Raw genomic sequence first — 139,870 nt, forward strand, 5'->3', positions numbered from 1 at the left:
ACAATGGCGGTTATTACGTATTTAGCTACGAAGTTTTGTCTATGTTTAAACTCAAATTCGCTTTGATGTGAAAGCTTGTTTGTAAGCAAGTGATAAACAACTTTGTTCAGCTTACTTCCAGCTGCGCGCATCAACACAATAAGCAAATCAATAAAAAACTGGTACCTTTGTTAAGTTAAATTTCGCTTTTTATTGCATGGTTTTTGATCTTACCTTTACAGACGACTTGCAAATATTGATATTTAGAATATATATTTGGCAATACTTTGTAGCCACATAAGCGGACCCGATTCATGAATTAAAAAGAGCTAAAGCTTACCTCCCACTCCCATATACGTTAATCTTAGAAGGTTCATAACATATTAGTATTGAACAAAAAAGTCTGTGCTTTAAAAATACGTATTGTAAAAACCAGAAAATTAACATTAAAGATTATGTTTTTCCCCATTTCAGTTACTTCTCTTCCTCCATATTAATTTGTTTACCATAAAAATTATTTCGGATTTCATACGATTTTGACACCGTTCTCCGCCGGCACACAACGTTATATTAACGTTAGAGTAACGTTGTATTTAGGTTTTACGTTACGCATCGTTACAGCAACGTTGGGCTAACATTCCCTTGGTAACGTTAAATTTATAACCTTATGACAACGTTAGCAAAATGTTGCATAAAAAAACATATTTCAAGTTTTTTTGTGTAACGTTTGTGTAACGTTAAGCTAGCATTATCACAATAACGTTAACTTTACAACGTTGCGACAACGTTAGGGCAATGTTAAATTTTCGTGGGATAGAAATATCGCGGTTTCGCAAATTTTTTAAAAAATCGCAAAGTTGATTTGATGTCTTGGACGATTGAGAATGACAATCGAATGTCATTTTTTATATATTTTTCTAATCGTGCGTAAATTATTTAAAATCTTTGTGGGTAGATGGGTAGAGAATTTCAAAGATATACAAAAATTTCATTTTTGGTGAAATTAATCTGATGTCAAATGTGTTTTAAAGAATGCAATAACTGTAAATTAACACAAGAAGAGATTAAGACAGAAACAAAAAGTATTTTTCATTAATCAGAATTGGAAAAATTAATCAAAGGAAGATTCGATGTTATATCCTTATAGTAAAGTACAAGTAGAGCTGTGCAAATCTGGAAACAGTTTCCTGATGATGGTAAAAATGCTATCAGCACATGCATACCATACCAGTTGATAGCCGACAAATGGAACACCAACCACTGCTGCCTACAACTATGCCTATATGTCCCCTACAACTACAAGTATAAAAACTTAACCGTAAAATTATTGCACCATACGTTTTTTATAAGATACTGCAAGCGGTCAACTAGTAAGATTTTTGAACCCTATTTGGTCCGGGTTTTTCAAACAATTTTTAGACCGTATATTGGTTTTTAAAAAAACATTCGAATTTAAAATTTTTGCAATGTAAACATTGGACACGTGTTCTAATTCTTTCCCACAAACGAGTGAAAACAACATGGAAGATCTATCATATGATACGCCAATCTCAATCATTTGTGAAGTAGAAATGGAAATGAAGTCATTTGTGATGGGTTTTCACGAATACAGAGTGATTTGGACACCAAAGGAAAATGATGTGTTACATGCCTACATGGAACCAGGAAACAAAAAGGACAGCTATGCTGTTGTTGTTGCTGTTTACGGAGAGAAAAATGCGATAGTTGGTCACTTAATGAAAGCCAAAAGTGGAAGATTCGCAAAAACAATTTTTTATTTTTTACAATCCAATGAACACCATGGATGTACAGTCGCGTTACTGGAAAAGCAGTCAACCAAGGAGACACGAAAGGCATGAAAGTCTCATGTATCTTAATGTTTAAAGGACAGCGAGAATATGTAGATGTATTAAACAAAGAACTTAAGAATTATAGTTAAAGTACCTGATATTGTTTTGAAGGGTTTTCTTTTCTTCCAGCGATCGAGCCAGCCATCTGATGCACTAAAGTCTGTCAATCCTAGCTCTTTCGCAAAACAAATAGCTTTGGTTTTCAAAACCGAGGCAGACACAGGAATGTTCTGATCCCTTGCATTTACCAGCCATTTGTAGCAAGCGTCATCAAGGTGATCGTATGTTGACGATTCAAATCTATGCCTCTTCTTTGTTGACGAATTCGAATCAACAGCTTCATAAATCTTTTTCTTCTGTTTAACCCAGTTTGAAACAGTTTGAGTATAACATACTTTTTGGTTATCGGTGTAGATTTCAGCTTCCTTTTTTGACCTAGCTGGGGCATGACTGCACACGTGAAGAAACAACCAATGTGTAGAATAGATTTGTTGACAAGTTTTTGATTAAAATCAATGCAATGTCTTCTGTTTTTGTTTTGATTGTTGTAAATAAACAACAAATATATTTAACTAAATAATTTTTTTACAATACAACACTCATACCCCCATTGATGCTAAATATCAGAGGTGTAAACGTCCCATGTTCGACGTCTATGATGCGTCTGTTATAAGATCTTTTTTTCTCTTTTTCTTGAGAAGTCAATAATGATGACATTGTTTGGCGTCGATAACTTGGAGCAATGGGATTAAAAATCCTTACATCTAAAAATGCTCGTTGTCCTCTCTGCCAAAAACTTCTTATACTTATGTCAGCTCTTGCTTCTGCGTCTGTAACTGCAGAACGGGGAAAATCAGTTGCTTCAGTGGTCAGGGGAATCAGGGGAGGTTCACAGCGTATGTCCCTGCATACCTCCTGCAATAAGGTAACCATCAGATCGCGCAGTTCGTTGTGTCGAATATTCACGAAACCACCAACATGACATGACAATGCATGCTCAATAGAATTTTGTTTGCCACAAGCACAAACTAGTGGCAATCCTTTAATGCTCCATCCGTAACGTAAAGAAATACTGTCAAGAAATTCACGCTTATTCAGGCAAAATCCATGGTCTTTTAATGGTAGAGTTGTTAACCAACTAGAAGCACCAGTCGACCTTGCAATTTCGTTTAATTTTGCTTCATCTTCGGATAATCGTGTCTTCACATCTTTTAACTTGTTTAAATAGAATACATTTCTTTCCCTGGAAACCTTTGACTTAATTTGTTTGCTCGTCAAAGCACTTGTTGTCACCATCAAGTTTTGATGCTTTATCTCTTTCGTGAGTTCGTTGGTGACAAGTTTTGAAAATTCATATTCCATTTTCGAGATCTCAACAACATTTATCAAACCAAGGCCTCCCATTTTCACCGGAAGGGCCAACAATACTCTCTCGTCATCGCTACATGCCCTTCCATCACATAAGGATGGGATCAATTTTGTGCGAATTGCATTTTCTACTGGTTGCAACAACTCCGAAATACCAGGTATTGTACGAATATAATTGTTAAATTTATGCCTGTATCCAGATATAAAGGCAGAATAAGCAGCTTGAGGTTGAACTTCTGCAATTGCTGATTAACTCAGCAGTTCGTTCACCCATGTATTGACCAAGTCTTCTACGTAACGTTTCTTGTATTTAAGGGAACCAATTGAGGCGCCTAGATGTTTTCTTCCTTCCGATGTTATGTTGATGTTAAAGCTTTTGAATACCTCACTAGCCAGCTCCTCCTTGTCAGCTTTAACTATCAGCCATGATTTGGACGCTTCTGGATAGTAGCCAATTAACGGGCCCTTTTCGATAAGCATTTGCCACCAATTTTTTAAGCGGGCTAGCTCGCCCCCAGCACTGATATCATCAGCATAAGCTACATGTTTTACCTCGTGTATCATCAAAAGTTCTAGCAGTGGGCGAATACCAAGTGCATATATTGCCATCGCTGTAGGATCTCCCTGAGTGGTTCCCTCACAAGATGATATCTCCAGTCCACCAGTAACAAATAATCTTGCTTGAGTCTGATAGCAGTTGGTAACATAAATAGCTAGTTTCGGACAAATAATTTTCAGATTGTGCAATAAAACTCTTCTGTTCAAACTATTAAAAGCATTTGATGCGTCTACTAAAAGTACACCATCAGTTTCTTCATCTTCGAATATATCCTTCATTGCATGAACCGCTGCTTCGCACCCGGAGTCTTGTCCAGCACATAGTTGGAGATTTCCAGCTGCATCGATAACGTCGTTTTTAACAAGACACATTATGGATTTGCCAATGATTCGTCTTAATACCTCCCCAATACCAATGGGGCGCACACCAGGTGATTTGTCTAAGGGTATGAGGCAACAAGCAGTATAGCATTCTAAAGAATTGTCTCTCTCACTGATTTCTTCCATACACAAGGTTCTAGTCATTTTAGCGATAGCATTGCATAAATCTGTAGAGTATGAACCAAATGATTTCGACACCAATATTCTTCTCCACCAATCAGCGTCCAGATTTGATGGTCCAGCAGCACCTTTCGTTCTCAAGGCAACTTTTCGTATCGCATCACCGGTTAATTCATTAAATGCAGCACTATCAATCAATTCAACAGGTCCTTGAAGAAGAAATTCATCAAAACGTTCTTTCGCCGCAGGGTGTTTCATTTTCAAAATTTTTTCAGTATCATCATTAATTTGCAATATGCCCTGTTTTCCTTCACATGATAGTAGCTTCAATGCCGCGTTCACTTTTCCTGAAAACATCAAATCTCTAAAAGACTTTGCTAGAGATTCTGTCGATCTTTGATTTCTGCCAGCTATTAGATTTTTTTGAATCGCTCTGGACTCTCTCACAAGTGCATCAAAATCGCCATCTATCCATGATTGCAAACGAATATTCAAGCAATTAGAGTGTTCTTTTGATTTTGATGACCTGCTTGGTTTCTGTAAAAGAAGGGAAGGCATGACCATCAGCGCTTTAATAGCCACATTCCGTAATGCGCTGTTGTTGTTCCATGAGTCGATAAGTCTCGTGCATTCAGCAATGAATTTCTTTCCAGCAGAGCCGCTCGGCAAAATAAACATATTTTGTCTCCATTTGACCACTTCATCGTACGTAGCATTTAGGATAACTGTCAAATCATGGATCGTATGATGACCCCAAATTCCTTTAAAACGTAAAGATGATGGCACTGCTTTCGTCAAATCATCACCGTTGTAAAGCGCTGTAGTGGCTTCACTGTCGTTTCGTTATCTTCCAAATTCTGTTTTAAATTAAAAACAGTGCAACTTCTCTGGTGGTTTTTAAGTCCAGACACGCTCTTTAATATTCGTCCACAACTATTACAGGTCCTATTAAAGATGCCTATATTAACTGCCGACTTCTGAATCTTTTCTGCATTATTGTTCGTATCTTTAAAAATAATATTCGTAGCCATTGTCTCAGTGTCATGAACGGAGGTGTTGTTAGAAGAATATTCCTCGACTGAGACGTTTGAGGTGTCTTCTGTTTTAAGAAAAAAATATGAAGTCATTCCATTGCATGTCCCACTTATCCGAAGTTTTTGCCTCAAGGGACCGAGAAAAGGTGTACTACATAGCGGGCGTCCTAGTTATCCGGGGTCCCAGTTATGCGAGGTTTTTTTGCTTGAATAGGGTAAGCAAGTTCAAGGGACCGAGAAAAAGTGTACTACATAGCGGGCGTCCTAGTTATCCGGTGTATCACTTATCGAGAGTATACTGTAAAAGATTTTACATTTTTTTAATTCAAGTCAGTTTCTTATAAGGTGGTTTCTTATAAGGAAACGTGTATAACAAAAGTTTTTTAAATTATCGAAGTAACCCTTATTCAACAGGCACATTAAAAGTTGTTGCCTACGGCCAAATACAAAACGCAATTACCACAATTTTTACAAAAGGTAAACATGAGAAAAACAGAGAAAGAAACCAAAATTCTAGTAAGGAAAAATCTTTGATAAAGAAAAACAAAGTGATTAATAAACATGAATTATAACGTTATTAACGAGAAAGGAATAGGTTGGTGATAAACGAAGATTTTAGTGTCATAACAAGGTGGCATAGTATTGAAATGTTAGATAGAAACAGTATGAAATTTAATCGATCTTATTCTCATGGAAATTATCGTTTTTGCTACGTAACTGGCGCGAAAGAAGTAGATTGTGGGTAACCTCGTTTACCTATGATTTTCTTTCAAGACGGGTCCATAATAGACGTGGAAGTCCCCTTCGGACGAGATTGAGATTGTAAGAGGTAGAAGTCATTGCAACAGCAACAACAACAAATGATTCACGTCACACTCTTCGAAAATGATACTAATTTCCTCATTCTTTCCTCACGACTTTACGTAATATTTCAGCGACCACAGTAAAAACGTAAACAAGCAACTTCGTTCCTATGGCATGTTAGGGGTATCTATGTATCTATATTATATCTGTACTATGCAACAACTAACTGATTTTAATATAGAGAGTTGCTTTTGTTCCTTTTTAGTTCCTAGGGCCTGTTAGGTTTTTCTATCGAATGATTGTTTATATTTCCCTGAACATTAAAGGCAAAGCACAGACTACTCAGTTTACAAATATACGACACGTGCTGTTCATGTAGTGCAAAATCAAGCTCCTCCGCAGCGTTTAGAATTTAAAACCATACTCTCCACCATGGTACTAAAAGATTGTATTTCCACAACAGAGCCATGCTCCTCATGCTCCTCATGATCATAAGAAACAATTGGCAATTTCAAACCAAATGAATCTTTAAGGTTTCTCGAAATAACGTACACTTTTGTTAATAATTTGTACAATAATTTATTTCCACGAAAATCACCGCTACACAAAAATAAATTCGTCAAAGAAATATTAAAAAAAAACTTGGAATAAACAAGAAGAGGAAAGCGAGGCTTCGAAGTTCTAGATAAAAAAAAAATTCTAGTCGAGACAAATTCTCCTACGAGTTTTGATATTTTATTGGGACAAGTTTGCAAATAGGACTCACTTCAAATTCAACACTTCTCGATGAAGTTTTTTCACTTCTAATTATATGCCAGCATATAATATTTACAAGAACTGGTCGACTCTGGCCAAAAATCATGACCAACAAATGGAACTAAAGACTTCTATTGCAATATACAAAACCGTTTTTGACAAATTTTTTACATTGCAAAAAGCCTTATTGCACAAAGTAATTTTACTTTCAACGAAGAATTAAGTTTGGCGATGGACTATAAAAGAATTTTTGACGTGGATTAAATTTGACGAATTAAAAATGTTGGCAAATTTGGCGCGGATTAGTTTGGACGGTGATAAACAAGGTAGATATTGAATTGAAAAAAAAAATCGAGTTCTGAAGCGATGACATTGTCGAAAGCGTTGTGCTTAGGAGTTTTTTTCGTTTTTCAAAGAAATCAAATCGAGGAGTTTTAATTAAGTATGGATTTAACTTGTCGAATGGTAAAATATTTTTTGTTTTTGTTTGACTGATCTTCGTAGGAACACTAAATTAAAATTAATTTATAATTATTTATTACATAAAAATCGTTTTTTATTTAATTACGTAAAATATTGTTAATGCGGTAGGCACTTAGAGAACGCAAAAGTCTTGATAAGAATTTATAAGTCATCAACAGAACCACAACACAATGAAAGAAGCCATTGAAACACAAGGGTCGGCTGTGACCTCTAACAATGGGTTATTAATGACATCAAACCCATTACTGGCATTCCACGTTTTATTCATGCGACTGCCTATTGTATTTTTTTTCAAACAAAAAAGAAATAAAAAAATATTAAATACAAAAGAACTAGGCAGAAAAAATAATAGAAACCATAAATTTTTATATAAATAAACTACAAAACACACATTTCAATATAAATTATAAACGAAAAATATCTACAAAATACAATCAAATATAAAAAATAAATGAAAATTATAAAAAACTAAAGAAGAAAAACTAACTAAAAATAATATTTTAAGTAGACAGAAGTTCTGTTGACATATGATATCGCTCACTCCGATAAGGATGTAGTCATCCCTTGAAGGACTGCTAGCCTTAGTTGAATCGTACAGCACTGAAAGGCTCCTGTTGATATCGGCAACGATGCAATTTTTGTCCAGCGATCTTTCATTGTGTCATATGTTTCAGCTGTGTTAACACAATCTCCCTCTCTGGTGATTCCACCAATAACAAAGAATTTATTTTCACTAACAGCAATGCCACTCATGGATCTTGGAATGCCAAGATAAGGTGTAGAGCTCCATTCTCGGGTAATGGTATTATAAACATCCATGCCCTTACTGATCCCTAAAAGCTCACCCTGGCCACCAACCAAATAAATTTTTTGGTTCATGTAGACCGCTGAAGCATGAGCACGTTTTGACAACATTTCAAGACCATAAGTCCATGTATTCGACTCTCGTTGAAACACTTCAACAGTGTTCAGGTATTCCCATGACGCATTTAGACCGGATCCACTTTTACGCATTCCTCCAAGAGCGTACATAAATTTTTCATCGCAGACAATAGATGTGGCACCACGTGGGCAATTTAAGTTGGCAACACGTTGCCACACATTGTTACGTGCACTATATCTTAGTACTATGTCAATAGAGCCAACGCTTGCTAATCCACCTACAACATAAATTTGACCTCCAAACACACAAACACCAAGACCTGCTACTTGGTATGGCAGGGATGCAACAGCTTGCCATTTATTACCAGATGGGTCAAATCGAAAAACAGAAGATAATAATTGAGTTGATTCATCTCTTCCGCCTAAAACGTAAACAAAACCATCACAGGACACAACAGAATGACTGTATCTAGCTTTGGGAAGTGGTGTTAAAGGAAACCATTTAAAACTTGATGTAAGGTATGCGAAAACATCCTTCGTTGGCTTGTCCTCTTGCCATCCTCCAACACACAGTACACTCCAAACAACACCCATAAACTTTCGTGGTCGTGTTAATTTACTATCCACTAATGAACGATCTGCATTAGGTAAATGATAATTTTTTCCTTCTGTTATAATTTCATAACACAATTTATTGTTTCGTATTAACTGTTCTTTTTCAACAACTTCTGCCAAAAAAGAAGGTGACATCAATGGTAAACGTATTTCTTGAAGTAGATCAGGTAACTGCTTTTCTTTATCGGTTCTATCACCATAATCTGATTTAACCCATAACATCACTGCTTCAAAAACTTCTTCTTCTTTCATAACACGGATATCTTCGCTTTGTACTAGTTGATGCATCATTTCGAAAGTTAACTTTTTGAATCCATCAGTTTTTGATACGATAACAAAGTTATCACTAATAATTTTTTCTGCCGATTGAACCAATGTTCCACAGTTATGTTTATCAGCCAACAACAAAATTTCAACCGCACTGGCTGGACTTAGTTTTTGTTCTAAATAAGCTATTGCCATGTCTTTTAAACTTTGAAGCTGAAGAAAATTTGCCGTAGCAACAAGTTGTCGCACATTGCCATCATGTATACAAACTTCACCAGTGTAAGAAAAGTGTAAAATATCATCCATGATTTGTCCAGTAAGATTTCTCAATGTTATTCTGTTGTCATCAGGTTCAGTTAACCGTGAAAATATATTTTTAAAAAAAGGACTAATTGCAGAAAGGACATTCTTATGGACTGGTAAGTCTCTGTCATCAACTACTATTACTGCATCACACAACACCCCTTCTTTACGAAAACATTCCATTTGTTTCATCAAATTGCTACAATAATTTTCTAATACTTCGATAGCAATAACATCGTTCCATCCTTCATCATCTTCCTCTTCTCCCAGAGCGTCACTCTTAACTTTCTGTCCATTTGGCTTGACAAAATCTTTTTCTGCCTCTACCCCGAGAACATCATCCCACTCATCAAGATCCAAGTCGCTTTCCGTCGCCATTTTCTTCTTCCAGCTTCCGAAAACGTACCGTACTCTGTACTCCTCTCAGCGCTAAATCTTATGCGACAAACTACTGTCCCACACAAAGTCGGGCCTTATACAAAGTCGGGCGAAAATATTTGTCTGGCTTTAGCCGCCAGACTTGGAAAGTTTTTGCCCTATGTGGTGCATGCATGAAAAGTTACAGTACTGATTGAAAAAAAGAGAGCACTTTTTAAGTGTTTTATTTGCAAGAAATAAAGAAATTATTTACGGCAAAATAAAATGAAACTTTTTACCATAAGTATAAGAAAACCACTATATTGCAAAAAAGTACCTTTTGTCAACTTTGTGCTATTAAACCAAATTAAGCCCAGTCAAAGAGGAAGTTTTTTATCACGTTCATGAAATTAATACGTTTAAGAATAATTTTTAAAAAAACTAAAAAAAGACACTCGTATTAAACTAGCAGCCTTTGTTCGTAACGCTTTAGAGCCTATTAAAGATGCGTATTTACATAAAATCTCGACTTACTTTGAGCATAGTGTTTTGCGTGATTTTTTTTAAAAAGCAATCAAAGGTACCGCAAATCCTGGCTAGCCAAAATCTGTTTCTACTTCCCTGCGCAATTTCTAAACTAGTGTCCAGGTATATTCCTCCGTATGGGTTGACAAAAGCTCAGAAAAAGAAGATCGAGGTTGGTCAATTTCTGTTCACATGTAGGTGTCTTCTGAAAGTTTCCCACTCGATCAATCAACTAACACGAGCACACACGAGAACAGAGAAAAGTTTGAAGAGTGGTTACCATCTAAGGAGGGGAAGCGTAATGGAGGCATCATGCAACAAGATATGCATGATGAAATTGTTGCATATTTGGAGGCTAAAAATAAAGGAAAGTTGACGGCTTCCTAACGAGAGATTTTAGATAGGGATCAAAAAATTGAGAAGCGTGTAAAAAGACATAATTATAAATTGATGGATTATCCAACACTCGGGCTTCATAACGTTTTATGTATGCCAACAGGTAGTTTATATTTTTCCAATATTTCCATATATAATCTTAATGATGATGCAAAAACGCATGTATGGTGTTTAGTGAATTTATCAAAGCCTTTTCGGAAAGAATCTGTGAGAATATAAAGAAGGGAAAGGAATCACCAAAACGAAATTGAAGGGAATTGTTTCTTCATTTTAAACACTTTTTTTTGTCTAAAAATGTATGAAAATTTAAAACTACGCTAAAGAAAATTAATTATTAAATGTTTTGCTCTCTTGCAAAACTAAAATCTCGCGAAATTTAAACACCTTCAAGTTTAATTTGCATTTCCCAGTTATTTAAACAGCTGAGTACTTCTTTGGTTTGGTTTACTTGCAAAGATAACACATCTCCCTGAAATAAAACATACAGAATAAACACATTAACTATATTTCTGTACTGTCTGTTCTCTAAACATGTTCATTCATTATCTTTTTTAGAATATAGTAACTCCGTAGTTTGTTTTGTTTCAAATAAAGCATGTAGAATAGACACATCAACTATACTTCTGCATTTGCTGCTTTCTAAAAACGTCCATTCATTTATTTTTTTAAAATAGTAACTCTCCATTAAGGGCTTATAAGAGAGTTGCAATCGCATCTCAATTGTTTAACATCATTGAAAAAGTGCATGTGCATGAGTTATGCCATTCTGGCCAATTGAAGACATGGAAAAAGGTACGGATACACGTTTTGCTTTTAGTGGTATTCTATAAAAGCTTTTGCAATTTCTTATTATTGCTTAAAATTGGTTAAATAAACATAAGAAAAACTGCGCTCATTTATTTATTACATTTATTACTGGTTCTGCTTGAGGATAATTTAGGAATGTAGGAATTCTAAAAAATGCGGAATATCGAGAGAGGTGTATAGCTATTATTATCTTCCTAGATAAACCAGATGTACACAAATGTACCTAGATCAGCGGTGATATACTTCATATCAATGTGTACCACTTGTGCGTTAAAAGGCGTTCAATTAAGAAAAGCACCTCTAAAGCTAATAATATCGTCTGGTTTCCTACAAAGAGTATAATAATTGTAAAATTTTATAAACAAAAATAACTTTCCGTAAAAAAACAAAAATTTTTGTTTCGGCATTTAACAAACGACATGCATACCTTTTTACCTCGAGAAAAATTTATATTTTTTTTCAGATTGATCTAATAGACATGCAGATGAAGTCAGATGGGGAATTTAAATGGATATGTCACATCGTGGACCATTTTTCAAGATTTCACACTATTTAGCCCACAAACAACTAAATCTGCGAAGGAAACGGCTAAAAATTTCAAAGTTAAATTTCTTAGCGTTTTTAGTTTGCCAAATATTATGCAGTCAGACAACGGCTCTGAATTTGTGAACGACATCATTCGTGCAACAGTTATGTTATGGCCTGGAGAAACGAAATTCATTAATGGTAGTCCAGGTCATTCGCAATCACAAGAAACGGTGGAACAAGGCAATAACACAATGCAGCCAATGATCAGCGCCCGGGAAAATGACACAGAAACATGCAACTGGCCTGATTGGCTGTGACAGATGCCTTATTTGGAACCATTACAAGTGTACTGGATTAGAAGAAAAACCTAGTGGTAATTGGATCTGTGATACCTGCGTGGCTAGTTTTGCAGGCATATATCATATGTATTTTTGTATGTATTATGTATATATCTCATATGTATCATATGCATTTTTTATTTCTGCTTTCGATTATTCTTCCTAAATTTCTATTTTTACGGAGAACGAAATATCTGACAAAGGGAATGAGTTAGAGACAAATTGGACTGATTTACTTAAAAGAACCCTTAAAGACGGAGTTCTCTCTACGATTGTGGAAAAATCAGCAGATTCGCAGCACAATATCCTGTTAAATCTGAAATCGGGCGGTGCTTTTCAGGTTGCTGCTAACATGTAGAAAATCAACCTACATTGTACAACCTACATTGTACAATCTTCAAAGTCGGTCAAAAAATCGTCAATATTAAAATTCCCTTCTTTGGGTGGCTTTTATTCCTGCCCAAAGTCGATCACAAATCGTCAATATTAAAATGCCCTACTTTGGGTGGCTTTTATTCCTACCCAAAATTAGTCAAAAATCGTCAATATTAAAATTCCCTACTTTGGGTAGTTTTCTTTCCTGCACAAAGTCGGTCAAAAATCGTCAATATTATAATGCCCCTCTTTGGGTGGCTATTCCTGCACAAAGTCGGTCAAAATCGTCAATATTAAAATGTCCTATTTTGGGTGGCTTTTATTCCTGCCCAAAGTCGGTCAAACATTGTCAATATTTAGATGCCTACTTTGTGTGGTTTTTTCTGCCCAAAGTTAGTCAAAAATCGTCAATATTACAATGCCACTCTATTCTGGGCATGCTTTTGCTGAAATATAGTTGTAGATTAAAAGTTTAAATTTTGGTTAAATATGTGTTCATAAGAGCAAATTTTCGTTAAATTCAGGCATAAAAATAGTAAAGTAGTTTAATAAAGTTAGTTTAAGACGAAAGGAATGCAGTTTCAACTGATAAAAGAATGTGTTTTACTTTGCACAGTTTTGCCCTACTTGGGTTATGATTTGAAAATGCCCGACTTTGGGCAGCTTTGTACTTTGAGTGGAACACTACCACCGTTTCCTTACTGAAGGTAAATTTTGTGGCAGATTATATTTTGTCGTGCAGCCAATACGAAATAGCTATATGAAATTTAATCATAATGGCAGCAGGGTTGCGTGAGCAAAGCGGGAAAGACAATTGTAATTCCCCACTCTACTTAAAAGTTCTATCCCCAACCGTTAACTTAACGCATGTTTTTAGTGTAAGGTTCAGCTAATGCGCCCTTGATATATATATTTCCTTTTTATATTTCAATCAAGGTGGTGAAAAACAAACTTTATGGAATTCTATAGCTACGAAACAGGGTGGCAAATGGCATCCCACTCTGCATGCACTACTGATTATCTTTGACTTTGTCATGTTGTTGGTCACCTTGCTGTTGATTTAGCTACAACCCTGGAAATAATAACTGGGAAATTGTCCGTTTTTAAACTTTTAAACTCTTAACTGGAAAGATCATCTGTGCTATAAAAATCTTTAGGTCATGAACTTTTATGCGTAAAGTCTTTGAGACAAGATGATCGTCATCTAAACAACGGTTTTTAAAGCTCCCGAGAAAAATCAAGTTGACCTAAATCGATTCATAACATCTTCAGAAAAAACAATTTAACGTTTATTTTATTAAAATCACTACAGTATTCAAGAAACAATGACAATGTTTACCTCATGTTTTTAAGCCTTCACCTCACTTGTTCGCCATTTTGCAAGTGAGCATTTAAGAGTATAATTATGCGCCTGACGTCACTAGTTAGAAGCTCACATTCGGACCCGGGGATGAGAGGCGAAACTTTGTGGATGTGATGTGATGTGATTTGTAAAAAAAGTTCCACGCGTTGATAAATAAGGACAAATCCTTTTTTTAAATAGGAATATGGCTTCTTGCCCACTTACCTAGTTGTCTTAACCACCAAAAGAAACAAGGTGTATTTTTTTTCAACTTTCCCAAAGATCCAAAACAACTATATGGGTCAAACTGATCAAGAGAGAGGATACGCTTCCAAAGAATTTTAAGATCTGTGAAGCTCATTTTACTTCCGAGTTCTTTGACTTTAGAACTGAGTTTGAAAGAAAAAAAACAAAAAGAAGAAGGTTAAAAGTTTTTTTCATTTTTATTGTCATTCATCGAACTCATGAGCTATTATCTAATTCGAATATGTTTACATATCAAAACTCAATGATCAAATTAAAAATATTTGTGGATTCTAACTCGCAATAGCAACGACACTCCGCTTCGCTTGTCATTATCTTTCACTTTCCACACTTGCACCACGTGCTTACAGCAACAACAACACATGAAGCGACTTCTTCTTGAATAGTATCCTCATCACAGCTCTCCCAACTGAAATCCGAGTCAGTGCTTGGTCTAGTATTTCGCCTGCTCTAATTGAAATTCTACAACATTTTCCCTGTCGCTCTTTTTTTTCTTTTTTTGCGTCACAGCTTCTCGGTATTGCAATCGAATGATGATTTCTCAATCGAAGTTAGTATTCATTTTCAAAGTGTCCTGATATTTTCACGATAATTTCAATGGGAAGATGATTTACGATCTTCTAACAGGTGACGTCAGAGCACTCAAGGTGAAGAAATTTATAAAACAACATTGCGGATGTTTTACCTCATGTCGGAGGTGAATTTTTGAATCTTTGAATAGGCATTATTAACTTATAAGTGCGAATTAAGGAAAATAAACTTTATATTCGTAAATTACGTATGAATATGAGCCAATTTAGGTCAACTTAATTTTTCTCGGGAGGTAAGCTTTAAAGGGATTGTTGCAAGTATCATAAATTCAAAAACATTAACTTTAAACTTAGCTATATATACAATGTGTAAAACGCGTAATGTGGCATCATTTTATTTATGTGTTATCCCTCACTGTTGTACACAGTGCTCGCTCTGCGGCTGGCAGACTGCAAAAGTTCTACTTTGACAGGGGTGTATGTCGAATGTGCATATATATCTACAAAAATACGCAAGGTTTAATATATATACATTTTTAAACTTTGGGAATCGTTTATCCATGGTCAAATTATATCAGGGTTCGAATTAGAAAAGTAAAGTCGCTTCACAAAAATTTTGGCACTTAGCTAACGAAGTAAACCAATGTTGAAGTCAAGTGGGGGACATTTTAACTTGTGAACCCCAAATTCAAGAACTGAGCATCTGAGCTAGCAACTCCAGAAAGGCAAAAATCGGAAATTTTTTTGCATAATACACTCAATCACATGGCCGTGTTTTTCCTGCGCGCGCATCAAAATGCTATCCAAAAAAGATGCGTGCACAGAAATGGAGGTAACAAAACATTAGTGCAGAAAAACTCAAGGCTAGTAAAGCAAAAAAAAAAAGGAAAAAGATCGACTAACTGCTGTATTATAGGATTCATGAAGAGCCTAGTTACTAAAATGGAAAAATGAAAAGAGATGAATGCTCAATTCACAAGGTTTATGTCATCATTCGTGCTCGTGCAAAGAACCATTCTTTAATGCACATGTTATGGTTCAAATTATAGTTAAACGATCGCTTTATCAAAGCATAGATTAGATGTCTACTTTGCGTAATCCCTTTCTGAAAATTACTTTGCTAAACAAGCATAAAAGTGACAACAAAGATTGCGCATAGATGCTGTGCTCGGAGCAGTACGCAAAAGTAGTCAGGCTTTGAATGCATGTTTTATTTGTGTGAATGTTAAAATAAAATTGGTTAATGGTTAAAACATAAAGTAAAAACATATCTATACTATAGTGAGTAAATGTGGAAATCTGAATTTCCACCACATTTTTATTGTGGATTTGGTTTGTTTTGAACGTTTTCCTCTGTGTTTGCTTGGTTTGTTTACATTTTTACCTCCATTTCTGTGAACGCATTGGCCATTACGTAATCACTTAGATGCGCGCGCAAGTAAATATAAGGACTGTGATTCCATGTATTGTTACGAAAGGTTATTTTCATACTATATATCCATATTTTTTCTGTTATAACACACTTGTCACAATTTTATCGCTAAAATACTATTATCTTTCACCCAAAATATCCAGCCTCACAATTCCTCTTTAAAATAAAATTCATGAATAATTAATTAGTTCAGCAGAATATGGCTTAAGTCTACGCACTTGTGAAACTGTACAGAAAGAAATGATGTAATTATTAAAGAGAAACGTTAATAACAACAAAGATGGCACATTAAGTAGAAATTTAGGACTATCTTCATTATGCTACACTGCATGAGCTTTAACTTTCGATAGCATTTTCATTTTACTTTAAATATTTTCAGACATGCTTGGTGAATCATGCAGCCATGATGCGGTGTGCAGAAAATTTTTTATTCGGAATATTTTTCCTTTAACAGCGTTCAATGCTACAGGGGATGCTAACAAAGAAACTTTTGAAAAAACAAAAGGCTATTGTTAAAAAAATATGAATGAACAATAAAAGAAGCCAATTTTTTTCTTGTTTTTGATACATTTTTAAAAAAAAATTCTGCTGACTCAGCAATTTGGGTGTTAAGTTAAAATCATTATGTATTAAGGCCTATATTTTTAAGAAAAAGTAAAAAAGTGGTATAAATAAAACACTGAGTAAATAATTCAGCTATTTGGACAGCCATAAAAGGGTTATTACCACCTTAACTTTCTTGTCCCTAATAGCCGAATGTTGCAAAAATGAAATAAATTCAATTTTAAAGTACGCTGTAAGAAAATTTCAAAATGTAATTATTGTTTCAGAGGTTCTTAACCAGTTTTGTGAACATTAAAACGCAAGTTTATTATACAGTATACTGAGTAAAGTTGTTTTCACAAAAAATATGTTTGTTTCTAACATGAGACTTTTAGTAAAATGCTGTTTTTTATTTTCTTTGTTTCGATGTGATAAAAACAAAGTTTAAGAAAAACAAGGTTTGTTTAAAAAATATGCAATGAGAGGAATTTCAATCAATGCGACACCAGCTGGTCATTGATATCGTTCAGAAGAGAATGCTGATTGCAAGTGTGTTTCTTCTCCCAGCATAAAATAATCAAGCAAAACATGAGAATTAAATGGAAACACAAATAAAAGGAATGCTTAATTTTTAATATTGCAAAAAAAGACAACTAAGTGATGCAAAAATATTCAATTGCGATTTTATCATTTTATTTGCAAAGTGATTCGCAAAAATAACATTGCACTGCTAATTTGGACCCTGTATATTAGTTTATTTATTTAAATTACCTACGTAAATTTAAAATTTTGACTTTAATAAGGAAAATAAATGAATGAATGAATGAATAAGGGTAAAGGACTCTTGGCAGGCTTGCTGAGGCTGAGGATTGAGCCACTCAATCAAATCTTTGTTCTAAGTTGTCTGGCTATATTTTATGTCTAGAATGACTTGTATTGTTTATATCACTTTTTTGTTTATATAGACCTAACAAAAATGTCTGTTTTAATTGAAACAACAATTGGTGATTTGGTATTTGATCTTTACACTGACAAAAGACCACGATGTAAGATTCTATTATTGCAGTGCCGTAAAGACTTGATTAAGTGCAACCCCCATCATCATTCATAATCATTCTCGGCTTAACGTCCGTTTTCAATGCTAGCATGGGTTGGACGGGGTATATTAATGACCCTCTTCCAAAGCAATCGAATTAACTGCAAAATAAAAAATATTTAATAACCCCCTCTCAAATCCCCCCCTTTCTACGATCAAAGGGAGCGTTTATTCAAATTTGGAATAAATCGAGTATTATAAGTTATCTATTACATTTATATGTATATACCAAGGAAACGTTTTTACATTGTTTTCTATTATTTCTATTTCTTTAATATTAAGAAATTCTTTTTTCTCTTTGAGTTTAAACAAATCTTTTATCGTCTGTTGTAGCAGTATATCTGTATGTCTGTAGTACATGAAGATTCCGAGGGAAATAAGAGAATAGATAAACAATTTTGTATAATCTTGAAGGAGATGTATACATCCTCCGGTCAGAATTACAAAAGTATTTTAAAAATGCCCTCGCCTCGTGAATAAGCCCCTTGACTCCAGAAATATAAAATAAGTGCTGGGGCACTTAATTAAGTCTTTACGGTAATCAATCTTAACAATTTCATGTCTCCTACGAATGTAAAATCATAATTGAATTGGAAATAATTATATAAGATTTTTATTTTTTTATTTGCAGATTTGACATCAAAGATCTGATTCTAGATTTACCTTGGAATTTACTTATTCTAGAAGTTCCCATAATTTAAAAAAGTTGTTTTTGAATGTATGATGTATGATTTTAAAACTTCTATTTTAGCTTGTCTAAACTTCCTGAAGTTGTGTAAAATCAAGTACTACAACTTTTGTTTGTTCCACTCAATAAGAGTAAGTATGAATGCTCAAATTTTTATGTTTTGCAAATGTAGAAATATTTAAAAATGTTATGTATATTATTTGTTTAGCGTAATTTTATTGCTCAAAGTGGAGACCCTACGGGTTCTGGCAGAGGTGGTGAATCTGTTTTTTCGTATGTATTTATTATAATAATCTTTTGTTTATTGCTGTTCAGCCCTCGCAATTTAGCAAAAAGCACCTCAGTAAGAAATTGTTGACTTAAATTAAAATTTCCTTGGATTCACTTTGGTAAATCGCGAGGGCTGATTATTGTTGTTAGCAAAGTCAAACTCACTTCAAGTGGTTTGGTCAAAGTGACTGAAGTGAAATCTCAAACCAATGCAAAATGTAAACACTTTGACTGGATCAGTCTTGAAAGTAACAAACACAAGATTCGACCCTTTACTGGCCACACTAGAAATTAAATTATACCTGAAGTGAAATTTTATGTAAGCAATCACATTTTTTACTTCACTGTGTAATTTTACTCTGGCCTCATGTAAACAGCTTCCCAAACAAAAGGGAGGAATTTTTGTGGACAAATATTTAGGTGCATTTTGTTTATTAAAAATGTATACTTTACAGCTGGGTTATTTTTTTAGACATGTTTATGGTGATCAAGCTAAATACTTTGATTTGGAATTGAAACCTCGCATCAAGCATCGCACAAAGGGAACAATTTCTTTTGTCAACAATGGCAATGACATGCATGGGTCACAGGTACAGTTCACTTACTGGACTATGCAAAAACATGGGTAAAAATGATAAATATGTAACGAGGAGCAGCAGTTAAAAATATTAGCATAAATCCAATTAAATTGCACTGTTTTTTTTAAATACCTTAAGTTTATTATTCACAAATCTTATCAATATTTGTCTCTTTGTGCAAACATTTTCGCAAAAACTTGTATTTCATAAAAATAATGGTCAGCCCCTGTGATCTGATCAAGTTCAATAAATAGGCCTGAAATAAATTAAAATTACATTCGTGAAAATAATACTTTGCAAAAACATTATAAAGGTTCATTTAGGGAAAAATCTTTTTGCGAAAAGCGTATTTTTTCAACTTAATTCATCCAAAATTTTTAAGCCTAAATAATTTGGATGGGTCAATAAATAAACCATCATAAAACAAAGGGAAACTAAAACATTAAGATTGTCATATTTCAAAAACATTCCTGTTGCACAACAGTGAAAGAGATAAGATGTTTTCACATGATATATTTCTAAGAATAATGTCAAGTTAATGAAAAATCTGTGATCTTTAAGCAAACTATTAGCAGTTAGAATAAACACTAAACATATTAAAAAATTCTTTTTAGTTTTTTATTACACTGGGAGAAGGTCTAGACTTTTTGGATGGAAAGCATACAGTCTTTGGTCAATTGGCAGAAGGATTTGATACCCTGGAGAAATTAAACGAGACGATATGCGATGATGCTCATAAACCATACCAAGATGTCAGGTATATTTTTTGTCTGGATCTTCACTGCACTGTTCATTATTTTTTGTCAGTATTACGAATACACTGTCTGTAATTTTTTGCTATTGAACAGTTATTAATTCTTTACCTTATATTAAAAGTATTTAATGTTGAATTTAGAATTAGTCATACTATCATACTGGATGACCCATTTGATGATCCCAAGGGACTGAGCATTCCCGACAGATCACCTGAACCAACAAAAGAACAGCTCGAAGTATATCACATCTAAGACATTTATAATTTATTTAGGCATTGATGGCCAGATTGTGGCTGACCTTTAACTCTGAAATATACTGTTCTAACTATTTGGTTTTTTAAGCGATAATTTTTAATTTTCTATTCATACTTGATCAGAGCGGGCGTATTGGAGCTGACGAAGATGTAGATGACAAAGGAAGATCAAAAGACGAAATACAGAAAGAGTTAGAAGACAAAGAACTTAAGATCGGAACAAAAATTTTAGAAACTGTACGTATTCACTGTTTACTTTCACGTCTTCTCAAAAGATTGAAATTCATACATTTTGAATGTAAGAAAATAATACCCGTATACGTCTGTCCGTCCGTCTGTCTGTCACGCAAAATAGTAGCTTAGCTGCGCAAGTAGCGAGACACACGCAATAATGCGGTATAACAACGACGGGCGAACCCGTGGATTTTTCCACGGGCTAACGACTAGAGTAAGAAAATCTTAAAGGAATAACAAGTTTGTTTATAACAACAGTGCAAGGTAAACAATTTTTTTTGAAATATTTTAATCTGTGTTTATGATGTGAACAGGTTGGCGATATAGATGATGCTGATTTGAAACCACCAGAAAACGTACTTTTTGTTTGCAAACTTAATCCTGTCACAAATGCAGAAGACCTGAAAATTATATTTTCACGTTTTGGAAAAATACTGAGGTAATTTGTTTAAAATGGATTCATACGCACATGGTCCCTAGTTATATGACCTTGATGCAACTGTGAAGATCTGCAATGTAATGAATGTGCCTAGCAATCTACCCCAAGGGAACTAATTTTCACGGGAAGATTTTTTCCCAAGTTTCAACTTTTGCCGTCCATTTCGCGAAATTTAGGGCACCTAATTTATGAAAAATAAATTCCTGCAAAATTTCATTGATATACACATTTTAAAATTTACACTGCTGTGTACTGAATACTAAAGTAAATTATACTGAAGAAAATCGTTTTTCATAATGATAATATGTTGTGAAAACCCACAATTTTTGCGGTTTCTATCAGATTGAAAATTAAATCTCGAAAATTAAAATCTATTTAATTCGCGAAAACTTTTTTGAGTTGCAAAAATTAGATTTTTCAAGGTATACAGAATGCTTTGACTTCGGGAATTTATTGCAGTAAAGACATTGAATCAAAAACTTAAAGTCGTGCACGTTGTTTACGTCAATTATGGTTGATGCGAGAAATCATACATAATTTCAAAAAATGTATTTTTAAACATTCGACGTGCGATAATTTTGTAGCTTTTAATTTAATTCGGTACTTGTTATTTTGCACCATTCTTTATCTCTCCATTTTCAGTTGTGAAATCATAACAGACCACAAAACAGAGGAATCTTTATGTTATGGCTTTGTTGAGTTTGAAGAAGTAAGTGGAAATTATTTATTAGTTTGTAAAACATACAGAATTATATTGTCGATTCACATATCTCTGATTCTATTACCTAGGTTGAGGCTTGTGAGAAGGCATATTTTAAAATGGACAACGTCTTAATAGACGATCGAAGAATTCATGTTGATTTTTGTCAATCTGTGGCTAAAATAAAAAAATGGCACAAAAGTAGTATGTATACAGTAATCTTTCCCTTACTCAGATTTAAGAGATATTGTTCTGTTTTCTGATTATGTCTGCGTCTTTGATTATTTACCGAGCCACTGTTTTAGTTTTTTAGGCACGAAATTTTTATCACATGGACAATATTTTATCCAACCGTTTTAAATTGTTAGGACAAACTCGATTATAGTTATACATCTAATGCCCAGGGAGGCCACTCTGTCAGCAATTTTGAAAATTAGCCAAAATGTTAGGAAAATTTTGTCTTTTTATAAAATGTCAGAAAAAGGTCAGTGATCTTAGGCCATCTTTATTTTCAAAATATAAACAATTATTACCCGGGTAAATATCGCGCAATGTGATTGGTTAGAACTTACGTCATAACGGGCAATATTCCACGGTATTGCTACCATAGCAACCTTGTTTAAAGTTTAAGTATGGCGGCATTAAATGTAAATAATCACGGAAAAAAGTAAACAAAGCGCGAAACAGAAGTGAAACTTCTGTTATGTTTCTCTGACCTCTCTCGCGTATTGCCCTCACAAGCTCGGGCAATACTTTTTTGTGTTTTTTTATACAAATTTTCATGAAAAGTTATGGAGATAGCCCATTCTTGTTTCGTAAAGTCTCTTAGGCCGCCACACCAACATCATGCGGTTGAGCGTAAAAGGAACCGATTGTAGCACCATGATAGACATAGCGAAAATTTTGGTATAGTTTATTTTTCTTTTAAGAAAATAAGCAATATATTATTAATTCTTTAGGTTTATATCAAAAAGCTGTCGATGAACAAAAAGTAAAACGTAACGAATATACATTTAAAGATAAGTCAAGAAAAGAAACTGAAAAGTAGGATTCTTAAGATATATATTTTTTAAATTTAATGAAAACCTCTGTATAATCCTGATCAATTTAAACGTTTGCATGAAGTTGTCACCGGAATGTATTTGACATTTAGATATTCCATGGTGTTTGCAGACGAAGTTTCACCTTCGAAGAAGAACAAGAAAGAAACTAAAATTTTCAAAAAGAAAAGATATAGTGTAAGTGAAAGTGAAGACGAACGCGACAGGAGAGAAAAATCGAAAAGTAAGTAAAAGAAAATCTAAAATTAATAAAGGAATTGGTTTTCGCGAGAAATTTTAAGAAAATTGTCGCGGGATATAATTTTCGCGAAAACTAATTTCGCGAAATTGAAAAGAAATCTTGCAAAAATTATTTCCCTTTATTTCATTACATGCAAACAAGCATGTTAGAGTTTGACTCATGTTGCTAAGATGTTACTTATAAAAAGTGTGTGTTTTATTAAAGAACAGTAATCGGGGTTTAAATTAAAGGAAGCAGGTTATACAATCCTCAGACTGGAAGAAAATAGGAACGGATTGAATAATACGCAAAATTTTATGTCCGCGAAAATTTGGAAGAATATAGTTTTTTGCTTTTTCCATAGAAAAGTTGCCGCCGCGAAAGAAGCGTACCTATTCATCATCAAGTGAAGATGATACAAGAGTAGCGAAAGATAAAAATGCAAAGCGTAAATCTAATTACGGCAAAGAAACAGACGATCGTAAACAACGTAACAAAACACACAAGCCCATTGAAAGTGGCCTTTCTTCGGATGGCGATGATAGCGAGAAATACGTCAAACGAAAAACAAAAACTTTAGATGATAGAGGGAGTGCAAAAAAGATGTCTTCAAGAAAGGATAAAGTAAAAAGCAAATATAGTGATTCTGATAGCGACTATGAAAAACTTTCGACGAGTAAAAAAGAAAAGAAGAAAGCTCCTTCGAAATACTCTGATTCGGAATCGGACAACCCTCGTAACATCGCCAAATCGAAAAAAGAACTTAAACGAAGGGACTATAGTTCGTCTGATGAAGATATTCGACGAAGGGAGAAGTCTAAGTCGCGAAAATCGACAGACTCAAAACGAAATAAATCGTACGATGATTCTGATGCAGAAGAGTATGCAGATGTAAGTAGGACTTTATTGTGCGAAATATTGCTAGATTACAAACGTGTTTGTCAACCAATCTTAGTTGTTACAGTCGCTTCGGTGTACCTTGTTCCCTGGAGTATTTTCTACCTACAGGTGGCCTGATTACACTCTTGCAATATGCAATCGTTAAAGGGGTATTTGGTACTCATTTATAATGAATGAGTTATGCTTTTAACTAAATTGATGATTTTTGCCGATGCAAAAACGCTTTAGGAAATTTATGATTCGGAATAAAACTTTCTCGTTTCGGAGAAATGTTCAAAATTTAACCCTTTTCCATAATTTCTGTTATGTTTTTGTACATAAATTCCTTAGAAAGATATGTTTTAGATCATATATGTTGTCCATGTAGTAAATACTTTGTTAATTTAGAACATGAATTCTCATAATAGCGACAAAGAAAAAAAGAAAATTACTTATAAATTTTCTTAATATATTTGCCGCCATTTCTTTAACTATCTCTATAATTTGCCGAATGTCAATTCACACTAATCAGAGGACGGACTATAAATAAGAATACTTATTCACATCTTTTTATTTTCAGTCTAAATCAAGAAAGAAGCGAAATTATAGTTCGGACAGGTCGTTAGATAACCAGCAGCGGCTGTCCAAAAAAAGAAGTCATCAGTCAAAACACCGACATTCGAGTAGCGAAGACGATAGTAGAAGACGCAGTTCTTTGAAAAAGTCAGCGAAAAAAAATCGCCGACGAAGTTATAGTGACAGTGATTAAATTATAGCTGGAGAAATATTATAGAAGTATTTTTGTATTTCTCAACTTTTATCAACGCATTTTTAAACTACAAATTTTTTTCTTTCTGAGAGGAGTATGGTGCGGGAAAACATTAACACGATGTGTTGCGATCTGAGCAGAACGATAATATTAGCAGGTACTAAACCTTCTTGATCGTAATCACTTCCCTAAATGAACTGTGGTTACATTTTCAAAATTCGTCACAAGACCTGGTAATTGGCAAAAGCGAGCAAATCTTCTTTGTAACTCCCTTAATTTTTTAGGTACACTACTGATAATAGTTTGATAGTTTCACTATTATGTTACAGAGATTTTATATTTGTTATCGTGATATAAACTGTTAGTTCTATCCTTCATGTTAGCAATACGTCCCTCATCAGAAGCTTAATTTCAAATTTGGACCAAAATTTTTGAAAACTCCCAAACATTCGCCTTGTGTTTACGTTTTTAAGATATCCAGTTTCTACACGAGATGAATAGCAAAGCACTTATCCATGACAATATTAGGTTAGTCACAGCCGTCACCAGAATCATTCAAAAATGCTTCAAATAAGTTCGGTCTGTCCGCTTTATTATGTCATCTTCAGTGAGTAAAATCGTACTGCAGAGAAACGAGAGAAGGTCGTTCACCTAGCGCCTATTGTATGCTTGATTCTGCGCCTAAATTTAGACCCGCTTTTTAGTGGAACACACACGGAACTTTCCAGGATATTTCAAGTTGGCGTAATGACAACTCAAAACCGGTTTTCAATTCTCTGCCAACTTGCAATGATCCGAATGTGTGATCAAACTGGTTGGTTTGTCTTGTTTTAATTTAAAATAGGCTCAGCTTTTCAAATCGATACATAGAGAAACCAAAATTCTCGCCCTTTACAACTTTCTCCAAATAGAAACACTCAATGGCAGCGCTTGCGTCATATCACGTATCAAAGGCCTGCGGGAGTGGAACTTCATTGACGAAACAAAACGATTGAAGTTTCGATTAGATATATTTTATAAAAGTTGAATACAAATTCAACAGCTCTTGTGAGTTAACTTATGTTTCAATATTTCTGTGGTGGAAAACAAAAACTCTGAATTGCAGCCTTCGCAAAAATATGGCGTTTTACCTACAGTTTCAGCCGGTATTACGGTTGTTTTTTCATTTTCGACTAAGTCTTCTTTTACACCACTATTCAGTGTAATACCGCATATCTCGTCATGCTGTATTCGCTGAATAAGTGTACATATTAAATGCTCCTTGCATTTGGGGCAATGATAGTGCTCCACTAGATATTCGGCTTGCCCGGTTGCCACGGCAACACTCATATCATCTCTCAGACAACCGTAAGTAAGATATGACGTCACATTTGTACCGCCCTTCAAAGGGTTGGTGTTTTCGTTCTCACTCGTACTAATTTCTATACTGTGTTTATCACTTGGTTGAATGTTGTCAGTGACATTACAACCTACATACATAACTTTAATCTCTGCGGAGGAGATACGTCTTAATTTATAAGGTATGTCAGCATCTATGAACTCAGCTAATTTTAAAGATACAACCCTTTCCAATTCTCCAATTTTTCTTAAAGTTACTCGGAGCTCGGACTCATCAACTTCTTCGTTGTCATTATAAATTGATAACTTCTGCTCAAGCAGTGCGTCCCAAGCTTTCCTGAGCTGCACAACATTCGTCATCAACATTTTCGTAGCATATTCTTCGTCAAATGTAAGCTCAATCCAGCCATCAAACACAAATTGAGTACAATTCGAGTTAGTGTCAATACTAGAGGATAACAAGAACAAAGTTTGAAGTGCTGGCACTTTCATCGTATTTACAACGTACGGTTTATTCGTTTCTAGCAATGAAACGTAAATCAGAAATTCCTTCGTGTCAGCAAATCGTCTTTCGGTTGTCGTCTCTTTTGAATTTTCCTGACCAGAATACAAACTTTCAAGAAAATCCGGTCTAAGTGTGTAAACACCTGTTGGGTGTAGCATTAAAAACTGCTTATCTTTGCTGTGAAATACTTGCTCGGTCTGCTTACGCGAGATGTTTAGTTCGTCGGCGACAACCACCTGTGGGTACAAACCACTACTGACGACCAGCTTTAACAAGTTGATGTCTCGATAAGTAAACCTTCTGTTTTCCTTAGATGTTGCTTCTAGTTTCGATAAATTATGACGTAACTTAAAGTCGATGTCGTGGATATCAATTCCAGCCTCTTCCGCTTCACTGCTACTCCCGTCGTTATTTTCGGTACCGTAGGTTTGTAACTTTAAAAGTTTTCTTTTCCGTGTACTTTGCGATTTATGTTCTCGTTTTAACTTCAGTAAATGCTGACGCTGTGTACGGTCGTCACTTCTTTTACGGCTTTCGTCTCGATGTTGCAACAGGCCGTGATCTTTAAGGAGTTCTTCAAACTGTCTCTTTAATTTTGAAATCTCATAAAATCGCTGCTCCTCGAGCCCTCTTCTTTTGCACCACTTTCGCGAGGATGAACGTCGGTCAGATTTCACCAGGATCCATTCATCGTATGCATTTAATAAAGTAAAGGGATCACCATGCGGAGAAAACAGTTCTTTTCGGCGATGCTCAACGTCCGTCTCTGCATCACCACCAAACTTCCTTGTCAGTGGACTTTGAACGCTCAAAGCTGCAGCAATTACGAGCACTGGATCAACCATATTGAATAAACTACCCATAATAAGCATCTTTCCAATCACTATATCAACCGGCAGCCGAGCCAACATTTGACCAATCGGTGTAAGATCACCTTGAGCTGTTAGCGCTTTCTGCTGCTTCAAAAAATAAGACGCATTTACAAGACTGGACTTTGGTGGAGGTTCGATGAATGGAAAGAGTGTTGCATCTCTCAACCCCAAGCTAGCCATCTGTAGCACTAACGTATCCAACGGAACACGGTGTATTTCTGGTGTCGAGTACTGTGAAAATGCCGAATAATCAGATTCTGCATATAATCGAAAGCATACGCCTGGACCAGTACGCCCTGAAAAAAAATAATAAAATAGTCTGCATGGCGCTGCAGTATGCAGATTTTCCTACAAACTACACAGTTATTGTTATGTACTGGAATAAAGGCGTTTTTCTCATAAGGAATGTTAAAATTAATGCTGAACTTGGCGGCGATTCAATAAGGGCGACTGAATGTTACCATTGTCCCGGGTTAACCCAAACCATGTGAGCCAAATTGGGGAGATGGCACACTGTGTGAGCCGTTGGATGTTGCAGGGGGTTTCTGGTAGAGCGCGTACCCTAATTGGGTCTGCCTAGCTCAAAATGAAAACCAAATACTCTGCGACTCTCCATCAAAACCATGCCCACCTGGAAACATCCCTTGAGATTTGTGAGGCTAGCCATGTAAAATATGCACATCTCTCTCTATTTCTCTCTCTTTACCTGCTCGCCCTTTTCTTTGCTCCGCACTTGCTTGACTGATCCAAAATTCTTGCAACCGTTGCATTTTCACTTGAGGGTCATAGTTCATTTCTTTTACCTGTAAAGATGTCATTTGTTGTAGACAAAAAAATCAATGCTGGAGATTAAATATAAGCGAAAAAAACAAATAGGGCATGCCCTACCTTGCCCGAATCAGCAATAAAACGAACGCCATCGATAGTAATCGATGTCTCCGCAATGTTTGTCGATACGATACATTTCCGAACACCTTCAGGCGCAATATCGAATATCTGAAAAAATATCAAAATTAAAAAAGGCAATAAAAACAAAACAAATGTTTTGCTGTACGTTATTTTCCATTATTTTATAGAAGGAAAACAAAAGCCGTGGCCAAACTCACCTTGTCTTGATCTTCAATCGATAAAGAACTATGTAGCGGAAGGACAATCCAACTTTTCGTTTTCTCAGTATATTCTCTCGCAGCTTCAACGACGGTGGAAATCTCAGACATTCCGCTCATAAAAATAAGTAAGTCTCCCCTTTCAGATGAACGGTACTAAAGAAAATCGAAGCAATTTTTACTTTTGCACTGTAAATTTTCTTTTACTAGTTGTAAGCCATTGGTAATCCACGGCAATTCACCCGTCGGAAAACTCAACAGGAATTACCCTCCCCTACTCGCCAGCTACCATTTTTAGCTCACAGGCAGAAAGTTAGGTATAATTTTATAGACTAGTCATTAACCCGTGAAAATATAACACGGGTCTAAATTCATACATTTCACGACATTAAAAAAAAATCGTGTTTCGCTTCTAGCTGCGTGCAAAATGTCAGTAAAATAGCTATTTGTTTGCTGCAATGAATTTGTTAAAACAATAACATGTTGACTACCTTTTTATCGATGAGTTGCACAACTCTTAAGTAAGGTGAAGGATCTAATCTCTCACTTTTCCCTGAACGTTCCGATTTCTATATGGAGACATACAAATCATTTGGCGCTTAAACAAACAATCACAAACGAACAAATAAAAACAAACAAAAACAAGGAAAAAAACAAACAAACAAACGAACACAAACAAAAAAAGCAATAATCAAACAAGCCAATCAAAAGATGAGCAATTAAAAAAAAAAGATAAAGGCACAAAAAAATATTACATCTGACTTACTTCCACAAAATGAGGAACATACTGCAATTCGATTGGATACAATCTTCCTGGAACCTAGAAAGATGAAAGAATATTAAATCCCTTTATAATTGTGAGTCAAAAAGTGGTGCATGTTTCGCGCATAAATGTTCGCGAACTTAAGAAAATTTAGGTCTTTAGGATGTTTCTCAAATTGCCCATTGGAAAACAGTAATTTGTATATATACTTGTAAAAATTGTACTTATTTTTGAAAAGTTATGCTCTGGAAATATTCGTAAATAATAATAATAATAATAATAATAGCGTAAAACACGAAAAAAAGGATGCATTATTCGTTTTTTCAGGGAAACTGTAAACGTCATCAGTAATATGTAAAAGAGAACAATTCTAACTACTACTCACACATCACAACTAGAACGTACCTGAATTACGGGAGCCGAATCAAAATAATTTGCAAACAAGCTAAAAAAACATGTACATTTTTTCACTACAAAACAACGAAATATTATAAGAAGTAAGAAACGACCAAGTTGCGTTTTAAAAAAATAAAGATGACCAATTATTTTTATCTAGACCTATTAAATGACGCATTTAAGTCTTACTCTATATTAATAGTTGCTGACATCAGCACCAGTTTCAGATCAGTTCTTTGCTGCAACAAGCACTTCAAAACACCAAGCAAAAAATCTCCATTGATGTGACGTTCGTGTACTTCGTCAACGACGACGATGTTGTACATTGAAAGTGCCGGATCTGATTGAAACTGACGAAGAAGCAAACCTACAAAATATTCAAAATATTTCAAAAAGTAAAAACTTTACTTACTCGAGCAAAGTTTAAAACAAAGTTTTGAAGAATTTGGACAACTTGAGAACATTCTGGTTCGGTAATCTCTCACTGATATATATGATTGGTATTTTATGCTTACAGCCTATTGTATGCCCGCTTGGAACTGTAATACAAATGAACGGTTCTAGAATGTTTATCTCCGCAGCAGCTTCCATATACTTTGAGTAAAACTTTTGAATAGATTTCACATTTAAATTAGCATTCAATCAAATAAAATTGAAACAGTGCTACTTAGCTGGCAGTTAGCACGGTTCGATTAAAGTATAGACTACATTCGTCCGTTATAATCGGATATCCGACTGGGCAAACTATTCTCAGATGAGAATGACTACACGGATAAGCAATGATAAACATGACATCTGTTTCCTCTATCAGTAAGAGTCAAGCGTTATATTTGTTAGTATAAAATCCAAGGCATTTCATCCCAACAGGTGTTGACTTACCTTCAGTTAAGAACAAAACTTTCGTTTTCTTGGTTTTACTCGTTTCAAATCGAACCTAAATAAATTAATAAACTTCGTTCGTGATATTCTCTTCCAGACGCAAGGAGACGTAGATATATCGTAGACGTAGATAAAAAACGAACGAACGAACAAACAAAAGCCAAAATTTTACAAAAAACACCCCTCCCTTCCAAAAATTTCTTACAAGGCGGTAACAAGTATTCATAGAAACGAATTCTAATTCATAGAAACGAATTCTAAAATTTAGAAGAAAAAAAGATCAAATAACTCACTTGATAAGCAACATCTGAGCCGTACTCGTTCAACGTTTCGTACCCAACCCTCTTGGCAAGAGATATACACGCGATTCGTCTGGGTTGGGTACATGCTATGTTAGTGTAACCAGCAGAAAGCAAATACTGAGGGACCTACAAGAAGAACTAAGTTCATTTAACCTTATTCTGGCTGTATATAAACAGTTTTAAGATTCCTCACTGACCTGTGTTGACTTCCCACAACCAGTATCACCAGCAACTACTACAACTTGGTTTCCACTAATGGCGTATATAATGCTTTCTTCGTATTGTTTGATTGGCAAGTTGTTTTGATCGTGTTTTAACTTTTTGAGCTTACTGAACTAAAAAAACACGATGCACAAGATGTATAAACGAGACAAATCTATTAAAATTGCGTAACTATGACACAAACATAAAAAGGTCGACATTTTCAATTTGGATTTATCACCTATTTTTTAAGTAATTTTTTTTCATTTTTTAAGAATTTGATAAGGCAGATTCCAGTATACAAACCTGTTGTTTCAGTACAACTGTTTTAGGACAGAAATATTATTACTACAGTTACTAAGTTTGTATAAAGTAATTTTTACAGTAATCAATCAACTGACACTTTAAAAGGCGGACATCTTTAATTAGCTGACAGATTTTTTTGCATCAACACTGTACAATACAAAAGAGCAGCTAAAATTATGCTAAAGACATTTTTTATTAAAAAAAATTCTGAGGAAACAACTTCTGTTAGCAGGAAAAACGAACTCCCGCTTGCGAGATAGTTAAAACTAACGCATTAGAACAAACACGCGTGTGAGCTACGGAACACGCGTGTAAGCTACGGGGGGTCGTTTAAATGAACAGGACATGCCACATTGAGCTGGTAGGTCACTAGACCAATACCATTACCAAAATTATCGAGCTGCTTAAAAAAACAACGAACGCACCTTTTGTTTTTGCAAGAAGTCAAAATAGTAGAGTAGAATTTGCTTGAATTCGTTAACTTCGTCCAATGATAACTCGCAGTCTGCAAAAGTGAAAATATCGGTGTTAAGAAAAGGTGCTTAGTAAGAAACAAGCTTTAAAAAGAATTCGCCCTTTGCCTATTAACATATTTTTCCTTTTTACACACTAACTCCTGATTCAGCAGATTGAAAAATAACAAAAAGCAAAAAGCATCTAACCTTGAGAGTTGCAAAGCCAGGAGAAGTTCACCTTTATTACATATAGTTACATACACGTAGGTGAAACGTACCTTTTTTTCGTTCATAATGTTTCGATACAAATGATTTGTATCTTTCTTTGATGTGTGCAGATAAAAGCGCAAAATGGACTTTGTAACGTCTGTTAAACGTCAAAGGGAATTCAAATTTATTGACGTGATCACTTATTGTTGATGGTTCTAAAACAATGGAGAATATAATAAAAGAAAAATTACACACATGACCTGTCAACTCAAAATTCTTGACATGGACTTATTACTCCAGTCACATCTTCGTGTGAACATCTTTATCTATATAAGAAATATCACTCCCTCCCCATTTTCACGTCAAGAAAACTGGCCTAAAAATGATTTTAGTGAAAAAAATGAAAAAAAAATTATGACAATTTTTCCAAGAAATCTTACAATTTCAGTGTTAATGTTTTCCTTTATCCCTTCGCTAGAGTGTAACCATGCACTATAGACCTAATTGCAAAAATATTGGTGTCATATCATTTTTAAGGTTTTCTGGAAATAAAAGTTCAAGAATTTTGATTATATTCCATGTTTTCCAGGTTAACTTTATAATCACGCCTTCCTTGATTTTGCAAATCAACTTTATAGCCACCTTCTATTGATCTCAACTACCTTTTTGTTTCTTTTTGCTTCTAAAGTTCTCATACTTCTCCAAGAACAACCAAAAATCTTTGTGTTCAGAAGTGTGTCTAAAGAAAAATGACAAAAGCTTATTAAAAAAGCAATTTTAAAATTTCTTCTAAACGACTAATTACTAAAAAGCCTGCAGATTAACATCGAAAGTGGTGTAAATATGATAGATCAGCGAGATGCGCCGTTGTTTCTAAAACAAAGAAATACATACCTCTGAATGACGTCGTTGTCGGTGAAAAATACGTTGTCAAGGAGACGAGCATTGTTTTTCCATTTTTCCATTAGTTAACTACACTAAAGGAAGAAAAAATGTTATTACATTTGCACCAGGTAGAAATATATCGAGATCAAGTTTGCTTTTTAACGAAATAATCTGAATGTAGTTGTGTTTGCAAGTAAAACACTTTATACATCGTCCCAAAACTAAATTTATCCGGTGCAACACAACTTTTGGTCAAAATGTAAAACACAGCATATTGTGGTTTAAAAAAAAGAACTTTATAAATTTCACATATGACACGGTAACTTTTTTGTAAATTATCAACTCCGAATTTTTCATAATACAACTTCAATAAAACGTAAGAAATAAGAAACTGTAAGGTAGCTTATTGACCTTTTATCAACCTGCAAATAATACATGTGTCCAGCGAATCACACTGGAAAGAAGAAACAAAAACATGATTTTTTTCTGAGGAAAACTTTAGTTCGAATAAAAAGTCCACGATTAAACTCGAGAGTAAAGATTCGCGAATAGGTTTGTTAATTAAGCGGGATTATCTCTTATAGATACACCTCAGAATTTGTAAAACACTTCTGCGAAAAATTAAGTCATATACTTCAAACTAGATTTACCATAAATAAAATAAAACATAAAAACGCATTCAAAGGCGATAAAAATAACAATTATGAGTACAGTAGGCGATGATAGAATTATAACACGGTTTATTCTAGAAGGATAGAAAGAGTGATTTTAGGTTTATTGTACTGTTCCAACCCTGAGTTCATTAAGATTCTGTATTTATTTTTTAAAACGCCTCGACAAAAAGGGATCAAACAATGTTAATAAATACATATTTTTTGTGGTAATAAAAACCTAATAAAATCCGGTAACTATCCTTTTTTTGTAAAAGCTGATACACGTTCCTCCATAGAAGTTGTGCCACTCTTCTCCACATATCAATCACTCCTCAACTTGCATTTGAACTTTAGATTGCTGGATACGAGAAAGAACATCTGCGAAGACGCTCGACATCTATTATAAACAAATTATTTAATCAATTAAACAGATAAGGCCTTTTAAGTTTGCGAAAACTACCTAACTTTTATAAAAGCATCTTCTAACCGGTTCCGCCAAATAAACCCCTTTGAAAAGCCCTTAATTTAAATACTTTAAACGGGTTTCTGCTAACACCTTATTGGGTTCTTTAACGCCTTTAATTCACATTTTGGTTGTTTTTCAACGTTTTTACTAGACTTTTTGTGAAATCAGGGACTTCAGGAAAATCCTGAGATCATTTTAAAGTAAATGTGAAGAAATCATAAAAGTGCCATTGCACAACGTTTCATGAAACTACAAAAACGAAAATATTCATATTTAAAATATTACATTTTTTCCCCAAAAAAATAATGGATTTTCCAGTTTTCAGTAACATTTCAGTAATTCGTACACTTTTCACGTCATAACAAGTACAAATTCATCAGGTATTAATTTAAGTTTGTGGCATTTTGTTAACCTAAGAACAACATTCGTGATAGAATAAACGTATGGCTGATGCAATTATTTCGACATCTCTAACTTTCTACCTCTGCTGACCTTTTTATGTTTGTGTGAACAAAATCTGACAGTTTCAAACAATAAATAATTATGTGTGATTTGTTAAATAACTGGTTATCTTATTTTGTTGGGTACGTACACACAGTGCCGTGCACACGGCCAACTCAGGAGACTTACATGTGGTTCGTAGTTGGATTTCAATTCTTTTAAATGTTTCAAAAACTTCATGGATAATGTACACCATTTCTGTGCAACCTCGTAATGATGCGCGCTAAAAAACAATAACAATCCTTAAAATGTCATCCAAATATAATGTTTTCACAAACACTCAAATCTATTAGGTTTCTCTAGCAGCCATGATAAAGAATAAAGAATTTTTCTTAAGACAGTAAAATCCTATTTTTTAACACACGCGGGAGAAAAAATACACTGCATTGCTCTTATATATATATTAACTGTCTCGTTAAAACCAACTGTAAAAAGTTCTTCTACTACAAACATACACACCTGTACAAATGTATTCCACAATTCCATGCCTTTGTCATCAGCCATATTGTTTCCATCTCAGGATACTGCCCCTGAACACAAAGAAATCGTTGTCGGTCATAAAAAGTCAGCGCATAAATTTGTTTTCCAAGAGAATATTATCATTTTTTACTGATCTTTGTGCAGACTGCGTTTGTCAACACGGCTGTCGAAAGTGGTTGGCTAAATGTCGCAGTCATACCAACCTGCACTTCACTTTCGATGACAATTTTTTATGAAACTCAAGAAATCATACCAACCTGCGCTTCACCTTCAATAATCTTGAGAGTGTCTTCATAAAACTTATACGCCTCTTCTTTACTTGCAGCGTTTGTGCTTCCCCCTTTCTGAAGCGATACACTGATCAAGCTGTGAATGACCTTACTACAATTAAAACAAATACACAACTTTAAAAGAAGATTTTGTCAGCTAAACAGCGCAAAAATTGATTATAAGATATCCTAAATTACGTCAAGGTCTCTAACTACGATTAAGTCTTTAAACCGGTGTCACTTTTAAGTATAAGGGATTGGCTGTTAAGTCTCGCTTTACACAAGCAAAATTTATTACTTACAGCAGAAATAACCTGCCACATGACAAGATAATGTAAAAACCTTATCTTATCAAAGTGCATGGTAATGGTAATAGCTAAAATTTCTGTTTCTTTGGAAGTAATAATATTCCACGTGAAAAGAATACCTCACAGCAGGAAAATCAACTATGGTTTGTTCCATATGACACTTGATTGCCAGTTTTAAAGCCTTCACACTGTTTTCCATCGCATCAGGTATTGACAACGAGCTGCCTAAAACAAAAGGAATAAATACATCACGTAATTAATACATCAAGTTTTACTCAAAGAAACGCCAAAATTGTAAAAAATTATCAGAAATTTATGTAACTAATTAGTATGAGACCCCCCCCCCCCAAAAAAAAAAAAAAAAAAAAAGCCAAGCAGGTCAACGAACGAACGAACGAACAACAAATATTGTGGGGAACGTCATAAAAGTTTCAGATAAGTTAAGTCTATTTCAACTAGTGCCAGAGTTTCAAATCACAAAGTAAAAAAAAGTCCCCAAATATGTCCCCACCAACATCTTCCCGCCACAGGTTTTGTATGGTTTAAATTGACAGTATTTACATTAGGGGTAGCTGGAAGCATTAACAGCATAGTACATACTTGCAAAATTTTCAAATACTTTAACTTGACCAGACGGCAATTCCATAGCTTTCTCAAACAGGTCATCCAAATCATGCTGACCAAGTCTCGCTTTCACTTCAAACTCATAACATAAAAGAAAGCCCAGCATAGGGTCTTGAAATGCTAAAAGAAATACCAGTCGGAATTTTTTTTGAAAAGAATGCAGCAACGAAAATATGTCTAACTTGTTTGCAACTTCAACCACAATATAACATACTTATTCCTTCTTACGCCGACTATCAAACTAATGCAACTCTTAGTAAGATAGAGGGGTGAAGGTCTGCATTTTATAGCTATCTTGTACTTACAAGCATTGTTTTCTTTTAACTTTTTATACACAATGTAGTATTGCTTCACGATTTCTAAAACTTCTCGCAATTTGTCTGCCTAAACAAAAATCGCAAAACAAATCAAAGGTAGAGTGTAGCAAAAAACAGTACAGCCTGATAGGCAACAATCCTTATAACAACATCATTTAACAATCTCGTGAAAGATAAAAGGTTTATTTCGTGACTTGATGTTTGATATTGCTTCAAGTTTACCAATAATGGCAACCATTTAAACTGAGTGTAAAATCAACAAGAGAACTGACAAGAAGACTGATAATAACAGTTATTTAAAAACCTTCAATTTATATACATCACCCCCTTTACAAATCTTTTACATCTACTAAATACACAGACTAAAAATCTTAATCTCTCTTAACCTATAAAATCAGTTTTTTCACCACCAACTTAATTTAAAACATCGCTTTTATAACTTTTGATCGGAGATTGTCTAAACAAATTTTTCTAATGTGGATATGTTGAATTAGCCGACCAAGAGTTATTTCACACTAATAACTAGAAAATGCATGTCCTTTATTAGTACGATAAAAAAGTCAAGAACATTAGTTCCTCTTTTGGCGACAGAAAATCTACTACATTTTCCTGATTCAAAATCAATGAAGAAAAATGAGTTGGTGTTCAATGGAGTTAAAAGAAAATAATTTAAATTTAAAACTCTATTTAAAACTCACCCATTTTTTCTTAATGGATTTTGAATCTTAATTTTAAACCAAATTAAAATCATTCCCAGTGACCACGACACATACCCTTTCTTGTTCTGTTCGTAAATCTCTTGCATTTTGTAATCCACAACCAGCTGCCATTAGCAAACACGATTTTTGCTGAGAAAAATTCAACTCTTCTTTTGGCAGCATTTGTGATAACTAAATACATGGAAAAAGAATTATTTCATCAGCAATACTCTTTTACAGCTCAATCGTAAAATATTTTCAACAAAAAGGGCAGAAAATAAAGTAAAAAAAATTATCTTTCAGTGTACTTCACATCCACAAGCAGAAATCATTTTCTATTTGGAGTTTTTTTACCTCATAGCAAATTAAAAAAGACTGTTGCATTTCATTTGGGAAATCAGAGGACGACAATGCCAAGTTCCATGCTACAAAAAGAACGGAGGAAGTTACATATTGGTCTTACAATGGACATCAAGACAGAGAATAAGTTTAAAATAGTTACATAGAAATCTAATTCCAAGATAAAACTTACCAATCTTATTAAACCATGATATTTCCTGGTGCATATCTTTTAACTCAGCGTCATTCATGTTTTTGAATATACCGTTCGCTAAAATGACACGCACGATACATAACCTTGGCTTTAACAATAATACAACTAGGAAAACTAGAACCGCGCCATACTTTATCCAGCGGAGAATATAATTGTGCAACAAAACTCCGACTTTTCCCAGTGGTTATGAAAATTCTGACTTTCTTTTAGTAAAATAATTGTTGAATTAGAAAAAATAGTACATGCTATTGACCATAATATCCTGTTTGATTAATACCACAATCTCAAAACCTACACTATACAATAATTATTATCTCTATACTTTCTCAACCTTTTTTATGACTTCATCGTCTATGTAGCAACCCTGCGATATCCAAACCTTAACAAACTCTTTTCTTTGACTTCCTTATGGATATAGAAGGACTTGCAAGAATGCTAATATGGTACCTTTTTCAATCAAATGCAAAATATTGCTGACTTCCTCCCTAAAAAAACACTAACGATTAAAGAACACCATAGATTCTCTACAAAAGATTTTTTATACATTCCCTATTCGTCGAAATAATTCCTGTGCATGCCTGTTTTTAAAAAGTATACACATACAATCAAAACTGAAGAGGGTTACAAACTTTCACTTCTCGTATAGAGTCCTTCTCTAATCTATAGCCATGTAAGAGCATATTCAAACAACAACATATATGCTACTATTAAGTTAAATCTTTTTTTCAGTTACGTTTTACTTTAAAAAAAGACAACAATTACTAAAATGAGCTGTTGCTAATACTTCTTCAACAACAACCTAAACTGTATAAAAAATTAGGATGGAAAAACGTCCTAAAAAATAAACACTCGCTAAATCTCAGTTACAAAACAAGTTTTGTCTATATCTATATGTCTGAGAACTGTGCTGCGAAGCTCCTTTTTATTTCATATCCACCTCATTCACCTTGAATAATTTAAACATTATGAGTTTATCCTTTTTTAATAAACACAGTATATATTATGAGAGAAAGTAGCGTGGACTTACAGACTGCTGTTTTCAGATAGGTTGGTGAATTTTAATCTTGTTAAGCATCTAAAGAAAAAACGAATTAATAGCCCACTTCCATTGGAGTTTATTCATACAGACAGACTTCTTGTTTAAAGAAAAGTTTTAAAAAACACAACATTTTACATTGCATAATTTCCATAGTTTTGCTGAAAGAATGATGCGATATTTGCAGAAAGACAGCCTTTCATATTGTTGCAGATAACATTTTAGGGTAAATGCCAATTCTAGGTGCCAATATATCATATATAAAGTTTATTTACTTTAATACGATAAATAAAGGAAAGAAAAAAAAACTGATTACAGAAGAGAATAAACACGACACTTAGTCCAGAAAATAACAAAACATCTAAAATGTCTGCAATTGCATTTTTGTGCAAGGTAATAGCAACTTCGCAAATATAAGGTGTTTTAATTGCAACATTCAATTGCAACATTTCTACCACAAATGTTCTGCATATCTATAAAACATAATAATAAATAAACAATTTAAAACTTCTTGACAATTTTGATTTGGAATTGGCAAATTTACCTTAGCGAAACAAGAAGCTGTTTCGGTTCTTTGACATGAACGATCATCTTCTCGAGAACAGCCTCTGAAATCTTTCTATTACCACACTAAATATGTATGCATAATTAATACACAGAGTTTATAACCTTGACATACAATTAGGAAGAGGAAACAAAATTAAATTTATGATTGTATATGATATGATTGAATATGATTGCAACACATTACCCGTTAAAGTTTGGAAAGACACTACCTGGACAAGAACTAGGAAAAATTGAACACGTGAACAAAGTAGAAACACCAAAAATGTTCTGACACATGACTTATAGTAGAAATATGATAGGAATGGTCAAACGAGAGTTAAAATTAAATTAATACAACTAAAAGTAGTAATTATAGTAAGTAAAGTAGTAATTATAAATTTCAGTGAAAAGTGCAAGAAAATAAAAATGTGAAAAACAAAAAATAAACAACTCCAGCTGAGGAAAATAATGAAGAAGGGGCAGCCTAATGATAAATTTATCATCATTATTTTGTGTGTAGTTTTGTAATAAGCAAATATAATGCCCAGCTTTAATCTCTAAAGATAGAGATAAAGCTTGACATGATTATGGTATACCTCAAAAGCTAACTGTGCTGTAAGACAAATAAGACCATGTACATTTTCCACAGAATCAGATTCCAATCCCAGCTGAGAGAGCTTTTCAACTGCTTCAATTGCTAAATTAAAAACTATCATTTTTATTGGTCTTTTTATTTCATTTCACTCTTGCTATGCTTTCGCCTTGTAGGAAAAATAAACAAGTTACCCAATCATACAGAAAATATCAAAATCATACTGAAAATCCACGAACACTCGATATCCAGTGCTCGTTTTAAAACTCTTTATTGCATAGCGAAATTGTGGAGCACGTTTGCTGCGCAAAGTATACCAAGAGAATTATTGAGATTCTCAAAATTTCGATGGAAAAAAAATCATATAAAATCAGCGGTAGGAAATATGACTGATATTTTCTCACGAAAAGGTAGGGGTTTTTTGTCTAATAGAACAAATAAGTTTGGATCAAGCAGCTGTTATAAATGTTAGCTAAAAATGCCAATAAATATGCTTTGTAACCCCCGTCGTACTTGGTTTGATGTGGTGCCTGTGGCCACCATGGAAAATATTTTTTGCTGTCATCTTCAATCAAATCATTAGCTAGCTACCTCTAGCTACAATCAGAAGAAGAAAAACTCTCTCTTTTTGTTGCATCGTGGAAATAAATTAAAGTCACCAATCAAAAACTAACAGGGGAAAATATACCTCTTTATTCTTTAAGGTGTTTGCTCATTTGTGGTTGAAAACGTTTGTACTGTTGCTACTAGGGTCTTTTTACAGATATATGTTCTAAATCTGAGCTATTTCATCAAATGGCGCCTTTACCTGGAAGTTCTACTTTGTTTACCTACTTTCGCATGTTGTTAAATTCTTCAACACTCGAATCTCGCAATAAATTTTTCAAGAAGTACGACGTTTGAAGTCACGAATGACCAATTGGACTTTTGTTCGATAATGGTGGCGACCGTTAATGTAATTATTGTTTTGGGGAGATTAAGTTTGGAAATATATAAAAATATTTAAAAAAGTTAAAAAAAATTAGGGCTTCATCATTTTCTTTACAGCCCTAAGTTTTTGCATTGTGTTTTATAAGCTTGCAATAATGTGGTCTAGCTAAGTTATGATACGTAAAAACTACGCTTGAATGACCCTTTAAGAATGTGAAACCACATAATACACCTTAATCAAATTTTGTGTTTTTCGTAACTTTTGTGTTCAGTATGGTAGATTAGTATGCGTGTCAACTGGCCAAAAAAAGCCATAAGTATGAGGGCAAGCTTGGGCAAATTTTTAAATACAATTTGTACTTTCCAAATGAAAAACAAAGCTTTCAATTCTGTTGTCTTGGCCACAAAAAGTAGTGATCTATATTTTATGTGGTTAGCCTCATCAATTCCAATAAAATTCCAATTTTTTTCCAGGAGGGACAACATAGACAGTTCTAGAGTGTTGAAACGCTTATATTTGAGCTACAGAAACCTTTTAAATTTCTGTTCAATAAACAACAACTGTTACGTGGGATTGAACCCATATGAATATGAAGTGAACGCTCTAGCGACTGAACTACCTATCTCCAAAAGAAGACAACGCTCAAAGTAAACAAAGGTTCATGACTTTATTAATTATATCAAGCATATTGTATCTAGTGAACACTTTTTGAGCACTCTGTCCCAAAAAATGATATATATTTGTAGTTTAGAAATTAGCTCTAAATATCGTCCCTCAAAGGCGCTGAATTTTGAGACTTTACTATTATATATAATATAATATATCATATAAAAATATTTTCTTTTTCTTTATAGATTGCGTACAATAAGAGCGAGGAGAGATGTTATCTTTCAATACGTGAGATAAAAAGAAGAAAGCGAAACCTCATCCCTCGTTGTTGTTGTTTTTCTATCAAAAATTTGAAGCTGTTTTATAAATCTTGGTAAAGTTAATAAATTGTTTTCGTTTCTGTAGATTGTTTGTTTTGTTTATTGTTTCCCCGTAAGTTTTTGAAATACATTGCAACAGATTCCGTGGCTTCAAGAAATCGGTTTTCATAACTAGTGCCGTTATTTTTACGTGAAAAAACAAACAAACCACAAGCTGCTTCGTTCGCCTTCTCATCTCCGAAATCGTTAACACAAAAGTCTCTATTATTATCTGCGCCCCGAGTATTATTTTCCGGTTGAAAGAGTGTACCTTACGACGCGCATCCCCTTAATTCGTGACATTTTCGCACACTACGGATTGTACAACTCGATCTATTGCATTTCTTTCAGAATAAGGGTTTTAACTTTATAAAAGTATAACTTTGCATGGATTATTGGCGCTAAAAGCTTCATCAATGTTGGATTTACGTCGGCCAACACTGACAATATTGTGATTATTATCAATATTTACTTTTATAATTCTGTGGAAAGAGGCTTTACGAAAATTCTTAGTAATCATTTTTGTTAAGTTTCGCACGACCTAAATTTCTCGTACCTTCTGAAAAGAAATATTCCGCATATATATATATTAATATATATATTGTATTTTTGCCAAAAAGCACTACTTTTGCGCAACGAATTGTTGTTGTTCCGCGGTGAGTTTATTTTACAACCTCGTCCCCAGGGTTTTCTATGTCTATGGTATTCAGTTTTGGTGTATTCCCAGATATCAGCTGCAGTAAGATGTTAGCACCTCGCCGTATTATACCAAAAAGAAACAAAAAGCACTAGGGACAACTATTGGCTGGTTTTAATTTTGCTTGCAACTTGCGTAATGCTTCGCAACCTTTTTATTTAATTTCTAGTTTAATTTAGCTTATTTTGATTTATTCAATTTTACGTTACACATACCTTGATCATCACTATGCATCAATAAATGAATTTTAAACAGCAAAAAATAGACTTGAGGTGAGTTAGAGTCATGACTTTTAGCCTCTTTTATTGCGGCGAGAGCCTACATGAAGAAATCAACATTAATGATAACGACTCATTAGGTAACAGCTATCAGTACTTTGTTTATCAACAAAAAGATCTTGTGCTGTAACTAATATTTTAAAAAGAAAGAAGAGTTTGGAAAAAAGTGGATAATCACTGACGTGTTGCAACTGGCACAGCTCAAGGAGTGCCCATTCGAATAAATATAGAAAACAAGTCCGCATTAAAATTAAAGGGTACAATTATTGGCTGCAATTACAATACGTAGGTTTCTATCCAAAAACAACAAAAAACCCACCTCGGTATAATTCTTCATTTCCAGAAAACATGAACACCGATTTCTCTAAAATACAAATTTTCACGTTATCTTTGTAAAGTAAAATATGTAGATATAGGTGAATATTTATCATAGCACATCCGTATTTCATTCTCAATAGAGAATGCTTCACCCCGATCAGACCTCTGATCATGACGGGCGAGTATAATGAGTGTAAGTCATATTGAAAAAGAACTACTTTGTTCATCACTAACATACTGCCAATCAGCGAGCAGTATTCGATCCGCAGTCCCCAAAACTGCGACTACTAACTGATTTTGTCAATAAATGCAGGATTAGTTCTCAGTTCTCCTGACATGCCACTACATAATGTCACAATCCTTTTAATACTTATTCTAACACTTTCTAATCAACTATATTTTATTAACTTTGCATTCAGAACATCTTTTTGACAATGCAAGAGTGCATCCATAAAGCATGCTTGATATTTCAGAACAATATTTCAAAGTCTAAATAAATTATGCTAAAGATTTTTGGTTTATGTCAAGGTACATTTTAAACTTGTTTTACTTCAGTTCAAAACTCAAATTACGGTCTAGGTGCTTTTGGTGGACCCTTAATCTGTATAATTAAAAACCAAATCTTTTAGAAAAAAAATATTTAATTGAATTAACAAACATAATAAAGACTTAATAAATGTTTTAATGAAACTTCTTTCCTGAAAAATTTTCTAACAATTGTATGAGCTGAAAGGAACCCGAGGTATTAAATAATTTTTTACCCATTTGCTCTTCAGGGCCTCTTAATTTTTTGCTGACGACCCCATAACTTGGGACCTGCATTTCGGTTTGCAATAAAATTTCGTGAGTAAACATATAGGGCCTATACAAGCTTACCCAGAAAATTTTATTGTGTCATTGAAAAATGTTATGTTAATCAACTCATCTTTAGAATATCTATGCATAGATACAGTTTGAATGCACATCCCTTAACGGGTCTAAAATTACTGATGACAGAAAATGTCAAAATTTGCTATTCCTTGAATATGACATCATAATTTATGCAGCATAATTAAATCTGAAATCCTTTAAATATGAATATCTTGAGAACGAAAAAAGCTTTTTTAAATATTTAGAAAGACTTGTAAACCAACTTTTTAAGCTCTATAATATAAGCCCAACATCATTTTATATCCTTAATAATTACGTTTACTCAGGAGTGGAAAAAATCTGGCCCCAACCTGTAACTTGGATAAATTATCATGGTCATCGTTGGATTGTTCCATGAATTGTAGTGAATAGTTATACCAACAGAGTGATTCAAGAAAATCGGATTTCTATAAAGAAACATAACACATAACAAATAGTTTTATAACTGGAAATATATAAATATAAATGAGGGCTAAAAATATTAGACAAACGTGAAAGGCAAAAACCCTTAAAACAGCTGTTATTTTTGTGAATGATTGTAAAAACTGTTATTCATAACTGTGCCAGCTATTTTACAAAAATACTAATAATTAAGCAAGTCAACAAAAATCGTAGAAAATCCTCAACTTTAAAAACCTTTAAACTAATAAATTTGGATAAGTTTTATGTCAAAAAACATTGCATCGTTCTTACTTGATAGCTTTATGCAACTACTGAATGAACAAACATTGAACAATTATTTCACAAATACAAACCTCAAAAAACTGATGTGCTGTTTCCCATAAAAGAAGCTGCAACTGTTTAAGAATATTCTTATCAAATGCTGCTCCATTCTTGCTCCCACGGAGAAGTTCTGTTTGAATAACCGCTTTTGCCTCAGGAATTCGTTGCTCAGTCAATAAGCATTCCTAAAGGTTAACACGATCTTCATACAAACTTGATGAAAGAAAAAATAGTAGCATGAAGCATATTGTAGCATACAATTTTACATTAAAACTTTAGAAGGGTAATTTTACAACTTTTGGAACAATAAACAGCTTCAAATACTCTTAAAATGCACATGTACAAGTACACTGCCCATTCAAGCATAATAATTTATGCAAATATCATATTGACCTGGACATTAACAAAGAAGGGTCAACAAAATATAATTTACATGGTTTCACTTTACAAGCATTAAAAACACAAAGACACAGCAACAACAAATTTATTCATCTTACAATGTATATGCAGTACACCGTATATTTTTCTAGAAGAGTAGTGAAGAAGTTTAAGTAGACAGTGAGTGTTAATCTTATCTTCATATTAATATAAGTCTATTTCAATAAGTGATAGGACTATTACAAAAAGCCTGAACGCAAGGCTGATGTGCAATCTCATTTTGCATTAAAAAATCCGTGTTCTCAATATAGTCTCACGTACCAGTTTTTTTAACTGTACTTGAATATTCTCATTAAAATTTGAATACTTTGAATTCATTACATCAAGTGCATCATAGCATAATTTAAATCTACAAAAAAAATGTTTCTGTTAAAGGGCAAAAACTTTCTCAGGCAGAAACTTTCGCGTATCACAAGAAAAAAAAGTTGGAATAAATTTTGTAGAGAAAACTTTTGCGAAATGAAGGTTAAAGGAAGGTTGAAGGAAGGTCATTTTGCGTGAAAAAACTTCTGCAAATAAGCAAAACATTTTTTTTTGCTTTGTTTAAAGTAAAAGGTATCTTTACCAATGTACCGCGGAATTTTGCTAATTGGTCAAGTATCTTTATATCGAGCCTCATCATCATCATCATCATCATTCTCGGCTTAACGTCCGTTTTCCATGCTAGCATGGGTTGAACGGGGTATATTAATGACCCTCTTTCAATCTGATCTAGACTTCAATTTGTAATGACCTTACCCCAGTCGTGAACACTCCGCCTGTTTCAGTGCAAAATAGAAAAAGAAGAAAGCTGCAACAAGTACTGAAGGAGATAAAGATATTAGAGAAACATTTAGCATGGTAAAAAGAAAGAAAGAGACAAAAGTTATTGTAATAGATTGATACGCTGAAAAAGAGGAAAAGATTGTATACGTATTATTTAATATCCATCCATGTGTCATTGATTTTTTAGAAAATAAAAAATTTTTTGCCTGAAAACACTTTAGGCAAAAAAGGGAAAAAAACGCGAAAGTATCTGCTCGCAAAAGTTTCTACCTTGAAAGTAGTTGGTTAGATGAAAAAATGTACTTGTTCTGCAACAAATAAATAAAAAAGAACAATCTACCTATTTTTCTCTACAAACAATCGAATGCATTCTAGTCCAGATTCAACTTTGAGAACTGGATCATTTATGATATTATGAAAGACTAAAAATAGAGGATATGTATTAGCTTAAAAATGCAATGGAGCAGATAGAGATTTTTTATAAAAAAATCAAAATTGCAATAAAGAGTAACTAGAGATATTTTCATAAAACAAAATGCTAGCAACCTTTTTACCAAGCACTTTTCAATTGTAAATAATAAAGTGATTGATTTGAGATGTTTTACTCCCACGTGTTCCTGATACGCATGCCTTCAATATTTTTTTAAAAAAATGACAAACATAAAAGGCAAGTACTCTTGACAGAAAACCAGACCTTCTTTTTGACACTGCTTAGGCTGCTACTACTTAGCTAATCACCATCTTATTCACAATGTAATGAGTTGTTTAACTGGTAGTTGAGTGTATATTTTTGTACATTGACCTTGTTCGGGGATCGTCCACAAATTTCGTCCCATTAACGAGACGCTATAAGACGAAAAAGTTAAAAAAAATTCGTCTCGTTTTGTTCTTAATTGAAATTGAGACGATTTAAAAATCGTCTCATAAATATCAGGAGACGATATTTTGTCAATTCGTCTCAGAATAAAAAAAGTGGAACAAAATATTTTAAGACGAATTGAGACGAATTGAGACGCTGCGGTAAAATCACGGAGACGAATTGAGACGAATTAAGACGCTGCGGTAAAATCACGGAGACGAATTGAGACGAATTAAGACGCTGCGGTAAAATCACGGAGACGAATTGAGACGAACTAAGACGACAGGGTTTCTTAAACACGAAAATTTATTTAAAAAGCTAGTGTTTTTTAAAGTGGTTTTAATGTATTCAGATATTTCAGATAGCGACAGCGACCTAGATTGGTTGTTTACGGACGATTCTTTGTCCGATGATGAAAATGAAGATTACATCAACGAAATTTTACAATGCGGTAAATATTTATTTTTATCTCGTCGTAAAATTTTCAGCAACGGTCTTGAAAACAAAAAAATATATAATTGCCCAATTTATCTTGTGATTTTTCCGTAGTCATGAGAAAAAAACTACTATAATTATAAAACTATATATTTTCTTTATTCGTAAATTTAAAGCTCGATGATGCAAAATCTTTAAAAGATTTGTTGTTTTTTTACCAACAACACACAAATATTCGAAAAACCTCACTATTTTAACTTTTCTCTTCGCACATGCCGGTGTGAGCATAAGAAGTAAATAATAGCAATTGAAGTTTGTTGCGATATTGCTTCTGAAAATTACGAAAAAAAACTATTTTTGCTTTATTATTTTTGTCAACTTGCACTGTTATATTAACTTAATGTATAATTATACTTATACAATTGATTATGGTGGGCTGCACATTGCAAAAAAAAAATTATTAACAATTTTATGTGACAGAAACGGCTTGTCAGAAGCAAATAATGTTCCGCAAAAAAACTGTGTGACGTGCGGTTGCATTACGTAAAATGATTTCAGACAAATTAGATAGCCGCTTGTTTAGACACTCAGTTGAGCAGCCTAGTGCCCATGGATTAAGATTTGAATCATTTTTTGTAAACTATCACAAAAAAAAATCAAATGGATAAACTTTTTTCCTTTAGCCTTCAATTTTGTCAATTCAATACGCGATTTGTTTTATAAAAACTGCGTTTTTAAGAGCGTTGAGGCTGAGATTTTGCCAATAATTAAGAACATATTAAAAACGTACTCAACCTGAATTCCTTCACAGATTATAAGAACAAAATAATGTATTCCAGTAATCTTTTTTTGTTTGCTTGAATTTTTTATATTTTGTGCTGGACTAAACATATTATCTCATGTATATAAATACATAAATTTCAGAAACTTTGGGAAAAATATATCAATAAGAACAAATAGAGGCTAAATTCTGAAGTCGTGTTCTTACTATTAAGAACAAAATAAGAATAAAACAGACTGAAAGTCTCAAAAGTAAGAATAGCCAGCCTCAAGTCAGATTTTACTAAATAAACATTAATAAACTTGTTTAGTAATCACTCGCGTCATTATTTGCATTTATAGAATAGTCTTTTTCTTATTTTAGCTTCAAAAAAACGAGGCAGACCAGCGCTACACGAGCAACATCCGGGCTTGGTTCCATGTATCGCATCCTACATAAGTCAGAACTCGGCCGAGGCCCATTTGAGGCGCAGAGACAGTATTATGTACACAAATGGTGTAAGCTTAAAAGATATTGTCTCTCACATAAAAAGTACGCTCGGGTTAAATGTGAGTAAGAGCGCAGTGCATTACCTCATGAGACCGAGGAGAAAAAAAACCACTTCGAGCAAGCGTCACAAATCGTTGGTTGATGCACGTGTTCCGCCCAAGCGCAACACGGGAGAAAAAAAGATCCATGAAGATTTTCATTTTTCTTGCTCCCAAGTTAACTTGGTTAATGAGTTAGCGCAGTTATGCAATGAAAACACAATCTCCTTGTCAGTTGACAACAAAAACAAGGTGGATGTTGGTATTCCCGCCACGAGTAGACGTGCGCAAATCCGACGTTATCACATCGAAAATGAGGCTCCCATTTACAATGACCACGACTTCCCCTATCCGAATAGTAAATTAACCCCAGCAGGTTATCAACAATTAAAGGTGAGAATAACAAGATCACGCTAATCCTAATCTTAAAGAATATTTATGGCTAAATTCAGTTTCAGATATACTTACCAGTAAATATCGAAAATAACTCAAGATTCCATCTGTCACGACCAATAATAATATTTTTTGTGAGATTTGTTTCGCTTTTCCACAACATAGTTCCAGCTTCGAACGACGAAGTTTGCTGTGATAAAATGTTGCCAAGTTTGATAAATATACAGACCGTAACATTCAACAATCGAACGAGTACAAACAATGTAGCTTAAGTTAATCAGTAGCTGTGCCACTGCTAGCCAGGAGACCCAGCGTAATTTTTCTTACCACCGGGAAATCGGAGTAGTTAAGGTGGGAAAATTACGCTGGGTCTCAAACGATTTTTCTGCGGCCAAAATCTGGCCGCGCTTTTTGATTGGCTAATTCTATTGTTCTCTGCTCACGTGATTATTATCGGGGAAAGCCCTTTTCATCCCGAATATTCCAGCGAGTGGTTTCACTCACCCTAACAAACATTAGTATTCTACAAAGTTTTTACCAAAGTAAGATTTGACCAAGCTTGGTAAACAACTCACAGATAAATTAAAATGTCCTCCGAAGCGATTAGTCACATTGTTCGATTTAAACTCGGGGTTTCCGCTGAGTCATTCGTTCGCGTCTAAGCTTTAGTTTGAGAGAAACTCATTTTATCAACTGAAGAAGAAAGCTTAGTTAACTAGGCTATGCCACTGCCGTTCCGCTAGAACAATGGAATAATTTCTTTTTCACGGAACAAAATCACGCTGGGTCTCCTGGCCAAGATTTTTAAAGTTTCGTGTTAAACTCACGGAAGTGTTCGAAAATATTTTTCAACTTTTGAGACGAATTTATTATAGCAGAGACGAATTGAGACGATTTGAGACGAATTAAGAAAATTCATAGACGAAATGAGACGATTCGGAGACGAATTTGTTTTTAAAATATGATATTCGGAGACGAATTTGTGACTATCAGGAGACGATATGAGACGAATTAAGACGGTTAAGACACTACAATGTTATCACAAAAAATCGTCTCGTATGAAAGAGTTAAGACGAACAAAACAAATTTACAAGACGATTTAAAATGAGCCGAATTTAGACGAAATTTGTGGACGATCCACGATGGTGGATGGTTCATTACATAACACAACAGACAGGATGTTATTCAGAATGAAAAGAGTGTACATCAATGATGGAGAGTTTCAAAACTGTTTCATAGCCGCCATTAACATTAGCACTTTGAGCAAAAATTACACTAGTACACTTTCTAAAATAAAGCTAAATATGTTAACCTTCCATAATTTCTGCATCCTCCATGTTTAACAATAACATAATCTTAAGTTTAAACTGCAAACTCTTGAGGTGAACATGTTGCTAAAACAATTTTGTAAGTTATCTTTTATGTATGGTGTTGACTGTATTAATAGAAATATATTTATAATACAGATGCAAGCAATAATTGCTTAAATCATAATTGCTATTGAGAAATTTTATTCTACAACAATTTGCACAACAGCAAAATACGACAGTTCAGGTAAAAGCCAATAATTCCAAGACTTTATATAACTTTGAAGAATGCAAATTTATGTAGAAAGACATATCAGAAAAACACTTACCTGCAATGAAAGATCTAAAGAAAAAAAATATTAATCAAAAAACACAATTTCTGCTCTATGTTAGGCTTCAAAACTTTTTCTCATAGCAACATATTTCCGAAAATCTTCAAATCCAAATAGACTTTTCAATGAAAGACATTGAAAGTGGTTACATAATTAAATAACTCAGGTTTTATTACTGAAAAATAGAGCTGTTACTGAACAAAGTTTTAGATATATTCTTATGGCTTATGGGTATAATTGTGTAAAAATGTTTTTAATCACTTACTTCAAAAATAATGAAAACTCAGTTTAATGGTCATTAGGTTAACCCTTTTAATGTTATTATGAATAGGGTTAACATTTAAAAAATATTATACAACTGTACCTGATAATTAAAGGTTTTAATACAATTCTATTTCACAAGACTATAAAGTATGTGCTGTAAAGTATTTGAAAATTGTAAATTGTTAGTTAAGTAGTTTTAAAAAAGAAATTCTTACGGTGGCCTATTTTCATGAATTGATTAAGAATCCTTATTTCAGGTAAACCTTACCGATGGCTTCGAGAGCTTTTTTAAAATGTTCTTCTTCTCCTAATTCAATAAAAACCATTGCAAGTAGCTGATAAGTTGTTGCCTAAAATGTTTTTAAATTCTTTAAAACTACAACAACATTAAAAAGTAAACATTACTGACAATATGTTTGGAATATGAAATAACACTTTAGATTTCATCACAAAACCTGACTCTTTTTGATAAAGTTTAACAAAATTCTTATCAAGACATTTGGCCCAAGACAATGTGAAGTGCAATGCAATGGCATAACTAACTTAATTGCATGTTGATGTTGATGGAATACCAAACATACGTCTTTTGGTTGTGGAATGTGCAATAACATTAAAAAAGCATATATTTCTGCACATGACCAAAATGTAATTACAAGCAGGGTGAAAACCCAAATTAAACTAAATGAAGTAAATTGACACATTTAGGTGCAAAAATAGGTAATTTTCTTGATAACTTGATGGAAAGAAAGATAATTTTTTAGAGCATCAAAAAGTTCCACTTGCAATTTCATTTCTACTAACCTTTTGTTCATTTGAAATTGTGAGTAACGCTCCTCCTACCTCAATGCTTTCACTAAAACATCAAAATCACACAAGCAAAATAGCATTACAAAATAAAGAACTACAAACTTTAAATTGATAATAGAAAAATGTCGACAAAGCTAGAAAGCACACAAACCAAATTTGTAATCTTATAGGTTATCACAGCTGGGCTGGCCCATGGAGGGGAAAAGACACACATACAGAAGCATACTCTTTTACAAGCAACCCTATCCTACTGTCTGCTTACTTGACAAATCAACCAAAAAACAACTTTTCAAAACTGTCAGTTCACTGTAATTTCCATATCTAACTAAAGCAAAGTGTGAAACACAATCAACTTAAATAGTCTGTCTACATTTAGTGTGACTTTTAAAAAAACAAGTGAATTAATTTAACCCAATTTTACAACTTATTATTTTGCAAGAGTAATAATCACTACCAAACCATTCAGCAATGAATAACTCTGGTTTTAAGGTATAACTACAAGCTTGTTATTTGTTCAAAGTTTGACAAGAAATAGAAAACCATGCTGCAATATCAACAGAAAAGCTGTATTGAACTTTCAGACCTTTTTCTCATTTTACCAAGACTTACAAATTGTTTTTTCAGTTTTTGTTTAAATTCCAGAATTTTCTAGGATACATTGCACAAAAATTGAACAAATTGAACAAAATATAATTATATTCTAAAAATTACTAGAATCTTTAAAATAGGATTCTGAAACAATGAAAACACTATTTAGGAGATTTAAAAATATTAATCTAAATGAACTAATCAATTGAATGTTTTTGCTTTCTTTTTTTCAGTTCTTTTGAGGAAGACATAGCAAAGACCAGGTCATTGCATTAAAAGGTACCAATGTAACGGAAAAGTTAGTGAAGCTTTCTCTATGTTACTTATACAAGCATTCTTTAAAAGCAATGACATTTAACAGTTTTTAATAATTTTCTAATCCAATCCAATTATTAAATCGATTTCACTTTGCAGTTTCAAAAATTTATATGTGAAAAATAAAAAGAATTACAGGACTTTTTCATGAACTTATTAAAATATAAAAAAAACAAGAATTTCCAGAACTTGTGGGAACTGTTTGTTAAATAGAAAACAATATGATTGGATTAAAAAGCTTAACGATGAATTATTTCATATTGTTATTTAATGATTTATTTTTAAATAGTATTTATACAAGATATTTAAAACTTCAGTAAGATATTACTGCAAATGTTTGTCCTTGTTACTGGTGCTGGTGAAAGTTGACTAAATCAGTAGAAAAAATTACTACTCGTTTAGCAACTATGTGTAGATCATGCAAAAGTGCACAATCTACACTATATTCACTTACTCACTTAAAACCTATGTAAATTTACCATAACCACTTTTCACTGTGCTGATATAATTCTTTCTGATAGCAATCTAGTCCAATGTTATAACAGATGTTGGAAATAAACTCTTTCTAAAAAAAATAACTTTGTCAAGCTGGTCTATTCGCAACACTACAGAATATAGACTTTTTCAGTTAGGAAACCATAGAAAATTAAAGCTTGAATTTGTGTTTAAACACAAAATTTAATGAAATTTCATTCAAATCATCTTTTTAGTAGGCAACAAGTAGTTTTTTTTAAAAAAATTGTTATTACAACAAATATAAATAAGATTTTCTGAGTAATACTATACTTTTTTTCCTTCATAATGGTTTTATATGATCTAGGAAGAAATAGTGTTACATTGTTTGTGAAGGAAATCTTTTTAAGTTTACTTAAATACGTTTCTTCGCAACATTATAATGGTTTACATAAAAAAATTGGGGCCTAATTCCCTAAAAATATTTTCCTGAACTTTATATATATTTTTAATAATGCATTGAAAGTAATGTGTATGCAAAAGAAAGAAAACAACTTTCCCTAGATTCAAAGACTTTTAGATACATTTACTTTATTAACTTCTCTATAATTATATGTTGATGCAAATCAGTACATTCCATTGCTTTATCAAGCTTAAAGGTGGACTTATGATACGTTGTGATTAAATTGCTCATTATAGAATATAAACAGTGTAAATGTTTTTATTTTTGTGAGCTTTGGTTCTCCAGATTTTGTTAGTGGCAAGACGAGTTTTTGATGTTTTTTTTAAGTATGCAGGGATGCAAACAAAGGCATTCTAAATGAATGAAGCAAGAATTGACAATGATATGTCTTCCGTGATTATCTGAGATTTATAATTTTTATCACATTTTGGGATAATTATTATTTTTTGCAGAAATAAAATAAAAAATTATAGTTTCTCTGAGTTATCACAAGTATTACACTATTCAAATTTATTATAAAGTTTTTTTATAATATACTTGTGACGAGTAAACTCGTTTTCCGTACCGCGCTTACATAAAAAAATTACATGAAATTAGGACAGTGTAAATGTTTTTCTTCAAAAAAACTTTCTTTTCACACAAGTGACTGTACAGCTCGCACTTGGTAAAGCTTTTTTAGTATTTTTCTCCTAATCGCTATAAATTTCATACCAATGAAATAGTTTTTTTTCATATCTGTTTTTGTTGCACAGAAATAATGGTTTATCGATATACCGCAGAAGAGGTTTGCGATATGAATTGGGAGAGATGGAATCATGTGATTCTTTAGACGATGATTATTTTAGTGATGATACATCATCGTGATCTGAATTAGACTCAGACAAGATTAAGATTTTTGCGGAAAGGCTATTTCTGTAGCCCCTACTCCTTCTGCTTCTCAACCAGAAGGACGCCCTTGTACAAGAGGTGGAAATGCTAGAAGAGTCCAAATAAGAGGAGAAATCTGAACTCGGGGAGGTAATCGGAACTCACCATCAAGTAAACGACTTGCCTCTGATGCTTTGGATAACCAAACAACAAATTGACCGCAAGGGCAACATTCCGATTCTGGAAATTCTGTAAATGAGGATTGCGATTCCGAAAGTAACTATTGGAAAGAAGATCCTCCAACTATTGAAAACTTTATTTTCAAGGAAACACCTGGTTTAAATGTGCCTGTTTCTGATAACCCACCTCCAATATTTTTCCTTAATTTGTTACTGTCAGATGACTTCCTGAATACTTTGGTACAGAAGACAAATGAATATGCTAACAGAGTTATCAATGCAGCTCGACCATTATGACGCAGGTCTATATGGAACCATTGGGACGAGATGAAAAAGTTTTTTCAGATCCTTTTTAGTATGGGTCTAATTTCTCTACCATCTTACAAAAACTATTGGAGTCACATTTTTCCTCCCTATTAACCAGAGAACAGTTTGAGTCTATCTTACGTTTTTTCAACTTCAGTGAAAAGCCTAAATTTGAGAATGATAGGCTGAGCAAATTGCGAATGATTATGGATTATTTAAACGAAGTAACACCTGAAAAAAACCTTTCGATTGGCAAATTGATGATGCTTTGGCGTGGACGTTTATTATTTCGTCAGTGCAATAAAAATATGGGCCATAAGATTGGAATAAGGTTCTATGAACTTTGTACTCACGATGGATTATTCCTTAGTGCAGAGGCATACGGTGAGCAAGGTTTCAATGATAAGAAAAATCTGGTACAGACAGCAGCAACAGTATCAAAACTTATGAAACCTTACCTGAATAAAAGTTATCATGTCTTTACAGACAACTATTACAACTCAGTCTCTCCGACAGAATTCCTATCCACCCAAGCACCATACCTCATAGGGATGCTTAGGAAAGACAAAAAATGTAACCCAGATGCAGTTATAAAGGCAAAATTAAAGAAAGGCGAGGTAATTTTGAGATCACAGAATGACATTACAGTTTGCAAATGGAAAGATTAAAGAGTTGTGCTTACCATATCACATGCACATGTTCCAGAAATGGTAAAAGTCACCAGTCGCCATGGGAAAGAAAAAGATCAACCAAATATTGTTCGAGACTATAACAACTCGATGTCTTGCATAAATTGCAGCGACCAGATGTTATCCTATCACTCAGGTCTAAGAAAAACATTGAGGTGGTACAAGAAGGCAGGAGTTCATATCCTGGAAATGATCTTAGCCAATTCATTCCACACCTGTACACCAAACTTTCAACCAACAAAGAATTCCTCCATCTTGTTGCATTTCGAGAAAATGTTAAAGAGTTTGATCGGGGACCAAAACGTAAAACAGTCTGCAAGAACTTTGGCAAACTTTTACTACCCAATGACCATTCCGGAAAGTGGAAAAAAATAGAACCTACAAGGAGATGTAAGCTGTGAAAAATGAATTTAGAAGAGAATCAAGATATGCTTGTGGATATTGCTCTGATCAACCAGCTCTTTGCATTGATCCTTGTTTCAGATTGTACCACCAAAACTTGGGACAAACTGAAAATAGTGCACCAATGGATTTGAGTGATGCGGATGGCAGTTAATGTTTATACATATGTGTATTAAGTCAGTCATTCTTTTTGAAAAACAAAAAGAAAATATGCATTAAAACTGTTTATTTCTTATATCCTGTTCCTAAAAATCATAAAAAATACCGTTACCAACAAAAAATCCAAATAAAGTCGAAGTTTGACAAATATGTGTTTTATGCAAAAAATTAAATGATGCAAGTTTATTTTAAGATTTAAAAGTAGTTTTAGGCAATAAAGCAGGATGTTAAAATATTAACACGTAAAGTCAAGCGAGTATACTCATTGTCCGTGCACAAGGAGAGTTTCCTTTGACAAGTCTACTCGTTTTTCATAGCTAATGTGTTGAAACATCTTAAATGACAACAAGACAATAGGTCATCACGCAAGTAGAAAATAAAATGAAGAGAAGATGCAACGGAGACAACAAGGAAACATCAGAGGATTTCATCGCATCAGCATTCCTACCCTTTGTACCAGGTACTAGCGAGATCCTTCGTCGAGTTTTAAGGCAACACAAGATTAAATGCATTCTTAACTCTAAAGACACCCTAAGAAGCACTTTGTCTAAACCAAAAGACAAAATAAACCTGGAAGAACAATGCAATGTTGTTTACGAAATCCTGTGTAAAGATTGTGATGCAGTGTACATAGGCGAAACAAAAAGAAAGTTTAAGCAACGAGTACAAGAACATATGCGCGTAGTGAGAAACGGAGATGTAAAGAAAAACGAAATTGCGGACCACAGCTGGAGCAGAAGTCATTAGTTTAATTGGGATGAGAAGAAAATCATTGACAGAGAATCCAGAACAATGGCCAGGAAGATTAAAGAAACCATCAACAGTGTAGCACGTAACAAACAGCATCTCGTATCAACTTCCTGAGATTTGGTTACCAGCCCTACAGGAGAAGTAGTTACCTACATCTAGGTCCGAAAATGTTAATTACCGTAATTAACTGTAATTATCAGCTCGTTTCTGATTAGTTAATTTTAAAGAATTTCGATCCTCTGCAATATAAATACATGCTCAACATCATTTTTGCTTTGCCTGGTGATGGGAGAAGGATCTCCCGAAACGTGGCCTACTAAACTATCATGCTCAAGAAATGATAAACTTTCCACAGTAATAAGACAAAAGGTGTTTCTGTAATTTACTTGTTTTGAAAACAAAAGTTCCAATGATTATATACAATAGAATGTGTGAAAAGGAAAATAAAACAAAAATTGTAGTATTATTTCTTTTTACCATTTTTTGCATGTTGTTAAATTCTTAGAAATTATATTTTCTACAGCAATGTTGTTCTACTGGAGTTTACCATGTCTTTATCATCGCTTATGATAGATTTACATACTCTGAGAAGACAACATAGGTGAATCTTCATTCATCCTCTAACAAAAATATTTATACATACCTGTTTCTGTGAAGTTTTATTCAGTAAACATTTAGCTTTTCTTATATATTCTGAAGCTATTTCATGTTGTGACTGGTTTAAGGACTAAAAGTGATGAATATACTGTCAGGCCTGGAAATTTATGGAGTCTAGGGAAACGATCCACTGTTACAGTGATTTAAAGCTGATGGAAACGATCAAAACGATTTTTCGTTTTCGCAAAGTAGACTTTGCGGAAACGATACGTTAACGACGGTAACAATTAGCTTTAAGCCAATAAAAAAGTAGAGAACCATTTCTTAATTGCCTTAGTTGGTGAAAAGACCAAAATTATTATAATTTGAAATATTGTCCGAAGGGAAACGATTTATTGTTACTGTTTTTATTGATTTGCGGAAACGTCGCGAAAACGAAACGATCCTTTCCACCAAATTTCCAGGCCTGACTGTAAATCATGTTTTTTATTTATAAATCATACAATAGTACTGAAAATAGCAAATAAAACACAATAAAGATGAATTCAATTTACCACTTCTGCCCGAAAAGCGTATACTTTAAGCATGTTATCATGACATTCAGTTAACTGTTCTTTTGTCATGTGAGTTTGTGACTCTGTAGAATCCTCAATGAGTTTTTGTAATTTTAGGTAGCACTAAAAGAAAATTTTAAAAAAGAAAATAATAATTTAAAATAATTCCAACATAAAATTACGGAAATTCAATGATAAGTTTTTTCTTACTTCAGTGGCCACTACAAAGCAGTTGTCAGCCATGCTAACGTCGTTGCAATCTGGAATTGAAGTTACAAAAGCATTAATGTTAGATTTAATGTGCACAAATTAAATGCACCTTATTATTGTATACAAGAAAATTAAACTGAAAAAAAGATAAAAAGGGAAACATACCCAACCAGTCTCTTCCTGCTTTTAGCGCCATCTAATAAAACACAAATTTAGACCAGAACATTTACCTGAAACAATTGTTTTCTTGCTATATGTTTTTTTGAAGAAAAAATGGCTAAGCTAAGAATTCACATCAATTCAAAAGGGTTGATGAGGATTTCTGATAAATTTAAGCAATGTGGTTACTGCCATTACATTAAAGTTTCCACTAAACCTACCACAAAACAAAAATCACTTTATCCTTCCATAAGCTTAGAGTGATAATTCTCTAAACTTAAAATATTTTTAAATGAAGCTATATCTTTACGAAAAACTATTATTGATGTGTTTTGATACAAAATCATTTTTTAAAAATCAAGTCAAAAATACTTACAGCTTGTTGCTTACGAGCGGTTGTTTGCGATTTATCAGAAAATGTGGCTTTGAATGTTAAATGCAGTGCCACATGCCTTGCTAAAAAATAATATAATTATTTACTATATAACTGTCTGCTATAATATTCTTATACGCAAACTTTTGCATGCCATAAAAAGGGACTCTTCAAAACTCTGAGTTAAGTCTAATACGAAATTTGTGGAAATAGTATAGTGTAGAGATTTTTCACATACCTCTTGCACACGCTAGTTGACTAGCCTTCTTTGCTGTCCTCTTTGCAATAACAAAATTCCACAATGCAACACCACTTGCTTGAAGCTTTGAAAGAAGTTTGTCATCTTTCATTTGATCAGTTTTTGCAAAATCATCCAGAGACTTGAGAAGATCCACACTAAGTAGATTAATCTCTTCAACATCTAAGCTACTTCCAAACTTTGCCACAAGATCTATTGTTAGTGTAATAGGTTAAATGAGTATATTCTTTTTTAATTAGAATGAACTCAAGCATAACATGCAAATGATTTCTTTGGAAATTAGAAATAAGGTCTTGTTTGGTGACATTCTATGATTCTGTTTTTTTCTTAAATGTAATTAAAAATCCTTTGTTTTCATCAACTTTAAACAAAAAACTGCCAGAGTAGACATATTAAATTATGCTGAAGCTAACAGAATGGGACACCAATTCTCAAAACCTTTTCGGTATATGGTAATACTCTTAGGGGCTGTTTACACGTACCCGACATGAAACTCATGCCGGCATGAAATTTCATGCCGGCATGAAAATTTTTTGGTTCACACAGAGCGTTCCTGCCGGCATGAAATGAGTTTCATTTCATGCCGGCATGAAATGGAAACCATTCTCAAATACATGCTGAATTATGAACTTTCATCCCACAGATTCATTTTAAACATGGCTTCCAACAAGAGACAGCTTGCGCTTTTTTCAGCCTTGAATGCAGTTCTCGTGAGTTCTTCAACGTTGTTACAACTACTAAGTATTTTGGTATTGAAATTTTTACAAGAACAGAGGAGGCTCAACAATTTGAGATATCAAGCAGTTATGGAGAGAAATACAGCATTGTCGAGGTACAGACGTGCAAGGTTGAGGTAAATATTTATATTGTTTTGCTGTGGATTTTTATTATTCTTTTTCGTTTCCTGCACAACTACTCATTTTTTAGATATGTTAGAAGCAAGAGAAAATGCTGGATTAAACCTGGAAGAACTGATAAATGGTGGGATAACTTGCACATTGTTGGTAACATGTGTGACGATACTTGGTTACAAAACTTCAGAATGACAAAACAACAATTTATGAAACTTGTCGAATTAATTAGACCTTACGCAAAGGAAAGGTCTTCACAAGTCCGCAAAGACGTAATTCCGCTAGAAAAACGACTAGCTATTACGCTTTATTACTTGAAGGACCAAGGTTCTCTTTTGATGATTGGCAATACATTTGGCATAGCAAAAAGTACGACAAGTGTTGTTGTACATGAAATATGTGGCATATTAGCGAAAGATATCGCTTCTTTGTTGATAAAATTCCCAGTGGAAAAGGCTGATGTGGAAAAGATTTCCAGTAACTTCCTAAAACGATTTGGATTCCCTCAGGTGATTGGTTGTGTTGATGGCACACACATCCCAATAAAACAACCCTCAGAAAACTCTCATGATTACTTTTCCTACAAGATGTATTACTCGATCAATTGTCAAGCAATATGCGATGCGAATGGACAATTCACGAATGTCGAAATTAAATGGCCAGGCAGTGTTCATGATGCTAGAGTTTTTGCTAACTGCACGGTTCAGGAAAAGTATCTTAATGGAGAGTTTAAATTATTTTACAAGGAGATCGTAGAGGATGGTGAATCCGTGCCACAGTTGCTTTTTGGAGATCCTGCATACCCTCTTTTACCACATGTGATGAAGGAGTTCGATCATTGCATATCGAATGAACAAGTCATATTCAATCAAATGTTACGCTCCGCCCGTAACCAAATAGAATGCGCATTTGGAAGGCTTAAAGCTAGGTGGAGAATTTTAAATCGCGCTATGGATCTGCAAGTGAAACATGTTCCAAATGCTATACTAGCTTGTTTTGCATTACACAACTTTTGCGAAATCGAAAAATCGTTTGTAGACCCGAAGGTCGTAGAGGAATTGGCATTGAAAGAACGCAGCCTTGTAAACACAGTTGATAAACTTAACTCTTACACAACAACTTCAGGAACCAGGGTTAGGGATACTTTAGCAAACTATTTCAAAGAGTTTTGTAAATTTTTATTTTCTTCAAGGTTACATTATAACTGTTGGTAAACTTTATTTGAACTATCACTACTGCTGCTCGAGGTTTGTGAAGAATACGAGCTTGGAAAGCTTCCTCGAGCAGGTGTAAAACTAGGAGAAGGCAAGGTATTCTGAAAATTACTTCGCAATGGAGTTTCATAAGATGTACCATATGGAGTGTTTGAATGCATTTGCTGTTGAGTAAAGTATTGTGGGTAACTGTTTTGTTGAGTTCCACTGATGGCTTGGGCAAGTAATGCCAAACCATCACCAATTGATTTACCGACACTAGCTATTGACTCGGATATTTGACCAAATGCTGTATTGGAATCTTTTGTTGCTTGGGTCAATTGGTTTACCATATTCTCCTTGAGACGGAGTTCATCTTTAGCCATGTTTAAATACATTTGATCACGCTGGCTTGAAGAAAGATATTTTTCCATCATTTTACGTTTGTTATCTACGAATTTGGCTGTGACTTTTTTTGCCATATTATTATCAGCTGTAGCATTAACAGGCAACTTTTCACTACCTTCAGGATTATCAGTTTCTTCTTGGTTTTCATCATCATCATCATTGTCGTCATCAGAGTCCTCGAAAAATCCTTCAATGTTTTCGTCGGCAATCGTACTTTTGGAGTTTGAGATGGAATTTGTGGCTGGTGATCCACCCCAGAGATTCTTCAACAAATCCCAGTTGTCGCATACTATTTTGCCACTGCCACTCCGACGACCTTCGTTGACAGCCTTTCTGTAGTCCTGTCGAACTTCTTTAATTTTTGCTTTTATTCTAACGTAGCCACCTTTAATCGATTTTTTGTCATTCATAGCCTTTGCTTTTTGTACTGCAAGTTCTTCCTTAGGCAGTTCGAGGTCAACTTCAGTCGCCATAACAGGTCCGAAACCACTATTTTCGAAACGCTCTGCCATCATCACACGAACTTTGTTGTAAAGTTCCACCAGATCACTTTCGAAATCTACCCCTTTGTACTCATACTGAGATTTCAATTCATTCATGCAATCAAGAAGTGCCTCAACCATAGTGTTTTGCCATCGGAATCTTGTCGATTTTGTTTTCACTTTCTTTACTTTTTTCTGTGGCGGGGGGTGATTTTCGGATTTATCAGAATCGTCACTTTCACTCATGATTGGTGTTTGGAGTTTTTCAATCATATCATTAACGACTTTTGAGGAAGGAATTCTGAAAAAAATATATATTTTCTTTTGTGATGGTTTTATTTCATATTTCTCTCATTTTTTATAAGCAAATAAAACGCTATAAACTGAAGTTGTTGTTATTTCTATAAAAAAAAGTTACCTTGCTGCTGCATTGGCCATATTTTTCTTCACAAAGAAATAATATTTGAGTTTTGTATAATTTAAATTCTCTTCTCAGTGACTTCTGTATTATGACTTCTGTATTATAGCTCATTTCATACCGGCATGAAACACGTTTTGCGTTCACACGGTAATATCATGCTCAAAAAGCCCCGACATGAAATTTCATGCCCGTCCTTAAGATGCCGGCATGAAATTTCATGTCGGCTTCGACGTGTGAACAGTTATAGGTTTTCCTTAAGACACCGAAATGAACTCATGCCGGCAGGAGTTTCATGCCGCCATGAAAAAATGTGTGTAAACGGGGTCTTAATAAATTTGTCCATTTTTTGAAATTGTGGATCAAGAATAAATGTTTCATTTAAGATATATATATGTATAGTTAAGTTGATTCCATATTTATTCAAATATGGTTAAGTAATACTAGTCTGTTTTAAATGGGTGTCTGCAAATTATTGTCTTCAGAACAAATGAAAACATTGTTAGTAATCATATAAAAACCTATTAATTCCCTTTATAGTAATGTACAATAATTTTATTCATGGAAGTAAGCACCTAAACACGAACTATAAAAATAATGTGCATTCCATAAAAAAGGAATCTATGTAAATACCTTGTATTTTTTGAGTCACAAAACCATCCGATGCCATCAGTTTACTGTTTGTTACTGTTTATAACTTATTTAAAGTTAAGTGTTAATTTCAATTTATGTATTATCCTTCTTTCATAACCTCCAAAACCAACCTAAAACAGATGCTGTTACAATAATAATAGCTGTATTTTGTCCGTTGACCAAATGCTTGTCATGCTAATTATGCAAAAAATCTTCTGCTACATTATTATCGACTTTGTCGCGACGGGCAAATTTTCATGGATTTTCCATTACTGTGTTTTTTGTATTATGCTTGAAAGTGCAATAAAGTACTTAAACAAAGAAGCTGAAGTATTCTTGCATGATTTTATGTTTCAAAGCTGTGGCTTTGGTTGTGGTTACAGGTAGACTTTTTAGCACATTATGAACTTGATAATACGTTGAAAGTACAGGTATATAAATAGTTTTAACAATGGCAGAGCATTGTTTCAAATTTCTTCAGCATGACAGCTCGTATATTCTTATTACAATTAAAGCAGAAAAAATTTTGTGGCAAGTCTTTTCATAAAATGAGAAATATATAATATTGAGTTAGCTAAAATATATAGCAGACTATCACTTAAATAATATAAAAAAACATTGCAAAAAACGTTTGTCATAACACCCTCCTCCGTTATGAATTACATAATTTTTTGCAACTATATATTCCTTAAAAAAATTGCACATATATGGGACATAGATATCTTTAAAGATTGCACAAAAAAAATTAAAATAATTTTTCTGTTTTTTTTATAAGCAATAGGAGAATAACTTGCTGTATAAATTTCCAAACAAAAGAATCCTAACTTGCTTAACTTTCGAAACAACACATTGTGTATAACTTTTGAAACAGCAAAGAATAATTCTTGCTGCACAACTTTTTTAAAAAAGATTTTAAGCAAGTATTTTTATTTTCCCACCTTGACAGCTAGTTATCTTGCTAATTCAAAACAAAGGACAAATTTATTCATTTCTTTATTGGGGAAGGCGAATTATTAATTTTTCGCAACAAAATATTATTAATTACCTGTGTGTGTGATGCGAAAATACACGCAAAATATGCATGTCGTAAACCCCCCTCCTCAGTTGTAGAGACAGTAATTGAAGAATTGAAAATTGCACGCCTTGACACCCCAAAAAACTTTTGGGCATACAAAGTATATTGCATGCCTATATAGCCTCTTTATTGACCAGATTGCCAAAACAGAACTTGTTTGCACAAAAACTTGTTTTTAAAGTTTATTGCAAAAGTTTCCTTAAAGTTTTGTTAAGGCAAAAGATCACAACAAAATGTTCAAAAGGAAAATATTTTTTTTTAAAAAGAATATTTTTTTTTGAAAATTCTTTTAAAAAAAAAACATGCGCATACATTTTCTTTAACAACAATAGTTTTGTGGCCAATTTTTATAATCTTTCCCATAATGTTTTGGTTAAAAAAATAGTAGAATAAAATGTTAAGATATTTTTTAAAATGGACCAAGTTTTAAAGATATAAAAAAAAGCATGCACAATTTTTTTTTAAAAAACAATGGTTTTTGCGCAAAATATTTTAATCTTTCATATGGAAATAATAAGAGGGAAATAATAAGCCACACACGTCCGCATATATATATATGGGCGAGTTCGGGCCACTTTTCGAATTAAATTGATGGTTGTCCGCCGAAACCGCCCACACTTTCCCGAACTCGCCTGGAACATTCCAGAAATGCAACACCTTGTAACATAAACATGGTGGACGACAGTTGAAAGAATGCGTTTGAAGAGAAAGGAGTTAATAAAGCTTATATATATATAAGTTATTAATCAAGTAAATCTTTTTAAGAATCATAAAAAACAGTTCTTTTAAGAACTTCGCCACCACATAGTTCATTTTAATTTTTATACTTTTTAAATAATTCTTTGAGAGTCATTTGTGGTAAATCTTTTTTTGGGGGCATTCTTCGGGACTATGCGGGTTTTTTCAAGCAAATATATACCTGAATTTTTTTCAAGAAGACGAAATCGCCCAAAAACGCTCGCACTTTTTACGTTGTATGCGGCTTATTGCCAAATAAGTTTAAAGTTATGAGAAAATAATTGTTTTATTGCAAAACTTTTGTTAAATCACTTATATACAACATAGCTCTCGCAAACATCATTGAAGTAATTACTATAAACAAAGATTTTCCGACTTACAAGAAAAGGTGTCGTACCTACAGTCAGGGCAATCCTCTTAATTAACCTGTTTCGGAGAAATTTGGAGATCTCCTAAATAAGCTGTATAGCATACAGCTTAATTGGTGACATTACCGTAAATGATCGATTAAGCCCCCGGGTTTTGGGGGAAGGGGCTTATTCGGGAGGGGGGGGTAAATGGGAGGAGGGCTTATAAAATTATGCAAAGTGTGCTAAAAACAACGATTTTAATAAACACAACATATCTTTCTAAAAGTATAATAACTTCGCGAGATATTTTTCGCCAGAACTAATTTATCAAAATTGACAAAAACTCGCAAAAATTATTTTTCGGCGAAAAATGGTCTACAAACGATGTCGAGCGGCGCTATACTGTTTTGGCCCTGGGAACGAATTTGCTTGCTCCGATCTGAAAATCCCGGAAAAAAATACGCCGCCCGACCGACCCATTTTTGCCGGGTCTTCATCAGGACGCGAACACAACATATTTTCGATGGTGGCCTAACCACGAGTGTTATTAGTACCTCAACCTGCGAAATAAATACGATTTAATTAATTGTTTATAGTAGTATTTCCTCAGTCCCTGTGTCAACTATATTAAAATTAATGTAAATTTAAATAAGCCCTCATGGGGGCTTATTCGGGAATGGGGGCTTATTTGTCCAACTATGATTTGTCAAATGGGTTTTGGAGGAGGGGGCTTATTCGGGAGTGGGGGTTATTCGGGAGTATATGATCATTTACGGTACATCTAAATGTAGTTTACGCCTCGTGTTACAAATGCACGATCTGTTTAATTGTTTTCGCTAAGTTATGGGGTGCCAATTTAACAAAAAACAATAAATGCTTGACCGGAGCTCCCAGAAGTATGGGTTTCAAGAAAGGCGTACACATAAGTGCTCGTTAGAAAATGGAAACTGTTGTTAACAGAAAGTGAAAAATTAAGTCGGCAAAAGACAATAATAAACGTTATCGCTAGCATATAACAGTAAAACAAAATTGTAGTACTCCAAAAATAATACCATGGACCTCTGAATATATAACCTCGCCGAGCATAAGCTACCAACCATGTATCAGTGCCAGTGTGTAGACCATTGCAGGAAAAAAGTGAAATCTGAAAAACTCAGCAGAAAATCGTTAAAAATGTAAAAAAGCTAAATTGTGTTAAGGCGGTGAAAATATAGATAAATTGTTACGAATAAATGAAATAAATATAACTATATGTTGATGTTGATGTCAAAAATTATACCAGTTATACTTAGCCCACGGAAATTCGACGGATTTAAATAGTGATTTTACAAAGGATGGTATTGTTTTCCATATATAGGCTCACCTGTGCACAAACCCATCGTAAAAGCTGACCGCTCAACCTCGATCTCAAGACCTGTAGCGTTTCATTCTAAAATCATAAGTGAGCGTAAAAAAGGTTAGGAACTTGACTAGTGCGTATATTCAGAGATTTACGGTCATATCACGTGGTGCGTTTTTATAAAAATATTGTAACGACTAAAAGCGGCGATACATGATTTGATTAATCGAATTCAATTTGTCCAGTCCAGACATAGCGTACAAAAAAGCTAACAAGCCCAAACTTGTATTTCTTTACTTTATAGATTAATATTATTGTTTTTAACTGATCAAAAACGCTTTTTGGTAAATCAAATGTGGATGCAGCTAAATGTCTGATTAGGAGAAAAAATAACAAACTGCAGGACACAGATGACATGGAGTTTCACAAATTGTTTGCCGATAAATGAATGTAGAGAGAGGATTGATTCCGAAAAAAGAAAAACAAGTTTTAAGCACTTATTCTAACGTAAATTTATTTAGCAGACTCGCTAAGTATTTCTTTTTTTTAAAGTCCTTTTACTGTCCAAATACGACGTTTCCAGCAATTGTTAATATAACTAGATAAAACAGCGAGTTCACAACCGCTTTATTCTCCGATGACATTCTGTGAAAAGAAAATGTGATTTTAATCCAATTTTGTGATTTCGAGAAATCGAATTCAATTAATAGGGATCGTGCACCACCCAGGTTTTATGAGGACAAACATCCACAAGTGGACGATTTTCAGTAAAAGGCTTAAAAAAGGTCAAAAATCGAAAAAGCTGAAAAATATAAATTGCAGTGGTAATTTCCTTACCTTCCCCATTTCTTCCTTAACTTCCTAGATAAGGTCATAATAAGCTGACAAATGCTTTTGTAATGTGTTTTTTTAAAGTCTGCATTTACTGTCCCTACGCATGCGCATACATAAGTTTGGTAAACATTGGTTTCTTGTCTATTCAACTTAGCCAAACTAACACCAGTAAAAAATAAAGTTACGAAAAACAATTTCCAACAATCTGAGAGAAGACATAAAGTTCAGTTGATTACCCAAACAGAACCTGATGTCTCCAGTGTTCTACCTACCAGTTATTTTATAGCTAACTATACTTTGAATTCTTGCCGTGCAATCTCTATTTACGTTCAAGGAAACGTTTTGGTTACCAGAGGAATAATCTGGGCTTCTGTAAAATAAAAAGTCTTAGTTTTAAAATCTTTATTTTCATTGTTTTAAATGATTCTCCACTCACTGAAACAATTTACAGTAATGGAGAAGCATTTCTCTTCTCAAATGTTCTGTTTTTGCTTCAAGTGATATAAAACCCGTGTGTAGTAAATTTACTCTCTACTTTACCATACATCAAAAACTGCTAAGAAATATCACGTGACACACATAAAATACAGACTCATAGACCACTGAACACAAACATGGAAACGACAGAAGTACTTAAACTGAAGCGTGAATACTTTACGTTGACTAATTTTCAAGAGGACTATCTTCGCTAGGTCAAAAATTTTCGCGAATCAATCGTGTCGAGATATTTTGCGAAGGCTAATTTTGGCGAATGAGTCTATTTCAGATATTTCGCGAAGATTTTGGACCATTTTTAGATTATTTTTGCAAATCTAGAGTTCTACATGGGTACGTTTTTTAGGAATAATATAATGCGCATTGAAATCGGTTAGGATCTTTAACTATCAAAGCGAAATGAGAAAAGTGTGTGTGTTTGTGAGTGTGTTAAAAGCGGAAAAACGTAATAAAGAACTTCTAAAGTGTGCTTATTTAGTCACTGAGTCACTATTAGAACAGAACTCACATATTTTGAATTTTGCTTGTGGTAGAACCTTAGACTTATGTGCCTGCTTATGGGCTAAAAATTACTTTGCTATGTGGTTGGTAAAGTTGTTCAGATCAATGTTTGCTAGCTTAAGCATTTGTCTCTTTTATGTAACTTTATAGATCTGATAAGAAGTTGGAAGTACGAGACCTTTCCCTTTTTTCTTCTACTCTAGTAATGCTGCACACAGATTTTATCGTCCCTTAACTTGTTGGTTGTTAATGGAGGTTTTAGTCAGTTGTTTAAAATGAAACATTTTAGAGTTTTTATTCTAAAGGAGATTATCAGTGTTCAATAATAGTTATTTCAAAAACGATTAAAATGGTGGCTGACTTGATTTTTAGAAAACCCTGTATAACATAAGCATCACTAATTGGAATTGATTAAGTAAACAAGTTTTATTTTACTGATCCAGGATTAAATTATATATCACTTTGGCATTATAAGAACTACATTATATTATTAACTGATAGCTATTTTCAACCAGTTTATACGGGAAATCCGCTACGCTGATTGGCTAAAAAGCCTTCACTACGGCCTCTATACAGCACGGTATAACTTAGTCAGCGTACTTTTGACCTCGTGTAATATTTCTCGGTATAAATGACAGTTTATATTGTATTAACATTAAAAATTGTTCGGGAAATGAGTTTACAACTAAACTTCATTTGAGGAATGATTAATTAAAAATGATTGCCTTAAACCACCAAACACGTCGAAGAAAATATCTGCTTGTACAAAACCCAATATCGCGCAACATTATTCATCCCCAACGAGGTAAAAAAAAATAAAAGCGCATATTTTGCAGAGAAATTTATTTACTCAATGTATTTAACAAATTAAAAGTCCGAGCTTCACACTAAGCGATCACTTAAAATTTTAAAAACTGTACAGGTATTTACAAATTAGTGAAAAAAAAAATTAAAAAAGGAATTGTGTAGGGTCTGTTGGGAGTGCTGTAATGTTCTTCAAAAGGTATTTATCCAGTAAAGTTGAAACAAGTTGAGACCGTTTATTCAAAAGTTTCAAAACTGATGTAATGATGAGGTGTTTTTCTATAAGACAAATGTCACGAGAGAATTAATTAAATTGACTAATTTCATTGCACACCTTTGTTTCTTTTAATGGATAGTGATTGAGACTACTTTTTCCTGAATATTTTTATTTTCAGTGCTATATAACTTAAATGCAAAATATTTAAATCCTTAAAAAACTGGTGCTTCTAATGCGGGGAACATTAACTGGTTCACACATGCAACCTCACCGAAAATAATACATTACAAGAAACATACAATGGAGTCTGCAAAGAGAAACTTATGCCTAATGTTCTAAAATAAGAAAAAAATATTTGTTAAGGATAATTCGGAAAAAAAAATTTTTCAAAATATTTTTATAAAGAAGTCTAAGCTATCTGTGAAATTCCTATCTCAAATGCTTGAAATAGGGAAAAAAAAATTTTCTTAACAAACTCACTATGAGTGATTGTGCGAAGAAAAATTTGAAGTTGTTTTTTTCAATTTTAAATATGTTGTAACAAAACCCATAGATTTTTCATGCCGTTTTATTACTTTTAAAATACTGCAAGCTCTTTCCATCATCTCACATATATTATCCAGTCCCCGTAGGTAACCAAATTTGATTTTTCAGAATATTCATCACACACATTTGTGTTATCAAAACCGATGTACCAGCCTTCCTTTGTAGAAATATGAAAAGGGTATTTATACAGATGATAACTTTGTTGCTTAGCAGAGCCATAAAGACCGCCACCACTATCACCCCACTCGTTGCAACTTTGTGATAATACTGAAGTATCATCTGGATACATCTGAAAATGGTCGCAAACGGTATATTGTTGTCCAGTTAGTACTCGCATCCATCTAAACAGAAGACTCGTTTTGGAGGAATACAAATACCGTGTATGCAATGTGCGGCCTGGCTTGTCTGTGTAGCAGTAGAATCTTATTTGCTTTACTCCAATATAGGAATAAACATTATCAAAGCCAGGAGTACTGGATAAATATTTTGTGAAACCAGAAGCTGCGACATCGTTTAATACATCGGTTTGGTTGTTGGTTATATCAGGATGTACTCCGTTGCGAACAGTGTAATTAGCAATCACAATCCAACCACCTGCAAATTAATGGAAGCATTTTATAAAAACCTGTTCATAAGAGCATGAGTACAGAAACCATTGCTTAATAAAGAATAAAAAAATATATAAAAGATCGTGTATAAAAAAAAAGGTTCCCACCGTTATCTGTCTCCATATCGCAGTAAACTTTTGACTTAGTCTCTTTATTCACAATTCCGTAGATATAAAAAAACCCAGATTTGACTTAAGGACAGTATTTCTTGATTTCTATACATGTCCTAAGTGCCAAAATATCTGATTTTCCAGCTAAAAATGTAAAATTAGTTTATGAGGAGTATTTTAGACCTCATAAAAACAGTATAATTTCCGCAATCAATACATAAAAGTTTTCGATTCCTTAATAATATAAAATATATTTGTGAGAAAGAACAAATTCAGTTAGAATGTCTTTACCGAAGTGTTTGCATTCGTTGTTTGCAATCTTAAAAAAAGCAATCGATTATTTTAATGGAATGGAGGATAAAATGTAGATACAGGTAACAGTTAGTGAATTTCTAAGTAAATAATTTTTTATACATAATTTCTTTGAAACACATACCCAAAGGATAAAGTAGTCATCATCAGCTGTATTCATCATTCCATAATATGTTACTATGGATAAAAAAATGATTCGGAATGCAGATTTAATACACCTTCCCGAATTTAAATTATCAATTACATCATCCACATGAAAACGAGGATTTTATTAGTAAACTTTGTAAACATTAAAAAATACAGCTGGTGAGTGCGATAATTTCTTGCGTTAAGAGGTGTGAATGATCTTTTGATTGTTTTTTTCAAAGAAATGCAGGTTTTCAAGTGTTGATATTATTATGAAGATCTTTGTCCTGTGTAAAAATGAAGTATGCACTTCGTGATGGCGAGTTCTAGTCAGTAAGAAAAATCAAATAATTTGTGTTATCCGGGTACATCGACGCCTCGATCTGAGAAACAGCAAATCGCAGTACATGGTAATTTTTGTTGTGTGCCACTTTGTAAAAGTTCAACCCTCGATAAACAAAAACTTAAAACAGGCATTGGGATATTTTCATTTCCATCGGAGTCAAAACTGCGAAAATTATGGATAAGCATAATTTCAAAATATCGTAGGTAAGGGAGGTGATGATATTTTCACAGTTAGCAAGAATACAAAAATATGTGAATTTCATTTTGGAATTGACCGTGTAAGATTAGGTGATAGTGCTGCAAGAAAAACACTACTTAAAGATTCTGTGCCAACTATATTTAAATTTAAGGAAACCAAGAAAAGAAAAGGTTAAAAAAGAGAGCATTTCCAACAGCAGTCGAAACCGAGTAAAAAAGTGTGTATGAAAGTTCTTTGTCAGATTTTACTTAAAACACAAACGAACAATCAAGTTTTTTTGTTCCTGACGTTTCTAATGAGTTCAAATGTTTGAAAACGGAGAATGCTATGTTAAAAGGAAAACTGAGTAATACCGTAAAAAACTTAGAAGAACTAAATGTATGTAGAGAAAAGTTTGAATCGTTAAAAATAGACTTCGAGATCTTTGAAAAATATCATAAATATTCCTACGATACTATATCACGTGATAAAAATTTATTAAAAAATGCTACGGGTTTTACTGTAAAATCCTTTAATTCGCTTTATACGTTTCTCGATCCCGGAGATAAGTGTTCAAATGTGAAGTTCTATGAAAATGCTCGTTTAAAGGCAGATGTGACTGTTGATCTAGCTATTGATATGAATATCGATTTCGATAATGAAATGCAAAGTTTCTCAAAGCGTGGTCCCAAACTGAAGTTACATTCAATTGATCAGTAGTTTATGTGTTTGTCATGGTTGAAGAATGGATTTACTCTATCACATGTGGCATGGATTTTTAAAACTCCGAAGTCTTCTGTATCGCGTTACATCATTACCTGGAAATATTTTATGTATTTCTCACTTGGGGCTATTCCAATTTGGCCTTCAAGACAACAAATAGATGAATCAATGCCTGAAGCTTTCTGAAGAACGTATCCAACAACAAGATGCATACTGGATTGCGCCGAGTTGTTTTGTCAACGCCCTTTATCAGTCAATACACAAAATTCATTGTATTCGAGTTATAAGCATCATGCTACCTATAAAGGCCTAGTAGGAATAGCCCCATCGGATCGACGTCAGATAAGGAATATTATATTTGTGATAACCTTAATGTTATGTTCTAATGGTAACAGTAGATCCTATAAACAAAGCTTGCATATTTTGTGTTTTTTTTTCTTTTTCTCGTGTTGTCAATAAAATGAGCAAACCCAACTCTTTTGTCACCTCCAACATATCTTCTTTCAGTTTTATTAACCTTGCATCTAGGTTGCAAAAACTACCATTAATTCGTGGATCATATAAGGTTGAATGTATGCCTCTTTTATCAGCATTACTTCGTACAGAACTGAGTATAACTGGGTCTTTGTAAGTTCTATTTTCACTAGGTAAATCCCACTGTCTGTTCTTGCTTGTGCATGGGTTTTCTTCCTGAACATTTTTTAACCCATTCAATGAATAGTCTGCTAATTCAAGTAACAGTGCTATTGTATGATTACAATAACTTTGTCCTGCATTCAAGACATGTACACACAGCTGATATCACTGTACTGTTTATCTTATCAAGACAAACGTTCCCATTATGTTTATCCAACATTTTGGGTTCTCGCTGTATACTTGTTGTTGCTAGTTGTTGGATGGTTAAATGTTTAAGTAAATGCTCCAAAACATGTAATTACACCATTTCTTTTTTATTTTAAGTGGCATAAAGTTTCATGATAGTCAAAAGACTTACATAGTCTTTACTATTATATTGAGCATGTTTTTATTTGATATAATTACCCACAGTATCCATAATTAAAAGTTCTTGCAACTAGCTATCAGCAACCTTTAAGATACATAACAGAGTCGCTCAGGTATAAATGCTTGTCTATGGTGCCGAAACTGAGCAAGCCGAATAATTTAACACATATGCTAATTGTGTTAATTTTTTTGGAGCAACCCAAGCGTTTTGACTACCTTAATTTAGTTGTCTTTTCCTTCTAATTTCTAAAATGTTTTTTTTTTTTAAATTTTATTTATCTGAAGGAGTAAGAAAAAAAGTCGACATTGAATGCAAGTCTAAGCTTTATACGCTTCTACTCGTGGTTACTTCTTCTTCACTCAAACAATGGCTTAACAACCGATCATTTGATGATTCAAACTGTTCTGTTTGGTTTCTTGCAGATTTGAAACACTGAAAACCCTCTTCGTGTAATTGTTGTTTCAACATTTAATAATAGTTGAAAGAAAACAGTTCTTTGAAATTCTGAAATGATACTGTACAGCTGAGCAGAAGGCGCAATTTGTTGATTAAAAAAGCAAATCTTTTCTTCCTCAACTTTCTTTTCACTTCTGTAATTAAATTATTTTGGAAAACACCTGCTTCTTCTTTTGACAAAGATTATACCTAATAACAAATAAAACTGCTATTATTTCTTTTAAAATGCAATCCTTCTAACTACATGTATTTATAGATAGAATAACATGACTTATTTGTTTAGTAACTTTTACGATGCAAGCCAGAATGCAAAATAAAACGTTATGTTTGCTTCATCTTGCAAACTTTGGGAGCTATACTGCCATAGATATCAACATAAAAATGAAACGTCATGGAATGTACTCTTGTTACAATTTTCTCTCATTTCAGATTTCTTAGTTGGTCTAATCACACTACTATTATGAGCCATAAGTTTTTTAAATCTACCAAGTGGCACAAGATGCAAACTTCATCCTTGGATCAGCTTTTTTGAAAATTTTCCGTTTAATTTCTCCTGGCTGATAATAGAAGGATACTTTGCTATTTTGTATCCAAATTTTCAGAGGAGAGTTACAAAAGATGTATGCGTGTATCCAGTTTGATACTCTACATGTTTCCTATGTGTTGGGTATTCATTCTACACCGCTTGGAAGGCTCATACACAGATCACTACAGCTGTTCAACATGAAGTACTAAAGCATGAACACAACCTCACATCTTTCTTAAACTAAATCTGGAATTGGCATTAATGATACCACTCACTGTACTAAATATTCACCTAATAGCACACGTTTACAAAAAATCGAAAGCGATGACACACATCAAACATACAAAAGAAAATGCAAGTAGACAGCTCACCATTACAGTGCTTCTAATGTTTGGATGCCTTGTTTTCTGTTTTTGCCTCACATAATCCTAAATATCTGGGACTTTTCAAGTTATTCGAACCATTCAGAACTTTTTGAACAGCTATATGATTGGGTATTACTGACTATTTATTCGAATTCTTTCATGAACTCTATACTAATACTTCGATCTTCCAAATTTAAAAAGAGGCAATAAAACATTTTGCTGTTTGTGTTGTTTCAACAGCGTGTAAACTTTTGTGTTTGGTGATTGCTTTTTTGACGTATCGAAAAACCGGGACCTTGGACCCTAAAGGAAGAGAGCTAGGTGGACTAAGTTGAATATAAATAAGATGGACAGACAAGCAAATATTATTTTGTCTAGCCCTGCTCTTTTTTGCATTGTGGTAATTCTTTCTACTGCACCAAAAAATATCGTGTATATAATGGAGGAAAACAAAGTCGTGATTTTTCAATCTTACCTTTGTTTTATGATAACAATGTTCATTGTTGCAAAAGTAGGTATCAAATAGACAATATATGGATTTTAAATTAATTTTGTTTACAATTTACAAAACATGCATGTAAAGCTTCATGTTTATAGGTTGATATGTTTAGCAACGAAAAACTGCATAATGAAGTAATGCTGCTAACTACCTTTGTAGACAACAGTAAACAACTAAAAAGTTAAGGAATTTGGCTAGTAGCAAAATTATCTAGTAACGTAGGCAGATTTTTTATTTTTCTTAAAAATAGATCTAGCTTGTCTCATCGATTGCTTTCCTGTGTCTATCATTTTGCTTTTTACTGAGGGGAATTCTATTTGTTATAAGTAACTTGCATTGTTTTTTAATAAAAATAGTTGTGGGCAACCCACGGAAAAAATAGCTGAAATATTTTTTACGTTGTTCCTTACATAATCCCATGTTATCTTTAAATGAAATAAAACTTTTTTTTTCTATCGACCATTTTCATTTCAAAAATTACATTAATAAAAATTTATTTCTTTTAATTCAAAAGAAAACATGTGTTTCGGGAAAACAAGATCTTATAACTGAAAAAAGAAAAAATTGTTCCTCCTACACGGCTGCACGGGAGGACAAGCTAAAAGGTGATATATGCAATGTCCCATTGGATACAAAATTAGTACCAAGAGGTTCTGATTTTAATGGAATTGTTATGCTAAAATTAAAGCGACAACTTTTGAAACGCGGGCATGTCTCATTTTAGCCAGTTCGCCCCAGAAGTGGTTTCCTCTGCTTTGAAATTCTTACAACAAACTAATAATTTATATACAGAAATCATAAATGATAATTCAAAAATAACTGAAGCTCTTTTAACGTTACATGATGATGAAGATTTACCAATAGTGTTAAAAAAAGATAAAAATATTGAGGATTCAGAAAATCGTTTTGATGAACATACACCCTAATGTCAGTTATTTCAAATTAATACAATAAAGAAACAACACATCCATACTTGTTTCTTACTGGAAAATTTGAATATCACATTGAAGGAGGAGTAAAATTGACTCCAAATAAAAATTTCAATCAAAGGTTAATAAATTATAAGAAAGCATTTGTCCATGACTCAGAGTTTATTTTTATTTTTGCACATTTTGTTTATCAGCAAATATATATATGACAGGCCATACTGCCATGCAAAAAGTTTGTTTAAATCATATAATCTCACCATAAAAAACTAATTGGCTTGAAAAGCTGCGAACGAACAAAAGCTAGTTAACGAGGTTACGATACCTTTAGCTCATATCCAATTTCCTTACACACAGTACCCCAGACTATGCCCAGACTTAACATTCAAAGAAAGGTTGATTTTACAGTCTGCCCTACCCTTACCGATAACAGCCCTCTGAAGTGTAGCCTATCTTATTCGTATTAAATTTTTGCGTAGTAGAAAAATCTATTTCGCAAATTATTCGCACAATAACAATAAGAACGTGTTTCGCCTTCAGCAATCAGCTATATTTTTTTTAAAAAATTTATCTTTGCGCGTATTAACTGTTGCCCAAACCTTTTGCGCCTAATTTCAGTATAGTAACATTCGCGCACTAACGATCTTTCTTACGTGAATGCGCGAAAATTAGTACTATATGCAGGCATGTTTACTGTTGGGTATATTTTCACATTTTCTTCTTCTTTTTTTGATTTTGGGAAAAGTTTGTTGGAATTGTTGCGGTCCTTTTTCAAAACGAAGAGGTTCCTACTGTTTTGTGCAAAAGTTAGTAGACCATGTATGAGAGCCACATAGAGTGTACAGTCAAACCTTTATAACTATGAAAGATTGGTTGCATCTTACATGTGGCAAACATCCTTTAGGACTGCACCGTGCAACATGCCCATCTTTTCAACATCACACAGTGGCTCAGTTTTTCGAAGGCATCTGGTCTGCAAATTATTACAAATTATCAAATATGGCGGAGCTACGCGTTGTAAACAATAGGTAAAAGTGAAACTTCTTTTTAACAAATTGGCGCTAAATTCAGTATGTTAAGCGAATTAAAAGCAGTCGTATTGAAATAAAATTGAATCTATAATGTAGACTTTAGAAAATATATGCTTTGAATATCAATATTAACTGCCCCACCCACTGCCCCAAATACTACCCTAAGTTTTCAATTAACCCTTTTTGTTTAACATTCGAATTGGTTGTGATCTGTTTAAAGTTTTCAAGACATTAGCTAAAATTGGAAATGTATAATAATATGGCTAACTAAATTTTAATATCGTTAGTCGATAACTACCGTCATCGAAGTTGTAGGTCCCGTCCAAGTTTGGACAATTTAAAAACTCCTCTTGGTGGCAGATCATACCATGGTAGATATTCTCTTTTAGTTAGCCAAACATTTTAAATCCATTACAAAAAGTGTTGCAACACTTTCCTTTCCTTCTTTCTTTCTTCTTCTACTTATTATTATTGAAATTATTTTAGGGGTTTAGGGTCAAATTAGGGTTTAGTTGAGTTAGTTACCAATTTAGTACTCAATCTTTCGTGTAAATTTATCCTTATTATTTTCACAAAATTTAGGTATAAAAAATATTTTTTCATAGAACCGACGGTTACCGACGGCAATCGATAGTGTTATAAATTGATTTATTTACCCTTTAAATGAAAGGGAACACGTTAGGTCCCAGTACTCTGAAGGTAAACACAACGTAGTAAAGAAGACGATGCGTTTTAAGGTAGCCATAATTTTTCACAAATTTTATTGGAGACCGATTTGTAGTAGGTTATTGTGAACTTAGTTACTAGGCTCTAATTAACCTTGCAACAAACATTTATTTTATTTACACTCAGTTACAGCCAAGTTTTGTAACTTTAGCGGGAACTTATTCCGCGAATTAGAGAATGTTGGGTGGCTGGATGTGGTAACGACAGGTTATCGCCAATGTTTATATTTAGATCGAAGTTGCGAGAAAGTTATATACGCCTCAAACGGTCACCGTTGTAAGCACTACACACGGATGTGCGTCTTGTATTGCCTATGTTAAGCCCTCATCTCAGGTTTCACTCACAGCAACTTATTTTATGCTAACAGACGGGCAAGAAATACACAAAATATCGATGCAGGAAATATGTACAGTGCGCAATCCCTGTGGAAAAGTCGACTATTTCCACTACGATTTGAAATTTGAAAAAATACTTTTGTCAAATTTTATGAAATTTTAGGAAAAAAAAGAATTAAATATGGTATTTCACTTTAGCAGTTTGATAATTGGCTCAAATTTCTTTAAAAAATTTCCACTTGTAGCTAAAGATGCGCACTAAACTAATCTTACGCGTTTGCGACCAAAATGATTTTTCGCTAAAGATGTGACACTACAGTCATATAAAATAAATGTGTTCGAGTAGTGTATGCATAAAACATACATACAATAAAGCACAAAGAAAACAGAACAAAGTAACATAATTTATGAAAAAAATTTGATCATTTTCTCTTACCACAATCGTTTTCGCGCAGTTTTTTTTCTACAACAGTTTTTGTATAGTTCTTGCATTTGTTACCGTTGTTCTAGAATTTGTTACCACAATTCTCGCACTTGTCATCGTAGTTATCGAACTTGTTTATTCTTTTGTATTTGTTACAGTATTTCTTGAATATGTTACTGTTGTTCTCATGTTTGTTGCCCTTGTTCCCTGCACAAGTTTGTTACCGTAGTTCTCACATGTTACCGTAGTTCTCACATGTTACCGTAGTTCTCACATGTTACCGTAGTTCTCACATGTTACCGAAGTTCTCACATGTTACCGTAGTTCTCACATGTTACCGTAGTTCTCACATGTTACTGTAGTTCTCTCACATGTTACCGTAGTTCTCACATGTTACCGTAGTTCTCACATGTTACCGAAGTTCTCACATGTTACCGTAGTTCTCACATGTTACCGTAGTTCTCACATGTTACCGTAGTTCTCTCACATGTTACCGTAGTTCTCACATGTTACCGTTGTTCTCGCATGTTACCGTTATTTTCACATGTTACTGTAGTTCTCTCACATGTTACCATAGTTCTTCCATTCGTTACTGTAGTTCCCGCATTTGCTTGTAGTTATCAAAGTTATTTCCACACTTGTCAACATAGTTTTCGCATGTATTATCATAATTAGGATAATTTTCAAAATAGCTTCCTCAATAACACGTGTAGATTGCGTTTAGTTATATGAGAAAATTTACAACTTCCCATCATTTTTCTGAAAAAGGGAAAATGTTTTAGAAAATCTTTGAGTCAATCAATATCCCTTGAGTTGTGATCCCTTGATGCGATGACACTTTTTCTAACAGTGCATATGCGTTTTTTTTATAACGTCAAAGCTCCGAAAGTGCTTATGATTTAACATTTTTCTTCCTTTTTACTCGCACAAATATTGTGATGTTTGTGTGACATTGAAAGTGAGATATTTTCTGTGTTACATCTTTCCCTACTATGATGATGATGGTGTACAATATTAAACATCTTTAACATCCGTCTGCGTATTTGCGGGATAAGAAATACGTAGATAAAAAAATCAGCAGCGAAACCAAAAGAAAAGATGATATAAAACATCGGATAATATGCGCTTGTAAATACGTTTATGTTGTACTTTGTAAATAAAACCTGCATGATAAACTCTGGCAATCCTAAAAACAAAAAAAACGTCACCAAGATCCAAAATGGTATAAAATTCGTTAATTTAAAAACATTTCGTTGCTTGCGCTGGACTTGGCATTTCCGTTTCCTCATCTGTCGATATTTTATATATATGTATATGTAAGTACATAGAGCAACGCCCATGACAGCAAATATGCCTGTTCTTAATACATACTTCTTGAAAAGTGGTCCTGGGTCTATGGTGCCATCTATCTTTATCAGGACCGCAGTTAATACACTTAAAAATCCTAACAGGTAACTCAAAAAAACAATCCTTTTCGTTAAGCGGCTAGTGATATATATCTCATACTTAAGATTTAGACGTACCGCCAGAAATCGATCAAAAGTCAGAAAAAGAAACATCACAGACCAAGTTATGGCAATTCCACTGACTTGTGCAAGTCTACATGCGTCAAAAACTTTATATATCAAGCCATTCTCCGTAACGACAAAATCACTTAGCATGACATATGTGGAATGATTTATAGCTGCGAAGATTTCCACAGTGCTCAAATTTATTAGGAATATGTACTGATTTAATCGAACAGAGCGTAATTTCCATAACAAGTAAACTCCAATACAATGCAGTACCACTATAGCCGTATAAAGTACGACGCACACACCACATAACAATGTCCGGAGGGACGCCATACTAGTTCTAAGCGAAATATTGTATAAATTCTCAAACATAAACTTAGGGTTGGGAGTTTTTTATATAAAGATACATCTGTCGCTGTTTTTTTGTTTTGTTTGATGTCTTTTATAATTTATATATTTTTGTATCAATAAAAATCTGAAAATAAATAAAGCAAACGAAGTTTCTTTGGATTTTTTACCTTTGCGTACAATTGCACAACAAAAAAAACACCTCATAATCGAAAATTTCTGTTGTGTTTTTTTTTAATTCTCATTTTTCTTAAACACAATGTTTTTCGTCTATATGGAATTAGCAACTGGGTCGAAAGTTTCGCTAAGAAAGATATTGTTCGAGAAATGATCTATTCTTCTTTGCTATTGAAATTCAACGACATGTAGCTAACAATAAAAACATGTTTAATTTTAGACTTCCGTCCAAAATTAAAAATGTTTCAAAAGACATAATGGCATTAGCTACAGGCTTTAGTCACAGTTAATTTCAAACTTTTTTTTTAATTAAATTATAAATAATTGTTTATAAATTATTTTCTAAAATGTACTTTATCTTGATGAAAAAGAAAAATATATTTGAAATCATCTCTGTAGTATTATTAATACCCGGATTTTGGCTGTTGTTTGTGCGCGAGAAAGAAAGTCGTGCTATGGAAATACAGAATGCAATGATAAAGGATGGCGAAGCCGGCAATTTTTACGGCTTACCGACTCCGAATCTCTATAATAATGATACCTATACTAGTCGTTAGCCCGTGGAAAAATCCACGGGGTCGCCCGTCCTTTATACATCACACTTCGTGTTTCCGTTACGGGACGCGGTAACCCTTGGAAGACACAAACAGACGACGGCTATTACATTAGAGACTAGCCGTCAACCTGTGGAATAATCTATATATATGGCTATAACTGTTATATTGTTGCTGATGCTTTTTTTCTTTGGTAGATATTCCAGCCATCATTACCGTTTCTTTTTGTGGTAACTTCACTAATCCGATTTTTACTCAACCTCGTTCCAGCGCCTGTTGTCTCTCTTCTATAACCGGGACGGCGAGACGAACATGTCCCGATATCAGAGAAAATACAAGATGCACTGGGGACGAGGTTAATTTTTACTAAGCTAAAGCTTGGGTTGTAGCTAGCTATAGCTGATTTTTTAGCCATTAAGTGAAAGTAGCCACAACAACAAACTCTGGCAAAATTGTATTGTTATTGATTCAATGAGGGAATTCTGTTCACACAATTTACAAAATAGTCTAAATTAATCTTTAGCACAGGGTTTTTTTGCTCCCAAATTATTTTGTTAACTAGTCGATAAAACCCGTGGAAAAATCCACTGAGGCAGGATAAAAATGAAAAAGAAGCGTTTTTTAAATTTTGATCAAGTCAGCAAACCATCAACAAAAGAAATAATTCAGAAGCTTGTTTTCACGTTGCCTCTATTGCGTAGAGCTTAAAACGCTGATCAAGAAAATGTATATGATCCTCAAAGTTTTAAGTGCACTGTAATAGCTTCATCAATTTAATATAGGATATTGTCGTTAAAGTAGTGTTATTGACGTCACGCCGTAACGTCAGAAAATTTAACATATTAGACATGCATTTTTCGGCAATATCAAAGGAAAATGACGATATCAACTTTGCCTGTCACAGACACACGGAACTGGCGTATTATTATATAGACTAGTCGATAAGGCCCGTGGAGAAATCCACTTAGGCAGAAGGACAATGGAAAAATAGGTTGTTTTAAATTTTTTGCTGACGTCGGCGGTGCAATTACAAATTAATTTGGCGAAATTTAGTTTATTTGTTGCCTGTACTGTACAGAGGTTAAAACGCTGATCAAGAAAATGTATATGATCATGTGCTTTTGATGAGCGGTTAATGAGATAAAGGGTTTTTAAAATTTTGCTGACGTCAGCAATGGCCAGTCATACACCCTAAAATTCTTTTTTTTAGAAATTTGTATACCTACTGACTTCATTGTATAGATCTTAAAACGCTGATCAAGAAAATGTATAGGATTGTGTACTTTTGACGGTTGCAGAGATATTAGGGTTTGAAGGTTTTTTGGTGACGCATCAACCGGCCATTCCGAAACGGATTCGGGGACCCAGGTTTGGGAAACTTACTCAAAATAATCCCAGGTAGTCCCTATTACCTGCACTGTAATGGCTTCATTATTTTAATATAGGATATTGACGTTAAAGTAGTGTTATTGACGTCGCGCCGTAACGTCAGAAAATTTAACATACTAGAGATGCATTTTTCGGCAACATCAAAGGAAAATGAACACATCCACATTGCCTGTTACAAACAGACACAGTCTCTGTATTATTATAAGAGACTAGTCGTTGTCCGTGGAAAAATCCACGGGTTCGCCCGTCCTTTATATTTACCCGTCGCAACAAAGCGGATAAGAATATATCGCATTTGATATTCGTGTTTCCGTAACATCATTTTCTAACTCAGCGGGGGGGGGGCGCGCAGAGACAGACAGACGACGGCTATTATTATAGAGACTAGTCGTTGCCCGTGGAAAAATCCACACGGGTTCGCCCGTTCATTATATTTACCCGTGGCAACAAACTGGATAAAATATATCGCATTTGATGTTCGTGTTTCCGTAGCACGATTTTCTAACTCAGCGGGGGGTCCGCGCAGAGACAGACAGACAACGGCTATTATTATAGAGATTCTTTTAAAAGATGGCCTGTGGATAGGTTGTGTTTTTATATAAACTGACGTTTAATTTTGGAACTTTGACGAAAACACCGGCTGATGGCGTTCCCTTTCAGGGGCTAAAAGTTGTAAATCAGTTCATTCTGCTTAAAGTTAAGCATGAGAATAGAGTTAATATTTTAGGCAGTTGTCTAGTTTAGCGTTTGTTGTGCTTACATGCCTTCCATAGCTCAAACGGGAGCTTTAAATGCACTAGGACCCTCTTCACAGGATCCTCATTGATAACATTAAAGTTAAGAAATGAAGAGGTCATACTGGGTAAGTAGTAATGTAGTAATGACAACAATAGTAATGACAACAAACTCATTGTGCAAAAAAAAATTGCTGGATGATTGTGTTAACTGGACAGTGGACTGTGTTTTTTTGTCAAGCTGAAATTGCAAATTGTTTAATGAAAAACACATTACATAAATCTTTTGAAATTTTCATCCACAAAAAGAATCGATCTGTTGACTTTTCTTTACGTTTAAAGGCCTCTTTAGTTTGACGATCCATGCAAAAATATTTTCGATATTTTCAGCGATGATATTTGATCTTACATTTGTAAGATCAAATATTATAAGTTAGTATTATAGGGTTAGTATTCTTTTTTTGTTATTTTAATGAAAAATAGAGAGATATTCCATAAATCGGATGTTTTTTATACACTTAGGTACTAAATTCGGTTTTTCCCGACTTTCGATTTACCAAATTTCTTACATCCGCAAAAATTTCTTCCGTAATATCTCTTTTGAGGTCACTATCCGCAAAAATTTATTCCGCAAAATATGCCATTTTTGAGTCACTCATCCGCAAAACTTCCTTGGATCAGAAAATATTAAGAAAATATGCAAACATCGATTTTTGACCCTTTTCCTCTATAGTGGGAAAGTTAACGCTAATAGGAACGACGGTATAAAACATTGTAGGTCTGATACTTTGTCTTTTAAAAATCAAATTATGGTAAAAGTTAAATTTTCATATTTTTAAGCTTCTCTCTTTAAGATTTCGTCAAATGCATCCTTCTCCAAATAATGCCGGTTGATTTCTTCCAACACTCCAACACCTGCCATCATTTGTTTCAGCATCTCAATCTAGAAGCAAAAGAACTGCTAACAAACTTTGTTCTTTTTCCAGATACGCCCAGGTAAAACAAAGACATTTTTATTCACGGTTGGAAAAAACAGTGCTTTTGCGGGTGGCGCAAAAAGATGAATCGCTATAGATATATATTATATTATATATATATATATATATAATAAATGGTGGAATGACCCAGCTTACTTGAATTTTGAAAATTTGAAAATTTAAACCTGGGTTGCTGATTATGCGGAAGCGGCAGGCGCACCTCTTATACCGATTATTATAGCAGCTCCTGTTTCGATTTTTGAAAATTGAGAAACAACATACACTTTAAACTAACTTTTACCGAGTTGAAAATTACTATATGTTCTAAAAACATAGTTCTCAGCATAATATGTAGTTATTTATTTTAAGGCTATTTTCCACCTTAAGAAAATTTTCCGCGGAACAAAATGAACAGGAACAGAACAGAGAATTTTTGGATAATACTTTCCACTTCATATTATTGAACACATACAGAAAGTAAACTCACTTGCGCAATTCCCGCGAAAAAACATAAACTGATTGGCTAAATAATTTCTACCTGTCGTTTCCGTACAGAACGCAAAGAAAAAATTAAACTCGTTTCTACTTTGCGGACAGAAAAATTTTCCGTTTACGTGATATAAAGATTTTAAGTACGTGTGCTCAGAAGATTTTTTAAAAAACGCTTATTGAAAGGGAAATAACCCTTACTTAGGTATATTTTTGAAAAGGACAGTTATCTGTTGTATCGCAATTAATGTGTGTTAATGTTGTCATGTCATATGACATGTGACATACCAGGGCTGGCGAATCCAGGGGGGGCGGGCGGGGGGCCATTGCCTTCCACTTTTTTTCTGAGGTTTTAATTATTGTATTGCTTTGTTACAAATTTATTTGTACGATTCTGTTAACACTTTTCATCTGCATAAAATGTACTTTATGGTTTTAAATAGTTGCATTTTTTTAAAAAACAAGGTACCTAAAACAGAAATTAAGGGGGGTTTTCACGAAGCGAATTGAACGGCGAATTCGACAGCGAATTTTATCTGAGCATGCGCAGTTTTGTGTGTTTTGATTTTGCATCAAACTGCGCGCATGCTCAGATACAATTTGCCGTCGAATTCGCCGCTTGATTCGCTTCGTGAAAATCCCCCTTTAAGTATAAGTTTTGCATGAATTAAGGGTTTGATTAGTATCCGATAAAAAATTTCGAAAATTGGATCACATTTTAGGCTATTTCAGAGGCCTAAATTCAAAAAAATTTTCAGCCTGTGTCGGCCCAACCATGATGGGGCCTCCTTAGATACTACATATATATGCCCCCACCCCCACCCCCCACTTTCAATTCCGATTCGCCGGCCCTGCATACTCACCTCGGAAAGTCCAAATTGATTTGTATTTCTGATGTTGTAAACATTTTCTTTCAACTCGTTATCGTAAGCTAAAACAGAAATATCCTTCATCAAGTCGGGTTCAACAATTGTTATTCACCTTTTTTTCGAACGTAAAAATAATATATAATCTTACTATGAGTGAAAACTTCCATTCCGTACTTGGCAAGAATTGAATCTTTCAAACTGTTTAAGAATACCTGTTGAAACGAAAGTTCAGATACATAGGTTAATAGAACTTGTTGACTGTCACTAAAATCTCAAAATGTACCAGTTTCCCTAAGCCCCCCCCCTCCCCCCACTTTGGTAATTGTGGCGCCGCCCCTGTTGGAGATATCCAACTTGATTTCTCACCTTATTCAACTTATTTAATGTCATCCGAACTGTCAACGTACATGCCATTCCCAAATGCAGAGGATCTGGGTTAATGTAGCCAATCTGATCGTGCCATAAAAAACTTTCATTCTTTCCACGCAAACAGTGTTCCATACTTTTTAATATAAACAGCGCATCTGCGACAATTTTCTAGAATGTAAACACATAATGATTTCTGGAAACTTTTAAACTTTCTCGTTTACAATTTTTTGCGACTAAAAAGAGTTCTTTCTTCTGAAAGGGTTCAGGAGAACTGATTGTTCTTGGTTTGAACAACTAAATTTCAGGTCAACATAGTGCGTAGGATAAAAGCCCGCCTTTCCTGAAATTTTCAGGGTTAAATTCATACCTATAGATTTCAGAATGAAAGATCTTTTTCTAGGTCATTCTTTGTTCAGTTGCAGTTAATAATAAATTATTAACGACAATATGCGGAGATTTATTTAAGTATTGTAAAAATAGACTGGGTTTATCAATATAGAGCATCAAAAATTACGAAAATTATTATTTATACGAAAATTATTTATTTACGAAAACATGGAGTATATAAGTTTTTAAACTCGTTCTAATCACACGCACGTAGCCACACAAGAATTTCTAACGTACTTACTTTGACGTCCCCGTCAGTACATGTTGTGATTATATGTAGATGAGATTTGTAATTCATCAATACTAAACTGCTTTCTGTTGCAGATTTATAAACGGAAGAACGACAAAAAGACGAAGCGTCCTCATGTCGTGCAATAATCCCTTTGTTCATTAAGTCTTGAAAGCAAGGCTCCGCGAAATTCAGCGATGATATCTTTCCCTTGAATCGTTCTAAGAATTGGGATAGTAAACATCACGCGAAAACATGTCAACATTTTTCTTTATGTTGACTCTCCCTAATTCGAATTCCCACGGGGAAAAAATTTGTTCGAATTATAGAGAGATTCAAATTTTAGAAAGTCTCTGTAATTCGAACTTTCAGCTTTAGAGAGTGAAAATTTAAATTACAGAGAAAAATTAAGTTAATGTCAAAACCAAGAAAACGTAATTCAAGTTTCATTTAATCTTTATTTTCATAGTTTACACAAAAAAAGAAACTCTATTTGAAAAACTGTTGAATATTTGATTGCTTTACATTATGGAGAGACGATCTCTTTCGACAATACAAGTCGCATCACCAGTGCTTTTCTCAGGTCAACACCAAACTTGAATTTATCAAAGCCCTGTTTACACTCTAAATTCGAATTAGGAAGAGAATCGTGCTGAAGGGACTGAAAAACTTTTCGAATTATAGAAAGTTTCGAATTAGAGAACTTATTGTAGAAGGTTTTTATAAGAATTTCTTAAGGAAAATTGACGGTGACTGAGCAATCGTTCGAATTATAGAAATATTCGAATTATAGAGATTCGAATTAGAGGGAGTCAACTGTAGTACAAATTAAGCTTACCATTGAGCGGTCGGCATGAATCCTTTAATATTCTCTCCGTTTTCAGATTTTCGTTGTTATTCTTACATGCTATGGGAAACACGCGATCTGTCAAACAGCGATACAATTCAAATGCACAGCTTTGTACGCCATCTTGATTAATCCACCTGAATACATATAGCAGACATTAAGACCTGTATTTTAGTTTATCTACGAACTTGCTTTGTATATATTTTAATTTTGTTGATTTTGTTGAGAACCTGGTTTATATAACATGCGTGATTTTGAATGATGATGATGATGATGATGATGATGATGATGATGATGATGATGATGATGATGATGATGATGATGATGATGATGATGATGATGATGATGATGATGATGATGATGATGATGATGATGATGATGATGATGATGATGATGATGATGATGATGATGATGATGATGATGATGATGATGATGATGATGATGATGATGATGATGATGATGATGATGATGATGATGATGATGATGATGATGATGATGATGATGATGATGATGATGATGATGATGATGATGATGATGATGATGATGATGATGATGATGATGATGATGATGATGATGATGATGATGATGATGATGATGATGATGATGATGATGATGATGATGATGATGATGATGATGATGATGATGATGATGATGATGATGATGATGATGATGATGATGATGATGATGATGATGATGATGATGATGATGATGATGATGATGATGATGATGATGATGATGATGATGATGATGATGATGATGATGATGATGATGATGATGATGATGATGATGATGATGATGATGATGATGATGATGATGATGATGATGATGATGATGATGATGATGATGATGATGATGATGATGATGATGATGATGATGATGATGATGATGATGATGATGATGATGATGATGATGATGATGATGATGATGATGATGATGATGATGATGATGATGATGATGATGATGATGATGATGATGATGATGATGATGATGATGATGATGATGATGATGATGATGATGATGATGATGATGATGATGATGATGATGATGATGATGATGATGATGATGATGATGATGATGATGATGATGATGATGATGATGATGATGATGATGATGATGATGATGATGATGATGATGATGATGATGATGATGATGATGATGATGATGATGATGATGATGATGATGATGATGATGATGATGATGATGATGATGATGATGATGATGATGATGATGATGATGATGATGATGATGATGATGATGATGATGATGATGATGATGATGATGATGATGATGATGATGATGATGATGATGATGATGATGATGATGATGATGATGATGATGATGATGATGATGATGATGATGATGATGATGATGATGATGATGATGATGATGATGATGATGATGATGATGATGATGATGATGATGATGATGATGATGATGATGATGATGATGATGATGATGATGATGATGATGATGATGATGATGATGATGATGATGATGATGATGATGATGATGATGATGATGATGATGATGATGATGATGATGATGATGATGATGATGATGATGATGATGATGATGATGATGATGATGATGATGATGATGATGATGATGATGATGATGATGATGATGATGATGATGATGATGATGATGATGATGATGATGATGATGATGATGATGATGATGATGATGATGATGATGATGATGATGAAAAATCATCAAAAAAGATCAAAAAGATAATAGTAATACAAAAAATTTATTTCAGACTCCAAAGCTAAGAAAGTTACACCTTCGCAATCACAAGGCCGTGGTTCGGTCCACAGCGTGGGCATGTTTAGCAAGTGCCTTTACGACAGCTACGGGTCAACCCATGCCATGTGAGGGAAATTGGTTAGGTATTACCGGTGTATACTTATTGTATACTTTCCAACACTGAAGTGGCTATATCCTGTATAAATATTCGGAATAATAATAATAACAATAAAGCACTACAGGTACGGTACTAGTAAAACATACCCAATTTTCCGAAGCACTTTTTTATTTATATCAATTTGGTTTGGTCGAATCATTATGTTTGCATGCAGGCAGGCTAAGTAAGGCATGAGAAGGTCGACGTACTGTATGTAGCAGTGTGAATCACAAGCCAGGAAGGCGATATTTCTTTCACAAGTTTCATACTTTACTAAAAATTAAAAATAAGTCTAGGTTAAAAATTTTGCTAGTCAGAAAATCCGTCTGGAGTAAATCTAAAAGCATTGTAAATGTATTCAAATTGAGTACCTTTTTGGTGAAGTTTAACACAATCATTAATTGTGAATCCAAATTTAGTTTTGTTTCGTCTGAGAGCCTTGTTTTGACGTACTAAATCTTTTACAGTTTGTGAAATAATGAAGTCTTCACCAAGCTCATCCTCTATATCAGATTGTTCATATTGTTGTTGCGATTCATGTTCATCCTCTTCTTCTATATGTTCTGTTTGGACTTTTATTTGTTCTTGCTGCAGCTGATCTTGCTTTATTTCTATCTTTGCTTGTTTTTGTCCACATTGTTGTTGTTGTTGTTGTTGTTTTTGTTTTACTTTGTTTTTTCGCAATTGTTGTTGTTGTTGCTTTGATTGTTTAATTTCTCGTTTTAGTTGTTTTTGGTGAGATTGTTGTTGTTGTTGTTGTTTTCTTTTCTGGTTTTGGTTAGATTGCTGTTGTTCAAATGCTTGCTCCTGTTCTCGTTCAACTATTTTTTGTTCGTCTTTTTTAGTGGATATACTGAGATATGTACGATATGTTTCGATTGCAGCTGGTGAGACGGGGTTTTTCCCAAAGTATTCCTGAATTAAAGGATTATCTACAGTAGGAATCGAGTTATTATCAGCTTGGTCATTTGTGCCACAAGTTGAAACAGCAATAAAAGACCCGTTTACATTTTCCATACTTTGTTCATTTCGATTTAAACCATCACATTGATCTATCTGGTCACAGTTATCATTGGCGAAAAAATGCTGCAAGATATGTTGTAGCTCAATAACATCATCTGTTAGTTCTAATTTCTTTCTTTTTGCTGGATAATCCACAGGACTGATCATTTTATCTCCATTCTCTTTTTCGTCGCTGGTATCAGTTGTAATTAAACGACGTTCGTATGAATTTTCGAATTCTTGGTTTACTTCAATAATGGTACTCTCTTTTCTCGCATATGCTTTCTCGATGTACTTATGAAGATTTGAGTTAAAATCGTACAAACTGGTTTGAGCGTTTTCACCAGCAATGAGATCGTCCACCTTATAAATTGTATCACTGTTATAGTCAGGAAATTGTTGCTTCCACCGATCTTGATAGCATGTAGAATGGTGGATACTTTCTAAATATGATCTTAGTTCACGGATTTTTTGTTGAATAGGGGACTCACTTTCATCTATTTTGTCTTTTACTTCTACTGAAGGTGTTGCCTTTTCCTGATCTAAATGTTCAACTTTTACAGATCCATCTTTGTCGCTCCCTTTGACTGGTTCCTTCTCTTCATTCAAGAGTAACTTAGTTTCCTTATTCATGCGTGCTAGTGCATTTGTGTGTACAAAATGCTGTTTTTTGTCTTTTCTCAACTTTTTTTTAGATGTAAGTTTTTTTGTCGTTGGAGTTTTAGTTTTATTTGAAACAACAGGACATGAAATGTCGGATATCATTTCTAAGTGTGTTGGGGGAAGCAGAAACCTAATGAGGCCCTTTTTCGCATATGTTTCTTTATTCTCAGTTTCAGAAGCTTGTATTTTCCGTTGGTTATCCTTTATTTGCTTCCGTTCCGCCTCATGTTGCTGACGTTTCTGTAAACAGGACAGATTTTCCATCAATATGTCATCTTCCTTATTTTTCTTTTGTTCTTCCTTTCTAAGCAGCGCTTTTACCTCATCAACACAATAACTCAGCACCTTTAAAGTCTCACTGTCATTGAATTTTTGTTCCCGAAGTTTCTCTTCGATGAAATCTGCAACGTTGTATTTGTCTGCAAGATTGTTTAATCTCTCAATCTCAGCTTTGACATCTTTTTTTTTTATTGTCGTATTTTCTGTTTCTTCCGATTGTTGAGTAAGATCCTTCACCTGGTGGTTTGGTTCGGCAACTTGTAGTTTAACTGGAGTGTCAATCGTTATGTTTTTTAAAATACTCTTTCTTTGGTTTGGGTGAGATTGCTTTAGGTCAACAACTGCACCAAAATATATGTCAGATTGCTCTCGTGGTACATCATTAGCAAATTTCGTAGTCGTATTATTAGCCTTAGTTTCTTCGTTAACTTTCGAGATTGGCAAAACGTTTGATATTGGCACGAGAGCCTCTTTTTTACCCTCTTCCACAGGATTTTTATTTGGGAACTTGTTATTCATTTGTGTTGAATCGACAGGGACATTCATTGCCACTATAGTTTTTGTCGTGACGACATCGTTTTTTAAAATTGCAAGTTGGTCAGGAATTTTACACTTCACTGGTACTGGAATCTTTGTTACATGCGAATGCTTTGAATACATTGAATCAGCTGTTACGTTTACAGGACCTTGAGGCTTTTCACCACTATGTTTTATGGCAACGGTTTTCTTGTTGCCTGGTTGAAGTTGGATATCATTTTGAGTTTTGATTGGTGGCTTTCTGCTTCGATGTTTATGTGGCGAAGCATCTGTCGTAAAAGAAAACAATTTTTTGTCTGTAGTTGGATCAAACTTCACATTATTCACAGTTTTTTCTAGTTCTTTGTATGCAACGGAATTACATAGTTGTTCTTGCCATTCTGAAAAGGAGTCAAGCTTTTTTTCTATTTTTGGCAAAACTTCTGGAATGATATCTTCTGAACGGTTTAGGTCAATGTTGCTGATGGACTTGCATGGATCAGTCTCATTTTGTTTGTGTACTTTAAATTCCTTACTGTTCTGGATAGTTTTAATAAATGCAGGAGCTGGTTGTTTCTTAGGAACATTTTCTGAGACGTTAGACTTGATAGGAGATTTGCTTGAAACATTTAAGTTACGAATGACTGATTTTCCATGTTGGTTTTCATTTGCTCCCTGTTTTTTAACATCTATTTTAACAGACAGAACGCTTGTATTGTTACTTTTTAAATTTTGTTTAGCAAGATGTTGTTCTTCAGGTGCTGACTCCTTTCTATTGAAATCAGCCGCCGCATGTTTTGTTTCTGTTGGGGAAAAGTGACTAACTGTTGTTTCTGTATGTTGATATGATTGGACATCTTTAATATTTGCAGTCCTTATCTTGGTCTCAGCTGAATTGTTTTGAACACACCCAGACGAACATGCATCTGTTTTAGAACACCGAAAAGTATTTCGTTGTTCGACTTCTTTTTCTGCAATTTTGGCTGCATCTCCTCGAAATTTATTTTTTAGCGTCTTGTACAAAAACATTTTCCCTCATTAATCAATTTTATGTTTTGACGTTACTACATTGCAATGGCTTCAAAAAAAATTGTAATGGCATCGAGGAAGCGACCTTTTAAAACACCGGGAAGTAAACCTTTATTGAAAAGCAGTCAAATATGGCCTGCGTCCAGGTTAACTTTTTGTGCGTTACGTGAAACAGTCATACTTTTATGAAACAACCAAAAAAAGAACTCTCAAATTTGAGATGCTCTAAAAAAAAGTTTTGAACACGATAATTTCGACGTTTTGTAAATCAAGTAATACAATCAAGCAATTAAATTCTTCTTAAATTTTGATTTCTATTTGGAGCAAAATTATGAAAATGTGTTTAACTGGTAGTCCTCGATTCAAATAACTTTATTTCAAGTTCAAAATTTTTTTTGATTTTCTTTTTTTTTCTTTAAAAATACATTCGAACAAAAGGCAGCATTTTCAGTGTAACGATTTTTCTCTGTACCTTGGTCTTAAACATTTTGAGTTGAGCCTAGATGTTTCTTGTAGAGAAGATTTTCTAAAAATTAAATCAGTTTCTACTTTAAAAATGCTTTTCTCATAGACTCATCTATATAGTTTTTAAATTTTCTTATTTATTTTCTCAATAATTTTCGAGATAGCAGTTGAAGAGCCTATAACGTCAGCCTTCAGTTAATATTGTTTTTATGAAAAAAACGTGTAAAACAAGTTAAAATATAACGACCAGAAATATAAAAAATATATAAAATATATGAGTGTTAAAAAGCTGCGCCAAAATTCGTCACTTACTCCAACATGATTGTCGACAAAGTAAATCAGCCGTTCCAAGAGAGGTTAGAATTAGGGTTGCTCGAGTTCTTTTGCATCTCAACGGGTAATATTGCTTAAAAAAGACGTAATGACGGTTACCGCTGTTCAAGTCTTTGCATTTGTGAAATGCCCCTTAATCTGCCAGGGAGCCAAATTTAGCGCCCCATGGGTTACCAACAAATATACAATCAGCAAATCAACAATAAGTTATATTATTTATTTTATTATAGCAACAACATACAAATAGATATTCATTTAGTGTAAAGCTTTGGATTTTTTTTGTAACATATCACAGCAGGATTAAGCTGTGTTGTGAAAAATTACAATCAAAACAACTCTTTATTTCCTCCTGACTCAAAAATAAAACTTTAGAAATATAAAATATATAAAATAAACACTTTATTCTTTCGCGCGCAAACCTTCGCTTCGCAATAGATAGATATTTTAGCAATCTTTAGTTATAATTTTTTTTTACAAGAAACATACATGTTGAGTTTCACCTGCATTTCTTAACTTTAAAGGAAATTTTCTCAATATTTATAGAGTCAGATTCCCTGCTTTATGCCTTTAAACTGTTTTTAGCAAGACCAGTCCATCTATCAAAAAACTTTTTTAATTTTTGTAGTATTTCGCAAGTTAATAGTTGAAGGTGCCGATCCCATCCTAACTTAAAAAATCCTGTGTTTTTTTCGGTGTGTAACGGTAAAAGTTATTTTGAAAATTTGAAATTGTAACAACAACAAAAAACAAAATAGAAAAAATATGTCAGGTAGAAAAATAAAGTGTCTTTATTTTAACTGAACCCATCGACAGGCCAGTTGTATAATAGTCATGCAACCTTGAGTAAAACCAGTTAAACCAGTGAAACCATGAACATATGCTTCCTCCATTGGTGCATTCCAATATCGTGTGTTACCACCGTCGCCACCGTATGGCCCGAATGAACGAGATTTATTAGTTTTAAAAATAAAATTGTCAATCATCCAACCAGAATTCAACTGGATGCTAGTGATAACTTCTCCTTCATCCATTTCTATGCTATAATAATCCATCCTAAAAGACAAATCAATTCAAAACCCAACAGAAATAAAACCAAGTACAAATAAGGTATATTGAAGAAAAACTACTTGAATTCCACTAACATACTGACTATCAGCGAGCAAGATTCAATCCGCGGTCCCCAGAACGAGGAGCCGACGGGGACTCTACAGAACGGGGAGCCAACCACACCACGTACTGCAATATGTTAGTAATAAACTGGTAGATTTTATTCGGATGGTGTTTAATCTATACAAATAAGGTATACCAGAGTTTTGTTCCCTTCTTTTCGGACGTAAACATCAAGTTTTATTTCGACTGTTCAACAAGCTTGGTAGAAGAATGTATTTGCGCGATAAACAAACCTTTAACAAAACATTCTTGCTACAATGACCCTCCTACCTTGTATTATCATCCAATTCTCCACCTTCAATAACAGTACCATCATCATATATTACAGTCAGTCGGCCCAACACCGGACGTCCATCCCATCGACGGATCCACAATTTCATTGTCCGGATCATTAGTAGTGGATCAATTTCATCGTCCCCAAATTTAGTACAATCCCATTCAGATAAACAATTTCCACCAGTTCCAAGGCGAGTGCTAAATTTAAATAAATGCTGAACAGGCAATCTAGTCATTTTCCAGTAATGTGGCACATCGTCAATTTTATCCTGAGAAAATATCTGAGCAAGATTGCACAGCTCTTGAACATTTCTATCATTCTTGAGAGATTTATACTTTGAGACATGTTTCATTATATATTTATAATCAAGCTGTGGCAGTTTTACTGCTTTTAAAAGTTCAAGAAGTTCATCTGTAACCTCATTTTCAATGTTCGCTGATATGTACTTTAAAACAGTTTTAAAGAGAAGCTTTTCTCTGTTGTCTAAGTCCAAAGGTTGAACATCTGTGTCTTTTTTGTACAGTTTTAGCTTGTTGTCTGATAAAATTTGAAGAAACAAACAAGGCGGTACCAGCTTAAAATTTTTCATTTCTGTCAGAACTGAATAATTTGAGCACCAAAACATTCTACATCTCTTTAGCAATTCATTCATGGTGTAGGTATACGCAAAGCAGAGCAACTTTAAGCAATTATCTTTGTTGATCTTCTCAATCATTGATGTTTCGCAAATGTGTTTCAACGTTGATACGCCCAAAAAGTCAGAACACACGGCTAACGACTGTATATCAATATTTTCCAGATCAACAGTTGAGGTGTATGCAAACGTAAGGATAACTTCAAATACATTTTCATCTGATATTATATCAGGCATTACAATAGTTTCCATTTCTTTTCCGTCATGCTGAAGAAATCCGCGAAAATAATCTGAAATCATAGCCAGAATAAATCGATGTGTTTTAAACACTTTGTTCTTCATGCGCACAGACACGTCACAATATAACTGCTGCTTCCAACAATCATGTAAAAACTTTAACAGATTGGAACCATGGTCAACATCTGTGACTATAGCAGATGATGATTCATTTTTGAGAAATTTAATTCGGCTATCTTCTGCCATAATTTTTATGTTCCTATAAAAAATAAATTTGTTTATATAACTTACATATAACGATATAATACATAACTGCAAGGGATCGAACCTTATACATCAATGTGTAAAGTTTTAAATATTTATTAAAAATGCCCTAAAACCGAAACATACCCTTATAATTTCTGTTTCCTTCTCATTATTTTACAAGAATATTTGAGTTGTGATTTTAATTTGAGCGTCTTTAGTATAACAATTCTTTTGGTGTAGTTTAACATTGTGTCTTTATAACTTTCTATATTGCCTTTCCTTGAAGAAATTGCTCGTTTCCTGGCTTTCTCTAGAAGTTTCAAAGTTTATGTAAAAGTCATGATTACTAGTAATTCACTGCAGAAAGTGACACAAAAGAAGTTTAGCAAAACGCGCCCAGTAATGAACCCATTTGAATGTTTAGATCCGATGACATGAAAGGTTGTTCCCAGAAACAAGTAATTTCTGAATTTATCAGACTCACAAGTTTTCCGGCTTTCGACCTTCTGAAAATTTTGCCTTTAAATTAATATTTGAGGAAGGTCATAAAAAAAAAAATACAAAACAGGTGAAACGTCACGTATCGAAGAAAAAATATCTTGTAAAAAGAGCTTAACAAATAATGCAATTGTAACAAATTTATAAAAAACTACGAAGCTGTAATCCAAAACATTTTATTCATGTACTAATACATATGAAAAATAGTAGCAAAATAGTAGTAAAAAACACGACACCATTCAAATATATTACAACGAATAAATGTAACAGAAACACTCATGCTTTGCTCCACATAATTACTGAAAAAGTCCGAAATGACTGCAATTGAAGATGAAAAAAAATTATGATAATAAAAAATCTGCCATCACACGGGAAACCAAGGAAACTGGATTAGATCTCGTCCCAAAGAACAGACGATGATATCGCTAATGTCAATTTGTCATCCGTTGGTGTGTATGAATGGTCCCAATCACCCTCAGTGAAGAAAACTAAAGGAAGAAAAAAACGTTTCGTTTAATCTTTTTTTTAACATACATATATGCGTGTCGATCAAAAGGGTAAACCATAACACAGCATTAAACAGTAGCATTATCAGAAAATTTTACTCAGTAAAATACAGTTGTCGGAACGCAATATAAGATAATACAGTGTCTGAGTAGATATGATCTCTCAATACACGGTGTACGGTCTCAGTTTTGCTAAATTTTCGCGGGAGTGTACCTGGCAAGAGCAAATTTTTGGTTTGCAATTTTAATAATAAAAATCGAAATTTAATTCTTAATTCTTAGACTATTTTTCAGTAAAACTTTACACTGTGGTTTTCTTAACCTTTTAAGGTTTTGCAGGAATAAACTTTTGCGGTTTTTCTTAACCTTTTAAGATTTCGCAGGAATAAACTTATGCGGTATAATAGTATCTTCAAAGTAGAAATGTTATATCTTTTACATCTACAACAGTTTACCTGTTTCACCAGGGTATACCATTACTTCCAAAATTTTGCATTTAAATAGGTCCATGCATCCTTCATTTGGCGCGAGAAAAAATTTTAAACTGCCGGTGACAACTGTTATCCAGTGACCAGACGACTGGGTATTAATCGGAACCTAAAAAACAGGACTTGATATTTCATATATGAAACATTGCATTGGATTCTAAATATGGAAACAATCTATCAAACAACCTCTGTTCCTCTTCGTTCCTCTATCTTTTCACAATAGTTAAAAATATAAAAATCAAAGAAAATAACTTTTGGCAACACACTATTTTTTTAAAAAAATAATCTCAATGACATACTGAAAAGTATTCTTCGGGATGTTGTCCGAATGAAGCTATGACACTGTTTTCAGTACCAGCCTGGGCCATATCAGGAAGGAAGTAAGGTCTGGTGTAGAATTGTCGAAATATTTTTCCAGCTTTATTTTCACAGTTTTGCCTATAAAGAAAAAATATATAATGTAATCATTATTTATCCAGTGTAGATTTATTTATTCATTGTGGTACTGTTACAAATAAGGGTTCTGCGAAGTTTCTAGTGCCTTTAAAACTTTTATTTGAAACTTAAAAGCCGTGATGTTTAGCTACACAATTTTAGCGAATAATTGACAGATTTCGCGTTCTGTCTTCCATTTTTCAAAAAAAAGATTAAATAAGAGTCTAAAACAAAAAATTATAAAATATATAAATACTCATGATGATTATGTAAACATGTGCGACTGTTTATAATCTAAATAATAAGAAAAGCACCCCACCAATTTGCGTGCCATAACTTGGGAAGTTTTCCATCAACATATGCTGTTATGAAGTCATAAAATGTTTCATTGAATCCAACATTTGTTGAATAATTACAACTGCCCATGACAGTTGACAGGAATTTATCAGTCTGATAAAGCTAAATACAAAAGACATGTTATGTATAAACACATTACGAATAATACCACTGTAAAAATGGATTTAGAATGCAGAGAAGAATGGGTAAGCATTTATAGATACATACATTTGCAATCACATCCAATGCAATACGCTTTTTAGATCCCCAGTCTTTTGTTGTGTCCGTCACAACAACAGGCTGACTGTTTTGAATGTAATGTTTCATAATTTCGGCTCCTTTTGTGTTATTTAATCGATCAACTTTATTGTTACCATACTTTACCATGTTAGTACAATACTTGCAAAACTCAGCATCAATTGTTGTATTTTCAGCAGGTAGCCATGGATTGTTTATCAAACATTCCTCTTGATAAAGGCTTGCCCAATCCCAGTATGGCAAGATAACCTAGTGAGTGTGAAGAAGACTGAAAATTAATTCTTGAATCTTTCTACAGATATAATGTAGAAAATATTTCAAATGAATAAAAAACATTAATAAGGATAGGAAACATTAAATATTTTATTCTGCTCCATAAAAGAAACAAACTCTAGTGAACACTGATTCTGTACCGAAAATTCCTTAACTTTGGAGAACAAAATATGTATATTTAAAAGTAAACTCTCCTGTATAAATATTTTCGAAAGTTTATTAAAACACTTTGCTAGGCATTACTATTCAGAAAGATCTACAAGCTAATACATCTAAAGGCAAATTTTTACACGATAAAAGTTCTTAAGACAAGTTGACTCTTTTGTAGGTATACAGAAATACTAGTACTAAATGCTATGGTGTAACAAAGCCATGTGTTTATGTCAAACAAACAAACCCCTATATATTTACTTTATCTTTATAATATATATAAAGTGGATTAAGATTGCAAAGACTAATTTTTTCATGAATTTGGCACATTTATGCGCGATTAAAACTTATATTTGTTCTTTTAAATTTTCCATTTTTGTGTTCTGGAACTGAGGTTGCTTCCTTTTATAGAAATTCTATCGAATTCGAATATGAATGTAATTCGAATCTGAAATGTAAAAAAACAAACTGTTGTGTTGTTGTCGAACAAAGTTGGTGTTGTTAGTTAGAAATATTTCTAACATATGATGGCCTAAAACCAACAGATTATTTAGTGGAGAGATGAATTTGGGTGTATAACGATTTTTTAGTTGTTTCTTTCACAGCATTTGTCAAAAAAGTTAAGAACATCGAGGCTGAAACAAAACATACTATTGTTATAAAAACAACGTGTATATCCTTGAGAAGAATTGACATAAACTGAAAAAAGTAACTATTCCGTTGTTACTGTTTTCAACAGTACAAACTGTGTAATGCAGTTTTGACGTTGTTATAAAAAAACCTAAACTTAGCTACATTATGATCGTTTGAAATATATTCGATTCTTAAATTCGAAAACACTGCATTGTTATCTTCTTTGATTTTATGCGTGATTTTCTTGATTAAAAGTGTGGGTCTGTAAGGTATTTTTTGCACATGCTTATATTTTTAGCGGTTATAAACATAGAATAATGCAGATTGTGAGCAACCTCGATCCTAGGGCTTTTTTCTCTTTTTGCCATCCCGTTACAAAGGAGGCAAAGAGCCCAGGGTCGAGGTTGAAATGTGAGTTTTGAAAACTCAAATTCCTGTATTGTATGTTTTTTTATCCCTTTCGTCAGTTTAATGAGAGATTCAATGGATTCTACTACGGGAATTCAGATAACTGGTAATTTCTTATATTTTATGTAAAACTTTGAAAGGGTCGCTGTATGCAATTGACTGAATATTTGATTTTGGTACGGCGTGTTACAAACTGTACAGTGTGTAAATTTTGTAATAACTTTTTTTGTATAACTTAGCAAAATATGATTGATTTTTTAAATGTCTGATATTTTTTTTTTCTGCTGTATTTCAAATTTTAGCAGATTTTGCTTTTTAAGTAACAGTTGTTAGACGCCTTTGATTTTGTTGGACATTTTGCAAATTGCTTTTTTTTTGTTGCACCTGCTTATATTTTTAACGTTTCAATGGGTATAAATATAAAGTAATGCAGACTGTGAGCAACATCGATCCCATGGCTTTTTCTCTCTTTTTCCGTCCCGTTATAAAAAGAGAGAAAGGGCCGAGGTTGGATTGTAAGTTTAAAAAATTCAAATTACCTTGCTGTATGTTTTTTTTTGGTATACATCCCTTACATGCATTTCATGAAGACATTTAGTGAGATGTGTTTTGAAATGCCCTGGTAAACTTCTTCACTAATAATTTAGCGAATAATAAATATTAGTAGATTTAGATTTTAAATGTCACATATATAGTTGTTGAAAACCTACAATTTTTTAGTCATTTACATGATAATGCAGATTGTAAGATTCACACTGCTGTATTGTTTGCTTTTTGATGGTATATCTGTTCTATAAATTAAATAAGACATTCAGTGGATTCTTCCATGGAACTTTGGCTATATTTAATATTATTATATGTCATATTATTTCTGAATCTTAAGTGCCTAAAGTGTTTGATCTTGTGAAAACCTTAAACATTCTTTTTATCCACAATTTTCTTATTCTAAACTTCCTTTAGATCTCTTAAGCTTTTTCAAATCTATTAAATTAAATCATTCTCATTCCACATAAGGATCGACTTTGGGATTTTGGTCAATTCCACCTGTAATACCGTTACATATGGAATTAAATCCTTATCTAAAACTGCAATTTCCCAGTGGAATCTATTTCAACGTTCCTATTCTAATGAAGACCTGAGCTCATTATCTTATGTCACTTTAAAATCTCTTGCCATCAATCACTGCCTAGGGGAATATTGAATATTTATTTTATCAAATAATGCACAGAGATGGCCATTCTCTTTTATATTAGTCAAAAACTAAAGCATGGTCTCCCGGTCTTTTAAATTATTAGCTGTTTATATGTTTTTGCTTGTTAACTGGCAAATAAATTTTTACTTCCTAACTTGTACTTACTTTAAGTAATAGAAAATTTTGACATTTTCTGTCATCAGTAATTTTAGACCTGTTAAGGGATATGCATTTAACCCTAATCAAACCAAAGATATTATAAAGGTGAATTGATGAACATAAAATATTTCGTCAAAATGACACTTGTTTGCTATTTTATTTCCCTTCATGATCTTTTTAACCTTGCAAAAATATTAATTATGCTAATGCACAATTTTAACAAGCTGTCATACAACAGACTTATTATACCTTAATGCATCTCGAACTCTAACAAGTTTTGCAGACCCTGAGAGGACAAACGTCACAAATATTTAGTGTTTGAGTCACTTTAGCACTGAAAACTAAAAAAACACTAAACAATAGTGTCTTTAACTATCTAGCCATCATGCAAACCATTAAACACTGAACCTTGGTGCTCATTGTATTATAAATAAAGTGGAAAACAACAATAATGGTGAGTAATGACTGTTGGGAGACAAATGGAATTATATAATATTTTATTGTTGTTTTTGTTCTGCCCTGTATGTAAAAAGTGTAAAAATTAGGGTCAGTTTGGTCTCATAAAACAAAAATTTGTGATGCCCACCTAGTATATATATATATACTCAAAACACCTCTCAATATCTGCTTCTTGATGTCTCACATGCTTCTTATTCCCAACAGAGTACAAGTATTATGAGTAACTAGTCGATAAGATTCGTGGAAAAATCCACTGAGGCAAGAAAATTTTGATGATGTCAGCAACCCATCCATTGAAAATTAAGAATTTTATTTTACACGTTGCATCTATTGTGTAGAGATTAAAGCGCTGATCAAGAAAATGTATATGATCATGTGCTTTTGATATGAGCGGATAATGAGATATAAGGAAGGTTTTAAAATTTTTGCTGACGTCAGCAATGGCCCAAAACCTTATTTTTTTAAAAAAAAATGTATATCTGTTGCCTTCATCGTATAGATCTTTAAACGCTGAGAAAGAAAATGTATAGGATCATGTACTTTTGACAAACGGTTGCAGAGATATCAAGGTTTAAAGGTTTTTTGATGATGTCACCAACCCGTCCATTCCGAAATTTAAAAGTGCAATGCAATGGCTACACTAACCTTAATATACTTTCCTTTGACGTCAATATTGCTCTAACATCAAAGTTTGCTAATTTACAGAACACATTTATAGGCGATGTTTTATAGACTTTATCAAAGAAATTTTATCCATTTTGCAAAAGTCACAGACAGAACTGGCGTATTATTATATAGATCAAGATATTGAATATAATAGGAATATAAAAAAATATATATACATGTTCTTAATTTACACAATCTGTACACTTTGAATTTAATTTTGTGAGACGAAGTGACTTACTTTTATTGAAAACAACTTTGCATGCACTGCAAGCATATTATACCCTGTTGGGGTCATCCACAAAGCAGTAACCAAAGCTATGACCAATGATAAACGGAGACATGAAGAAGTTGAGTCAGTGGCAATCTTTCGCAGTTTTGGTTTCTCTGGACCTCGAAGTTTAGAAACACAGGTGGAGATTTCTTCCTCAGTAAAACCTTTCTTCATGCAAAACAAATACAAGCTTTGTGCTTCTTCTTCAACAAGACGTAATTTCTCTTCATAATCAAGGTTTACCTCATTCTTGTTCACAGGTTTTACCTTTGGGCAAAATTCCTCTGCCATTTTCTTAACACAATTTAGAAAACATATATTTTAAAAGACTTCTTAATGAAAAACCTTATAATTTATATCTTCAGGAAATATATTGCTTAATCCTGCCTAAACAAGCTAACAAGTTGAAAAATAAGGAAGACTTTATTAGCCAGAAGTTTTGACCACAAAGTGCCACCAAAAGAAAATCAGGAAAACAGTGAATGTATGGGTAGCTAGCTAGCTAGATAAAACTGGTATGTGACACAAGATTAAAAGACTTAGATCACCTTTTTGCAAGTAAATAACTTACTTTATTTTTAATTTTTTTACACACCTCACAACAGTAATAGCGTGGCTGGCCACTGTCAAATCTAAAATTATAAACAAGCCCGTCATTGCAGATTAAAATTTTACAGACCCAAATAAAGTTTTCCTCGAGACACACCCAGGGTAAAAAAAAGCTGTACAAAAATATCTCCTTTTTTGGAGGGAAATTTTGTTGTTGTTAGAAATTTTAATTTTTGGAGATTTCTAAAAAGGGTTTTTTTGTTTTGTAGCCCTTTAAATAATGCCAAACTAAAGTTATTATGTCCGTGTTGTAAACGCAATCCCGATAAACGTCAACGTGGGGTTTATAAAACGTACGTCTCATTTATAACATTATAAGATTGGCTACATCTGAAAAACGCTAAAAAACGAAATGCCAAAGCTATCCTCTTTGATTTTCTTCAAAGAAGGAGCTGATTAATAAAAAAAAAATAAACTCTTGCAAGAACACAATGAATGTGAGCATCACTGCTGTGCAACAACGGAATTGTCTTCCAAAAGAACTCAGAAACATAACTCCATAGATGCATTTAAAGCGTAGATGCTAAAATGATGTTGCATCAATGCTTCAACTACAAAATCAAGACCAAAGAAATCTTCTGTTTCTTAATTTTCCCTATTTGACAAGTTCAACTATACCGTATTCATCCGCAGATAAGCCCACCCGCTTAAAAGCTAACCCCTTTTGTACGGTTTTTTACAGGAAGTAAAAGTTTTTAGAATGCTGTTTCTTTTCTTATTTCTAGAATGCAGCAATCTGTCGAGCTTGTGAAATAAATTTTCTTCGTATCTCTGCAACGATGGACTGAGTTTAAAATTTCGAATGAAGAAAAAGTTGCGACGACAGCCCTCTGCAAAGCTTTTGGATAAGCAAAGAAAAAAAGAAAAACAGAAACAGCTTTTGAAATCTCTCGATTGTGTGTTACAGAGGAAGTGCAACAACCTTGTTATTAAGTCCTTTTTTATACATAATAGTCGCATACTCGCTTTTCTTAATGTGTTGTTAGGTCCTAAGTACCTGTTTTACTTAAATTAAGATTTTTTGCTGGCTAACTTCAATCTTGGACAAAAAATATTGAGACAAAGGCATTTTTTACATCATTTTTTAAGTAAAAACAAAAGTGTCAAACGGACAAAGCTCTGCAGCTGAAAGGCTGCAACTCGCTTCTTTTGCACAGACGTAGGACAGACAGCATTCAGAATTTGCTAATCGCATTCTGCAGCACGCCCGCACTACGAAATAATTAACGTCGGAGCCAGCGTCGTGACACAATGCCATGCTGTCATCAGCAACAGTTAGCATATTTCAAGAGTATGGACTCAAACAAAGATGTGCAAGGCTAGGTTATAAATCTCTCAAAAAATCCTGTACGCTTTTAATCACTGAATGCTTTTGTACCGAAAAGTCAGGCCCCAGAGTTTAACTCGCTCATTTGTGTAAAAATCCATAATGGCTACTGCTATTGGAATGGTCTGTACTCATTAAGATGATCAACCATAACTTAGTTACGCGCTATTAAAAAGAACGGAATACTTTTTTTAGTCAAACTATTTATTTTGAAGGGTTGACTTTTTAACAAAAAAATTGCCAAAACATGCAATTGCTTTAACCATAATGCCCCGGGTCGAGTTTCAAATCAATGATTCTTCTTTTACCCAAATTATTTCATTTTTGAATTTCATGAGAAGGCCTTCTTTGGCCTATTTTGTAAAAATTAAAAATTAAATACATGTCTTTAAGCAAAGGAAAATTCAAAATCACGCTGGAAATATGCGGGGAATAAAAATCCGGCATGAAGACAATCTCGTTCCGAGCGCCTGTTGTCTCGGGACGGCGAGACGAACATGTCCGATGTAAGGAAAGATACAAGATGCTCTGGGGACGAGGTTGGCTTTAAGAGTATGCTTACGCTATGCCTATATATTGGAGAAATAATTGAAAACTAAAACCTTGCCTTATGAGCTATATGAGTATAAGACCTTCCCGTTTTTAGCTTTTAAAAAATAACCACAAAACTAAGGGTATAATTACACAAGGCCAAGTTCAGATAGTGTCGCGGTGTTAATTAACCTTTAAAAACGAACATCAAAAGGATTTACTAACGCTGAGCAATATGTTCAAAAAATTCCCCTATATGCTTATAAGCGTTATTATTCTTTATATAAAACTGTTAGACTAATCTTCTGGAATGGGTTTAAAAACAATATTGCATTATGTATCTGTCCAATAGTTTAGATATTTTAAGAAAAAAGATAGCATTTTTTAAGTAAAAAATTTAAAAAAAAGATTTTCTTTATAATTTTTAACGGTCTTGTTTATACAATGTTATTCAGTATATGGTGAATAATAATTTTTCCAAAGTTCTAGCTGTGAATGGGTATTGTATGTGAAGTGCTGGTCCGCACGTTTGTAGAACTCAGATTGATGTGGCAAGCTATTTTTTGGAGATTGTTTTGAAAGATTTTTCCAAGAATTTTTTGGTGGTGAAAAGAAATAAACAGCCAATCTGTTAAAAAAATTATCCTAATTTTATACTATTTATTATAATTTTCTTTTAAAAAGTCTTTGTCAGCTTCATTTCAAAGGCCTAACTTTTAAAACTCAGGACGTATGGCAAGCTAACACATTTTTTTATGCAATTCTATAGATACAACAATACAGCTAATCTCGGAGTTCGCCACCACAAGTAATTGCGTAGGCTCTTTTTATATTAGAATCACACATCTTGAACTTGCCAATGATCTTAGGTTATTATAAAAATTTCAAATTTGAGAGCAGCTTATTCCACTTCACATCTGCTGTTAATTCGAAAATTCGTATTGACAGGCACAACAACTTTCTTTATCCAGCTTAACTAAGAGCAAAACTTTAAGAAAAAAACACATCATGAGTTTTCTTTCTCCAGCTAACAAAAAAACTTTGTACAAACACCACACATGCTAGCTACGGCTTCAAAGTTTCATATTTAATTCAGCATGGAAATCTCTTCACAAGTCAGTCGCAACAAAATTTATCAGGGGGTAGTTGTACAATTTTTGTCAAGTTCTTATTTCTTTGCTGTTTAATGACCTGGATAACAAATCTTCAATAGTAAATATGTTGTTTGTTATTTTATTTTTGTTGCGAAAAACCATTGTGCGACGAAGTAAAGCATCGTTTGTTTTTGTTTTTAACGATTTTTAACGGTATTTCATAAGCCACTACCCTTTAATGAATATTCTCGCCTTATTTGACTTACTTGTGTTAAAACTACGGGGGTTGGTTTATGCTTTTTACGGTCATATTTTATTCATATTTTTCACCCCCTAATACAACAAGTAAGTCGAAGTACAGCGAGATTAAATTAGGGTGTATACGCTACAATTTTCACAGTAATTTAAAGCAAATAACTGAATTTTGCAGGATAATTAAGCAGTTTCTTACGTATTACCCCATATCATTGATGAATATGCGCTCAACTATATAATACATGCATGCGTGATTATGTGTAGAAATTCTATAGAAATTCAACCCAGAGCACATTACGAAAGCCAACCTGGAAGGTTTTTGTGCTTAAATGAAGCAGTTTTTTGAAATTGAAACAACAAGGCTTTTGACGAAAATTAAGTATGTCCACCCGACTAGCTTGACATACCCTAATCCGCCACTGTGTTGTATCAATAAGTGAATGATGATAACACAATGCTTACTGGGTTTATCTATACATAGGTTTTAGTAAGGCGTTTGACGTTTCGGTACGTGTTAAGTTTGAAATAGCTTTTGAACAGAACACAGCATCATTTAGTCAGATATAAATCATGTTATATAGCGTAACTGCAAAGTTCTACCCTGGACATTTTGTGTTGGCTTTTTTCGCAAATAATATTGTGTAGTTTTTTTGATTTACAAGTATTTACAAGAAGATAAATATGAAAATAATTGATACCCCACATCCAAACTCGTCCTCAGGCCTTTTTGTGTCTGCACGGTGCTTTCTTATTATCAAAGATAGCAAAAATGATGTCTTGCTATTTTGATATAAAGCAAAAAGCTCCTACGAACAAGTTTGGCTCACTTCATAGCTGAATTAAAGTTAGAGCGGAGATAATGAATGGTGATAATGAAGCGTACGTAATCTTAAGGAAGGCAGTTTCTTTAGTACAAGCAGAGGGTAACCAAATGTGTTGTTGTGCTGTAAAGTTTTAAACAAGCAGCTTTAAATTATTACCTCTTAATATAAAAACAGCAAATCTTTCAGCAAAACCAATCTTTAGTTGATTTGATGCTAACTAAATATTACAAAAACTAAACAATTGTCAAGATTTTACGGGATATTCCAGACCAACGGATCTGGTCTTTGAAATTATCTCAGTCATCACGAATCTTCAAGCAGCAGCCGTGCCACGGCTGTTCCCCTCTCCTGTAACAGTCAACAACAGACAATAGGAGATAATTCGTTTTACTAAATAATCCGTACAAATGTCCTCTCTAATCCGACATGATGGCTATATATAGTTTCTAGCTAGATTAGTTTTATTGTTGCACCCTCGTCCCCAGGTTTTTTTGTCTTTTTGATATGAGAGAAGACGACGAAAAATATCTCTCATATCATGAAGGCAAAAAACCAGGGAACGAGGGTGACTGGGTTGCTAAAACAGTTATTACTGTGAATTCTCTTTAATCCTTGAGACAATCTTCACAACCTACACAAAGGGTAGGACAGTTTGTGGCTAGTGTTTTACAAATTGGCTTACATCCTTTTACGGGTCATTCACGTTATTTAATAGGGGAAGGGGATGTTAAATAGGAGAGGTCCTTGCTTGTGCTATTATTGGCATGGCTGACTAGGACGAGATTTGCATTCAAGTAGCTGTACCGGCCATCCTCGTTTTTTCCTCAGTTGTTTGACAAACTGAACGTTGAAGTTTAACATTAGCAAGGGAAGTGGGTGTGGGTGGGTGTGGTGGGGCTTGACTACCTCAGTTTTACCTAGGTTGGAGGCCTTGTTTTATCATCAGTTCTTTTATTAAGCGATGGTATTGGGTAATATAAAAGTTCGTAGCTATTGGAAATGTTATTTTATTATGCAACAGATAGCAGATAAAGACAAATTCGTACAAAATAACTAATAATAATTAGTTAATTTATACCATATTTATTTAGAATGTCCAATTACTGCGCAGCCAACTCTGGCACCAGCATTACCAGTCTTTTTACTTTCAAGATCTCCTCCTTTCCCCAAATCATCCTTCTTTTGATGCACAACAAGAGCTCGTCCAATGACACTGTAGTATCCAAATAACTTCACTTGATGATCGGAGATCTTAATCGTAGCTTTCCCATCCTTATCTGCTTCAATATTTCCGAGATCTCCTACATGTCGATTCCAATCAGTTGATGAGCCGTGTTCAAAATTAAACGGGTTATAATGACCACCAGCGCTTTTACAACCTTCACTCAAATCTCCACTCTCGTGAATGTGAAACCCATGTAAACCAGGGTTTAAGCCAGTTAATTCTCCTGTAATCTCGGTATTTCCATAGTAATTATTTGAGCGAAATGTAATTATACCTTGCACTTTACCACTTAAAACGGCAACTGCTTTCCCGCAATCATCCTGACTGTCTAAAAATAAGTTACACTATGCTCTTATCGGATAATAATCCGTCGCAGCTTCATTTCGTCAAAAAATTTATCGCACCTAAGCCAAAGTTTCGTCTTATTATTTTTTCACTTCATCATCTTTCAAAATAAATACAAGAGTCTTTGTGTACCACTTTAGATAATATTTGGCACTGCAAATGTCAAATGTGTATTATTGGTAAAAAGTTCCTTTCCCGGTTAAATTATTACTTAGTGATAAAAGTTATAAATCCGCCGACCTTGATTTAGTTGATTAAAAATATTCTTCAGATAAAGTTTTCTTGACGCGCCAAAAAATTCATTATTCCTGTTTGATTGTTCTTAAATAGTAAAGTCTAGGGCAGGTATTTTATGCACTTCTTGGTTGGACAAAATGTTAATTTGATAAGTCTTTTTATTTTTATTTTATTTTATGTAGGCATCTAGAAAATCGTCATAGCAAGTATGAAAGAATTTTCTTACCTCTGCGGAGGGGCTGTAGAGTTTAATTTTTAACCTACCTTTGTTATTTGGGTATGAAAGAACTGTAGATACAGCTAAAAATAGCGTGAAAAACTTCATCATGTTAAACTCTCTCCCTCTCTCTTTCTTCGAACCGTGTTTAACTACTTCTTGTCTGAAAACCAATATTTATATCCATAATATTGTCATCAATGTAATGTCAATAAACTACTTATCATTTTCACATTCGTTCATGAATGGGGTTATGTAATCGAACAATGAACATAGTTTTGTCTTTCTGGCTGTTAAAGCAGAGAAGTGCTACCGTGATACAAATGAAATAAAGTGAATTTTATGTACGAATGCAAAATAAATTTATCGAGTTATAATAAGGAGCAACCTAAGTTTTGTTTCTCTACGGCTTTTACTTCCCTAATATAACGATATTCGACTTGCTTCGACGAAGCACCTACTTTTATTTAACACTTTTATTAATTTTTTTAATTATTTATTTTGTAAATATTATTTGTTTTATGGTATACTAAACTAAACTGAACTAGCTCCTACAATTGTATTCGAAGGCGTCGTGTGAATATAAAAATGTGGAATCAAACTACTAAATCATAATGCCATTCTTTTCGAAAGAGGAGACCGTTTTCTTATACAATTAAATAAAAATGGTTTCTTCTGCAGAAATTCCCTATAACGTACATAAATTTTCAACAACCGTGAAAAAGATTATCTAGGAGGAACTGTCCTGTCACCTAATGACATGTAAACAAACTTTTTATATTTTCTAACAGTTATTAATTCACAGCTTTAGTAGAAAGATAATAATAATAATAATAATAATAATAATAATAATAATAATAATAATAATAATAATAATAATAATAATAATAATAATAATAATAATAATAATAATAATAATAATAATAATAATAATAATAATAATAATAATAATAATAATAATAATAATAATAATAATAATAATAATAATAATAATAATAATAATAATAATAATAATAATAATAATAATAATAATAATAATAATAATAATAATAATAATAATAATAATAATAATAATAATAATAATAATTATATTTATTGAGTAGTACTATTCTATCATGAAATTTAAATTGCCATAATTTTCTTTCTATTTGATTACAAGTGGTAACCTTTCATATATGGTGTACTTATAAGTTGTTTATTTCATATACCAAGGGATTTTGTCTAAAATTTATTTAAACGCTAAAAAATTAATACCATGTTAGAATAGTACTACTACAATAAATTGGCAATAAAATCTTACCCATAATCCCTTTCACACCCAGATTATATTTTTTGGGGTAAGTTTTAAATGTCCTTTAACAGTACAATAAACATTTGGAGTCTCTTTTGTTTTATTGTTATTATTTTTCAATTTGCCGAAAATTCAAGTAAAACATATCTCAGCTTACGCGATGCTCAAAATCACGGAAGCAAGTTTCAACATTTCAGCGAAAATTCTTCCTACGTTGAAATATAGTAAAATAATTAAAAAATAATGTTAGAAATAGAAGTAACATGACTGCAGCTGTATAATGATAAACCTTTTTTTTATATTATTTTTCCTTACAGGTACCTGCTGAGACGTATTTATCTCTAATGTTAGAATAATACTACTCAAAAAATCGAAAGTTTGTACAGTAATATTTCTCTGTTAAGCTATGCAATGGAGGTGTAGCTTATTTTGCAGATGAGTTTAGAGACAGGAGAATAATCGACAATCGAAGTTACAATGCCACGTGACGAGCTAGCGCTATTTTGCGGCTACGTTTTCTATCCAAGTTATATGAATTTTTACCCTTTTTTGTTACAGAACCCTGTTTGAAGACAACGTGATTTTGTTATTTAGAAGTAACTATGAATGAATATTTCTTAAGAAAAAAAACTTCATTCAATCAAGTAAGCATTCAGAATAGTTTTTAAGTATTCGCATGACTGTTTGTGTCATTTCAGTCAGTTTTGGGATTAACACTATTCAGTTCGCTTCCTGACTAACCCCTCCCCCCCTTTCCCCCTCTTCTTTTTGCTATGTAGCATAGCTATGATACTTTTTGAGTTTTCGTATTTATCTATTAGACACCTGCCTACCAAATATTTAGGTTACATACCTCCCAGAGTCTTAGATATTGGCCATTTTTGGACACTAGCCCCTAAATTTTTTTGAGGTCCTCCAAGATCCGTAAAATAAAGTAACTTTCGCTAGGATGATACTTAAAACTTGTGACTAACAACATAACTTCTTTTTATCAACGAAAATCATTCTAGGAAGTTTTCACACGTGGTTAACAGGATTTTTTCGGATTTTACCTAAAAATCAGGAAAAATTGCATTTTTGGGCAATACGAAATATGATAAAACGGAAGATATGTTGTTAAGCAACTTTTATTTGGCTGTCAGAAACTTCAAACAGAATGTTAAAATTTCGATCTAGTAATTTATTTCTAAGCAGAAATGATATTACTTCAAAGAAAGAAACTTTAGCGAAAGAAATTTCGCGATTTGTGGCCCCAATCGCGAAAGTTTATTCCCGCACAATATGTTGACACAGCCTATTCGCGAAAGTTAATTCTCACGAATTTTGTTTTCTGTGTAGCTAATTTCTTTTGTAGAAACATGTACTTCACTGAAAGACAAGAAACAAAAATAGGACAAATGCTCTCAACACCACCGCCCATCGCGAAAGGTAATTCTCGCAAAAAAATTATAGAAATGACAGGTCGCGAAAGTTTTTCCCGCGAAAATAATTGAAGGGTGTCATTCGCTAATGTTTTTCCCCTTGATTTTGCGTTTTTTGACTGGCGCGCTTGGTATAAATTATGTCTGTCATATGAAAATTAAAATCAGCAAGAAGTCATGCTGTCAGCATTACTTCTTGCTGACGTCAGCATTTTTGTAAAAAGAAGATCTATTGTTCGACAGATATTTTTATCAATATCTCTTTAATAATAGCCGTATTCCGTCTGTCTGTCTCTGCGCAACATGGCGGAGCAAGTAGCGAGACCCGCCGAAAATCCCCGCGGCCCTGCAGCTTTATTTCGAATCCCCGGCGGACCCCGTTTTTTTACCGGCCTTGCTTTGCCGCTCATTGTAATAAACCAATCACGAGGCTCCATTTTCACTAATGACCAATCCAAGTGCTTCGCGGCCTCAACATGCCGACGGGAGGAAACATGCTACCCCTACGAAGGCCATTTTGGTTTGGAAGTGATGGTGTGAACTTTGTAGGTTTCCTTTCAATCCTCCTTATTTCTTCTGAGTACTTTTTATCCTATAGGATTATTTAGTTTGTTTTCACATGTTAAGGTGAATATTTCATCACGTTTTCTAGCTACGTATAAATCTTAAACAAACCAATTTTAAGTTTTTGGCTAGCTACAAAGCGTACATTTTGAGGCAGCTAGCTATAGCTAGCTTTATTTATTCCTATACTTTTAAAGTTTTTATTCAGTTTGGTATATTATTATTTATTTTTATGTTGAAGTTGGGTCTACCTAGCTAGCTCCTCTTTTAGCTACATCCTGCTAAAAAGTGAAAGTAGCCAAATGCTGTTTGGCTGCAAGTGAAAGTAGCCAAATGCAGTTTGGCTGCAACACAATTCTTAACAATTCTTATGCTAAATGCAGTTGGCAGCGGCCACTTTTATTACTGATTTAAAAATTTATTATGCAAAATAAAATTGCTGAGTAATTTTTTAAACTTAACCGGGTTAATGCCAGGCTGTTCACTGATTTCTTTTAAAACCGAAGCGATAAGGATTTTTGGAACATGGTATTACCCCTATGCTCATGTATGACACGATTCACCTGTTAAGCGCTCAGCCTGGTGTTAACGACGGGCTATTTCCTGTGTTTTTATTTAAACCGTTGTGATAAATTTTATTTGGAAAATTTTATTACGCCTGTTACTCATGTATGACACAATTTACATGTTAAGTGCTCAGCCTGGTGTTAATGACGGGCTTTTTCCGTGTTTTTATTTAATCCGTTGTGATAAAGTTTTTTTACCTGCAATAAACATTCAACCTGGTGTTAACAACAGGGTGTTTTGTGTGTTTTTTATTTAAATTGAAGTTGCGATAAGTTTTTTTGGGAAAAGGCTATTATGGCCATAACGCATGTGTGACACCATTTACCTGTACTAAGTGCTCAGTCCGGTGTTATGATTAATTTGTTAAGGTTTACTGAAACGTACTCCGCAAGATAAAATAATAATATTGACTATTTTCTTTTCTTATGACGGGGTAACAACAGGTTGTAAACTGTGTTTTTATTTCGGTTAAAGTTGCAGTAAATTTATATATATACATATATTTTAAAAAGTACATTACAACCGAAACACTATAATGTTGTGTGAGCTTTACTCAATTTACGACATATTCTGCATACCTGTACTAGAGCACTCCAATTATGGAGTTTTTTTAGTTTTTTTATGGGGTAACGACTGGATTTTTCCTGTGTTTTAAGTTAAACCGAAATTGCAGTAAAGTTTTTTATGAAAAGGGTATTATGCGTTCTCGGCCCACTGTCATGATTAAGTTTTGAACTTTTACGGAAACTTATTCCGCAAAATAAAATAATATTGCCCGATTGTTTTTGCTATGGCGGAGTAACAACGGTTTGTAAACTGTTTTAATTCAGCTTTTGTTGCGGGAAATTATTTTTTTTTAAATATCTTACAGTCGCAACACTGCAATGGTGTGTGCCCTTCACTTGATTTACGACATACTGCATACCCGTACTAAAGCGCTCCACCTCACCGGGTCGCACAGTTTGCGGTTCTTATTAAGCGCTCCTCAAGGCGATCAACAACAGTTACTTGTGGCTTAACCCGGCGTTTCGACGCCGGGTCTCCCGGCTAGTCTCTATAATAATAGCCGTATTCCGTCTGTCTGTTCGTGCATCAAAAGCATCTTGTGTTAACCACGCACGAAATTGCGCGCAGCTCTCTGATCTTTTTGCTACGCTATTTTAAAGTTTTATTCTTATTTTGTCTTTTGCGTAGTCCAAAAGTTTAATTCAAAAGGTTTTTTTATACAAAATTCATGGTTAATTAACTTTTATTGTTCCTTCGATGCAGTTTCTTTGTTATAAATAACTACACGGACAAACAAAGTTGCGGCGTTATCTATTTCATTAAAGAAGCTTTAATTATTCGCGCCTTTGAAAGGAAATTAACAAAAACAAGTTTTTGATAATAGGAGAACAATAAATTTTAGAAAAATTAAGTAAGTGATTTTTTGTTTCTTCTAAACATAAATTTGAATATTAATTTGTAAAATTTTGTTTCATCTTCAACCATTTTTTTTTTTTTTTGACAACAATAAAGCTGAATGTGCTTAATTTTTTTTGCCGAAACTTATTATGTTTTTAACTGAACAAAAAGTGTAAGAAAATGTCAAATTTGGTTTTTTAAAAGCTATTTGCAAGAAAGGCCTCTTTCTTAACCTCAATCAGGTCGTAAAAATGCGTCAGTTTTTGTTAAATATATGAATTTTACGAGAAAGCGGCGTAACACTACTTCCAATAATCTATACTATAAAAAATAGTGTAGTTTACACTGCTTCCGTGCTTATAAGTGTATATTTCCAGGAACCATGGCTACAACAGAGTAATCTCATAACAGGTGCGCGAAATAATTACGTCGGCTAATTTCCGTGGGTTGTTCCACGGGTTAAACGACTAGTTTGTTTAAAATTATTCAAAAAAAAGTATTATTTTGATACTTTAATGACATTCAACTATGTAACCACTATTTATCGATATACTCAGGTGCCAATTAGACAAAAAGTCCGAAAAGGTTTATTCACCTTTTTAATGAAATGTGGCTTATTTAGTGTATTTTTGGTTGTAAAGAAGCCTTTTTTACTACTTTGAATCAAAATTTTTTACCTTTAATTCCAAAATGAAAAAAAAGAGCTACTAAAAATTTCAGGGTAAATGGAAAAGTGATACGATATGTATGTTTCGTATGTTCAACGATTGTGTTTAATATGCATTTAAAAATACAAAGTGATCTTCTTTACTAAAGTTGTGAAGTTCTTAGCACTCGGTTCCTTTCGCCTAAAATGCATGTCAAAATCAAATGTGTGTAAAAAAGTGTATCCAAAAAGACGTCGAAACATCGTATGAAGAATTTATTATAAATTGTCTGTGTAGGAAAGGTGTCATTTCCTCTGTTTAAACATATTATATATTTCAGACACACTTTGATCTAAACACTGAAGCCGACGATAACGCAAACGATGTAAGTGATGTCGATTTTCACCATACCAAACAATCTGGTAGAGAAATAACAGAAGTAGATCCTGAACATCACGATAACTTCGATGACACCTTATCCTACAGCGAGATCGAGGCGAAAAAATCCAATACACTAAGAAAGATGTTTTCAAGTAGTGAAATTAAAGAGTTGCAAGCAAAATGTGCTAAAATAATAAGATTTAGGCCAATTACAGAGTATAGAGTTTTAGAAAGCTTGGAAGGTTGTGAATTGCTGGGAAAATACTCATTTGCTCAACTGCGTACTAGACATACTTACGAAAGGAAACAATAAGTTTTTTCCACATTTAGGTCCACTCCAGTTTGCGTCACATACTATTCAAATAGTAACGATCAAAGGACTAAGACTTTTTATGTTTACCCCTGTTTGAAATATTTTGTTTTAGTTGCTTTCTGGTACAAATAAATTTTTGTTGCAACAACGCTTATTTTTTTCATTAACCGTTATGATTGAATTTCTAATTATCTTTTCAATTGTAAACGAACCCCAATACTTTCCATATGTTCTTAACGTACTTTTTTATTATTATAGGGCTGGTGTTAATTACGTGGTGTAGCTATTATTTTTATTTGTAAATAGACAAACCAATACTCTCTTTGTAAAAAACAATTTTTTTAGAAAAACAAGTTGGTTTATCAGACTAAAAGAAAGAGAAAATTGCACCGCTAGACCTTTCTTCTATGCAATTCATTTGTCTGTCGCATCGTTTTTCGCCTTTTTTTCCACCAAATAACGAAGTTTATTCTTCATGAAAAAGTCCATAAATCCTGAAAAAATCGCAAACTTTTTATCCAATAAATAGCCTACTACAACTGCTATATTTAAAAACAAAATTTTCTTTTGAAACTGTGTTCCTGTGACCTCCTGAAATCTAATACCTGAATAAGTACAATGGTCTATTAGAACCACACATTACAATTCAAGATAGGTGGGACTTAAATAGGTCTGTTGTGTTTATGTTTCCTGCATAATTTGTGAAAAAAAAAGAAAAAAGATTTTTAAACTTGCTGAAAGCGGTACTTAGGTCACAAAAAATGTGTTTTTAATGCCATCATCATGTTCGGCATACTTTTTTTTGCTGTGTTAATCTTTGTCTAAAAAATCATTTTCAAATATTTCGACCAATTAGTGCCTAAAGCGATACTTAGGTGAAAAAAACACATTTTTTTGTTTACTATTCCAAATTATGTCGAAAGCAGATATTAAATGAGATCCAGAGCACAATTTTGTATTTCACAATCTGTCAAATTTACCCTTTGGAAATGGATTGCAGAGAGGTCTTATTATAACAACAGGTTAGAATAATACTACTTTATGTTAGAATAGTCCTGCTGATAGAATAATACTACTCTGTTAGAATAGTACTACTAAAAGGTAGAATAGTACTACTATGTTAGAATAGTACTACTAATGTTAGAATAGTACTACTAATAAAATAGTAATAATAATAATAATAATAATAATAATAATAATAATAATAATAATAATAATAATAATAATAATAATAATAATAATAATAATAATAATAATAATAATAATAATAATAATAATAATAATAATAATAATAATAATAATAATAATAACATTCACTGCTTGAGCGCATGACACCTAATCCGGTAACCCAACCACCTGCACGCATTGTGAAAAAACGGAAATCTGAGAGGGTTAGTATAAAAAAACTTCAGTTTACTGGTTAAGCGATTACTGTGCTTGCACAGCTTTTATAGCTCAAATGGAACTTTAAATGCACCGAAATCTTCTTCGCAGGACCCTCGTTGATATCAGTACCAATAGAAACACCGTAAATAATTTTAAAAACAAAAATATTTAAATAGACACGCGTTAGCGAAAAGACAGTAACTTTATAAAAGTTGGAACGCGTCCAGGAAAATCAAAGGACTTCACTATGTTTTTCTTGTCTTTTGTTTGTTATTTTTGGTCCGCTTTTTCGCAGTACGTATGTTGTGGCAAGGGACGCTTTTACACTGTGTGATATCTAACTCTTGTTTGTTTGATGGTTGAATGAAAGGATGTAAATACTTGCGCAATGTAAACATGATCACAGGATCAACGTTAAATAAAAATGGCAACTTTATAACACTCAGCGACTTTGTTTGTATCGGTCAACCGCTACTCTGTAGTATGACACATTTAAGTCATTTATTAGCATTAGTATTATTGTAACATTTTAAAGAACAGCTTCGTGACAATTTTATGTTTAAAAACTTTTACTCTAAGAACCAACTGTATTTTTTAGCTATTAATAAATGTGAATCAAAATTTCCATAAATTGACTTTTTCACCTGTCGTCGTAATCCTCTAAATATAGCCCACCCCACCCTCTTTATATATGAGTCCGTGGTTTATTTCATAGCAACATAGTGTATATAGTATAGTTTTCCGTGTGTAAGCTCACTGCAGAAAAAATTAAAAGCACGAGCAGAATCTTAAATCCTGCAGATAATTTGTTGAAAAGATGAATTAAAGTCTATAGTGTTTGAGGTGGAGACGTAAATCCAGATGCATGTTATAAGTAGATGTTGATGCTGGATGTTATTGGAGGACTACTAAAATCCGATGCTCAATACTTGTTCTTTAGTTAGTGTTCTTTGCTTCGTGAACGGATTTTATTGTTTTCTACGTATAAGCCCACACTAAATTTTGTTACCTCAAATTTTCGGTTGATTGCATCGCGAATAAACTAATTTCGGAAAAATCCCGCGCGGATATGCGTGTCCGCCTGTGTAGTGGACACGAGACTGGGTACTAAAATAACAATTTCATTGATCACAGTCGCAAAATAATATCGATAATGGCGGAATTCAGAAATAAACTTTTGAAATGATATACTTTAATTCTTCATAGCTACACATTTCATCCTTTTCGACAGAATGGTTAACAATCAGAAATGGATTATAATCTTTGTTACCATGGCTTTATCTTTTCTTGACGGTAAATTGTTGAATGCTAATTATTATCCTTCTGTACCTAATGTTTTTGACTTATTAAATTATAGCTCATATATAGCTAGCTAGCTATAGCTATAACTTCCTAGCCAACTACAGTATCGCGGCTATAAAGATTTCATCTAAACAGTTATTGCTGTATGATTAATATATTAGATGGGACATGTGTATAATTATCTGTTTAGACACAAAAATGTTAACTACCACTTCCAGCAAGCTAACTATATTATGTTATACTTTCTTAAGATGTAGCTAGTTAATTATAGTATGAGTCTTCATCTTAGCTATAAGGTAGTTATATAATATGTAGCGAGCTAGCTACTGCAATAAAAAAATAACTCAGAATTGTTGCGAGTCTTTTTTATTGCATATTTAATATGCGGCATTATGTTATATTTGATTTTCAGGCCTATCAATAAGAGGAGACTGATCGCTCTTGCTCATGCAAAGACTCGTCCAATCCTGAGAAATAAGAAACTAGCTGAACCATTAATTTCATCCCCCAATTCCACAAAAAGTTTGTCTGGCTGAGCAATATCAATTCATCTCACATAGATCATTGTTATCTTTCTTATTATTTGCAGTAAAAACTCAAAATATATATAAATAAAGATAAGATAAAATAGATAAAAAGATTTTGTAATAAAACTTGCATTTTTAAACTTATTCTATTTATTCAGGTTGATCCCCCAGTCTACATTATTGTAACCTTGAATGATAAATTTATTGCTCGGGTTTATTTTCTTATTGATAGGCCTGGATTTTGCATCGACGACATTTACAGACAAAAATATAAACAACAGACTGTGTTGGTTAATAATATTGAGTTAAGATGAAACTATGATGCTTAAATGATCACTGCCAAAACAAACCCTTATTTTGTGACATTTGAGCAAGGTTTTTTACACCTCTTAAATTATATACAGACTTTACCTTAAAATTAAAAAAATAACTAATTTTGGTGGCTTACAATAGAAGGCATATATATCTAAAAGCCTATGTTAAAAATATTTTTTGGACACACACCACATAATATTTCATTAGAGCCTTACAAAAAAAGCTGTTTCTGTTTCCTTGTTTTTTATGCATGTTGTAAAGTTCAAGTTAAAGCAAGATTGTTGTCAGAATTTATTGCTTTTTTATTTTTTTTCCTCTACAAAAATGCTAGAGATGCAAGCCATTAAAAGTGACATGAATCCATGAAAAATGGATCACATTAAAGGTTCTGATTATGGACACAGCCCTATTAAGTTTCCTACACACAAATTGATTTTTTTTATTTTGACTACGTCCTTTTGACATTACAGTCAAAAATTGTTGTCTTGCAAATGTCACTCATTCTAATGTATTTTGAATCTTTTATTATTAAGACTAGTCGATAAGACCCGTGGAAAAATCCACTGAGGCAGGATAAAAATTGTGTAGAGATTAAAGCTCTGATCAAGAAAATGTGTATGATCATGTGCTTTTGATATGACCGGTTAATGAGATATAAGGACGGTTTTTTTTTTATAAATTGGTATACTTGTTGCCTTCATGGTATAGATCTTAAAACGCTGATGAAGAAAATGTATAGGATTATGTACTTTTGACAAAAGAATTCAGATATATCAAGGTTTAAAGGTTTTTTGATGACGTCATCAACCCGTCCATTCCGAAACGGATTGGGGGACCCAGGTTTGGAAAACTTACCTAAATTGGTCCCAGGTAGTCCCTAGTTACCCACGCAGGAGTTATTTCCACCCGTTTCCAAGTTATTTAGCCTTAAATTTAAAAGTGTAATGCAATGGCTTCACTAATCTTCATATACTTTCCTTTGACGTCAATATTGCTCTCATGTCAAAGTTTGCTAATTTACAGAACAAATTTATAGGCGATGTTTTATAGACTTTATCAAATAAATTTTATCCACTTTGCAAAAGTCACAGACAGAAGCTCCGTATTATTATATAGATCTATAAACTAACAAAAATAGTCAATTCGGCCTATGTAGTTTTATTTGAGCTTTTTGAGGAAGTTTTTCAAAAAGACTTTGACACATAAATTTAAAGACATGGTTTGTGCAAGGAAAAATGATCCAAATCCACAGGCAATTAAGAGGTTGTGTCTGGAAATACAACCTCTTAATTTAAAAGCTTTTATTTTTATGGTTGAATGGTAGAGAAATATTTTTTGAAACGCTTGGCTTTCTGTTTTTTCTTTAGTTCTTTGTTTACAATAGTTCTTTCATTGTTAGTTTTGGTAGGAACAGTTTCCTTAATTAAATTCCAGAAATTTTTTTGGGTTATTATTTTGTTGATAAAATATTTGGATATATTATTGGTATTTGGAGACTTTTTATTTGTGAACTTAAATTGGTGGGTTCCACACCACTTAAAACTTTTTTTTGGGGGTAATTTGAAGCGATTATATCTATCAGTTTTTTTGAATCTTCTGTAACATAAAGTAGGCTTTGTTATTAAAGAGATCCCGAGGTATAAAAGGATAACAACTTAAAAAGTTGTTAGCAAGTCTTTTTAAATTTTTTAAAAAGCCAATTTGGTTCTCAAGATATTCACATTTAAAGAATTTCAGATTTAATTATCCTGCATAAATTATGTTGTATTAAAAGTTATGTATATTATATTCAAAAATTGTCAAAAAATGTTAACACGGCCTGGCAATATTTCAATCAAGCAGTTTCCACAGTATTTAACAAACATGCTCCCTTTATTATGAAGCACGTAAAGTTGAAACCTGCACCTTTGGATAACACCTGAAATTAAAGCTGGGATGAATGAAAGTGATAAATTATTAAAATCCTGTGGAACAAAATCTGAATTTGATCTAAAAGCATAACAAAACAAAAGAAATCGTGAAATATCCTGCTTAGGACCTCCAAAGTAGCTATAGCAAGTACTTGCTTGAACAAAACGCTAATGATCCTGAAAACTTTTGGAAAACTTTAAAATCGATTTATCCATCAAGCTCATCAGAAAATGTAACTTGCAAAACGTTTGATATTGGGGGGGGGGGGGGGGGCGGGGGAAATGTAGATATAATAATAATAATAATAATAATAATAATAATAAATATTTAAAGTGGCTAGCCCAGAAAATCACAAAAACCTATAGTTAGTGGATTGTTTCCACTGGGGGCCACTAGAACAAAAAAGAAACAAAAAATGATAAACCTTAGACTGCCTCAGCTCAATCAAACATAGTAACATTTATAATCTGTGAAAATTGAAAAGAAAAGAATAAAAAACAAAAATTAAAAAGTTAAAAAGTGATCTCCATTAGAATTTGCCAAATACATTCGAGATGGAAGTCTTAAACGAAAGCAGACTTCCATCACAGGTCACTTGGTCTGGAAGATTATTCCACACTTTTGCAGCTCTAAATGGGAAGGCTTTTTTGCCAAATTCCGTGTTGACCAAGGGAAGTGTGAACCTGTTTTTTGAAGCTCCTCTTGTTTGATGATTATGACAGTTTTTTGTCAAAAGGAATTTTGAGCGCATGTAATCAGGAGCAATGTGATTCATGGCTTTGAAAACTAATATGGCATCGTTTTTGATGAGTAAATTATTCATTGAATATTCCCTCTCTTTCCCAAGAAAGGTACGGACACATTTTAATCGTTTTTCTAGTTTTCCCAATCTACCTTGGGTGGCACAAGCCCATGCCGAGGAGCAGTAGTGGAAATATGGCATGACAAGTGCATTAATTAAAAGGTTTTTTGTGTGAGGTGTTAAACAGGATGCAATGGTTCTAATTTTAGAATATTTAATTAGTATTTTTCTATTTATGTCATTAATGTGCTTTTCCCATTGCATTTTTTGATCAAATGTTACCCCAAGATATTTAACTTTTCCGCTCCTCTTCAAAGGAATACCCATATAGTTGATAGTTTTGTTCTCAACTTTTTTTAACTGGCTGTGGTTGCCGAAAAAGATTGTTTCAGTTTTGTCCGTATTAATAGTCATTTTGTTATTATTCAGCCAGAGGTCGACTTGCGAAAGTTCTAACTCGACCTGGGAGACAAGGGTATCCAAGTTTTTATGAGACGAAATAATTATTGTATCATCTGCATATAGATGGTGGTAGTTTGAATTGATGACAGATTTTAAATCATCAATATACAAAAGAAAGAGCAGGGGCCCCAACACAGATCCCTGCGGCACCCCAAAAGCGTCTTCATGAAGCAGATCTGATCCTGTGTCGTTTACAAGAGTCAGCTGCATTCGGCCCGTTAAGTAGGACTCGAACCAGTCAAAGGCAGCATCTCTGATGCCAAAACACCATAGTTTTTTTAACAAAATTTTATGATCAACAGTGTCAAAAGCTTTTTTAAGGTCAATGAGCACAGCACAAACAAAGTTATGTTGGTCGAGCTCAGTAAGAATAAAATCAGAGACATCGACTACTGCAGTTTCTGTGGAAAAGAGTTTTCGAAATCCGGACTGTCTGTCATTCAGGAAGTTGTGCTCAGAAATAAAATGAGACATTTGCTCATGCACTAACTTTTCAAAAATTTTCATAGGAATTGGCAAAATAGAGATAGGCCGATAATTAGTAGGATCTGTTTTATTGCCACTTTTAAAAATAGGCGAGACCCTTTTAGTCTTCCAACATTTAGGTACATAACCAGTAAATAAAGATTTGTTGAAAAGACTTGATAAATAAATACTTAAAACTGACGAACCTGCTTTTAGCAGTCGTGAACCAATTCCGTCCAAGCCTGTAGCTTTATTAAGTTTTAGTGAACTAATTATTTTTTCGACACTTTTGGTCTCAATACGAGCCCACCGAAAATCGTGTCCGCTAACAGGTGGATTAACATTAGTAGTGTCAGAAGAAAATTTAGAGGCTAGTTTGGCACCAACACTGACAAAAAATGAATTGAATGTGTTGGAAATTTCTTTTGGGTGAGAAGTTTCTGTACCATCGTTTTGGACTACTCGTTTTATCGAGGTAGTATTGCCTGACTTATCAGGAACCAGTTTTTTTAGGGTTTTCCAAAGTTGTTTTGGCCGTTTTTGAAAGTCCTGCAAAACGTCATTATAGTACTCGTTTTTGAGTCGATTTTTGAGACCTATTACCTGGTTCCTTTTTTGTTTGAAAGCTTCCCAGTCTATGATGGATTTTGTTTTTGATGCTTTCCGTTTCAAGAAGTCTCTTTCTTTGATGGCTATTATTAATTCATCAGTGACCCATGCCTCAACACGGCCAGAAAATCGATGTGTTTTGAAAGGGGCATGTTTGTCAGCCACTGTTTTAACATTTTTATTCAGTTTCTCACATGCTTCATCAAGGTCATCATAATTATTAAAATATGACCAGTCTAAATTCCTGAGGTCCTTCAGAAAAGCCTCTTTACTGAAGTTCTTGTAGCTACGAACCTTGCATGTTTTAGGTTCAAATTTTGGCCTTTTGAATTTTCTGATCACATAAACTAAATTGTGATCACTGATGCCTAAATCCATGACACCAGTTTTAGAAATACAAGAACTGTTAGGAAGTATCAAGTCTATAAGAGTGCTACTATTTTCAGTAACACGAGTTGGCTCCGTAATATGTTGTTTTAGGAAAAGAGTGGAGCATAATTCCTTTATTTTGGAGGAAAGAGCATATTTTGAAAGCATGTTACAGTTAAAATCTCCCAAGATAAAAACTTCTTTTTCTTTTGGGAGCTTGTTAAAACACTGTTTAAAATGAGTACACAGGTTTTCGGTACTCTGCAAATCACTACCTCCAGGTGGCCTGTAAACCCCACACACGTAAATAGGTTTAGTTTTTTTCAGGCACACTTTCACCCATAGTGATTCAACATTTTCGAAGTAAAGGTGTTTCAAAAGGTGGCTATCCAAGTTTTCATTAACAAAAATTAGAACACCCCCACCTCGTCTATTCCGATCATTCCTATAACAAACATAGCCATCAATTTTAACGTCATTGTCAGTGATGGTGTCATCAATTTTGGTTTCACAGATGGAGAATACATCAAGTTTTGTTTGATGTAGCAGAAGTTTAACATAGTCTAGTTTGGATGACAGACCATTAATGTTGAGATGGGCCATTTTTAAGCCCTTCCCATTTCTGATTGCCTCAAAATCAAAGTTTTCATCAATAGTAATATTGATGTTGTCCGGAATTTCGTCACCAAATGACTCCTCATTAGCAAAGGGCAAATTACGAGAAAGACAGGGACTGCAAACGAAAAACAGTTTATCTTCAGGAGTCTTCATAAATTGTTGATATTTTTTATCAGAAATACGCTCACATTTTTTATGAGCCCATAATCCACACTTGTCACAAGAAAGTGCTTTGTGTGTTTTTGCCACAGGTTTTAAGCATGAAGAACAGGGATACTTAACAGGACCTGGGTTGAGGCAGATGTCCCCTGACAAGAGGATTAAAAGATAGAAATACTTGTGCCTGCTTGGCTTAAGTTTTGTTAAAGCCATTAATTTTAATTGGAGAGTGAGCTGGCTTTCAGAAACTCTATTGCAGGCATCAAGTGAAGAGATAGAAAAGAAACTCCTATCTAGTCGACTCATTTCGTTGTTGTTGGGTGAGCTACTTTTAAACGAAGGTTTTGTATTGCTCAAAAATACAACGAACACAAAAATCAGTTTTAGCGTAAATGTGGGGTTTCCTACCTGAGTAAAGTTATTTTTAAGTCGTAGAGAGATCATTCTACAGTTATGTGCTCTTCCAAAACTATGTTTGAAGGATCTAAGGCAAGCCCATTTCCTTACGATGTTACACAGAAGGAGCAGCAGGAACCCACAACACAGCAAAGCTACCATATTAGATGATAGATGGATAAAAAACTGACTGGGATAAAAACAATTTATTAACAAAAAAATAATTTAAAAACTTACAAAACAACAAATTAAAGAAATGAAAAGATATAAATGAAGTAAAAAAGGCAGTACAATATATAATAAATCAAAAAGGACTTAGCTGTCAAAGCAGGAGCTCTTCAAGCTTTAGTCTTCTTTTTTCTTTCTTCGACTTAGCGCGCCAAGACCGGAGCGTTTTAGATACGTCCGACCTCAACGAGAGCTAAGCACGGAATGAAAATCAGCAAAAACAAAAGAGGACCAAGGATAGACCCCATAGCAACAAGATGGAGCAGCTTTAAATCATTCTTTTCAAAAATAGTTCAATCAATAAACTCGAACTTGCGGCTTTCATGTGATCAATCTTGAGAAATCGGATAAATTGTTCAAAACTTACAAAACCTATCTAAAAAATGTTTCTCTCGATGAAGTGTGTGATCACCTTAGCAAATTAAAAAGAAAGAAAGCCACAGTTAGCGATGAGCTTCCATTCGTTTTACTGAAAGATTTGAAGCAGTCAATAAAACATCCTTTATGCCACATTATAAATCTATCGATATCAACTGGGATTATACCAACTGTCTGGAAGAATGCCGAAATTATACAGGTTTACAAATCTGGTACTCGATCTAATTTTGACAATTATCGACCAATATTAATCGTACCAATTCTTTCCAAAAATCTTGAGAAAATTGTTCATAATCAGCTTTACAGCTATTTGGAAAAAAACAAACTTTTGTATTCACATCAATTTGGTTTTCGTAAGGTTATGTCAACTGAACAAGCAGTTACCATTTATTAGATGACATACGTTCACATGTAGATAAAGGAGATATGGTTGGTGCATGTTTTATAGATCTTACAGAAGCATTTGACACAATTAGTCATTCTAAATTGCCATAGAAACTTCCAAAATGTGGACTACATGATCGTGAACTAGATTGGTTTACAGATTATCTTTCTTGTTGTACAACAAATGTCAAATTTGATCAATATGAATCCAAAAGCTTTGGTATATGTTCTGGAGTACTGCAAGGGTCTATCCTTGGTCCTCTTTTGTTTTTGCTGATTTTCAGTGATTAAATATTCAAAGCTCATTAAATATGCTGATGACACCATTTTGTACTGCGATTTGGAAAACATTGAAGACATAACTATGAAAATGAACGCAGATCTCTATTATTGGCTCTATTATTTAAAACATCCAAGAAAATAAAGAAATCAGCTAGTCAACTTTAACATCTCAGTTGACCATCAGAACGTCTTGATATAGCAAGCAAATATAAGTATCTTGGTGTCCTTATTGAAATTTCGCTCTTGATGAATACTTTCTTTCGAAAATGTTATAAGAAAGCCTCATCTTATTTAAACCATCTGTTGAAAATCAGACCTGACTTCTTATTTTTGAGTCCTTGATTCTCGTGTATCTATCATACTTGGTTTTATCATTTTATATTTATATTTTAATATCTTTTTATGAATTTTAACTGGACACATTTATAACAGCTTTTAGTTGACTTGTATATTCAGTATAAATATTCTCTTGAAAATAAATAAGTATAAATATTAAACATGACCAACCACCAAACCATTATTTCCTATTACTGTAATTTCCTATAATATGGGTAACCACACTTTAGGATGCGATTATTAAAGAGAAGTGCAAGGACCAGGTCTGTAAAAAAGTTAATTATACACTTTAATTGCTGTGATGATTTTGATTCTTGCCTCCTGATGACAGTTGCAGCCTAGATAACTTGCTTGTCTGTGACATAATATTTAATGACACTGACTGGTAATATTTTTAATTTGTTCAAACCTTATTGATTTACCTTTTCCAGTTCAGACAATTCTTTATTTCAGTTTGTGGTGCATTGGTCTTGTTTGTGTCAAAAAAAGTCATCTTTGCATACTCCTGTGAGGAGCCCAGAGATGGGTATTGTTGGCAATTGTAACCTTAATAAAGCAGTACCCAACAAAGTGTAATCTTCTTCTCTTTTATGATAGGTATGGCAGGTATATAAAAATTCAATGATTTTTAAAGTTATGCAACAAATTCCACGCATGTGAAATCTCCCCCTCTAACCTAGGTTAAATTGCCAACATAGTCATTTTCTACATACATATAAAGAATTAGCGAGTTTCATAGAAACAGCAAAAAGTGTTATTAAAAAGCAGACAGAATAGCGTCAATTTATTATTTCAATTTTTGGGCATGGGCATTTATTATTGTTTTTCCTGCGTTTCATAATGTTTTAACTCAGTTTTATAAAGCTACCTATTCGGTAACAACGTGAGAGCAAGTGAATTAAGGATTATTTATTAATTACAATTAGTGCAATTTATAATCAATGTCACTATTGAAGGTAAGGGTCTTAACCTCCAATGGGAGCAACTTGCTTTAGCTTTAGCAACCTTCAAGCCTAAAACTTTTTTCACACTTAGTAACCTTTCCAGTCTAACTGTAAAACGTGTATCAGTGGTTAAACAGCAATTTAGTGTGCTTCAGAGAGAATTTTAGTGTGTGTGTGTGTGACTGACAAATATGATCCAGGGTCACATTTCAACATTTTAAGTTATTTCATGATTTTTTATTCAATTAACCGTACACCTTCTAGAAAATTATTTAGGATTTGCAAGTGAGAATATTTAGAAAATAGAATATTAAAAATACGGAAAATAAACCTCAAGTAAATTGTTTACATATTTTATTTATTTCATAGCTTGAATAAAATATTTTGTGTCCTTTGTTTTTTAATTTTTCTCTTAGAATGTTTGAAAAAAGGATTTCTTACTAGTTAACTTTCTCTATCTCTTTTAGGTTTACTGTTCCAGACGTTAAAATCGGAATGTTACCGATGTGACCCAACGAGTGATTGCACAGAGCTTTCGAATACAAGAATAGAGGTTTGCAAAGGTGGCATAAATAGTTGTTATGCGCTTGCAAAGAACACAACTAAAGGCTTTGTTTTAAAAAGTAGTGGTTGTTTTCCATCTTGTGGTGTAGTTGGATGTTACGAACCACAATCGGCTGGCATTTATTTGTGTTGTTGTGAAAATAATTTGTGTAATGGAGACTTAAACGCTCTGCTAAAAATTAAAAAACCAACAGCGACAACAGCAGTACCTGTAATCAGTAAGATACTTAAAAACTTAATAATTAAATAATTTTAATATATATATATATATATATATATTTATATATATATATATATATATATATATATATATATTAAAATTAAAATTATGACCATTATTTTAGCCGGACCTGGAAATTCTAAGAGCCATGGAGCAACTGGCACCATAATTTATATTGTTACTCCAATATTTGGATTTGTGATAGTAGTTGCTGTGTTGTTTAAGTTGTGGAGCAAACATAAGAGAATGCAAGCTAGAAGAGCACATTTGTTTTCTCGAAGTCCTCCATCAACGCCGCCTATCCAATCCAAAACAATACAAATGCATGACGTTGTATCTCGAGGACAATTTGGTTATGTCTGGCGAGCCTGTTATGAGCACAAGATGGTGGCTGTGAAGGTTATTCCACCACACGAGCGAATGTCGTGGGAAACTGAAAGAAAAATGTATGAGGGGTATCAATTACGCCATGAAAGCATCCTAAACTTTTATTCGGCTGAAAAACGAAGTGAAGATGGAATGTTACAGTATTGGATCATTACTGAATACCATGAAGAAGGGTCTCTTGCTGACTATCTCCACAAAACTGTTGTAAATTTCCAGGGTTTACTGACACTTGTTCTTGGAATGGTTTCTGGATTGGCATATTTACACGGCGAAGATACGTCGTCGTCTGTCACGAAACCAATCATAGCGCACAGAGATTTTAAAAGTCGTAATCTTCTAGTAAAATCAAATAGAACATGTTGTATCGGCGATTTCGGATCTGCTTGCTCTTTTGGCGATAGTTATGAACCAGAGGAAGCGAAAGCACAGGTGTGTTTCCATAATTGCTATTTTCAGTTAACCACTAAGATGGATTGAAATTCTTGGTGTTTCTTTTCTAAATTATGACATTTTTATTTTATGGAGAATACATCAGCAGAAGTGAAATCTGTTATATGCCCTATATAAATTTAGAGTGAAAGTATGTCGAGGCTGAAGAGAATCTGCTATTTGTAAGGCTAATAATGACAACTCCTTGATTTAGGTTGGAACAAAGCGTTACATGGCTCCAGAAGTTTTAGAGGGTGCGGTTGCATTTCAAGCGGAAGCGTTTCTATGTATCGATGTGTACGCATTAGCATTAGTTATGTGGGAAGTGCTCTCAAGATGTGACGCGTCTTCGGGTAATCTTCTTTGCATCCTCTTCTGTGTTTTCAGAAACATTAAAGTACCAAAATAAACATATTGTTTCTATATTGTTGTAGCGCCAGTGGAGGAGTACCGCTCTCCGTTTGAAGATGAAGTTGGATTACGACCGACTATGGAGGACATGAGAGCTTGTGTTTTAGACAGAAAAGCCAGACCAATGATAAAACCTGAGTGGATTCAAGTTGAGGTAACATTATTGTTGCCAGAACCCAATCTTTGAAATCTGAAGTGCTTTAAGAATGCGTTAAATCGTTATTTTCGACATATTGTCCGTGCTTCAACTGGGAACTAGGAATGAAATAAATGCTTCCTGTAAAAGGGTAATGATTTTTTTTTAGAAAATTGCGCATCTTTGTGACACCATCGAAGATTGTTGGGACGATGACGCTGACGCGCGACTAACAGCACATTGTGTGTTGGAACGCATCACGCAGCTGTCGAGAAGAGAGAGTGATGCTAAATCACTACCGGATTGGATGGAAGACGAAGATTATGGGGTGAATACGCAGTTAGTAGATTTGTCTGCATCAGAGGAAAAAATCGATTTTTCTAGCGGAAGTTCGTTTTAGGAACTTAATTAGTGTATATACGGAGATATATAGTTTTTAGATATCTATAACTAATAATTAGATAATTAGACGGAAGTTTGATTTGCATGTAAAACTAGTTGTCGAACAACACGCCGTTTTCTTTTTCGGAAGTAATAATTATTAGAACGTCAGTGGCTAAGTTTTAAACGGTTTTTGATTACTTGGAAGTTTGTTTTTGTCTGATTGCATGACTTCTAAAGAAAAAAGACATTAATGTTCGGTGCGGGTGAGTTTATGAACTCCTTGAATGCGAAAATTATCCATCTAGTTTTATATAGAACATATAGATCAGCTGAATTGAAATCTGAATGGAGCCCCGCACGCTTGAAGCATAACGTTTTAAGGTGAGTTTTTATGGAGAGGACTCTTGTATTATATGAGAAAAACGGAGTTCTGCATGTTCGTGCAACAGTCTCGGATATCTGTACATGTCTTATTTCGCTTAGCGGTTGTACAGTGGTTGCACAACAGTTTTAATTCTTCGTGAAAACCAAGCTTTCAATGACTTACCATTAATCAGTAATTTTGCTCGCATCAGCATGCAAGCTTGTGTTTGTTATATTGTTCTGCTTTCTTGTAGTTTTTTCAACCATTCATGGGATGTTACAAAAAAAATATTTTTTTTTGATGTGAGCGAGAACATTATAAACTAAAGTTGAGTATTCACTTACTGCGATGCATCGATTAAGTATCCTCCTCAAAAAAGTGTCTAAAAGAAAAAGCGTTTATGATACAAAATAAATTTAAGCAAGTTCTTTCTTGGATAAGCATTAAGGATGAAAGCCAAAATTAAAGTTTCAAGCGCTTTGTTTGATTTTTAATTAACAAAAAAATTTGTTTAATGTTTTAACCCCACCTCCCCCAAAAAATCTTTAAGGAAGCAGTAAATATTTTAAAGCCCTCGGTCTAAAATTAAAATTATTCAGTCTAAAATTAGAGGCTTAATCGATGCATTGGACTCAACCATATTGAACTCGAAAAGTATATACACATTTAAATATACTAAAATTAAGCATATTGTTAGGTTATTGCATTGTGGACCAAAAAAAAGAAGTTGTTAACCGATTTAATTAGTGCAAATTCGAGTTTAAAACCTGTTGTGAATCTATATATCTATATATAGTCCGTAAGGCGGGATTTTATCACACTTAGCTTGACTTGTTGTTAGTGGAAATGTATTTTCGGTTCAAGATGGCCAGCGGATACTTAAATACGGAGCGAGAATATTACCTTAAGTGCATTAGCTTTCGAAAAAGGCAAGGAGACCTGAGAATGAGGTTGGTCCATTCTACCATTCGCGAAAATAAATGCTCGCGAGAAATTTCACATTTATCCATTCGCGAAAATTAATGCTCGCGAAATGTAACTTTTTTTGACTCGCGAAATTAAATGCGCGCGAAAATTAATGCACTAAAGGTATTACATAAAAGAAAAACGTATAATTTATTATATACACTTAAGTGCTGGTCAGTACTTTGAATTTTGAATTTTGAAATTTGATTAAATAGCTATACTGTTTAAATTTCGAGTCAGACGTACTGAAGAAAACGTAAGCAAAAAATGTCTAAAATAATAAACTGTCAACTAAAAACTAATTAATTGATCTATTTTTCTTATTCGATACACCGCGGGTCACCTTGTAGATATTTTTTTTTTTCTCAGGATCAATTATCTCTGTCATAGTCGATTCTAGTCATTAACTATTTGTCTTTTCCAATTCCTTTTTTTATATTACTAAATGTATTATATGTTAGATATTATATGTTATATGCTTTATATTCATATTGTGCATGATATAATAAGATAACGTTTTTTAAACTTGTCTTATATGTTAAAGTTCTTGATGTCAAAAATTGTGGCGCGTGACCTAGATGTAATGGAGTTCGTTTCGTAATCACAAGACCCGTTGGTCGGAACACAGCGCGGGCATGTTTAGCAAGTGTCTTCGTCACAGTTGCGGGTCACACCATGCCATGTGAGGGAAATTGGGTAGGCAATGCCGGTGTATACCTAATCTTTACGTTCAGAACACATGACTCACTTTAATAACATTGTTTTGAACGCTGAAGTGGATATCTTGCATAAATACTTGCAATAATAATAAAAACGCAAACTTTGCTCTGAAATATTTGCTGCCTAATTATAATATTTTTGAGTCTGTATTATTACACCATTCGTTTCGTTTACTTTCGTGCGTTGCAGTGTTCTCACACACGCTCTTTGCTTTCAAAGGGGTTATTGCTTTCCAGTAATTTCTTTCTTTCTTTCTTTCTTTCTTTCTTTCTTTTATTTTAACTTATTTTCGTGCCGCGTTTCATTCTCATATCAAAGAACGTTGTAAGCCCTGGGAACGAGGTTGCTTGAATTGTTATTATAATAAGCCCAGGGTTGTGTTTTAGCTTCCACCCGTCCTTTCTATGTTTACTTCCGCATGTTTGCGATTATTAAAGCTGCCAATAGTCTAGCCATAGAATGAAGTTCTCTAATAATCTAAATTAAAAATGCTTTCCGAGTCTAAATCTTCTAAACAACAAAAACTCTTAGGGATCACGGCGCAGAATTTAATTTTTTTGAGGGAAGGGGTAAGATAGGTTACAAAAGAGTAAAATGAAATTTCGCCCGCTATGGTTTGCTCTGATAACCCTAAATAGCTTCTTTTTTACTTTAAAATGTAACTTCCGGCGCCGCGGCCCGCCTTTGTGGGCATTTCTGTAAGTCTCTACAAAAGTCGGAAAGAGCCAATCTTGTTCTCAGGCTTTTGCTTCCACTTCCATTCTCATCCTCATAACAGCTTTCCCAGCTAGAATCTGATTCACTGTCAGGTGTTGTAGACTTTTTACTGGCCGAAACTTCAAAACTAAGAAAGCCCACAACTTTTTTCACGGAAACTCAGTTTTAAAAAGGGAAGTAAAAAACAAGTGTTTACTTATCTTCAGTATATACCTGTTACAAACTTACTTTTAGTATCCGTTAAAAATGCTGAACCTGGGCCACGCAGAGTCAGCGAAATTATTATCCGGAGGTTGACGTCACAAATCCTTCTGCAAAGGCATTTATTTACAATCGGGACACAAGATGGCCACTGGCACGAAGCTTCTTCTCCAGCTAATATTTTACAATTTTAACGACGAATATCTTGCGAACAAATCAAAACAAGAAGCCCTGGGGGCTCTAAGAATTTCCGCGCGCTACCAAAATATTTGATGAAAACCTGCTAATTCGTTGTGTTATTGTGCCAAACATTCGAAGGGGTTTGGTGCATGAACCTCTGAAGATAAAGCCCATCAGTGACATTATATCTAACAATAAACGCAAACAAAACGAAACGTGTCATAATAAACTCACATTTTAAAAGAAATTGCTAACAAAAAATACAGCCTATCATTCATGGTTGAAAGTCTTGTGATGGAGACGTTTATGGTCTTAAACGGCATTAGTTGACAAAAAATCAAAATTTTGATGTGACCATCATTTTCAGCATACTTTTTTTATTAACTGTGTCAATTTTTGTCGAAAATAAAGCAGTTTTAATTTTTGGATAAATTTTGGCCTGAAATGACATTTAGGTGACAAAAAATCAAACTTTTGTACCATCATCATTTTTAGCATACTTTATTTGTTAACCGTGCCAGATTTAGCCGAAAAAAAAGTGGTTTTAATTTTTGGACCAATTTTGGCCTAAAATGGCATTTAGGTGACAAAAATCAAAATTTTGATGTCACCATTATGTTCAGCATACCTTTTTTGTTAATTTTGCCAATTTTTGTTGAAAATGAAGTAGTTTTAATTTTTGGACTAATTTTGGCCTAAAATGACATTTAAGGTGACAAAAAACCAAAATTTTGATATCACCATCATGTTCACCATACTTTTTTTGTTAATTGTAAATTTGTCAAAAATAAAGTAGTTTTAATTTTTGGACCAATTTTGGCCTGAAATGACATTTAGGTAAGAAGAAATCAAAATTTTGATGTCACCATCATGTTCAGCATACTTTATTTGTTAACTGTTCCAAATTTTGTTGAAAATAAAGCAGTTCTAATTTTTGGACCAATTTTGGCCTAAAATGACATTTAGGTGACAAAAATCAAAATTATTATGTCACCATTATGTTCAGCATACTTTTTTTGTTAACTGTGCCAAATTTTGTTAAAAATAAAGTAGTTCTAATTTTTGGACCAATTTTGGCCTAAAATGACATTTAGGTGACAAAAATCAAAATTATTATGTCACCATTATGTTCAGCATACTTTTTTGTTAACTGTGCCAAATACCAATTTTGGCCTGAAGCGTCAATACTAGACTTCCCAGTAGTTAAGGAGCTTGGGTACGAAGTTTACATCTGTGACGGATCAACGTGAAATCCCAGGGTCGATTTTTTCTCAAAAAATGCTCCGAAAGAAAAAAACGACGGTTTTAAAGAATTTCCTACGCCTTCGGGCGCGGAAATTCAATAAGTATAAAGGAAATTTTTTTTCGTAATAAGTACAATATTTTGAGTTGATTTTTGATTACTTTTTTTTAAAGTGGGAGGTAAGCTCTAAACACTAGGTCGTACTAATGAATGCCTGCATTTACAGAAGAAATTGTAAAGCGTGGGTGCTTCGATCTTGAGAATTCTTGTTTTGCGTGGATTCCGAACTTAAACTTGTTAAAGATTATTTTATGGACATTCTTTACTTGTGGATCGACAAAAGGTGTACACCAGCACTATTTCGACCGGAAAAGGGCACCAAATACATGACGAGTTCATTTCGGAGGGTGCAAGACAGCTTTCTGAATGCTTGTGGAACACCACATGTAATATCGAGAACTGTCATATATTGTCTTAGGAGGCCCTAAAGTATCATCTAGCTATTGCAAGGAATTAACCGTCAACGGAGGGGCAAGAAAGCTGTCTAAAAATGCGAAAATAGTTGCTATAGGCGTTGCTATGCACATATATTTGCGGTTGGTTGGAAAAAGTGGCAGAATGCGCAATAAAAGCCTAAATTTGTCATAAGCACTAAATGTCACGGTATTCTAAGATGAATTTGCTGTCAGAAAACAGCTAAATGACAATTCTTAAAATTTAGAAAATTTTTCTAGGGGAACCACCTTAACTAGCTAGCAAGTACTTTCTGAATAGAACTTTTGTTTGCTGAACTTAGATAGTTTATTGTTAAGATTTCAAATCCAGTTTATGGAAGAAAAAAAAAATTTTGTGGCGTTCTGAATCCTATGGAAAAAAAAGGGAGTGAAGAGGAGGACAGAATAGTTTTTGGATATATGTAGACAGCTTCAGATTATAATACATATATATATATATATATATATATATATATATATATATATATATATATATATATATATATATATATATATATATATATATATATATATATATATATATATATATATATATATATATATATATATATATATATATATATATATATATATATATATATATATATATATATATATATATATATATATATATATATATATATATATATATATATATATATATATATATATATATATATATATATATATATATATATATATATATATATATATATATATATATATATATATATATATATATATATATATATATATATTAACACACAGGAATGCTGGAAATGATGAACGACTGCATTTGTAATTGAGTGATAAAATTACATTTATTTAAATTTTCGTCTGTCTACAACAGACTTCATCAGAAAATGACAATCATATATATATATATATATATATATATATATATATATATATATATATATATATATATATATATATATATATATATATATATATATATATATATATATATATATATATATATATATATATATATATATATATATATATATATATATATATATATATATATATAATATTGGTAAGGTTAAAAAGTAAATACGACTTGTATACAACTTAAAGTTTCACGCATCATGCGATCATCAGGTATACATATAAAGTATAAAAAACTTTTACAAACGTTTTATATAAACTGCTAGTAATCACTTTAAATATACCATATCAAGATAATTATCTTAACCATTGTAATTCAATAAAAACTTTCTTTCGTGCAAACACTTAGACAGCAATTCAGATCTTTTATTTAAAAGGTGTGGGTGCTTTGACGTCAATATTTCAAACTTTTCGACCAAGCATAGGGCGCACCGCTTTGGTCGAAAAGTTTGAAATATTGACGTCAAAGCACCCACACCTTTTAAATAAAAGATCTGAATTGCTGTCTAAGTGTTTGCACGAAAGAAAGTTTTTATTGAATTACAATGGTTAAGATAATTATCTTGATATGGTATATTTAAAGTGATTACTAGCAGTTTATATAAAACGTTTGTAAAAGTTTTTTATACTTTATATGTATACCTGATGATCGCATGATGCGTGAAACTTTAAGTTGTATACAAGTCGTATTTACTTTTTAACCTTACCAATATTATTAAGGCTCTGTATGATTTTACATCGAGCACTCTAATTTGTTATTACAAGTTAAATATATGGTATATATATATATATATATATATATATATATATATATATATATATATATATATATATATATATATATATATATATATATATATATATATATATATATATATATATATATATATTAATCATAAATTAATTAGAAATGAAGTTTATAATATAGACCAAAAGCTTTTATGATTGGTATAATTATTTAGTAATCTTGTAATCTTGACATTTGTGATGTGCTAAAATCTTTAGAAAAAATTTTGTATGTTATGTAAAATGGCAGAACTATTAAGAGATAAATCCTATTCCGATGAACAATTTCCGCCAGTTCCAAGGAGAGTGCTAAGTTGAAATAAATGTTAAACAAGCAATCTAGGCGTTTTCCAGTAATGTGGTATACATCATCAATCTTATCCTGGAAAAATATCTGAGCAAGATTGCACAGCTCTTGAACCTTTCTATCATTCTTGAGAGATTTATACTTTGAGACATGTTTTATTATATATTTATAATCGAGCTGTGGCAGTTTTACTGTTTTTTAAAGTTCAAGAACTAAATCCAAAGGTTGAACATCTGTGTCTTTTTTGTACAGTTTTAGCTTGTTGTCTGATAAAATTTGAAGAAACAAACAAGGCGGTACCAGCTTAAAATTTTTCATTTCTGTCAGAACTGAATAATTTGAGCACCAAAACATTCTACATCTCTTTAGCAATTCATTCATGGTGTAGGTATAAGCAAAGCAGAGCAACTGAAAGCAATTATCTTTGTTGATCTTCTCAATCATTGATGTTTCGCAAATGTGTTTCAACGTTGACACGCCTAAAAAGTCAGAACACACGGCTAACGATTGTATATCAATATTTTCCGGATCAACAGTTCAGGTGTATGCAAACGTAATGATAACTTCAAAGACATTTTCGTCTGATGCTATATCAGGCATTACAATAGTTTCCATATCTTTTCCGTTATGCTGAAGAAATCCGCGAAAATAATCTGAAATCATAGCCAGAATAAATCGATGTGTTTTAAACACTTTGTTCTTCATGCGCACAGACACGTCACAATATAATTGCTGCTTCCAAAATTTATTGTTTTTCTAATGATATACATAAAAGTTCGCCACTGTTCATTTGATTATCTGACCCTTGTGCTGGGTATTTTTGCATTTTAATCAGGAGAGGTGGGGATATTTTCCCCACAGTCCTCTCTTAATTTGTGCTAAGTCTGATAAATTTTGTAAATCATGCCGTTGATCTGAAACGGAACAGTCAAATAATATTTTATAATTACCATGTTGCATCTGAGACCCAGAATTCACTATGTATTTTCAAGAACGTCTTATAATATATTTTACTTGAAAAACTTTCAAGTTTCATACATAGAGAAACATTGTCCGTTAGATGTTAAGAAGAAACAGGAAGAGGAAGTAAGTTGTTTAAAAGAAATAAAATTGCAACTCGTTGTCAATGACAAGTTGGTATTAAGTACCCACTTTTATTGCGTAAAAAAATCAATTTGACGTGCGTGTAATAAGGAATTGCATTTTTAACTTTAAACAGTATATTAAAGATTTTTTATCATATTTACAACAATAACATGATGATGGACAAAAACATTTTGTACAAACATATACTCATCACTTTTTCCATCTGGAACGGAAGTACTTTGCATATTTTATTGATTCGTATAAATTGCCAAACGAAACGAAATTGGAATATTAAGCACCTTTCTCAAAAAAAAGCAAAATTTTATAAATGTTTAAGTACAAAAATTATCTCTATAATAATACGGACAGTGTGTCTGTGTCTGTTTCGAACAGGCAAAATGGATATCTTAATGTTCCTTTGATTTTGCCAAAAAGGTTATGTCTAATTTGTTAATTTTATTGACGTAACGGCGCGACGTCAATGCATTTAGACTGACGTCAATGCGTTTAATAAGATTAATGAAGCCATTGCATTACAGTCATAACTTTGAGGCAAAATAACTTGAAGGGCACTTTGTTGGCGTCAACAAAATTGTTAAACCCTTATATCTCCGTCATCGTTCGTTAAAAGCACATGATCATATACATTTTATTCATCAGCGTTTCCAGCTTTTCACCATAGAAGCAACTAAATTGTTTTTCGCATATGGACTGGTCTCATTGCTGATGTCATCAAAATTTAAATAACGGTTCTTTGCCAGCGTTATCCGGCCTAAGTGTATTTTTTCGCGGTCCTTATCGACTAGTTTATTAATAACTAGTCGATAAGGCCCGTGAAAAATTCCCTATAGGCGGAAAAATAGATTTTGTTCCACTCTCAAACATTAGTTCCGAATTTTCCTAATGAGAGCAACTAATCGTAAAAAAATTTACCCAAAAACAACAACAATAACAACAACAAAAGCTTTGTTTGTTTACTGGTATAAAGTTAATACACCAAACTTCTTTATTTACAAAATAGAACTAAAAACGACCAGTGAGTATGTAGTTACGTGATGTCATTTTGTTTTTCCATGCTATTCCTTGGTTTCATAGATAGCTCGAATTGCTTAAAACTGCAATGTGTAAATCCTTTTTTCCCTTTATTGTATGATTTTGGTCCGGCTGATGTAATTGTATCTCTGAAATAAAAACAAAACAGAATAAACATGCTTTAA

General features: G+C 33.4%; 12 protein-coding genes across 16 annotated transcripts in view; 4 read left to right on the forward strand and 8 right to left on the reverse strand.

Annotated features, from left to right (window-relative positions):
- Nucleotides 1-7,679: 7,679 nt before the first annotated feature.
- On the reverse strand, nt 7,680-9,845 carry LOC130644872 (kelch-like protein diablo). Its single transcript, XM_057450648.1, has one exon. It carries the CDS (start codon nt 9,776-9,778, stop codon nt 7,871-7,873), a length of 1,908 nt encoding a protein of 635 aa, XP_057306631.1. The 5' UTR covers nt 9,779-9,845; the 3' UTR covers nt 7,680-7,870.
- Nucleotides 9,846-17,777: 7,932 nt separating this feature from the next.
- LOC130644871 (peptidyl-prolyl cis-trans isomerase-like 4) lies at nt 17,778-24,854 on the forward strand. Its single transcript, XM_057450647.1, has 14 exons — nt 17,778-17,883; nt 18,685-18,752; nt 18,830-18,894; nt 19,364-19,481; nt 20,084-20,226; nt 20,365-20,461; nt 20,602-20,715; nt 21,027-21,151; nt 21,794-21,860; nt 21,941-22,055; nt 22,811-22,895; nt 23,005-23,135; nt 23,497-24,023; nt 24,592-24,854. Exons 1-14 carry the CDS (start codon nt 17,814-17,816, stop codon nt 24,778-24,780), a joined length of 1,914 nt encoding a protein of 637 aa, XP_057306630.1. The 5' UTR covers nt 17,778-17,813; the 3' UTR covers nt 24,781-24,854.
- Nucleotides 24,855-25,771: 917 nt separating this feature from the next.
- LOC130644868 (probable ATP-dependent RNA helicase DHX34) lies at nt 25,772-33,163 on the reverse strand. 2 transcript variants are annotated; one of them, XM_057450641.1, is made up of 15 exons: nt 33,008-33,163; nt 32,776-32,852; nt 32,182-32,328; nt 31,874-31,953; nt 31,139-31,276; nt 30,933-31,067; nt 30,640-30,694; nt 29,950-30,127; nt 29,770-29,809; nt 29,368-29,421; nt 29,093-29,170; nt 28,602-28,757; nt 28,384-28,491; nt 28,202-28,298; nt 25,772-27,791 (listed from the first exon to the last, which is right to left on the reverse strand). In XM_057450641.1, the coding sequence occupies exons 1-15, from the start codon at nt 33,076-33,078 to the stop codon at nt 25,816-25,818; spliced, it is 3,390 nt and encodes a 1,129-aa protein (XP_057306624.1). In that variant the 5' UTR covers nt 33,079-33,163; the 3' UTR covers nt 25,772-25,815. The 2 variants fall into 2 exon arrangements, with proteins under 2 accessions (XP_057306624.1, XP_057306625.1); XM_057450642.1 differs by lacking the exon at nt 29,093-29,170.
- A 147-nt stretch (nt 33,164-33,310) lies between these two features.
- Nucleotides 33,311-58,356, reverse strand: LOC130644869 (testis-expressed protein 11-like). Of its 2 annotated transcripts, XM_057450643.1 has the most exons (26): nt 58,306-58,356; nt 58,096-58,218; nt 51,768-51,819; nt 51,235-51,316; nt 50,700-50,713; nt 50,376-50,457; nt 46,409-46,490; nt 45,565-45,652; nt 44,898-45,050; nt 44,454-44,549; nt 43,235-43,279; nt 42,853-42,955; nt 40,046-40,146; nt 39,448-39,533; nt 38,895-38,942; nt 38,315-38,352; nt 37,847-37,924; nt 37,669-37,739; nt 37,390-37,506; nt 36,605-36,683; nt 36,276-36,419; nt 35,795-35,900; nt 35,356-35,479; nt 35,078-35,148; nt 34,748-34,841; nt 33,311-34,048 (listed from the first exon to the last, which is right to left on the reverse strand). In XM_057450643.1, exons 2-26 carry the CDS (start codon nt 58,134-58,136, stop codon nt 33,977-33,979), a joined length of 2,067 nt encoding a protein of 688 aa, XP_057306626.1. In that variant the 5' UTR covers nt 58,137-58,218; nt 58,306-58,356; the 3' UTR covers nt 33,311-33,976. The 2 variants fall into 2 exon arrangements, with proteins under 2 accessions (XP_057306626.1, XP_057306627.1); XM_057450644.1 differs by lacking the exons at nt 58,096-58,218; nt 58,306-58,356 and adding an exon at nt 57,588-57,671.
- Nucleotides 58,357-59,689: 1,333 nt separating this feature from the next.
- LOC130645970 (putative nuclease HARBI1) lies at nt 59,690-61,096 on the forward strand. Its single transcript, XM_057452098.1, has 3 exons — nt 59,690-59,949; nt 60,024-61,029; nt 61,073-61,096. Exons 1-3 carry the CDS (start codon nt 59,690-59,692, stop codon nt 61,094-61,096), a joined length of 1,290 nt encoding a protein of 429 aa, XP_057308081.1.
- Nucleotides 61,097-78,586: 17,490 nt separating this feature from the next.
- LOC130644878 (uncharacterized) lies at nt 78,587-80,615 on the reverse strand. 2 transcript variants are annotated; one of them, XR_008982637.1, is made up of 2 exons: nt 80,197-80,615; nt 78,587-79,859 (listed from the first exon to the last, which is right to left on the reverse strand). XR_008982637.1 is itself a non-coding variant. In XM_057450653.1 (2 exons), exons 1-2 carry the CDS (start codon nt 80,557-80,559, stop codon nt 79,748-79,750), a joined length of 432 nt encoding a protein of 143 aa, XP_057306636.1. In that variant the 5' UTR covers nt 80,560-80,612; the 3' UTR covers nt 78,587-79,747. The 2 variants fall into 2 exon arrangements, 1 of the variants encoding a protein (XP_057306636.1); XM_057450653.1 differs by having other exon boundaries at nt 80,240-80,612.
- A 13,324-nt stretch (nt 80,616-93,939) lies between these two features.
- Nucleotides 93,940-96,341, reverse strand: LOC130644879 (kelch-like protein 40b). The gene is made up of 2 exons (XM_057450654.1): nt 95,187-96,341; nt 93,940-94,799 (listed from the first exon to the last, which is right to left on the reverse strand). Exons 1-2 carry the CDS (start codon nt 96,308-96,310, stop codon nt 94,535-94,537), a joined length of 1,389 nt encoding a protein of 462 aa, XP_057306637.1. The 5' UTR covers nt 96,311-96,341; the 3' UTR covers nt 93,940-94,534.
- Nucleotides 96,342-96,968: 627 nt separating this feature from the next.
- On the reverse strand, nt 96,969-103,707 carry LOC130644880 (uncharacterized). Its single transcript, XM_057450655.1, has 7 exons — nt 103,614-103,707; nt 103,010-103,336; nt 98,802-99,080; nt 98,557-98,696; nt 98,102-98,240; nt 97,770-97,911; nt 96,969-97,296 (listed from the first exon to the last, which is right to left on the reverse strand). Exons 2-7 carry the CDS (start codon nt 103,331-103,333, stop codon nt 97,199-97,201), a joined length of 1,122 nt encoding a protein of 373 aa, XP_057306638.1. The 5' UTR covers nt 103,334-103,336; nt 103,614-103,707; the 3' UTR covers nt 96,969-97,198.
- A 4,966-nt stretch (nt 103,708-108,673) lies between these two features.
- Nucleotides 108,674-109,866, reverse strand: LOC130646280 (superoxide dismutase [Cu-Zn] 5-like). The gene is made up of 2 exons (XM_057452456.1): nt 109,754-109,866; nt 108,674-109,235 (listed from the first exon to the last, which is right to left on the reverse strand). Exons 1-2 carry the CDS (start codon nt 109,815-109,817, stop codon nt 108,766-108,768), a joined length of 534 nt encoding a protein of 177 aa, XP_057308439.1. The 5' UTR covers nt 109,818-109,866; the 3' UTR covers nt 108,674-108,765.
- A 2,910-nt stretch (nt 109,867-112,776) lies between these two features.
- On the forward strand, nt 112,777-116,683 carry LOC130644881 (uncharacterized). The gene is made up of 2 exons (XM_057450656.1): nt 112,777-112,963; nt 115,941-116,683. The coding sequence occupies exons 1-2, from the start codon at nt 112,895-112,897 to the stop codon at nt 116,292-116,294; spliced, it is 423 nt and encodes a 140-aa protein (XP_057306639.1). The 5' UTR covers nt 112,777-112,894; the 3' UTR covers nt 116,295-116,683.
- A 1,939-nt stretch (nt 116,684-118,622) lies between these two features.
- Nucleotides 118,623-132,553, forward strand: LOC130644882 (activin receptor type-2A-like). Its single transcript, XM_057450657.1, has 6 exons — nt 118,623-118,973; nt 128,635-128,949; nt 129,076-129,767; nt 129,982-130,120; nt 130,202-130,332; nt 130,484-132,553. Exons 1-6 carry the CDS (start codon nt 118,913-118,915, stop codon nt 130,712-130,714), a joined length of 1,569 nt encoding a protein of 522 aa, XP_057306640.1. The 5' UTR covers nt 118,623-118,912; the 3' UTR covers nt 130,715-132,553.
- A 7,049-nt stretch (nt 132,554-139,602) lies between these two features.
- Nucleotides 139,603-139,870, reverse strand: part of LOC130644883 (uncharacterized) — a 3,726-nt gene continuing 3,458 nt past the window's right edge. For both annotated transcript variants that reach the window (XM_057450660.1, XM_057450658.1), the window contains exon 5: nt 139,603-139,834. Coding sequence is in view for 1 of the 2 variants with exons in the window: in XM_057450658.1 (XP_057306641.1) it covers nt 139,702-139,834 (133 nt within the window). In the remaining variant the exon portion in view is untranslated. The remainder of the gene's footprint in view (nt 139,835-139,870) is intronic.

The sequence above is a fragment of the Hydractinia symbiolongicarpus genome, chromosome 5 (genome assembly GCF_029227915.1).
Source record: "Hydractinia symbiolongicarpus strain clone_291-10 chromosome 5, HSymV2.1, whole genome shotgun sequence".
Taxonomy (NCBI): Eukaryota; Metazoa; Cnidaria; class Hydrozoa; order Anthoathecata; family Hydractiniidae; genus Hydractinia; species Hydractinia symbiolongicarpus.

Bases quoted from the DNA above. Each gene is read 5' to 3' on its own strand.
- LOC130644869 (XM_057450643.1), bottom strand. From the start codon at position 58,136: ATGATAACATGCTTAAAGTATACGCTTTTCGGGCAGAAGTG. The intron at 37,925-38,314 runs GTACCATATTAG...GTGTCATTTTAG, and splicing joins TTTGCATTTGATTGAAAAAG to CGAACGGTATATTCAAAAAC. The intron at 34,842-35,077 runs GTGTGTATGTTT...ATTGTTTTTTAG, and splicing joins TGTGGAATACATTTGTACAG to CGCGCATCATTACGAGGTTG.
- LOC130644881 (XM_057450656.1), top strand. From the start codon at position 112,895: ATGCCGACGGGAGGAAACATGCTACCCCTACGAAGGCCATTTTGGTTT. The intron at 112,964-115,940 runs GTAGGTTTCCTT...TATATATTTCAG, and splicing joins GAAGTGATGGTGTGAACTTT to ACACACTTTGATCTAAACAC.
- LOC130644871 (XM_057450647.1), top strand. From the start codon at position 17,814: ATGTCTGTTTTAATTGAAACAACAATTGGTGATTTGGTATTTGATCTT. The intron at 20,227-20,364 runs GTATATTTTTTG...TGTTGAATTTAG, and splicing joins AAACCATACCAAGATGTCAG to AATTAGTCATACTATCATAC. The intron at 20,462-20,601 runs GTATATCACATC...ATACTTGATCAG, and splicing joins CAACAAAAGAACAGCTCGAA to AGCGGGCGTATTGGAGCTGA.
- LOC130644872 (XM_057450648.1), bottom strand. From the start codon at position 9,778: ATGGCGACGGAAAGCGACTTGGATCTTGATGAGTGGGATGATGTTCTC.
- LOC130644868 (XM_057450641.1), bottom strand. From the start codon at position 33,078: ATGGAAAAATGGAAAAACAATGCTCGTCTCCTTGACAACGTATTTTTC. The intron at 30,128-30,639 runs GTAAGTCAACAC...AATATTTTGTAG, and splicing joins AGTTTTGTTCTTAACTGAAG to GTTTGCTTCTTCGTCAGTTT. The intron at 28,299-28,383 runs GTAGGGCATGCC...ACATCTTTACAG, and splicing joins TTATTGCTGATTCGGGCAAG to GTAAAAGAAATGAACTATGA.
- LOC130644879 (XM_057450654.1), bottom strand. From the start codon at position 96,310: ATGGCAGAAGATAGCCGAATTAAATTTCTCAAAAATGAATCATCATCT. The intron at 94,800-95,186 runs GTAGGAGGGTCA...TTTGTCTTTTAG, and splicing joins GAATTGGATGATAATACAAG to GATGGATTATTATAGCATAG.
- LOC130644882 (XM_057450657.1), top strand. From the start codon at position 118,913: ATGGTTAACAATCAGAAATGGATTATAATCTTTGTTACCATGGCTTTA. The intron at 129,768-129,981 runs GTGTGTTTCCAT...TCCTTGATTTAG, and splicing joins CAGAGGAAGCGAAAGCACAG to GTTGGAACAAAGCGTTACAT. The intron at 130,333-130,483 runs GTAACATTATTG...ATTTTTTTTTAG, and splicing joins CTGAGTGGATTCAAGTTGAG to AAAATTGCGCATCTTTGTGA.
- LOC130644878 (XM_057450653.1), bottom strand. From the start codon at position 80,559: ATGTTTGAGAATTTATACAATATTTCGCTTAGAACTAGTATGGCGTCC. The intron at 79,860-80,239 runs GTCTGTGATGTT...TTTTGTTTTTAG, and splicing joins AGTGGAATTGCCATAACTTG to GATTGCCAGAGTTTATCATG.
- LOC130644880 (XM_057450655.1), bottom strand. From the start codon at position 103,333: ATGGCAGAGGAATTTTGCCCAAAGGTAAAACCTGTGAACAAGAATGAG. The intron at 97,912-98,101 runs GTATGTCATTGA...CCTGTTTTTTAG, and splicing joins ATCCCGAAGAATACTTTTCA to GTTCCGATTAATACCCAGTC. The intron at 97,297-97,769 runs GTAAACTGTTGT...TTCTTCCTTTAG, and splicing joins GGTATACCCTGGTGAAACAG to TTTTCTTCACTGAGGGTGAT.
- LOC130645970 (XM_057452098.1), top strand. From the start codon at position 59,690: ATGGAAACCATTCTCAAATACATGCTGAATTATGAACTTTCATCCCAC. The intron at 59,950-60,023 runs GTAAATATTTAT...CTCATTTTTTAG, and splicing joins TACAGACGTGCAAGGTTGAG to ATATGTTAGAAGCAAGAGAA. The intron at 61,030-61,072 runs GTAAACACAGTT...CAACAACTTCAG, and splicing joins CATTGAAAGAACGCAGCCTT to GAACCAGGGTTAGGGATACT.
- LOC130646280 (XM_057452456.1), bottom strand. From the start codon at position 109,817: ATGATGAAGTTTTTCACGCTATTTTTAGCTGTATCTACAGTTCTTTCA. The intron at 109,236-109,753 runs GTAGGTTAAAAA...ACTTATTTTTAG, and splicing joins TTCATACCCAAATAACAAAG to ACAGTCAGGATGATTGCGGG.